The 118535-nt window shown below is 48.5% G+C and overlaps 9 protein-coding genes across 14 annotated transcripts; 5 read left to right on the forward strand and 4 right to left on the reverse strand.

Moving 5' to 3' along the window:
• Positions 1–3753: 3753 nt before the first annotated feature.
• On the forward strand, positions 3754–6684 carry akr7a3 (aldo-keto reductase family 7, member A3 (aflatoxin aldehyde reductase)). Its single transcript, XM_086149647.1, has 7 exons — positions 3754–4109; positions 4375–4562; positions 4640–4744; positions 4829–4925; positions 5048–5147; positions 5227–5356; positions 6346–6684. The coding sequence occupies exons 1-7, from the start codon at positions 3848–3850 to the stop codon at positions 6505–6507; spliced, it is 1044 nt and encodes a 347-aa protein (XP_086005773.1). The 5' UTR covers positions 3754–3847; the 3' UTR covers positions 6508–6684.
• A 3109-nt stretch (positions 6685–9793) lies between these two features.
• On the forward strand, positions 9794–12710 carry LOC147232659 (aflatoxin B1 aldehyde reductase member 2-like). Its single transcript, XM_086149644.1, has 7 exons — positions 9794–10127; positions 10393–10580; positions 10658–10762; positions 10847–10943; positions 11066–11165; positions 11253–11382; positions 12372–12710. The coding sequence occupies exons 1-7, from the start codon at positions 9932–9934 to the stop codon at positions 12531–12533; spliced, it is 978 nt and encodes a 325-aa protein (XP_086005770.1). The 5' UTR covers positions 9794–9931; the 3' UTR covers positions 12534–12710.
• Positions 12658–15408, reverse strand: mrto4 (MRT4 homolog, ribosome maturation factor). Its single transcript, XM_086149646.1, has 8 exons — positions 15295–15408; positions 15030–15088; positions 14226–14329; positions 14069–14150; positions 13491–13558; positions 13266–13417; positions 13108–13184; positions 12658–13034 (listed from the first exon to the last, which is right to left on the reverse strand). Exons 1-8 carry the CDS (start codon positions 15320–15322, stop codon positions 12882–12884), a joined length of 723 nt encoding a protein of 240 aa, XP_086005772.1. The 5' UTR covers positions 15323–15408; the 3' UTR covers positions 12658–12881.
• Positions 15409–16740: 1332 nt separating this feature from the next.
• iffo2b (intermediate filament family orphan 2b) lies at positions 16741–33964 on the forward strand. Of its 2 annotated transcripts, none has more exons than XM_086149642.1 (8): positions 16741–17666; positions 30085–30145; positions 30845–30940; positions 32139–32309; positions 32515–32663; positions 33183–33387; positions 33467–33565; positions 33638–33964. In XM_086149642.1, the coding sequence occupies exons 1-8, from the start codon at positions 17203–17205 to the stop codon at positions 33869–33871; spliced, it is 1479 nt and encodes a 492-aa protein (XP_086005768.1). In that variant the 5' UTR covers positions 16741–17202; the 3' UTR covers positions 33872–33964. The 2 variants fall into 2 exon arrangements, with proteins under 2 accessions (XP_086005768.1, XP_086005769.1); XM_086149643.1 differs by having other exon boundaries at positions 33213–33387.
• Positions 33965–36168: 2204 nt separating this feature from the next.
• On the reverse strand, positions 36169–42587 carry terf2ip (telomeric repeat binding factor 2, interacting protein). Its single transcript, XM_086149641.1, has 8 exons — positions 42502–42587; positions 41179–41425; positions 39227–39366; positions 38897–39132; positions 37655–38474; positions 37478–37566; positions 36787–37182; positions 36169–36621 (listed from the first exon to the last, which is right to left on the reverse strand). Exons 2-8 carry the CDS (start codon positions 41406–41408, stop codon positions 36400–36402), a joined length of 2133 nt encoding a protein of 710 aa, XP_086005767.1. The 5' UTR covers positions 41409–41425; positions 42502–42587; the 3' UTR covers positions 36169–36399.
• A 6301-nt stretch (positions 42588–48888) lies between these two features.
• On the reverse strand, positions 48889–66741 carry pparg (peroxisome proliferator-activated receptor gamma). 3 transcript variants are annotated; one of them, XM_086149626.1, is made up of 9 exons: positions 66588–66741; positions 55733–56123; positions 55443–55621; positions 53981–54119; positions 50767–50966; positions 50342–50450; positions 50025–50218; positions 49700–49943; positions 48889–49566 (listed from the first exon to the last, which is right to left on the reverse strand). In XM_086149626.1, exons 2-9 carry the CDS (start codon positions 56034–56036, stop codon positions 49319–49321), a joined length of 1617 nt encoding a protein of 538 aa, XP_086005752.1. In that variant the 5' UTR covers positions 56037–56123; positions 66588–66741; the 3' UTR covers positions 48889–49318. The 3 variants fall into 3 exon arrangements, with proteins under 3 accessions (XP_086005752.1, XP_086005753.1, XP_086005751.1); XM_086149627.1 differs by having other exon boundaries at positions 55733–56041; positions 66588–66730; XM_086149625.1 differs by lacking the exon at positions 66588–66741 and adding an exon at positions 66266–66395 and having other exon boundaries at positions 55733–56041.
• Positions 66742–73824: 7083 nt separating this feature from the next.
• On the reverse strand, positions 73825–101144 carry syn2b (synapsin IIb). The gene is made up of 13 exons (XM_086149648.1): positions 100229–101144; positions 86120–86177; positions 85893–85984; positions 84900–85056; positions 84724–84813; positions 77962–78024; positions 77718–77860; positions 77522–77596; positions 77241–77343; positions 76394–76573; positions 76229–76292; positions 74766–75651; positions 73825–74160 (listed from the first exon to the last, which is right to left on the reverse strand). The coding sequence occupies exons 1-13, from the start codon at positions 100639–100641 to the stop codon at positions 74007–74009; spliced, it is 2478 nt and encodes an 825-aa protein (XP_086005774.1). The 5' UTR covers positions 100642–101144; the 3' UTR covers positions 73825–74006.
• On the forward strand, positions 78556–83957 carry LOC147232665 (metalloproteinase inhibitor 4-like). Of its 2 annotated transcripts, XM_086149629.1 has the most exons (6): positions 78556–78691; positions 78859–79064; positions 81874–81971; positions 82235–82349; positions 82445–82569; positions 82760–83955. In XM_086149629.1, exons 2-6 carry the CDS (start codon positions 78926–78928, stop codon positions 82955–82957), a joined length of 675 nt encoding a protein of 224 aa, XP_086005755.1. In that variant the 5' UTR covers positions 78556–78691; positions 78859–78925; the 3' UTR covers positions 82958–83955. The 2 variants fall into 2 exon arrangements, with proteins under 2 accessions (XP_086005755.1, XP_086005754.1); XM_086149628.1 differs by lacking the exon at positions 78556–78691 and having other exon boundaries at positions 78761–79064; positions 82760–83957.
• Positions 101145–110471: 9327 nt separating the features above from the next.
• Positions 110472–114859, forward strand: tamm41 (TAM41 mitochondrial translocator assembly and maintenance homolog). 2 transcript variants are annotated; one of them, XM_086149631.1, is made up of 8 exons: positions 110472–110824; positions 111100–111304; positions 111396–111488; positions 111696–111846; positions 112016–112161; positions 112660–112825; positions 113604–113666; positions 113831–114859. In XM_086149631.1, the coding sequence occupies exons 1-8, from the start codon at positions 110775–110777 to the stop codon at positions 113920–113922; spliced, it is 966 nt and encodes a 321-aa protein (XP_086005757.1). In that variant the 5' UTR covers positions 110472–110774; the 3' UTR covers positions 113923–114859. The 2 variants fall into 2 exon arrangements, with proteins under 2 accessions (XP_086005757.1, XP_086005756.1); XM_086149630.1 differs by having other exon boundaries at positions 110498–110824; positions 111122–111304.
• Positions 114860–118535: the final 3676 nt, after the last annotated feature.

Consider the following 118535-nt stretch of genomic DNA (forward strand, 5'->3'; position numbering starts at 1 on the left):
GTGGAATAAGGAAGTGCAGGAGTGTATACGGAGAAAGCAGTGGCAAAGAAGAAGTGGGACACTGAAGGCACTGAAGAGAAGAGACAGGAGTACAGGGAGATACAGCGCAAGGTAAAGATAGAGGTAGCAAAGGCAAAGCAAAAGGCTAGACTGGTGCAGGACATGTATGCTAGCTGTCAGACAGTAGTGAGGTGTGCTGTAGGTGTAACAGAGAAGTTCAAGGTGGAGTTGGGACATCAGAACCAGAATTGCTTTATTCGCCAAGTAATTTTGCAAAGACAAGGAATTCGCTCGGGGTTGAGTGTGCTAAACAGACAACATGTAATCAATATTAAATAAATGAAAAATAAAAAGGAGATCAGGGCGATCATGGTTGGTTGTGCAAAATGGCAAGTTGTGCAAAGCAGTGTAAGGTTGTGCATTACAGTTGGTTTGGATGCCTGGAAGCAGGGCTCAGCTCTGAGCCCCGACTTGTTTGCAGTGGTGATGGAGAGGCTGACAGATGAGGTTAGACAGGAATCTCCATGGACCATGATGTTTGCAGATGACATTGTGATCTTTAGTGAGAGCAGAGAACAGGTTGAGGAAAATCTTAAGAGCTGGAAGTATGCTCGGGAAAGGAGACAAATGAAGGTTAGTCGTAACAAGACAGAATATGTGTGTGAATGGGAGGAACACAGCTTGAATGGTGAGGCTTCAGGGAGTGGAGATCAAGAAGGTGGAGGATTTCAGGTACTTGGGATCAACAGTCCAGAGCAACGGAGAGCGTGGAAAAGAGGTGAAGAGACGGGTCCAAGCAGGTTGGAATGAGTGAAGAAAAATGTCAGAGGTACTACGTCACACATTCATATCAGCCAGAATGAAAGGAAAGGTGTATGAGACAGTGATGAAACCAGCGATGCTGCATTGTTTGGAGGGTGGATCTGGGATGGAGACTGTGTGTATAGGTTCACATATATTCATATAGAAATTGTAAACATGTGAAATAGAAATCATTTACTGAATATATGAACCAATGGACCTAAAATAAAACGCATGAATGAATAAATATACAAACATGAATTGATGGATACATAATGTTAAATATGTTACTATTAAATGTATTATAATTATAAGTTCATCATTATGTAAGATTTAAATTTAAAAAATGAGAATAAATAGATTTGAATGTTGAATTTTGGTTCATCTAGTTTTTGATATATATGACATTTGTACAAACAAAAAAAATAAAAATATAAATATAGATTTTTTTTTCAAAAATAGTTGAAAAAATGCACTTAATAAAAATAAGTCATTATTTTCTTCAAATATTTTATGTCAATTTAAAAAATCGTTTCTAAATGTTACATTTATGTTATGTGACATGTTTATCTGTGAAAATGGTGAAATGAATTTCCAAAATAAAAAGTTGAATAGATGTAAATGTAAATGTGAATGAAAATATATTTCTATTATTTTATCATTTATTTTTCATTTGAGATACAATTTCAATTTTATGAATGGAAATGTTACTGAAAATGTTAAGCAATTGGTTAGATATTTTTATGCCTTTTGTATTTAAAAGTTTCTCTCCTTGAAGATCTTTCCTCGTGTCCTATATCATCTGTTATGTCTTGTCCATATTCAGGGTGAAAAACCCCAAACATATATAATATATACAAGCATTAATTAAAATATATATATAATGTTCAATATGTAAATCTAATTTTATTAATGTATTAGGTATACATTTAAAACCAAATCTTAATACATTCGCAAATCAAACTACATATTGCATTTGTGAAACATAAATATGAAATTTTTAGAAATACAATTTGCATTTAAACGTAAACAGTTTTGTAAAGTTGTTTTTTTCAAACATATAAATAAAGGAGCACTTAATATGAATATATATCCTTTTTTTTTCCTTCGTTATTTTTTTTATTGTGCATTTGTATAAGAATAAATAAACATGGTAAAAGAGGGATCTATATGAAACTAAATGGATTTAATAATGTAATAATTATTATCTTATTTTGACATAGTAGCCGTGTTTAAATTTTAATTTTATAAATATATGTATGTGTTAAAACATATATAAATATTTTTCTCCAAAGGATTTCAGATATTTGTCATATAAATTTTATATGTTTGAAATGATTGACATAATTTCAATAATAAAACTAAAAGCTAATGTAAATGCAACATTGTATAATTTTTTTACATTACTTTTTTGCTACTATTTTAATTTTCATTATATATATGTATTTTTATCATGTATAAAAAAACGAAATACTGTATATATTAATGTATGTATATATTTTTTAATTTTCAATGTTCAATACTTCTTTGACTATTGTTTTATTTATTTTGTTATTTGTTTTCATTTAATTTCATTTCATTTAATCGTCAAAAAATATAGCAATAAATAAACAATACAATAAAAATAATATGAAATTTCAAAATAGCCAACAAATTTTGGAATTATTCTATTTCATTTTATCATTTTAATTTTTTATTTTATTTTACACATATATGAAAAAGCACCAAGTGTAAAGAGATAAAAATAATTCTTAAATTTGTTGCACATTTTGAATTTTATATTATTTTTATTTTATTGTTTATTTATTGCTACAATTTTTTGAAAATTTCTATAAATATAATCTCTTTACAATTCGTGATTTTTCATATATGTTTAAAATAAAAAATAAAAAATAATATATATATATACATATATACATATATGTATATATATATAAAACCCTAACGCCAAGTAAGAACGAGTTTTTACTTTTTAGAATTACATTTTTTAAATTTCTTTTTAAAATGCATGATTTTAATGTAGTAGCAGTATTGATATATAAATGTAGCTTTCAATTTTTTTTCCAAATTTTTGAATTTTACTTTATAAATCTCTATAAACAATGTTTTTCATTTTTCGTATACTTGTAATATTCTATAGAATATCTTATATATGTAATAAGTTTTCAGTTGTCTATAATTTATACATTTATTTCTATGTATAGTTCAAAATATCATAACTCAGAATATGCATTTTTTCTCATTTTTTAATTTTGACTTTTTAAATTATACAAAATCTATCATTCCTATATTAAAAATGTTTCATTTGTAATTTTCTAAATGGATGCACTGTATGCATGAATTAGATGAATAAATAAAACATTTTTTTAATATTGCAGATATTTAAAATATAAAGTCTCAATCTTCAAACCTTCAGTATAAATGTACTTGTATGACTGGAACTTAACATTCCCAGTTCAATTCTCGGTGTGTCATAGTGTGTCGAAGTGTTGTCGAGCAAGACACTGAACCTCTAAGCCTCCCAGAAAACTTTTTTTTTATTAAGGATAACTTATTATTATTATAATTATTATTATTATTGGTAGAGAAAAAAACAAATAAAGGCGTGTTTTGTTTTCCCTTATAAAGCCTTTTTCTCTTGGTGTTTTAATTTAGATGTATATGTGTGTGCATATATAATGCTTTTATAATGATGTATATCATTTTAAAAATATGAAATAAATGAGTTTGAGAATTAGAAATATATTCCAAGTGTCGAAACAACGATAGTCGGGCTTGCCTCTGCTGTCACCCGCTGGTGAAAGTCGTGTAATGCACTGTTATTATACAGAACCATTGTCCTGAGCGTGGGTAGCCGCGGGTGGGAGGAGGAGTGTGCGTGGGGGGTCGTGGCAGGCAACCTTCGCACGACCTGTTACCCACTAAAGTTTCTTTTTTGACCAAACACCGTTTCACAACTTCCGCTTTCACCGGGGAGCTCATTTTTCCGACGGTCCCTGAACGCCACGTCCCCCTGTTACCGCTCGGAGTGAGTTTGTGCGGTAGCATGCGGCGTGCGTGTACCGCGCTGCAAGCACTCCGACACACGCACACCGTTCACCCCGTCCGGAAGATGTCTTCGTCGGCGGCGGGACGCCCGGCCTCCCTGCTCGGCTCCATGGCGTTCGGCGGCCGCGCCGACGCCGAGCAGAGCTCCGCCATGGTGGCGGCGTTCCTCCGGCGTGGGCACAAATGCGTGGACACCGCGTACATGTACACGGATGGGAAATCCGAGGAGTTCATCGGGGGAATGAAGCTCCCCGCCACCGGTAACGCGCCACCTCTGAGTCTCACCATTTAACGAAAATCATTAAAACTTAATTATAAGACGTGAAATGACGGCTCGATGAAGAGTTTCTGATCGCTGTTACGTAAGTTTTAGAAAGGAGTCCAACGTCCAGTTAGTTCCAACCCAAGTAGTTAACGTCGGTGTATTTTAGTGTGTATCGCTCCCTACCGTGCGGGAGTGGGATGACATCCACCGCATGCGGGTGAGAAACGTCATAAACACGCAGGTTGACTCTTATGTGACAGTAAGCATCGCCACGAAGGCTAACCCGTGGGATGGGAAGACCCTGAAGCCGGAGAGTGTGCGCGCTCAGCTGGAGACGTCCCTGCGAAGGCTGCAGACCGACAGCGTGGACCTCTTCTACCTGCACGCCCCCGACCACCAAACCCCCATCAGGGACACCCTGGAGGCCTGCAACCAGCTGCACCTGGAGGTAGAGGAGGTGCAAGACTCCCCGAGCGGAGAGGCAACCTCAGCTGATGCCTGACCTTCTACCTGCTCCCCTCGCAGGGAAAGTTCAAGGAGTTGGGTCTGTCCAACTACGCCTCGTGGGAGGTGGCTGAGATCGTCTCCGTCTGCAGACATAACGGCTGGATCGCTCCGACCGTGTACCAGGTGACCCGTCGCCTCCTTTACCGATCCAGATCAATATGCGGTCCCGACCGGGAGGTGACTTTGGGACGACTGTTGCGTCCACAGGGGATGTACAACGCCACCACCCGGCAGGTGGAGACGGAGCTGCTGCCTTGCCTGCGCTACTTCGGGCTGAAGTTTTACGCCTACAACCCTCTGGCAGGTAGCGTTTCATTGTTGCTATGGTTACATTACAAGGGGGGGTTCGTCTTCAAATCACTAGGCAAACCAGTGGATGGGTTTTGTTTGCGTCCCCAAATTAAATCCCACCCCGCACCCCCTCAGGCGGCCTCCTCACTGGAAAGTACACCTACTCCGATCAAGAGGCCTCACAGCCTGCGGGACGATTCTTTGGTAACAGCTGGGCCGCGGCGTACAGGGACAGGTGAGGCCCTGGGCTGATAGATTTCATTAGATATTATGGGATGTGCAGCTCAGCCCCCCCCCTTTTTTTTTGGTTTCAGATACTGGAAGCAGAGCCACTTCCAGGCCATAGATCTGGTCCAGAAGGCCCTGGAAAAAGCATACGGACCAGACAAGCCCGCTATGACCTCCGCCGCCATGCGCTGGATGTACCACCACTCCCGCCTCCAGGTACCTGCTGCTCCACCCCGTGCTCTGGGCAGAGATCATCAAGCGTGGTCTGGTGTGACCCGCCTTGTTCGCAAAGGTGGTGGAAAGGCGGACCGATGAGGCTCCACAGAAATAACCCTGTTTGCAGATGACACTGTCATGTGTAGTGAGAGCAGGGAGCAGGTGGAGGAACATCTCAAGAGGTGTCGGTGTCTGCTGGAGAGGAGAGCAATGAAGGTCAGCTGAAGAAGACAGAATACATGAGTTTGATTGAGGAGGACTCAAGTGGTCAGGTGAGGCTACAGGGAGTGGAGATGAAGGTGGAGGACTTTAAATCTTGAGGGTCAACAGTCCAGACCAATGGAGAGGGTGGAGAAATATCTGCAAGCAGTTTGGAATAAATGGAGAAAAGTATCGACTAAAATGAAAGGTGGGAGAGGAGATGGTGAGAGCAGCCCAGTTATCTAGGTGGAGACACTGAAAAGACAGGTGGCAAAGATGAAGATTTGGAGGTTGGAGAGGATCAGGAAAGAGTCTTAAGATGGACGTGGACATCAAGGACGGATGGTGAAGATCTAGGTAGGATAGGGGCGGCATAGTGCAGGAGGTAGAGCTGAACATTCTTGGTTCGAGTCTTGGCTCCCCTTAGTGCGTCAAAGACTTGTTGTGCAAGACACCTAACTGCTCCCCTGGCACTGGTAGACGGTATGCTTACTGCTTCATCCATGATGGGGTTCATTGCAGAGAAGGAATTTCCCCACAGGGATATAAAAGGATAAATTATTATTATGAGGTTTATGATGGAGGGAAAGAGGAGAGGGTGAGATGGAGGCAGGTGTTTGGCTGTGGAGACCCCAGGAGGGATCAGGCCAAAGGAAGACAATTCGAAGACCACTCTCTTTTCTGACGTTTTTTAAACTTAAATGTTTAAAAGCTTGTTCTAGGTTGGGAAAATGGCAGCGCGGGATGTTGCAGCTCTGCCGTCACTGACCGCCGCTTCGCCCCCGCAGGGCGACCTCGGAGACGGCGTCATCATTGGCATGTCCACCATGGAGCAGCTGACGGAGAACCTGGCCGCCGCTGAGGAGGGACCTCTGCATGCCGGCGTGGTGGAGGCCTTCGACCAGGCCTGGAATCTGGTCGCCCACGAGTGTCCCAACTACTTCCGCTGACGACCCCGACCTCCCGACCCCTCCAGAGAGGACACACCGCCCCTCCCGATGGGAAATCTTGACTCTTCCAATGTTTCAAATCTGATTTCTCTTGCCCCGGAAACAAAATCACCGACTCTGCATACACTAAGCAAAAAACATCATATATTCTTCAACAATTAAAATGTGTTTAAATGACGGCGTGTGAAGTATTTGTACGCGGTACATCCCCCGCTGTACTTCAAAGTATACAACACTTTGAAGTACTCGGACTGCAGTCTCAAGTTCAGTGAACACGTTGCTCCAGATCTCAACCTTCTGCTTCTGGATGAATCCTTGCAGCAAGGATTAAACACAGAGTGTTTCCGCCATTCCGCTTCGTCCTCCTGGTCGTCGTCGTCGTTGTCTTCCCGATCCAGCGCGGCCCCGTGGTCGGCGACAAAGTTCTCAAACTCTCCTGTCTCGGAGCTCCACATGCATCTGATGTTCACCTTGAACTCGGCCATCTCGATGCCAAACAGTTTCTGGGGGCAGAAAAGATGGATTAGGAAGTCGCTTCCGACGCGATCCGTCTTATCGTTGCCTTGGGGAACCCACCAGGATCCGTGCCTGCTCCGGAGTCAGAACATCCCCCTCTTTACAGACTCGGTGGTCCTTCAGCAAGGTCACCACCCCTGGTGAAGATACGACAGATCGTTTGTAATAAGACGCGAAGATCTCAGACTGGCCTTCCCCTCGCGCCGGTGCTCGCTTACCCTTCTTGAGGATATAGATATAGATTTTTTTTTCAAAAATAGTTGAAAAAATGCACTTCATAAAAATAAGTCATTATTTTCTTCAAATATTTTATGTCAATTTAAAAAATCGTTTCTAAATGTTACATTTATGTTATGTGACATGTTTATCTGTGAAAATGGTGAAATGAATTTCCAAAATAAAAAGTTGAATAGATGTAAATGTAAATGTGAATGAAAATATATTTCTATTATTTTATCATTTATTTTTCATTTGAGATACAATTTCAATTTTATGAATGGAAATGTTACTGAAAATGTTAAGCAATTGGTTAGATATTTTTATGCCTTTTGTATTTAAAAGTTTCTCTCCTTGAAGATCTTTCCTCGTGTCCTATATCATCTGTTATGTCTTGTCCATATTCAGGGTGAAAACCCCCAAACATATATAATATATACAAGCATTAATTAAAATATATATATAATGTTCAATATGTAAATCTAATTTTATTAATGTATTAGGTATACATTTAAAACCAAATCTTAATACATTCGCAAATCAAACTACATATTGCATTTGTGAAACATAAATATGAAATTTTTAGAAATACAATTTGCATTTAAACGTAAACAGTTTTGTAAAGTTGTTTTTTTCAAACATATAAATAAAGGAGCACTTAATATGAATATGCATCCTTTTTTTTCCTTCGTTATCTTTTTTATTGTGCATTTGTATAAGAATAAATAAACATGTTAAAAGAGGGACCTATATGAAACTAAATGGATTTAATAATCTAATAATTATTATTTTATTTTGACATAGTAGCCGTGTTTAAATCTTAATTTTATAAATATATGTATGTGTTAAAACATATATAAATATTTTTCTCCAAAGGATTTCACATATTTGTCATATAAATTTTATATGTTTGAAAAATGATTGACATAATTTCAATAATAAAACTAAAAGCTAATGTAAATGCAACATTGTATAATTTTTTTACATTACTTTTTTGCTACTATTTTAATTTTCATAATATATATGTATTTTTATCATGTATAAAAAAACGAAATACTGTATATATTCATGTATGTATATATTTTTTAATTTTCAATGTTCAATACTTCTTTGACTATTGTTTTATTTATTTTGTTATTTGTTTTCATTTAATTTCATTTCATTTAATCGTCAAAAAATATAGCAATAAATAAACAATAAAATAAAAATAATATGAAATTTCAAAATAGCCAACAAATTTTGGAATTATTCTATTTCATTTTATCATTTTAATTTTTTATTTTATTTTACACATATATGAAAAAGCACCAAGTGTAAAGAGATAAAAATAATTCTTAAATTTGTTGCACATTTTGAATTTTATATCATTTTTATTTTATTGTTTATTTATTGCTACAATTTTTTGAAAATTTCTATAAATATTATCTCTTTACAATTCGTGATTTTTCATATATGTTTAAAATTAAAAAAAAAAAAATATATATATATATATATATATATATATATATATATAAAACCCTAACGCCAAGTAAGAACGAATTTTTACTTTTTAGAATTACATTTTCTAAATTACTTTTTAAATTGCATGATTTTAATGTAGTAGCAGTATTGATATATAAATATAGCTTTCAAATTTTTTTTCCAAATTTTTGAATTTTACTTTATAAATCTCTATAAACAATGTTTTTCATTTTTTGTATACTTGTAATATTCTACAGAATATCTTATATATGTCATAAGTTCTCAGATGTCTATAATTTATACATTTATTTCTATGTATAGTTCAAAATATCATAACTCAGAATATGCATTTTTTTCTCATTTTTTAATTTTGACTTTAAATTATACAAAATCTATCATTCCTATATTAAAAGTGTTTCATTTGTAATTTTCTAAATGGATGCACTGTATGCATGTATTAGATGAATAAATAAAACTTTTTTTTAATATTGCAGATATTTAAAATATAAAGTCTCAATCTCCAAACCTTCAGTATAAATGTACTTGTATGACTGGAACTTAACATTCCCAGTTCAATTCTCGGTGTGTCCTAGTGTGTCGAAGTGTTGTCGAGCAAGACACTGAACCTCTAGTTAACTGCAGAAAACTTTTTTTTTAATTAAGGATAACTTATTATTATTATAATTATTATTATTATTGGTCGAGAAAAAAACAAATAAAGACGTGTTTTGTTTTCCCTTACAAAGCCTTTTTTTCTTGTTGTTTTAATTTAGATGTATATGTGTGTGCATATATAATGCTTTTATAATGATGTATATCATTTTAGAAATATGAAATAAATGAGTTTGAGAATTAGAAATATATTCCAAGTGTCGAAACAACGATAGTCGGGCTTGCCTCTGCTGTCACCCGCTGGTGAAAGTCGTGTAATGCACTGCTATTATACAGAACCATTGTCCTGAGCGTGGGTAGCCGCGGGTGGGAGGAGGAGTGTGCGTGGTGGGGCGTGGCAGGCAACCTTCGCACAACCTGTTACCCACTAAAGTTTCTTTTTTGACCAAACACCGTTTCACAACTTCCGCTTTCACCGGGGAGCTCATTTTTCCGACGGTCCCTGACCGCCACGTCCCCCTGTTACCGCTCGAAGTGAGTTTGTGCGGTTGCATGCGGCGTGCCGACACACGCGCTGCAAGCACTCCGACACACGCACACCGTTCACCCCGTCCGGAAGATGTCTTCGTCGGCGGCGGGACGCCCGGCCTCCCTGCTCGGTACCACGGTGTTCGGCGGCCGCGCCGACGCCGAGCAGAGCTCCGCCATGGTGGCGGCGTTCCTCCGGCGTGGGCACAAATGCGTGGACACCGCGTACATGTACACGGATGGGAAATCCGAGGAGTTCATCGGGGGAATGAAGCTCCCCGCCACCGGTAACGCGCCACCTCTGAGTCTCATCATTTAACGAAAATCATTAAAACTTAATTATAAGACGTGAAATGACGGCTCGATGAAGAGTTTCTGATCGCTGTTACGTAAGTTTTGGAAAGGTGTCCAACGTCTAGTTAGTTCCAACCCAAGTACTTAACGTCGGCGTATTTTAGTGTGTATCGCTCCCTACCGTGCGGGAGTGGGATGAGATCCACCGCATGCGGGTGAGAAACGTCATAAACACGCAGGTTGACTCTTATGTGACAGTAAGCATCGCCACGAAGGCTAACCCGTGGGACGGGAAGACCCTGAAGCCGGAGAGTGTGCGCGCTCAGCTGGACACGTCCCTGCGAAGGCTGCAGACCGACAGCGTGGACCTCTTCTACCTGCACGCCCCCGACCACCAAACCCCCATCAGGGACACCCTGGAGGCCTGCAACCAGCTGCACCTGGAGGTAGAGGAGGTGCAAGACTCCCCGAGCGGAGAGGCAACCTCAGCTGATGCCTGACCTTCTACCTGCTCCCCTCGCAGGGAAAGTTCAAGGAGTTGGGTCTGTCCAACTACGCCTCGTGGGAGGTGGCTGAGATCGTCTCCGTCTGCAGACATAACGGCTGGATCGCTCCGACCTTGTACCAGGTGACCCGTCGCCTCCTTTACCGATCCAGATCAATATGCGGTCCCGACCGGGAGGTGACTTTGGGACGACTGTTGCGTCCACAGGGGATGTACAACGCCACCACCCGGCAGGTGGAGACGGAGCTGCTGCCTTGCCTGCGCTACTTCGGGCTGAGGTTTTACGCCTACAACATTCTGGCAGGTAGCGTTTCATTGTTGCTATGGTTACATTACAAGGGGGGGTTCGTCTTCAAATCACTAGGCAAACCAGTGTTTGGGTTTTGTTTGCGTCCCCAAACTAAATCCCACCCCGCACCCCCTCAGGCGGCCTCCTCACTGGAAAGTACGCCTACTCCGATCAAGAGGCCTTACAGCCTGCGGGACGATTCTTTGGTAACAGCTGGGCCGCGGCGTACAGGGACAGGTGAGGCCCTGGGCTGATAGATTTCATTAGATATTATGGGATGTGCAGCTCAGCCCCCCTACCCCCCCTTTTTTTTTTTGGTTTCAGATACTGGAAGCAGAGCCACTTCCAGGCCATAGATCTGGTCCAGAAGGCCCTGGAAAAAGCATACGGACCAGACAAGCCCGCTATGACCTCCGCCGCCATGCGCTGGATGTACCACCACTCCCGCCTCCAGGTACCTGCTGCTCCACCCCGTGCTCTGGGCAGAGATCATCAAGCGTGGTCTGGTGTGACCCGCCTTGTTCGCAAAGGTGGTGGAAAGGCGGACCGATGAGGCTGCACAGAAATAACCCTGTTTGCAGATGACACTGTCATGTGTAGTGAGAGCAGGGAGCAGGTGGAGGAACATCTCAAGAGGTGTCGGTGTCTGCTGGAGAGGAGAGCAATGAAGGTCAGCTGAAGAAGACAGAATACATGAGTTTGATTGAGGAGGACTCAAGTGGTCAGGTGAGGCTACAGGGAGTGGAGATGAAGGTGGAGGACTTTAAATCTTGAGGGTCAACAGTCCAGACCAATGGAGAGGGTGGAGAAATATCTGCAAGCAGTTTGGAATAAATGGAGAAAAGTATCAACTAAAATGAAAGGTGGAAGAGGAGATGGTGAGAGCAGCCCAGTTATCTCGGTGGAGACACTGAAAAGACAGGTGGCAAAGATGAAGATTTGGAGGTTGGAGAGGATCAGGAAAGAGTCTTGAGATGGACGTGGACATCAAGGACGGATGGTGAAGATCTAGGTAGGATAGGGGCGGCATAGTGCAGGAGGTAGAGCTGAACATTCTTGGTTCGAGTCTTGGCTCCCCTTAGTGCGTCAAAGACTTGTTGTGCAAGACACCTAACTGCTCCCCTGGCACTGGTAGACGGTATGCTTACTGCTTCATCCATGATGGGGTTCATTGCAGAGAAGGAATTTCCCCACAGGGATATAAAAGGATAAATTATTATTATGAGGTTTATGATGGAGGGAAAGAGGAGAGGGTGAGATGGAGGCAGGTGTTTGGCTGTGGAGACCCCAGGAGGGATCAGGCCAAAGGAAGACAATTCGAAGACCACTCTCTTTTCTGACGTTTTTTAAACTTAAATGTTTAAAAGCTTGTTCTAGGTTGGGAAAATGGCAGCGCGGGATGTTGCAGCTCTGCCGTCACTGACCGCCGCTTCGCCCCCGCAGGGCGACCTCGGAGACGGCGTCATCATTGGCATGTCCACCATGGAGCAGCTGACGGAGAACCTGGCCGCCGCCGAGGAGGGACCTCTGCATGCCGGCGTGGTGGAGGCCTTCGACCAGGCCTGGAATCTGGTCGCCCACGAGTGTCCCAACTACTTCCGCTGACGACCCCGACCTCCCGACCCCTCCAGAGAGGACACACCCCCCCTGCCGATGGGAAATCTTGACTCTTCCAATGTTTCAAATCTGATTTCTCTTGCCCCGGAAACAAAATCACTGACACTGTATACACTAAGCAAAAAACATCATATATTCTTCAACAATTAAAATGTGTTTAAATGACGGCGTGTGCAGTATTTGTACGCGGTACAACCCCCCGCTGTACTTCAAAGTATACAACACTTTGAAGTACTCGGACTGCAGTCTCAAGTTCAGTGAACATGTTGCTCCAGATCTCAACCTTCTGCTTCTGGATGAATCCTTGCAGCAAGGATTAAACACAGAGTGTTTCCATCATTCCGCTTCGTCCTCCTGGTCGTCGTCGTCGTCTTCCTGATCCAGCGCGGCCCCGTGGTCGGCGGCAAAGTTCTCAAACTCTCCTGTCTCGGAGCTCCACATGCATCTGATGTTCACCTTGAACTCGGCCATCTCGATGCCAAACAGTTTCTGGGGGCAGAAAAGATGGATTAGGAAGTCGCTTCCGACGCGATCCGTCTTATCGTTGCCTTGGGGAACCCACCAGGATCCGTGCCTGCTCCGGAGTCAGAACATCCCCCTCTTTACAGACTCGGTGGTCCTTCAGCAAGGTCACCACCCCTGGTGAAGATACGACAGATCGTTTGTAATAAGACGCGAAGATCTCAGACTGGCCTTCCCCTCGCGCCGGTGCTCGCTTACCCTTCTTGAGAGCGGTGGGAAGGCCCAGCTGCCTCAGCTGCGGCTCCATGGAGTGGGTGAAGTGTTCCAGGGGTCCCTCATCCAGCGTGATGTCCATCTTCGCCTGGTTCCCCGCCCGGGCATAATCCACCTCCTTGAAATGGGTGAAGTACCTGCAGACCAGGCGGTTGATAAGCATCATCCCGATGGCACGGCCGCAGAAACAACGAGCGGCAACTGACTTACTCCTGAACCTCATCTTTAGTTTTGTTGGTGAACAGCACACCCACTTCTCCTCGGAGGTGCTTGCTGACCTGCTCGAGGAGAAGAGAATCAGTGGCTCTGGCGGCCAAGTCTGAGCCGTTGCGGAGAAATCAGCATTTTATTTCTGCATGCAACACAAACATTTTAATGTTTTTGCCGCCAATCTCTGTGCAATCAGTGCTTGATGGTGTGCATGACTGTCACTGACCAATTTAATTTATATTTCATAGGCAATAGTCGACTGAAACATTCATTCAACTTTGTCCATGTGATTTTGGCTCCTAACCCTCGGTGCATTCCGCCTGCACATCAGCGCGGGTGTTACCTACATCAGCAGTAGCCAGGCACAATTTGAGCCACCCAAAATAAAAATCAAATATGTTTTATTTGAATTTAATAGTTAAGTGTTACACTAAAAAAAGGAGCTAACATAACATGAGATCCTTTATTTTCCAAGCCCCTGAACTCCCGGGTGTAATAATAGGAATGTTGTAATTGCAACAAAGTCTTCAGCGGGAAGATCATTTGGGGTACCGGCCCCTGCTGGAGGTGTTCCCTACCTTGCACAGGTTATCCTTGTACTCGTCCGTTTCCCCTTTCCCCATTGCAATTATCATTACTTTGTTTTTGCCAAAGAAGAATCTGCAGGAACAAAGATGTACAAAGTTGTGTTTGTGGAAATACTTGTATTAAAGTAGCTGGTTGAAGTCCCAGTACCTGCTGTGTTTCCAGGCCGTCCTGATGTCTTTAAGTTTACTGTTCCTCATATTGTCCACGGAGAAGACAAACAAATACTTGTAGGTGTCCACACAACTTCGCAACTGGAAAGTAAAAACAGGTAAGACGGTTGGATTACTCTGAAAGCAGCTGCACCTGAATGAACAATGTAGGTTTAGGACAAGACAGATTATTATTATCATTACCACTGAGTGTTAGGCTTTGACATGAAAAACATAACAAATCATTATCCTCAACATCCTCTACTCTCACACCTTCCTGTCCCCTATCCATCCATCCATCAACTGCCTCTCTGGTCTTCTTCTAGATCTCCTACGTCAGCCTGCTTCTACCCAAATCTTCTCCATCCCTCCTCTGTCCATGTCCAACTCAGTCTGACTGGGTCCAGAAAATCTAACATGCACTGTCCCTTCTGGTCCTCTATCAAAGAAAGCCCCAACACCTTCATCCATTCTGGTCTCTAAGCAAGTTAATAGTACCATATTTAAAAGACAAACAAACTGAACTGCATCATATAGTTCATCAAAAAAAGAAACCTCAAAAATTGTACTCATCATACCGATCAAATGCAGTCTCCTTCAAGCTGATGGGTGCAGCTTAGATTTTAAATATTAACTGCAACCGTTTGTCATTAACAGTTTTATACCCAGACTTTGGCAGTGTGTTCCGGACAGCAGACTGGACAAATGTAGATTTACCATGTGGTATTTGAGTTACCAGTCACCCCGGTTATCCACTCACTGGTTACAGCGTATTAAAACGTTAGGAAAAACAAAAACTCACCTCCTCTATTAGCTTCTGTTTCAATTCCAGTCCCTTCTTGGCGGTTTTCGTTAAGGAAACTACGGAGAAATTATTTAAGAAAGGGTTAGAAACGGCTAAAAACACTGCTAGCATAGCTACAGACTGAGCTGCTGTTAGTATGTTTCACGGACTCCCGTGTCTTTTGAGATATCTGTGTCGGCCGTTATGAGCGACGAAACTATTTAAAAGTATTACTTTGCCCGTGGATCTGTGTCAAATATTTTCCAAATGTTTATTTGCTCACTTTTCTTGTCCCTCTTTGACTTCGGCATGGTTGCGTCTCACGCTGTCCTCTGCCCGTGGCTCCGGCACAGGCGCACGTGAAGCCAAAGGACCCCGGATGTTTCGGTGCGGCGGGGGTGGCCCGCGGCGCGCCTGACTAGAAATGCTTTTACACAGGCGGATTTGAAACCGCGATCAAACTTTTCCACTTTTATTTTTCTGTTTTGATCATTTTAATCACAGCTTTTATGGTCAACCATGTACCTGTATTTATGGAGGCCAAGAGGGGGACATTTCATGCTAATCCTTTGGTATATCGTTGTTTTCTAAACTTAAGAAGGGAAACGACGGTGGCTATTTTGCACCTCTATTTCACAAATCTTTTTTAACAAATTCCCAGAATTATTAACAACAGTGCGTCCAGTTAATTAACTGAAAACACGATATTAATATGAACATCTCAACGAGGCCCTCGGTAAAAGGGGTATACCTCATTTTACCACTAGAGGGCACTTGGAGGCGAACACTCCTGCACACTGTGTTTGTTGACAAACAATAATAACCTTTTATACAATAATAATACGTTACCCAAAAAAGCTTTTCCTGTCACTGAGTTTATCGTATTGTACTCCCAGATCCTGTTTTTGTTTCCTTTTCCGTCTCCTGGCTTCACATTCACGTATTGAAAGTGGATTCAAGGAATAAATCACTACTCGTTGTTTGTGCAGGTGTAGGGCCAGGGGAGGTTTTTTCAGAAAACAAAAGAAAACAACAACCGCTGGAGTTTCTCCTCAATATGGGATTTCGGTCAATGTGCAATGTGACCAAATGCATGCACGAAATAGAATTAGAGAAGCTTTCTTGTCATTTCAAAGTGCAATATAATGAAATTGAGGTGCATCTCGAGTGTGTGCTGGTCACACACACACACACACACACACACACACACACACACACACACACACACACACACACACAAACATACACACACACACACAATGCTTAGGTGGATAGAAGGCAAAATGCACAGAAGTTTAGTTGCACAAAAATGACCGTGTATGAATGGGTAACAGCTGAATGTAACAGCCGAAGCTAAATCAGTGAAAGGTGATCACATGACGCGCCGTGGGCGATTATGAGCGGATGATGTCACCCCGTGGGAGGCAGGGCTGTTGAGACGACCCCGCAAATCACTTCCAAACGACCCGCCGGTCGTCCAACCGTTGGAACCAACCGGAAGTTTAATCATCCAACTAGTTGGAAAGAAAAAAAAAACGGAAAGCGTCCCAGGCCCCGATCCAGCTCCTGGAGGGTGGAGGTGGGAGGGGCTCCAGGCGGCCGATAGTGCCTAGTTTAGCACTTTGCAACCTGATCCTCGCAGATGACTGAGAGGCCGGGCCCTGCGGTCCCGCATCCTGCCAGTCCGCCGCACCGCGCCGCCGCCGACGCAGCCGCAAGTGACGGGGGGATGCCAGACGGGCGGAGGCGGGCCGGTTCTTCTCCGTCTGCAGACGCGACCTCGCCGAGCACCGGCAGCAGAAGCTCCACCAGCAGCTCCTGACGAAGCAAACCGGGAGGAGATGAGGGCGACGGGAAGCGGCGCGGCTCACTGCGGTCTGCGTCAAACCCCGCGCTGCTCCGGGAGATGATGCCCTCCCACACCTCGTGACGGACTTTCTCGTCGGTTGTGATTGTGTGGTTCGGGTCTCCAGGAGGTAAAGCGTGCGTGTGTGTGTGGGGTGTGAATGTGTGTGTGTGCGTGTGTGGGGGGGTTGTGATGGTCAACCGGTCTGCAGCCGCATCTGCATAGAGGGGGCTCCCGGAGCGGTGATGCCCAGATAAACGCCGACAAAAACAAACTAATAAACATCAACAACAGCAAGCGGCTCGGCTTCCGGCGCCCCCGCGGTTCGGCGTGGAGCTCCGAACCATGAACTCGTTGTTCTTCCCGGACGTGCCGGCGGCCCCGGTCCCCGGCGGCCCCTCGGGGACCAGCGCCCTGCGGAACGACCTGGGCTCCAACATCCATGTGCTCAAGACGCTCAACCTCCGTTTCCGTTGCTTCCTGGCCAAAGTCCATGAGCTGGAGCGGCGGAACAAGCTGCTGGAGAGCCAGCTGCAGCAAGCCCTGCAGAGACCGCACTACCGCGGCGTGTACGCCCGAGACGTGGCCGTGCAGACGGACGGCCCCGGGTCGCGGATGCCGGGCACCATCTGGAGCTTCACCCACGTCCGGCGCCACGGGGAGCGTTTCGAGACCCTACACGGACCCGGCGTGACGTGGACGCATCCGGACGGGGTCGGGGTGCAGATAGACACCATCACCCCGGAGCTGAGAGCCATCTACAACGTCCTGGCCAAAGTCAAGAGGGAGAGAGACGAGTACAAGAGAAAGTGAGTAAAGTCTCACACACACACACACACACACACACACACACACAGGACCCAGGTCTTCGTAATGCTGGAGTCCCCAGGATGGAACCCTGTGGGACTCCAGGATGGATGTGTATTATTGTTGCATGATTGTTGACTGCAGCGGTTAGCTCCTCCTCCTCACAGCCAGAAGGTCGCTGGTTGGATTCCTTCCTGTGTGGCGTCTCCATGTTCTCCCCGTGTCTGCGTGGGGTTCCTCAGGGTTCCTTCCACAGTCCAAACACATGCAGGAGGTTCACTGGAGACCCTACATTGTCCAGATGCATGAACGAGAGGGTGAATTGCCGACATGTGAATGGTGTCTGTCTACGCGGTGCTGTGATTGGCCAGTCACAGGTTAACCCGGGCTCTCAACCAATGACCGCTGGGGTGAATGAACTAATATTCACGTCATGATCCGATCTTTGTTATTATCATCAGCCCACACGGTCAAACGTCGACCGGTGAGGAGATCCGCCAACAGGTTATGGCGTGGGACCGGGTAAAGCTGACGGGTTCTTTTGGCCCAGATGTGAGGGTCACTTCCTGTCAGATGTGTGTGTCACTTCCTGTCTGGTGGGTGTGACGTGCCCCGACACTGTTCTCACTGTTCTCATGCGGTTCCTGAGGAAATTCCTCTGTATGTCTCAACTCAGCCGGATTGTTTTTGTTAATCCCCGGAGCCCCCCCCACCCCCCCGCCCCCGCCGCCGCGCCTCGGCCCCGGACGACCCGTTCCGCGGCCTGGCCGTCTTGGCTCGCCACCGGTGGGCGGCGAGCCAAGCAGCCGTCTGCTTCTGCTCGCCTGTCGTGATCCAAGCGCCGAGGCATTTCTTAACAAGGCTCCGCCGGTCATCCCGGACCAGAACCGGGACCAGGAGCTCAGAAGGCCCGCCCTCCTCCCCACCTCGGGGACATCCTGTCCAACCCTTTGGCACTTTCCTTTTTTGAGCATTGTCCCATCGTCCTCTGAGCCCGTCCTGCTGCTGGTGTTTCATCTCCGCGTCTCCGCCACGGTCACGTTTCACGCTTCGGCTCCTTCTTTTCTTTCTGGGCTCTTTTGTGCGCGGCCATTCCTCCGTCCTCCACCCCACCCCTGGCCATCCCTCCGCCCCTCTGCGCTGCGAAGACTGCTTTGTAAGGCCTCCTCAAACACCACCACCTCCACCACCCTGGTGATTTATTGAAGCCCCACCAGTGTGGACGCGCCGTGAGAGATGGATGGCCAGCTGCCGCCTGTCCCATTCGTCCTCTTCCATCCTCGTCACCGAGCGTTTAGCGGTTGGCGTTGCCTCCGGGCCCGCTCCCGCCAGCCGGAGGGGCTTCGTCGCCACAACGACTCATTGTGGGGTCCGTACAAAAGACCCTTACATGTAAACAACACCGGCTCGCACAAATATACATCTTAGAGGAAGATACATCGAAAGAGACGCCTATTACCGTCTAAAATATGTAACAACAGTGTAATAACAACATGCAAGAGCAAATTGTAACAGCTGTGTTATAACAACACACAAAATCGCACAAAAGCCAATATGTAATAATGATTTAATAACAGCGCGGCAAATCAAATGTGCAACAAACAACGCACAAAAATCAAGTATGTAACAACTGCGTAATAACAGTTCACAAAATCAAATATGTGATAAGCGTGTCATTGCAACGTGCAAGATCAAATATGTAACAGCCGTATTATAACAATGCATAAAGTCAAGTAGAAAACTACTGTGTAATAACAACATGCCAAATAAAATGTGTAATGACCGTGGAATGGCAACAAGCAAAGGTAAATATGTAACAACTTTGTAATAACAATGCGCAAAATCTTAACGCAACAGTGTAATAACATCATGCAAAACAATGCACAAAATCAAGTATGAAAACGACCATGTAATAACACGGCAAATGTGCAACGACTGTGTAATAATGTGCAAAATCAAATATGCAACAACTGCGCAAAACCAACATACAAAATCAAGTTTGTAACTGTGTTACATATAGTGCGTAAATACAAATACAAAACGACTGTGTAATAAGGGCACGCTAAATCAAATATGCAATGGCCGTGTAATTGCAACACCCAAAATCAAATATGTAACAACTGTGTAATAACACGTGAAATCAAATCTGTAGTGACTCTGTAATAAAAAAAAGCGTAAAATTAATGTTTAACAGTTGTGTAGTAAAAATGCGCAATAAAAACTACACAATAGCCGTGTAATAATATTGCGCAAAACCAAATTCGCAACAACCATGCAAGAACAAGGCACAAAATCAAATATGTAGCTATGGTGTAATAACAGTGCATGAAATCAAATGCGCAACCGTGGTGTAATTGCAATACGCAAATTATGTGCCGGAGGGGTGGGAAATAAAAAAAAAAAAAAAAAAACATGGTCAGGATGTCAAAGGTGGGGTGTGTGCACCCCTCTCCCCCACACACACACACACTCTTGTGTCACTGTGAAATGCTTCATGGCCGCCGCCGTGCCTCCGAACCCCTCAAACGGCGTCCGGAGCTCCACTGCCGTCGCCGTGATTCCACGCCGAACGTTTGGCCGGTCGAATCGGAGGCGGTTCTGTTGACGGGGCAGACATTTTTTCTGCGAGTTAGCGCCCATTGGAGGATCCCAGGCGGCGTCGGAGGACGTCCCGCAAGGCAGGAAGTCGTTCTCTGGCAGGGTTTGATCGGGGCGGCTGATCAGCCGGTGACCCCGACCCTCCGTTAGGGTTCCTCCCTTCCTGTTCTCCCCGCGTCCCAGCAGATGTTCAGCTGCGGCACGGAACTGGAAGCCGTCCGCCGCCTCCGGGGACATTTTTTTTTTCTTTCCCATGAATAATTCAGGCGTGGCTAGACTTATCCGCGGCTGGATCAATTTGACGGCGGGTTCTGATGTCACTTCCTGTTCGGGTCTCTGACCAGAAAGGACGAGTTAATCGGGTGGCATTTTTAGACGGCGCCGCGCCCGTCGTCCTCCTCTCATTCCCGTCTTTGCCGCTGACCTCCTGCGTATAATCCAGCCGGGCTTTTCTAGAGAGGGATTTGGTTTAAGCCGCCGCTGCCGAGGCCTCCAACCTCCAGCAGAGCCGTCGCCACAATGGCACGAAGGTCTCATCCATGGCGGAAAGGGGGGGCAAAGGGCGACGGGGTCTGGAGAGACTTCCTGCCGAGGAGACACAGAGGGTCCGGTTCAGTCACGGCACTGAGCTTCACATTCCTGAGATTCTTCTTCTCCTCGTCTGCTTGTGTGGGAGCTGCCGCTTCTCCGGAGTGGAATCTCATTAAAAAAAAGTGTGAGCTTTTATTTTGGAAGTTCCTCCTACGGGATGGAGCTCAGGGTAAACCCTCCGGAGATCTTCTCCAACGGGGTCAGAGGGTCTGGAGATAACACAGCGGTGAGGAACGTATGGAACGCTGCACCGCCCTGTAGATGAACCTCAGGGGTGGTGCTCGTTTTGAGTCCAGACCCTCCCCCACCCCCCAAAAAAATCAATTTTACAGCATGAGCCTGCCTTGATCAGGGGAGAGAACGCCATCATCTCAGGAGAACTTCCCTGCGAACGTGGACTTAATATTGATTGGAGCAGAAGGAAACGTCTGAAGGAAACATCAGCAGGGGTTTAGTTCAAACAGAAGGTCGGCGCCGCTGGAGAAACGTTGGTGTTTCCCCTGCAAATGCTCTCCTGCCTGGGTTCTCCGTCATCCTCCAACAGTCCAGAAAGAGTCAGCAGGTCCATTGGAGACTCTTAAGTGTCTGGAGGTGTGAATGAGAGGCTGAACGGCAGGATGATTGACAGCTGACCCAGGTTAAGTCCCGCCTCCTACCCTGGGATTGTTGGGATTGGCTTAGCTCAGGTCGGAAAGCATTGGATTCAGATTCCGAGCAAAGTCTAGGTTTTAACCTGGGAGTCTTTGTCCAGACCGGGCACTCCGTACCTAGACATGGTTCCACACACTGTCATGGTGCTTCTGACAGGTGTGTGTTCCTAGAAGACACAAAAGGTGTTTGCCCAGGTGTGTTTGTTGACACCACCCAGATTTCCTCCGCCCACCTTTGTCTTCTGTTTTAACCCCCCCGCCCCCCGGGCCGCCCCAGCGTGCTCGCTCCTCTTCTGAAGGAATCTCACGGATCCTCGTCATTTGTCATACGAGTGCCTGAAGGCCTTCATTAAAGGATCAGGGGAGGGAGCGCTGGGGTTTGTTTGTCCAAACCCAGGAGCTCTGGTTGGTGAAGGTGGCGCTGCTGTTCATTGTGGTGCATCTACACCTCCCTGGGTTCATGTACTTCCTCCATGTAGAACACACCACCTCTGTCCTTCCTCTTGCGTCTTGAAGATCTACCACCTTTTGAGTCCTTGTCTTACAAACACCAGGAGGACCTGGGTCTTCTCCTGAGGCAAAAAGGAGGGATCCTGACCAGATGGAGAGAAGCAGTGGCTCTCCTCCTCAAGCTACCATCCAGTCATGATGGAGGAGGTAAGGCGGGGCCTATGATCCCAGGAGCTCAGTTGTTGATGCCCCCTTGTAGGTTCACCCTTTGCATCCACGTCCTACATGAGGGTACAGACAAAGAAGCTCAGAAGACCCCTTAAGATGGAAGGCAACAAATGGACCTAGTCTACCCCTTGTGTTGTCTTGCGGGTCAAAAGTGACCCACTACCATGTTTAGCTGTAGAAAAAACACCTTAACCTATTTTTTTCCAACTTGAAATTTCATGACTTTTCCTAAAGAGATCCCATAATTAGATAATTTTTTGTTTATGTTTCCATGTGGGCTGTACACCACTAGGGTACAAAGAGGGGAGTAAACACAATGTTAAGATCGCACGAGGGCTACCATCAAGCTCCTGGTTCTGGAGAGGTGAGAGCCTGTAAGGACCTTGTTCTTGTGGGGTCACCACCCGAGGGAGGGGCCGAGGGGGGGTCGGGTGGTTGTCAAAGTTGGGGACATTGGCGGTCCAATCCTCGGCTGTCTCTTGGAGCATGGATCCAGAGCTCTGGTCGGTGAACATCTTCACAAATTGTCCGTGCCTCCAGGCGTTGATGGAAGGATGCCTTCCTCTTCATCAGAACGCTCCCTACAACTTAATCATCTTTAATAGTTTCAAAGAGGCGACGCCTTCCGCAGGTCTCCGTCAGGAGTCACGGAGGCCGGGACTCCCGAGAGCCTCCTCCACCCACAGCTGCGTCCTGGAGAAGGGCGAGTCCGGCCCACGCCCCGCGCTTCGCTGGAAACAATCTAGTAAATGTTTAAAAAGAAAGTTTCAACGTGTTTGGACAGCTCGTCCAAACTGTCCGCCGCCCCTCGGAGTCCTGCCGCTGCTTGCTGCATCTGCTCTGCCAAGGAACACCCTGAGTCGCCCGGAGATCATGACGTTCTGGGTCGGTTCAGACTGGAGCTCAGTGGCTGACTCATCCCTGCTCAGAGGCTTCGGAATTTAAAGAATGCTTGATGAAGCACCAAAATAATAATTGATAACAATTAAAGTCTTTTTCGGTTTTACTCAAGACCAGGAAAGACTGAAGAGGCTTTCCTCCTGGGACATCGGGATGATGATCTGATGATGATCCGGAGCCTCTTAGGGGAACGTGGAGGAACGTGGCCGGTTCCTGGATGGAGGTTTGAATGAAGATGAAGAAGACGGGCTGGGGGGGGGGGGGGGGGGGGGGGGGTGTCACAGGGTGATTGACAGGTGGTCCGGGGTAAAACCCACAACCCTGTGAGCAGGACAGCTGGTGAAGAGACAGAGATGGTCTCAGAAGATCCCGAGTTCAACCATGATGCTCGGCGTGGTCTTGAGGTTATCCTTCTTGCGGCGCCGTCCGACATGATGGAGTGAGACGAGCATTAATCTACATGCATGCTGGACGCCGGCCAGCGGCGGGTGGTTACCATGGATACGGGAGGACCGTGTGATGGAAGACGAGTGTGTGTATGTGTGTGTGTGTGTGTGTGTGTCATGGATATGGTTTGAGGAAGGACAAATAAAGCTGGCTTTGACCTTGGACTTCTGTCTGGCCAGCAGAGAACAGGAACCCCCCCAATTAGACAACAGGATGGTCTCTTCCACTTCCCAGGACCGTACCATTTGTCCCATCAAAAACCTCACATCAGGACGCTTTTCCTATCATGCCCCCAAATGGAATCAGTCTGAGCGTGTGTGTGTGATGAAAACACACACATACACACACACACCCTTTCCTGAGGGGTGACGTGATGTAGGACCATATAGACACCTATAGAGCTGATGGAAGCTACCAGACCCTCCTCTGTTATTCATGTGCATGTGTGTGCGTGTGTGTGTGTGTGTGTGTGTGTGTGTGCGCGCGCCTCGTGGCCGAGCGCTGCGTGTTTGTCCTGCACGCTATCGCTATCGATCCGCGCGTCTGTTATCATGTAGCACTTCCTACTCCCCGTGAGAATTTATGGTCGCGGCTCACAGTGGCGCCGCCGTCGGGCTCACTGGCTTCAGAAGGAGAAAAAGAGGATTCTGATGAGGGTTGAGGGAGTTGATGGAGATCATTTCTCCAATCAGATGAAGGTCGGTGAGGAATACCTGCGTTATTACAATGTAATAACAATACTTTGAGCAGGATGCATGACAACACATTCTTATAAGGCTCTTTCCGACTGCATGGAAAAATGAAAATCTAGAGGAACCTGCGTTCTCACACAGAACGTCCACCGAAGCAGAAGAAGATGTTTACAAACGGTCCCGGACCTCGGGAACGTCAGAACACCAGAATAAAATGCTATGTTATGTCCGGGACCTGCGCATGAATGCGCCACATGTTGTTCCCGGTCCTGCAGAGGGACCAGGCAGGTTCTCAGGCCTGCTCTGCACAACGGAAAAATAACAAAACCTCCGTGTCCTCCGGGCTGAGATTAAGAGGGTGTTGTCTGGCGTGAGAATGGCGGCGGCGGCAGCGGCGGCGGCGGCGGCGGCCTAACCCGTTGGGCCCCACCCTCTTTTCTCTCTGATCTGTTACTCAACAAGGCGGCGTCCCCCCATTCAACAAACACCGGTAGGAGCGGGAAAATGCCTTCCGGCATGTGTGTGCGCTATGTGTGTGTGTGTGTGTGTGTCTGGGCCTATACAGGGAAAAGCAATAACATGTCTAGATTGAAGGGCGTGAAGCTTCTCAAGGTGAGAAGCGGTTGAACAAATGAGAGTTTTACCACTGTACAATTTGTTAATAGCACAGTGAGAATGAGAGAAAGTCAAAAAGTCAAAGTCAGCTTGATTTTCAATTTCTCTGCATGTACCAGACATACAGGAATGTCTCAGAAAATTAGAATATTGTGATAAAGCTCTTTATCTTCTGTAATGCAATTACAAAAATAAAAATGTCATACATTCTGGATTCATTACAAATCAACTGAAATATTGCAAGCCTTTTATTATTTTAATATTGCTGATTATGGCTTCCATCTAAAGAAAAATCAAAAATCCTATCTCAAAATATTAGAATAACATGAAAAAGTAAATTTTGTTTTTTTAATTGCATTACAGAAGATAAAGAACTTTATCACAATATTCTAATTTTCTGAGACAGTCCTGTACAGAGAAAAGTGTCGGATACCGTAGAAGACTTTCAGCCAGAATGAAAGGAAAGCTGTGGTTAGACCAGCGACGCTGTATGGACTAGAAAAAATGAAGAAATGACGAAAAGTATGTTACAATGACGAAAAGACAGGAGGCAGAGTTGCGTGTGTATAGGTTTACATATATTCATATAGAAATTGTAAACATATGAAATAAAAATAATTTACTGAATATATGAACCAGTGGACTTAAAATAAAACGGATGAATTAATAAATATACGAACATGAATTAATAGATTCATAATGTTAAATACGTTAATATTAATTGTATAAGTTCATATCTAATAAAATGAAAATAAATGCCCAAATAGATTTGAATGTTGAATTTTGGTTCATCTAGTTTTTGATAATTATGACATTTGTAGAAACCAAAAAAAATAAAAATATAAATGTAGATTTTTTTTTTTTTCAAAAATAGTTGAAAAAAAGGCACTTAGACAATCTTACACAATCACAGTAACATGAAATTAACAAAACAATAATAATAACAGAGAGCAAATTAACAGTAAAGTGCCCTGTTACATTAAACTGAGGTATGAACTGTAAAGTGCACGCAGATACACACTAACTGAATGAGAGAGGAGTAACAGAAGTTTTTTATTTGTGTACAGTTTAGTGCAAAGGTCAGTAGGTAGTACCATAAATGGTGTATGAGGGAGAAGAAATAAAAAATAATCAACTGACAGAAATGGTAAAATTCTTATTAATATATGTATTTGTAGCCGTCTCGACACAGGAAGCGCCGGAGTGGATGTTAGCAAGATAACCGGGCACCAGAGTTTGTTGTTCCCGAGCGCCGCATCAGGAAAGGCGGCGACTGCATGGGAGACACCGGCCGCTAGCATGTAGCTTAGCATTTGGCTCCATAAACCGCGTGTCCAGGCCTTCCGGTTTAGCATCGACTTTGTGATTTCTAATTCTCTGATTCATACCACTTCTAAAACATCTAGCTTAGCATTTGGCTACATGAATGGTAATGAAACCTTGGAGATAATAGGAGGCTAAATAAGTGTTTTTCTCAGTGTGTGTGTGGTGAATATGAATTATCTTGATATAAATTAAAATCCACCCACGGGCCTCACCGTGAACACCTCCTACTGTCACAGGGGTAAAAGCCGAAGATATGGATTGAACCCGCGGTACGTCCTCTAGACCAGGGGTGGGCAAACTTTTTGGTTCAGGGTCCGGGCCAGCTCAAGATACGATACACAAAAAAAAAAAGCATTTGTAAACAGTACATATCAAATATAAACAGAATAAAGCATTGCAGTGTTAACATACCTTATAGAGGGAACAGTGTCGCTGATCACTGTCGATCATCAGTGTTCTCACGCAGCTCGAAAAATTAAATCATCTCCTGTTTTGGCTCCCACACGCTTTGACATACTTTCCCCAAAGCGAGTCCCTCTGATCAGCATCAGTTTCTTCAAGAAAATTAATAAACTGACAATGGTGCTCGAATAAAGTTTCACAACTGGATTCGCTATGTGGTCAAGCTGCACTGCAGATTTACACGGTGCTTCCTGGTGAATTATGCAGTGTAGGAAAATGTCCTATTTCACCCTGTCTTGGATTCTTTTGAGCAGCACGAAGTTTTTTCCCGTCCGATCTGGTGATCCATCTGTGGTAAAGTTGGCAAGCGTACTCCGAGGTACCTTGCACCTCTTTATGACCGCCGACATGCTGTTATATAAATCCTCTCCCTGTGTTTTACCTTTTAGGAACTCCATAGCCAAAAACTCCAAGGTTATCTCAAAATTTTCAGTAATCCCTCTGATTACAATTAAATGTCACTGCTTTTGTTCAGTACCAAAGAATATAGTTTAAATGACTTTGCTTTTTTGTTTAGCTTGCTTGTTAAGGGTTTGTCAATTACTTCAAAATGGCATGTCCTCTGTGATAAGCTAATTTTTTCAAATTTGTTCTTGCTCTAAGGACATAAAATACATGCCGTCTCTACCATGCACTCTTTGAGGGGGAAGCTTGATGGATTTTGCTAATTTGAAATAACTTATACTGGGCAAATAACGTACTCGTATTTGATTCTTGGATGGAAGTTGTTCAGATAAAGGTATTTTGCTGAGCCTGCAAGCTAGCTATGAGTGGTAGCCGTCTATTCTTGCGTTGACGGGTTGTTGCCGTAGTTAGCATGCTTGGTGGAAAAGTGACGACTGATGTTGTATTCCTTTAAAACCACAACCGAACTTCAGTAAAAAGTATTCAGTTGTCCGTTCCTTATTTAACACCCAGTGCTTACTGTTGACTTTTCTTTTCTTTGACATTGCTGCAGATGGGTTCCCAGGATTGGAAGAGTGATAACAGGAAGTGACTTGGGCTCCGCAAAATCAAGTCATCGCATTTACTGCCCCACCTGGTGGTGAATTACAATTCAAAAGTCAAATGAATGCAATCATTCGCATCAAGTATGAATACTTTAGCAATCTTTGGGGGGCCAGATTAAAAAGACCAACGGGCCGGATGTGGCCCGCGGGCCGTAGTTTGCCCATCCCTGCTCCGGACCTTTTTTGTTTCACTCCTGGTTCATGTTTCATGCTATGATGTGAATATCAAATGAGTAGAATTCCATGTAGTTTTTCTCGTGCTTTTGTTGCTTTGTGCCGATGCCAGGCTTCTTCCCAAGTTCATTTTTGTGAGAATTCTGGGAGAAAAAAAGACTTAAAAAAAAGGGATTCTTCTTTATTCGGGGCTCCGGTGGACATGAATGCATATTGGGCGCTCTGTATTTTTTTTCTTTTTGGTATTTAGTTGGCCTTAATTTGTTCCATCAAAAATAAAATTTAAATTAAAAATGCCACACCCCTCCCTCCCTCCCGATGGAGAGCGGTCTTTGCGTCTGCTGTTAGATGAACGTCTGGTCTCCGTCCGTCCCGCTGCCTTTGCCCTTGTAAGGAGACTCCGGGTGTGTTTGTGGGGGGGGCAGGTGATGGACTGCCTCTGCTATGTCCAAGTGTCATCTCAATTCGGCTCTGACTTTTATATTTTCCTTGGATGGCGCTGGTTTCCTCGTTTGCTCCAGACATCTGATTAATCATCAAATTGATTGATTTGAGCGGTAATTGAATAATTGAATGGTGGGATCATCGGCAGTGGCGGGGTTGGGGGGGGTGGCAGCGATCCAATCGGCGGTCAGCATGCGAGCGAACCTGGAAGCTGCGAGTGTGTCTGCGTGCCTGTAAAGGCCTCCATTAGCGGTACTTGACATAAATAAGCCTGACATGTTATTGGATGGAGAGGAGGTGGAGGAGGGACCCCCCACCCCCTTCCCACCCCCCCCCCGCCTGTCGATATAATTGTACAGCGACAACGTGAGATGCTGCAAACAGCCAGCTTCTTTGTGGAGGGCGGTGATGTGGCGCTGGACCGCGGTGACCTCAGCCACCCCCCCAGCCCCAAGTGTTGGAGACGGGGGGAAGCGGCGCTGCCAGCTTTACTGTCTTTTTACGAGGGTCTGCCCCCCCCCCCGACACACACACACCCGCCATGGGAATTCTTCTCTCTAATGAGATGGGGAACACGGAGTTCTGCTCGGGAACGTGAATCTCTGTTGACGCATGTTTGCGGGGAACCGCCGCGACTCCTTGGTGCATTTCTGACGTCAACCCCCCTTCCATAAACTCTCACCCCAAACACCCCTGCAGAATCCGGCCCCTGTTCTCAATTCCAGACCTGGCCGGGGCTTCTGAAAAAAAAAAAACCCACATAAAATCCGACACACACACACACACACACGCGCACTCAATCTGAGTCACAAATGAGTGACTGGGTTTCTTTCCTTCGCCGCCATCGGTGGCTCAGCGTCCCGCGGGCCTTCTCAATGAATTCCTCCGCTATTATTAATCTCTTTTGGGGGGCGGGGGGGGGTCCATGACTCAGCTCGCCTGCTACTTCATTTCCCCAGGAAACAAAAGGCAGTGATGCACTCATGCACGCACAAACACACACACACACACACACACTCATCTCTATCAGATAGGCCCCTTATTTTTGTTGTTGCAGCTGCCACCGTGCAGATGAGTGGTATCTACATCACCCAGGGGTGTGTGTGTGTGTGAGGATGGGGGTGCTGGAGGGGGGGGGGGGGGGAGAAACCGATGCTGTTAATTTTAGCCTGCAGCGGCGATGAGGTCTAGCACTTTTTTTTTATTTTAAGCCCCGCCAGCAGCAAGACCAAGGGCTATCAGTGCATCAGCCGGTTGATGAGATGTTTGTGGTCCCTCAACCCACCACCACCCCCTCCCAACCCTTCCCTCCCCAGCACAGGGTGACAGTAGAACACCATCTTTCTTCTTGTGTCAATTTTCACTCCTGCGCTAGCTGGTCATATAGCATCACATAGCTTGCCACTAACATGCTAACAGGCTAGTGCCAACTGCGGACTCTTTAGGACCCACCCCGTCATGAATTAGCGATCCTCCTGTTAGCATGCTACTGTTAGCATCAAGTGCTCCTGCGCGTCAACGATTGGGATGGATGGTGGCTGCTTCCTTAGTTACGTGCATGGCTTCACTTGGAGACGGTGAGCTCAGGTTGCCATGGAGACCCCCCCCCCCCCCCCCCCCGTTACGGAGGTCAGTTCCCAGGCTCTGCTCTTCTTTGTGGCAGCAGGGGCTTTGAAGGCACCTGACGGAGGGAGATGAAGACAAAGGACTGGGTGTGACCTCCACCCACCCAGTGTTGGAGGTGTTATGTAACCAGAGATGGGACCATTACCCCCCCGCCTCCCCTCCCTCAGGGGCAACAAAGTAACCCACCTTTTCTTCTGTGTGTTGCAGATGGGAGGAGGAGGTGTCCAGGCGCCAGCAGGTGGAATCCACGGTGGAGACTCTGCAGCAGGTCAGCACTTTACACTCCGTTGGGAAGTACACACAAGTACTATAAAAGTAGGGGTACTCCTGGTGGGGGGACCTACACAATCTCCAAGACCTGTGTGGGCCCTCAGAACCCTTGTTAGAAAAGGAGAAGGTTCCTGACCCAGTTTCCGTGAAACCTGAACGCCTCTTAGGCGCAGGGTGGAGATCTGAGGATGGCGGTAGGGGTTTCAGATGATCGGATGACGGACAGAGGAAAGCGAGATGGCCGATGGAGTCTGGCATGAGAAGGTGGAGGTAGAGGAGAGATGAATCCCACTGACCTCCTCCAGCAGCTTCCCAGGTTCCTCCTAGTAGAGCAGCCTAAGGGGAGTCGCTGGACTATAAGATGTCTGTTCCTGGTTCCTGATAGTCAGCCAGGTGTTCCTGCTCGGGTTCTATCAGTGTTTTCTCTCCATGTTCTCCATCTTGCTCCTCACAGTCCAAAAACAGGCAGCAGGTTCCTTGAAAACCGTAGTCTGGGATTGACAGAGTGATTGGCTGCAGGACAAAGTCCAGCCATGTTCATGAACTCCGATAAAAACACATTTACGGCCCTGAACTTTTGAGTGTGACAGACATGCACAACGGAGTGTTACACACACACGCACACAAACACACACAGGTGTGTCGCACTGTTAATATCTCCTTATCTGCCGCTCCTTTTTTGATTCCTGTCCACCAGAGGGCCCAGGAGTCGTTGGAGATCCAGGACGACCTGAGCGAGAAGGTGGAGCGGCTGCGTACGGAGCTGGTGGTCTACAAGAGCCTGATGAGTGATGTAAGTCCTGGTCCATGGCCTGCTTAGGAACCTTCAGAACCTTCTCCGCTGTAGCTCTCCAGCTCCTCTGTCACTGGAAGCCATTAAAAAAAATAAACGCCCAAACAGCAGCTGTAGCTCACTACCCGTCCCGTGGCGCCTGCCTGGTTCCTCGCCAGCTCCGCCGCCGGTCAAATCCATCCAGATGTTGCTTTTCTTGGGGGGGGGTTGTTGATGTTTTCCCCGCTCGGCTTCTTTCTGGCCGCGCTGGTCTTCTTCATGATTTTCTCTGTGTCCCGTGCATCACCGCCACACCTGAATCCAGAGGCAGGTAAGTGACCCTCCGGCTACGCCCCATCGTGTTTAGACCCCCCACACCAGAAGAAACCATAGCGGGGGGGAGGAGGGTGCAAACAAGCTGAAGAATATATTCTCGCAAACTAGAAAAATATAGAAGCGTATTTAAATATGAAGGTGTTGCAGCTGTTGGCTCCTCCTCCTCACAGCCAGAAGGTTGGATTTCCACAGGGAGCCTTCCTGTGTGGAGTCTCCATGTTCTCCCCGTGTCTGCTTGGGGTTCCTCAGGGTTCTCCGTGTTCCTCCCACGGTCCAAACACATGCAGGAGGTTCACTGGAGACCCTTCATTGTCCAGAGAACTGTCCTGTTTAGCAGCAACTGTTAGCACTGCTCACATTGAGCGCTAACAGCGGTGTTCCTGTCGAGCACTAACAGTGAGCTCCACTCCTGTTGAGCGCTAGCAGTTAGCACCACCACTGTCAAGGGCTAACAGTTGGCGCCTCTCCTGTCGAGCGCTAACGGTTAGCACACCCCTGTCAAGTGCTAACAGTTAGCACCTCTCCTGTTGAACGCTAACAGTTAGCACTAGTCCCATCGAGTGCAAACAGTCAGCACCACTCCTGCTGAACCATTAAAGTTAGCACCAGTCCCTTCGTGTGCTAGCAGTTAGCACCAGTCCCGTCTAGTGCTAACAGTTAGCACCACTCCTGTCCAGTGCTAACAGTTAGCGCCACTCCTGCTGAACGCTAAAAGATAGAACCAGTCCCGTCGAGTGCTAGCAGTTAGCACCAGTCCCGTCGAGCGCTAACGAATAGCACCACTCCTGTAGAGTGCAAACGGTTAGCACCGCTCCTATTCAGCGCTAGCAGTTAGCACCCCTCCCGTCAGGCGCTAATGTCGTCTGCGTCCCTCTGCCTGCAGCAAATGACCGACCTGGACTCCAAGATCCAGGAGAAAGCCCGGCACGTGGACATGGACATCTGCCGGCGGATCGACATCACTGCCAAGCTCTGCGACGTGGCCCAGCAGCGCAACTCGGAGGACATGACCAAGATGTTCAACGTCAGCCCGGCCAGGTCGCTGCCGGAGAGGGTGCGTGCGCTGCCACCGCTACCGCCATCGCTCAATAAAAGAAACATTTGTGGAGAAACCAGTCAGCATGTTTCTGAGGAAACCGGAGCTTCGGCGGGACTGATGCTCTCTATCACCGGCTGACCCTCCGGAGAGTTCACGGCCACACACTCACACATACACACCATAGATTCAACCAGTATGTGTGTGTGTGTGTGTTTCCCAGGGTGCCGTGGCGTGCTGCAAGAGGAAAGAGCAAAAAGCCCCGTCGGACGACGACAGTTCAGAGATGGACGCGGAGCCCAGCCCCTCGGAGGAGGACGTCCCGGGGACGCTCAATATCACCGACGAGATGAAGCGCATGCTCAATCAGCTGTAAGCGCCCATTCACCGGCGCCGCGCCACCCCGAGTTTCGCGTCTTGACACCTGCTAAACCGTAGGAGGCCTCGTTCACACCAAGCCAGACACTGGTTTGGATAAAAATAGAAAAGGCACCGGTCTTAACAACCCTCTCCTTATGTATCTAAATGATATGAATACATTAGCGATCGCAGACCGGCCGTCCCGGGAAGACGCAGTTAATAATTCATGAATCCATGACTGCACGGATTTTCCATCACGAATCAAGGCCGGTGTTTCGCACCTCAACGCTACATGACAGGAAGTCCATTTAAGGTTAACCCTCTTGCTTCTTAGTTAAGACTCCATATTAATAACGCCGCCGTTAGTATCCTGTTGACTAACCCATTACTTATTTACTAACCGCTAGCTTAGCGCTGCCGTAAATCCTGCTGCTGCACGCACTCAGTCCGGTGGCTGGTTTTACTATTCTCTTTCTCCTGCTCTTCTCTTTCTCCTCTCCTCCTTCTCCCCCTTTCCTCCCTCCCGCACAGACATTGTTCAGATAACTCCTCTGTTACCAGGCGCGAGACCTTCGACATTGACGACGACGACTGTGACAGCCTGACGTGGGAGGAGAACGAGGAGACCCTGCTACTGTGGGAGGACTTCGCCAACTACAACCTGCCGTGCACCATTGCCGCGGCGCCCGCCACCGCCGGCGTGCCCACCGAGGGCAACAGCGAAGGCGCGGACCCGGTGAGTCATTAGCGGGCGAGTCATTGCCATAGCAACCCCCGCGGGAAGATTAATATGTCCACACCCCCCCTCTTTCCAGGACTCTCAGGACGGAAGCCTCGGCAGCCTCATCGACGAGACGGAGTCACTGTTCAAGACCCGAGAGCAGGAGTACCAGGAGACCATTGGGCAGATCGAGGTAGGCGGCAGCGACGACGGTGGCGGCAGCGGGCTCCTCGGCTACTAACCACCTCCGTCCCGCCTCTCTCAGATGGAGCTCGCCACCGCCAAAAGCGACATGAACCGCCACCTGCACGAGTACATGGAGATGTGCAGCATGAAGCGCGGCCTGGACGTGCAGATGGAGACGTGCCGGCGGATGATCAAGGGGGGCCGGAACTCGCCCTCCGTCAGCTCGGTGGCGAGCAGCGACTCAGGGAACACGGAGGAGATCCAGGACGAGATCTCCGACAAGGACGCGGAGGCCGAGGGCCCCGTCAGTTGATGGCTGGATGGCTGGGTTTCCCCCCGCCTTCGCCGTCCCCCCCTGCCCCCCCGCCATCAAAGGGGTTAAAAGTGTAAAGATGTTCGGAAACTGCTCGGGAGTGTGTGTGTGTGTGTGTGTGTGTGTGTTTGGGGGGGGTCCAACATTAACCCGGGCCTGTTGGACCTTCTCTACGCTCTAGAGGTCACGCTCAATGACACAGGCTCGGAACTGGTGCTTTTTCCGTTGTCCAGATGTAGAGGTGGGGGCGGGTGGAGGCGTTCGGGCTCCATAGAGAGAGGAGGTGAGTCGGGAGCTCCACGTGGAACACAGAACCCGCGGTGGACGGGCGGAGATCTTTTTCTATATTCTTATCTGAGATCCTTTTTTTCTAAAGGCAGTTGAAAATAGTACATATTGTGCTCCACCTTCCACTGACACCAAGCATCTTCGCATCCATTACAGCAGCCAGGATGTCTCCCCACCCACCCACCCACCCACGCCCACCGGGACGCCTTCCGTTCCCCTTCATTTGTCCTCTAAAAGAAAAGCTCTTCAGCTGTGAGGCCGGGCTGAGTATAGACAATCCCAATTCAACTGCTGGAGTAGTCGGGCGGGGGCAGGGCTACACGCCGCGGGCCGACCGGCACCGACCGAGGAAAGGAGCGCGGCCTTCTGACGCATCGGTGCACTACTAACGTTCTATGCAATCCAGCAGGCCTTATCTTCTCCGGACGGCCCCCCCCATCTTCACCTCCACCGTGTTTCACCTAGAACCAGTGCTTAGCCTTTTATGCAAAGCAGGAGTTTTCTACGTCTCATGTGAAGAGCTTATTTTTCCCGTACTGTCCGGTAAAGGGCGCCCCCTACGTTCGCACAGTGGTTTTGCCTTACGCCATCTTCTTTATTTCGAGCAAACCGACGGGGAGGGGACATAACAGACATCCTGGAAGCTCCTTCAGCGAAAAACCAAAGGACATATTCAGTCTCCGTCTGGTGGTTTCCAGATTTTGCGGTGGTTTTGCTGCCTGCAGTACCACTCTGTACCAGTAGAGGGCTCTGGCCACACTGACGTACCCCAAACCCCAGAGGCCTTTTTCAGTTCCTGCTGGTCAAGTTCAGAAGAGGGCTGGACCATGAATGTGCGAGTGTGTGTGTGTGTATGTATGTGTGTGTTGAGAAGACTCCCCCCCCCCATGCCCAAGTCATACCATTGCGCTTTCAATTTTTTTTTTCTCAAAAATTATTTAACATTTTCGCAACCGATCCTCGTCACCGACGGCGAGGGAAACCCCACAAGAAAACAAGCTTTTTGATTTGCCGCAATTAGCAAGATGGAACACAGAGGGCGTTCCGCTGTTTTGGCCCAGACAAAAGCGTCTCATCACATTTCTCAACCCGACGGGTACGTCGGCCTCCTGTCTGAATTGTACGTTTTTGCTGGATCACAGATAAAGTGCTACTTCTATCTTGAAGTTCAAGAAAAAAACTGAATGTTAAAAACTACAAGTTTTCTTATTTCGACGTGTGTCTGCGTGCAGAAAAGTAGCTTTCTGTGTTTTTTATAATGTTTTCCGGAGGAAAGGGCTGCCGTGCGAGCCGAGGCTGCGTTTTTAACCCGCTCATCACAGACAGTGACGGACGTTGTCGCGAGGCTGCGTCTAAATGTTAGTTTTGCAGAATTAAACTTTTATTAACGCTGTTTAAAAACCGGCCCGTGATACCCGGGCGGGATATCTGTCTTAAAAAGTGTGGAGAAAGCGGTCCGAGTCGGCGGCCCTGCGGCTCTGACGTCTGTAGCCTCTCTGCTAGATGAATGTAGCTTCACACAAGAGAAATGGGTGGGTGGGGGGGGTTAAACCCAGGGATCTATGTTCATGCTGAAGCAGGTCCAGGTCATGACCGCAGCAGGTGTGGTTTTATATTTTAATTGTGGCCTTTGCTTTGAATTCCCCCACAATGTAACCGGGGTGGGCGGGGTCTCTCTGATCTCCAGGACCTTCCTCTGTTCACGGGCGATTCTTCTGCTTTGACTTCCCAATCTGTTTCCTTTGAGTTCATATTTGTGTGTTTGTTCGCCCGCCGGGCCTGAAATCCATGAATGTGCGGCCCGTGTTATTTTCCTTTGTGGGAGGGGGATGGTTAAAAACTGAAATAAAAACGGTGAATTGGATGAAACTCCAATCTCTTCCAACATGTCTACTGTTCTCGTTTTTAAGGGATAAAAAAGTTTGCAGATCACACCTCTTTAGTTATCAAAACTGGTGGCCCGTCTCCAATGAACCCCCGCTATTAACAAGTGGTACAGTCCAAAGGACGAATGTAGAACAGAAAAAATATTTATTCCTTTGCTCATCCGGCTTCCAGTTTCCTGAAAGCGCAGAAGCTCGGTAAAAACAAGTTACTCCTTCAATCGCCTTAAAAGGGAGCGTGTGTGGAACTGTCTTTAAGCTGAGGCGGGTTTAAAAGGCACACGCAGTCATTAAGAAGAAGGTTCTTCTGTCAGGTTTTAAGAACCCTCAGGTGGTGGAACAGGAAGTGACGGACTCTCACCGCTCCGTCTCCAGGAACGCGATCCTCTTGGCGACGCCGTTCTTACCGTACTTTTCCTGCAGCTCTTGGCGGTCGGCGGGGGAGGCAGACGACAAGAGGCTGTCGTCGTGTCGATCCCAAAAAGGCCCCTGAAAGGACGAGGGGTTGGAGAGAAGGTCCTGCGCGGCACGGAAGTCGCCGCTGGTCTTGAGCAGGGCTTTGGTCACAGAAGCTAAGTCCTGAAGACAGAATAGAAACCAGGAAGTTGCAGTGCGAGGGTTTCTTGGAGATACGGGGGGTTCCCCGAAAACCCCGAACCACGTCACACCGAGGGGTGTTGGAACACAGGAAGCGGTCGATCCATGGAGAGCCGACGTTGTGTTAGGGCCCTCGGATGTGCTCACCTGCTTCGTCTGCTTCATCAGCTCTTTCATTCGCTGCTTATCTTCCTCCATCTGCAGCTGAGTCCAGGACGGAGCTGCAGCTGCCGCCTGTTCGATGATGGACTGAGAAGGTTCCTCCTGGGTGTCCTGCTGGAACACGAAGAGGTGGGCCTTGGAGGAGGACTGGGCCACCGCCACTCCTTCCGCCTCCGGTTGGGTGCTGCTGCTGCAGTTCGGGATCTCCTGCCGGGGAGCGAGTTCAGGCTCGGGTTCAGGTTCGGGTTCAGGTTCGGGCTCAGACGACGTGGACGCGGTATCTGCGGCGGCTTCTGGACAGGGGAGGGGGGGTTCTGCCAATGTTGGTGGTACCGATCCAGCTTCAGGAGGGTCCTGGCAAACCTCCATCTCCTCCTCGAACTGGGACACAGAAAGAGAAGAGGTCTTAAAGCACCAGCGGTTCTTCTCGGAACATTGGAGATGATCCTTCCTACGGAAAGGAAACTCCATGCCAATAAACAAGAAGATGTAATCTCTTCCATACATCAAATGTAAAAATCTTCTTGAGCTTCTCCTTCTGTGTTTTTGCACAGCTGGAATACCAGTCAATGCTTTCCAGGGTTTGCGGGCAAACGTTCAGAGCTGTCCACTTTATCAGAATGTCAACACCAGACATGAAGCTAGACTTGACATCTACTTCTAAGCGCCGCCTCACCCCGCTGCCATCCTCGAACTCCTTCGTCGCCAACTCGAGGATCCCCAGCGTCGTTTTCGTGCCGTGGCCCACCGGGGGTGAGCCTGTATCTGCAAACCAAACGAGGACAGGTGAGACCGGGGTTCTCGGAGAGGACAAGCATGCTGTCATCTCCTGGCCGGGAGGGGGCCGTCGTACCGGCTGGAGCTGCTTTGGGAACGGGATCCTGATCACGGCCCACTGCCGGTGGACTCTTCATCCCCCTCGGCCTCTTGGAAGGCGGCGAGCCCTCCTTTGCGTCCTCTGGGGGATTGGGCCTCGCCTTTGGCTTTGTCTTCTTGGAGGGCGGCGGAGACGTGCACGGTTCTTCGTCAGAGGAGGACCTGAGCTTCTTGCTGTAGACCTTCGGCTGAAAATCCAGCGCCCTGCAGGTTGCCCGGCGCAGCGGTTCCACCGGCTTCTTCATCTGCCTTTGTGTGTTTTGAGACAAGCCGGCACCCGGAACGCCTGCTTCACCTGACACACTTTCTGTTTGGGGGGTGGCTTCGGGGTGGGTGCGGAGGTCAGCAGCTATCTGAGGAGAAGAACCATCAGCTGGGCCAAGGTCAGCATCTCCCTGAGGAGGAGGTCCATCAGCTGGGCCGTGGTCAGCGTCTCCCTGAGGAGGAGGTCCATCAGCTGGGCCGGGGTCAGCGTCTCCCTGAGGAGGAGGTCCATCAGCTGGGCCGGGGTCAGCGTCTCCCTGAGGAGGAGGTCCATCAGCTGGGCCGGGGTCAGCGTCTCCGTGTGGAGATCCATCACTTGGGCTGGAGTCAGCTTCTCTCTGGAGCTGAGGTCCCTCTGCTGGGGCGCAACACTGCATCTCCTCCTGGTCAGTCTCCACCTGTGTGACGTCCTCAGTCTGGGACGCTGGTTCTGATGGCTCCGTGCACTGCGCTTCCGGCGGAGGGGTGACGGTCACCTCGGCCTTGACGTTTTCCGTCTGCTCGCTGTCTGCGGGTGCGACCGGTTCGTCCACCTGAAGGAACACACTCAATCATCTCAGCCCGGTCTGTTAGTTTACAACCCATAAACCCTGCAACTCTATGTCCTTCTCATAGCACCATTAAGTCTAGACAGAAGCAGTTAGCTACCATCTATAAACAGTCAAGATTTAATCTCCATCCCTGGAGGGTTGTTTGCCTCCATCATCTCAGACCCAGACAGAGAACAGCTTTCTGGATCCCGATCCACTGCTGTGTTTGGAATTCTCCAAAAAAAAAACAAAGGCCTCATAGTTACAAACAGGCTTGGGAAGGGAAAAAAAAATCTCATATTTTAAATCCTGGCCTTTGGTGCCACCTAGTGGTGTTCTCAAAGCCCTGCTCGTCTTCTGAGGAGCAACATACAGCACACAGCAGAAGCCGCTCCACAAGTGGGAACCCCGTCTGAGCAAATGACCTTGGCCTGTTCCGTCCCCGTGTCGCCTGCCAAGGCCTCCGCCTTCTCCTCTTCCTCCTCGGACTGCCTCTGAGCCAGTTGCACTCTGTAGCGGTATTTCATGGACTGCCAGCTGTGACCGGTCACACGCTGCTTCTCCATCTGCTGCCACAGTCGGTTCCCACCGACTTCTGATTTGCGGCCGCGGATGTAACTCATAATGGCGGCGTCCTCCTCCGAGGTGTAGCTGGTTCTGCCTGGGTCCAAACACACAGACCATGGATATAAGAACGGAGCAGGCTACAGATGATAGCTACGCTAATGTTGCGCTGACAACAGCAGTCACCAGACCTTCATAAGGTCTTGGAGTCCTGCCTCTGCTGGATTTGGCGGAGGACCTCTGGACCGACTCTGGAGTTAACCTGTAGTCTTCCACATTCAGCTGCTCTTCTTTCTCCACACAGTCACGGATGTACTGAGTGGACACATACCTGAGGAGGAAGGGGAGGGAGGGGTCACACAGGAGCCTCAATGTCTCAACATCAACATCTGAATTGTGATTTGCTCGTATGTGAAATGAAAGATCCCCTTTAAAATGACCTGAAATGCCATGACTTTGTGATATTAAAAAAGAAAAACATACATTATAAATAGCAAATGATATATGAAAATAATAATATATTATAAAAGAGAATATAAAGGAATAGGGTGGTTTTATTACGTGCATTTACCTGGTAGATTGGAAGATGTTTGTAATTGGGTGCTCTATTGCATAACTTAAAGGGAACCCAGACAGGGAGGAGTGATTGGCACAAATATGCTTAAATGTTTGTCATATTAGAATGTGCTGTTAGAAAAAGCATGAAGAATAATTATTTCTTTAAAAACCCCAACTTATAACACATATTCTAACCTATGAGCACAGGCATTGTTTTACCACAATGCTTGCTGGGCTGCACTGTGTTAACTTTGGCTTCCCGCTAGTGTTAACATTGGTTGTACAGAATACGCTAATACTGCCACGTCGTGCTCCTTTGGAGCAATTTCGAGTCCGAGGGAAACAAAGAGAGTGATGGAAGTCTTCACAGCAAGAAGAGAATAAAGGAGTGGGAAATTGCTTTTAAAAAGAGACTTAAACCATATGCCATGCCTACAAGCACACAGAAAACCCTCGGGAAACGAGTGGCGCTGGAAGAAAAACACCACAGGCAGGAGACACTGGAAATACCTCTGCGAGGATGTCAAACGACCCGCTCCTCCTGAAGAGGTAGCATCTGATGACCAAAGACCGGCAGCAGCACGACCGAGGAGGATGCTGACAACAAGTCGCCCGACAAACTCATCGATATCTAATAAAGGCGTTTGTTATCCTGGTAATATATAAAACACGCAACAGTGGATGGTTCTACTAGCTGAAATTATATGTGAAGATGGTCGTCTAGTCAAAGGAGGGTTAGATATGATGACCTTGGACAGCTGATGACAAAAAGTGGAGCTCCTTACAACAGGCGTTCTCTCTGTCGACACAACACCACAGTTGCCGCACACACACTGGTGACTGGCTGACCCTTGCCTCTTCGCTCGTCTTCATTTTGCCTTGTCTTCAGCGTTCACCTCACTCACGGGTTCAAACGGGAAGTCGGACAAACAACATCTTCTAGCGCTGACGGGGCCGAGCCCAGTGCAAGCATATGACATCAATATCCAAACGGCATTGCGACTTGAACAACAATGGCGCTGTAAGAATGAACGTCTTTGTTTTCCAATTTATGCAAAGTAGTTGACAGATTTTATTAGCAATTTTATGTAGCTGGTACAAGTACTGATCAAATCGGACAATCGATCCTTTTATTATGTGTTACCAAATGTAACAAGCACACTTTTCTGCACTTTTTGTCGAAACTCTCTTTATGGATGGAGTGAAGCCGTTCTTCTTTAAAACCATCAAACCGTCCCCGACCAGCTTTGAATGACAACTCTGACGCCTCATCCGTCAACCTTCCCACCCTTTGCTGCACAAAATCCTTGCCTTCTCACAGATGATGCTCTCCTTCACCCCGTCTCTTCAACAACTTCATCTCTTCATGGACGAGACCACAACATGGACACCTCATGTTTTTCCCTGGGCTACCAAGTAGCAGGCAGCTCGTCCCATTGTCTTTACACAGCACTTCATCCATCCAAAAAACTCTGCGAAGCAACGGCTTGTATCTCAGAAAACTCCTGAGCTGATGCACTCGTAGTGCATTCTTATGTAGTGATTGTGTTTTGTATAGTTGTTTAATGTCAGCAGGTTTGGTTACCTGGAGACGACGTCTGCAGGAATGGAGGCTTTTTCCTTTGGATCGATGAGCAGAATTGAGTTCGGCTGCTGGAGATTGCACAGCCTGCCTCCCCCGCCTCTGATGAGGGGCTGGAGCTCGCGCTTGAGGGGTCCCGGCCGCAGGTAGAACATCATGGGTTTGCCCTCCACAGTTAGGAACAGGATTGGGGAGACTCTGGGTTTGACCGCAGTCTTGTGTTTGAAGGACATGGTTCAGCGGGGCCCAGCTGGGGAGGGGGAATCACATATTACAAAAAAGGAAAAAGTCTGAGACTCATCACGTTATTAAATAACTAAACTAATCAAGTTGGGATCAAAATGCAATTATTCAGACATTTCCATGTTCTCTTTGGGAGAGATTGTGAATGTGTCTATCAGAGAGACAGGGCATGTTAAATGGAGTTAGTCAGAACAGTGAAGGTTTGGACATGGACAGAGCATGGTGGACGAAGATCTGGTTGAAATTGGACCTGGCGGGCAGGAAGTCTGGAGGAAGACCTGAGAGATTTTTTTAGACGGAGGGAATGAGGACATGAAGTTAGTTGGCGTGAGAGGAGAGGATACAAAGAATAGGGCTAGATGGGGGAAGTTGATTTGCCGTGCAAAAAAGCAAAAGACAACGAAAATGATTAATATTAGACTAAACCAACTTTACGGCCGGTATCATGTCAGACAGGAGCTCTTTTAGCTCAACTTTTCATAATGACATGATCTTTACAAACATGAAAACCAAATTATATTAGCAATTTATTGACTCGGAATACGGAATATCTCAACTGCCTTCCAGCTAGCTTAAACTCGACGGTTTATATGACCCTCTTTAAAGGGAGCAGTGGTGTGTGTTGATATGTACTGCCATGCAAGTACAAGTAATACAAGAGGATTTCAAGTATTTCTAAAAAGTTTGTATATCTTATTCGTACTTTTAAGAGCAGTTGAATTTGTCGCGTTTAAACACTGCGGTCGGAAGGAACAGGCAAAGAGGATATTACCCCAACATGCTAGGTCGCGAAAGTAACCCTCCTCGCCCAGCGACTAACTGAAGAATTAAAGCAGTATTAAAACCAAATTAAAATAATTTAGGTGTTTATAAAATGAGGAGGCAAATACTGAGTATTTTGTTTGGACGTTGCTAGGGCCCGCTAGTTTGCTCGGTGGGCATTCTTGTTGCTAACGTTCCTATCGTAAAGCAAGTCACCCGTAAGGATTGATAGCAAATTAAAAAGGCTACTTCACTTAACAAGTATTAAAAAATACGCCGCTAAACTCCTTCTTTATTTCACATGAAATGACCTAGACTTACCTTTAAAACTAGGAGTTTTCCCGCCACGACATAAACAGACAGTGTTGGACTGCAACGTCCCTTTCCACCCACGCAACCGATTCTTCTTCTTGAGATGTCGACGTGCTGCTTAAACAACCAACACTGCCCCCCGGTGGCTGCTACTGGTACTACAATTACAGTATTTACATTTATAAATCCTAAGAATAAGAGAATAAGAACTGCAAGAGTTACAAGAAAAAAAACAATAATAGATAAAAGGAGAAAATTGTATAAACGTTAAAAAAGGGGAGAATAAGAAATACAAATAAACTATAAAGTGTCTTAAGTAACAAGTGAAGATTATAAAGTGTCTTAAGGTCTTAAGTACCTAGTGAAAGATAAGAGTGCACAAGAGTATGAAAAAATATTGTATATGAAGCTGTTATGAAATGAAATATTGCACAGATGAACATATACAGATAAATTATTACAATTTACAGTTAGTGGGTGAGATTTTTTTTTTTTTTTTTTTTTAAGGTTCAAGATTGAGATTTGAGATTTGAGATTCCCCTGCGGCTGAAAGCAGAGGAATTAAAAAGTCTGATAGCCTCAGGTAGGAAAGACCTCCTGTGGCGCTCAGTGGAGCTCCTCTGTGGTTTCACTCTACAGCTGAGAGAGCTCTGACATGATGTCAATGTGGCATGCAGGGGGTGATGGACATTGTCCATGATGCTGAGGAGCTTCCTCAGATTCTAGTATTTCCAGCTCTTGCTGGAATGGTTCGCAGCCGAGTTTGAAGCGGCCTGGATCAGGATCAGCACCTCCAAATCCGAGACCATGTGCTCAACCGGTAACACGTGAAATGCCCACTCCGGGTCGGGGAAGAAGTCCTGCCCCAAGTGGAGGAGTTCAAGTATCTCGGGGTCTTGTTCACAATTGAGGGAAGGATGGAGCGGGGGATCGACAGGCGGATCGGATCTGTCGTGGTGAAGAGGGAGCTGAACCAAAAGGCGAAGCTCTCAATTTACCGGTTGAGCTACGTTCCCACTCTCACCCATGGTCACGAGCTGTGGGTTGTGACCGAAAGAACGGTATCGCGGATACAAGCGGCCGAAATGAGTTTCCTCCGCTGGGTGGACAAACTATCCCTCAGAGATGGGGTGAGAAGTTCGGTCATCCGCGAGGAGCTCGGAGTAGAGCAGCTGCTCCTCCGCATAGAGAGGAATCAGATGAGGTAGCTCGGGCATCTGGTCAGGATGCCTCCTAGACGCCTCCCGGGGGAGGTATTCCGGACATGTCCATCTGGGAGGAGACCGCGGGGAAGACCCAGGACACGCTGGAGAGACTATGTCTCCAGGCTGGCCTGGGAACGCCTTGCAGTCCCCCCAGAGGAGCTGGACCACGGGGGAGAAGGAGGTCTGGGCCTCACTGCTGCTGGTGCTGCCCCCACGACATGACTCCGAATAAGCGGGGAAGATGGATGGATGGATGGATGGATGGATGGATGGATTCATGTACGGACTGCGGGTGGAAGACGGAAAACATGAAGAGAAAGCAAGGGGATCTTGGAGTGATAACGTGTATCGGTATGCGTCTTTTCATATCGAATAAAGTATCATCGCAGCTCCAGGTGCAAAATCCATGACGACCACACACTTCACACCCACCCTGAACATTCTTAACCGGGTGCACAAACTTGAAGGGATGTGAACAACACAGGGAGTCACCAGTGTTGCACAAAAATCCAGAGCAACTCTCAGACTATCATTAAAACGCCGTTAAAATTGGAGAGCACATTTGACCATTATAACATTGTGGTATTTGTCTGTTGACCCAGAAGTATTGAAACTACCGAGGGATTTCTCAGGATATATGAAGGACGTCTGGGGTCAGACCACACACGCAGGCAGATTGCTGATGATCTTGTTTACCAAGCGGAGGAGAGAATTCGAGGATGGTCGAAATCCACAGACCTTCTCGTTTCTATCTCAACGCTCGGGTCCCACAAACATTCCCACCCGTGGGACGACGCCGCCGTCTGATTGACGCCCCTAAACTGCTGGCTCCATCGTTATTTTGTCTCTTCTTCTGGGCCGGTTTTACTCCGGCACCTCCCTGATCTGGCCTCCTCCTGTACAGCCGGTGTTGTTTTCACTGGCCCACCAGGGCTTCTCCCTCCTCGCCTCGACCAGCTGAAACAATACCGAGCCACCGGGGCATCGTACTCCTCCGAATTTGCGTGTTTGCACGTTCTTTGGCTCGATCGCTCCTCCGGCGAAACCACGGCCAGGGAGCCAGCTGAACCCGCGTGGAATCGCGGAGATGTTTTCTAACGTGGTGAGAAGATGGAGCGGAAGATGAATTTTTGCAGTTTACGATCCAAGCTGACAGATTCTTCTCTCCTCCTGTGGGAGGCGGTATTGCACAAGTCATGAAAGCGCGGGGATTTTGAGGGATATTTGCGATCATGTGCAATATGTTCAATGTGGGCCGCCGCTCCTGGTTGTAGCTTTAATCATTTTAAGTTGAATAATGTGTAAACAAGTCCACCAGTCAGAATAACCAGTGTTATTCTGGCAAGGCCTTGGCTACTGCAACAGCGAAAAAAAAACATGGCCATGACCCCCTCTGCGTCCGCCGGTCATCAGCCGAAGCTTCTCAGGGAAGGTTCTGGCACGCTAATCTCCCTCCGGACCGGCTGCTTGGGTAAACTGGATGCGTTGGCGGAGGTGGGAACCATCATCGTGAATCGAAATGCTTTACATCGACGTTGAATTGAAACGTCATGCAACGATGAGTGTGAAATATGATATACTTTAGCAAGAAATGGGCCGCTTCCTGTCACTGCTTTGTCACTTTGGTGCTATTTTAGAACATCTCTGAATAATTTCGGGTCAATTCATGGTGGATTTGGGGTATTTTCACACACACACACACACACACACACATACACACACACTACACACACATGTCCGACAGAACAAGTTTTCCCCTCAGGTGTTATTTTGTGCCACACCGGTTGTATTCACGCGTGACGGAGGTATTTGCATCACACGGGTAACTTTCCACCGGCGGGTCAGTCACTCGTGGCAGCCAAGAGCAAAAGTGTGAATCACCTGGAAAGAAGCAAGAAAAGCAAAACTACCTGACAAAAGAATTGCGTTGCAACGTAATCAGGGTTGAATTGAGTTCGTGAAGGAAAAATTCTAGTGGGCGGTAGGAGTGACGTCTGGGGCGAGGAGAAGTTTCATCACTCTTGCGACAGAGCCGTCATGGCAGCTCCTTGTCTCTGCCAGCTGGGCCAGAAGGCAGATGTTTGGACGCAACCGAGGGCCGGGACCGTTACAAATTCACTGCAGGCCCATCCGGTGCAACCAGTGGAAACATCCAGGTACATCGGCTCTCTCTCCTGGAGGGTTGGAAATTTTCCGCTGGCCCTCTCGGCAACGCACACTGCCGTCTTCTGTTACACAATCGACACATTAATCTCAATGTTACCTGTCCAATTCAGGGGTGCAGTGTTGCATTTTGCTCTTGGTCGTCGGTTTCAAACAGTTCCAGATGGTTTGAGAGCAACCTCCGAGCACCCCGGGCTGCTGTGGGAAACACCGGGAATGCCGTCCTTCACATGCCAGGCCAGTAGCTGGCACTGTGGTTTGGAGATAAGCTAAAGAATCACTTCCTGTCCGGGCCCAACAACAAACTTGGGTACTGATGAGGCGCAGATACGGCTTAGAGCAGGCCTGGCCAACCTGTGGCTCCTGAGCCACATGGGGCTCTTACGTTCATGTCGACTGTTGTGTTTGTGTGTTTTTTACTTGTGCAATCATGTGCCGCTCCAGTGTTCTCCGCGCACAGCAAAAAAAAACCACACAAATACAAAAATCGACATGAACGTAAGAGCCGCCTGTGGCTTGGGAGCCACAGGTTGGCCAGGCCTGGCTTAGAGTGACCCCGAACTACAAGACCAGTGAATTCTGGGAGGATGTAGACTGCAAGTCATACTGGTCCGAGTACTCTGGAGTACTCCAGAGTCCAACATTGTTCTTATGGTCGACCCGCTTGCACAACACAATCCAGTATTTGTACAGGCCAACAATGAGGTGCACTTACTGCTTGGAGTGACCCTGAAACTACAGGGAGGGTGAATTCCAAGAGGAAGTAGACTGGGAACCATGCCAGTCAGAGTATTCTGGAGTATTTGGAGTACTCTGGAGTCCGCCATCATATCATGGTCGAGCCACCTGTCAATGGCAATCCAGTATTCTTACAGATTGACGATGAGGTGAAGTTACTTCTCGGAATGATTTTGAAAGCACAAGACGGATAAAGAGGAAGTAGACTAGGAGTAATGCCAATCATTGAGGTACTTTGGAGTACTCTAGAGGTTGCCATCGTTGTTGGTGATTGGCTGCAACCTTAGTGGTCATGTCTGTTTTTCTGCATCCGTCACGCACCAACTTACATCTTCTCATTTTCATCACATTGCATGAGAAGAAATAAAAAGTGCGTTTGCTCTCATCGGCAATGTTAAAATAAAGCCAAGAGCTCTTGGGTGGAGGTGGCCCTCGGCCCTCACACCTCCACCCTCCACCCCCGATTCCCGAAACACGCTCACCGCGGTTCCCGGAACATTCCTGCTGTCAGGAGATCCAAACCGCGTTGACAGTTTGACAGAAGACTCCAGTTTCCTTTGAACCTCCACGAACACCAAGTCTGGAGATTCGTTTCACCCTGGAACGAGGGAACGTCCAGGGACTCCACCCTTCATCCATTCATTAGCTATAAACACTACACAGCTGTCGTCGTGGTTACTCATGCTAGTGTTTGGTCGAAGCGGCTGAAGACACCCGGAAGCATCACGAGAGCGGCCACATCTACGTGAGTTTAGAGGGCTAGCAAACGTGGCCGTCGCCGTTGTCCTCCATTGCTGGAGTCCAGTGTGGCTTCATCGACCGTGGGAGGATGGAGGAGAATCTGGAAAGAAACCAGCCTGGAGAACATGATGTGAACAGAACCTGGAATCTTCCAACCTCTGATCTGCTGCTCTACCAGGTCTGGGAATCACAGATACCCTCTTACTGATGGGAGAAGATCTGCTGGTCCACCTTCGAGAGCAGGAACCCGAGGAACCCTTGGAACCAGTGACAAGGGGAAGAACAAAAGCCGGCGTGCCTGCGGGGGGATTCCAGCCGTGTTTTCTGTCCAAACACCCGACTGAACCCAGCCTCCTTCTGTTCGGGGAGTTATTTCTGGGCCTCGGTGGCAGGTGTATCACTTCAGAAAGGGGGTTGTGGTGTCACACACACTCACACACACATTGAGGTATCACACACTTCGACGGGAGTGAAATTCCTCTGATATTATAAACAAATAAAAAAGGGGGATGAAAAACAAAAACCAAACAAGCTGCTGATTTTCTTGGTGTTCCAACAGAAACAGCCCCCCCCCTCCCTCCCCCCGAAAAAAAAGAAATATAAAATAAAAAAATCGCCGCCTCCATCTTTGGCCGAACGATTTCAGCAGATCGGCGGAGGAATCTTGGCAACCGGTGGTCAGCGGAGACCCGGCCCCGAACAAAGCGAGGATATGCTGACTCGACATGGAGAACATATTTAATCACCATCATCGTCAAACATCCACCATCCGGCCCCTAGACAGACCCCCCCCACACACACACACACACACACACACACACCGCCGCCGCCGCCATATCCACCCACAAACCGCCGCCTGCCAATTCAACAGGCTTATTTTAAAGAGGGGGTGAGCAAACTTCTTCTTTCCTTTCTCACGTCCTCCCAGCATCTGCCCTCCTCTGCCCCCAAACCCAGGAAGTGCTATAATCCTCATAGTTTGGATTAGAATATTCTGAAATAACCGCTGACAATGCAGGGACTAAGAATAGACGTTCAAGCGGTGGAAGAAAACAAGATTGCTGGAATTTAAAGTGAAATCGAAGAGGTAACCCCCACCACCACCTCCGTCAGCGCAGATTTACAGCTTCCCCCCAGATGACGGTTAGATCAGGGACATGGCGCTGCATTCAGAGGGCGTAGGAACTTCCACCTTCCCATGTTGGGAGATAATCAGAATGTGTGTGTGTGTGTGTTGAGGGTCGGGGGGGTAAAGATTAAATCCAAAAAATATTGGGTTTTTTTTTCAGTTTTTACAGACCTGGGGATTCGGAAAGTTCTGGTTTTACCCCGAATGCATCTCATCTGCAGAGGGAGATAAAGATCTGGGAGGAGATGCACACCTGCGCACGTGAGAACTTCTCACAGGTTGTGTAAGTACTTAACCCAGCCGCCAGTACTTGTTAGAACTACGTACGGAGTTGTAGTACTCCTCGCTTACCAGGCGTGCAGACACGACCACGAGCTTCACCTTAGCAAGTGAGTGGAGCAAGTGAACACCTTTTGAATAAAAAGATAGAAAACATCTTTATTTACAAGAAATATCACTCCATCCGGTTGATCCGACACGATAAAAAAAATCTTTTTTCCGTAGATACGAAAGAATCCATGTCCAGATCCTCCTGGTGGTTCCTCTTCTTCTTCTTCTTCTTCTTCTTCTTCATCTTCTTCTCAGCTTGCCACGTTCTTGCCGCCTTTCCAAGCGAGTGGAACCACAGTCTGACGACAATCAGTGTGTATCAGCAGTCTGTGTGTGTTAATGTGCGCATAGAAGAGGTGCAACATGTGTGTGTGTGTGTTGGTGTGTGTTCACAGATGTTTGGAAGCATGTAAACACTGATGGTCGTCAACGCAACGTGTAGGCAAGTCCTTCGGACGTTCTGGCGAGGCTCTTTTAGTGCTTCATCCGCTCGTTCCTCCACCCCTGGTCCACTTCGGCGCTAATACAAGTCCTTGATGATCTCCTGCAGCAACGGGTGCACGCACATGTCCACCTCGGTCTTCTTCAGCAGCTGGATGAGGTGCACGTGGTCGGTGACGATCTGCCGCAGGTCGGTCATCTTCTGCAGCAGCTTGGCAAACAGCTGCAGGGAGTCCGGGTGGTTGAGCTTCAGCTGCAGCTCCAGCGAGTGCAGCACCGTCTCCTGGAGCTGCTCGATGGGCTTCACGTTCAGGAGGCCCGGGCGGTCTGGGGGGGGGGATTCATGATTTTTATCGCTCAAGGAGGAATTTTAAAGTATCTAAGGTGGGAGCATCAGATTAGTTGTAATTGTACTGCGTGTATCGTGTCTTTGGTGAGAAGATGAGAGGATATGGCTCACCGCCGCTGAGGATGATGACGGCCAGGAAGAGCGCCATGTCGCTGTCGTCCAGCTCCAGCGTGTTGAACTTGACGGAGAACTCGAACTTGGGCTCCATCATTTGGCAGAAGGGCTTCCGGAGGCTTTTGAGGAACTCCCGCGTCATAAAGATCTGCCCGTAGGAGATCAGCGTGCCGTCTTTGTTCATCAGCGGCGCCATCATGATGATGATGACCTCGATGACGCCGTACTTCAGCAGCGTTACCTGGGAGACCGGAAAGGGACAGGCTTCTCGCATCACCGCCGAGACACAGGTGGGGAATCATCAGAGGGACCCGGTGGTCACCTGATCGTTGAGGTCCAGGTCGGTGAACCCCGGGATGCTCTTGGCGAACTCCGTCACCTCCCTCACCGCCTCGGCCGAGCGGGACTGACAGCTGTGGAAGAAGCGCAGCTCCACGGCATTGGTGGGTCCGTACCCGGAGATGCTGGTCATCCCCGGCATGCTGAAGTCCGACCCCGGGGTGGTGGCGGCGCCCCCTGGCGTGGGGGGGGGGGAGAAGGAATCCGCGATTATGAAGCTGAAGTGTAGAACTTCAAGGAAAACTCATCAATCATATTGAAATCCCGCTGATGCCAGTGGAGGCGGCGCCATTCACTGACCTCCGTGGAGGGCGGGGTTCTGGTCCGGATGGTCCTGGACCGGGACCTGCCTGCAGTTGATGAACTGCTCTCCTTCTATCAAGGATTTCATGTCGTGGATCACGAAAGGCTGCAGACGGAGGGAGAGCAACCATGAAAAGGTCCTTTCAAGGAACTGGTAATTCTCATAGACATCCCATAATTACATCAGGTCAGTTTGACCCTACGGGTACAGAAAGGCTGAGTTCTGCATCCGGCTAGAAGATAGAAGAGACAGAAGCAGTCTGAGCAACACCGAAAACAACTTCATGGACGCTCCATCCGAAGTTCTACCTGACGTTCAGTCATAGAGGAACCCCAAACCACGATGGACGACCAATTCTGGTACCGCGAGACAAAGTTTTGTTTCCATGGTAACCCACTTGCAAGCAAACATGGCCGCTTACCGCGTTGTCCCCCGTCTTCCCGGAGAGGATGGCCCGGGCCTTGGCCTTGGTGAGGGGGAAGTGCTTCAGGTAGGCCCCAAACAGGTGCTTGGCCAGGGCCCTCAGGTCGGCCGCCTCCGGGTGGATGAGCTCCATTTCGGTGGAGAACTCGGCCAGCAGCTTCTCCTTCTCCGCCTGGGGCATTCGCCCGAAGCGAATGGCTGGTGGTGGATGGAGGAGAGGGACGGGTGTCAGTGAAGGTGCCTCTGCTCCACAAGACGGGAGCAGCGACCCCTGATGCACATTCGTATATCCAGACGAGATACAGCATCCTGGGGTTCAAGTCAGGTCACATGTTATTTAGTTGGCGCTAAAGCACAACTACGTTGACGATGACCCTTGTGGAGCTCCTTGTAGAGCAGGTTTGGACCACACTCCTGAAGATAATCTCCGGAACCCCTCTCACCAGGAGCAAACACCAATGATCTCTTACTACTAATCCCAGAAGGGCTATCAGCTACATGCTAATGCTACATTGATAGCGTAAACGCTAACAAAAGAAACAGCAATGGCGGACGATAAAGCCACACCTTCAGGGTGGATTGCGGTTAATATCGTGCACTGATGAGGGCATAGAGGTTGAGGTGCATCATGGGATGTCCCTCTGCGGAGAAAGCCTGCGGCAGCAACGCTGGGAGAGCCAAGGTGACTTCCTCAGGCTATTATCAAGTAGAACATCTGAAAATATTTTGCTTCAATCTCTTTTGATGATCATCCAGTCCAACTGGATTCAAACTAAACACGCTTTCCTCCACGGTTGCCGCGCCCGCTGCAGGTTGCACAAAAACTGCAGAATCATCGTGAGAGTCACAACCTCCCGCGATGGAGAAGAAAACCAGAGGATCATATGGATTTATTGTGAAACACTGATAACAAAAGAAAGTAATCTGAGGGGCGGGGCTTAACCTGGGCATGCTAGCTGTCAATCGTGTTTTTGGACGAGGAAGACGGAGAACCTGGGGAACTCAGGCTCTAAAACATAGAGAGAACCATAGCAGGAGAACATGGAGAGCAGGAAACATATGTCAGGAAACATATCATCCGCAAAAGGAACCTCAGATGTTTTAATCCTCAGAGTGGATCAGAAGCTCAGCGTCCTGTCAGTACATTACGAAGGTGGCGCTTCATGTTGTGATCGTGTTGGGTGGAGGCAGATGATTGGTTGTGATGACCCTTGAAGGAGAGGAGGCAGATGTTTCACATCAGCCCTTCTGCTTCTCCAGCCGGCTCACTCTGGAACCAACCCTCCACCTTTATCTTGCCCGTCGCCCAGCGAGGAAACCGAGGCCAGAGTAATAGCTAATATATTATCTTGGGACTCTGAAGGTCCGGCTGCCGCACGTGACCAGAGTCACCACGCTGGGCGAAGGTCCCTAGCCATGCTTGGATTCCAGCTGCTGTGCCTCGATGTCCCCCCCCCCCCCCCCCTTCCCCAGAGCTCATCTCCAGGGTATGAATACAAATGGGAGCGGCCTCGGCGGCGAGCCCGATGCCATGACAAGGCATGTTTGAGAAGTCAGTCAAGGTCTGCACGCTCTGAGATGTCAATTATTTATCAAACACGGACACACACACACGCACACAATGCATGAAGGTGCCGGGGATTCAGCAAATGGCCGACTCAGAGCGGAAAAACAGCTGATTAGCATGATGTGCATGGCTTATATGGACTATTCCTTTCCTGTATTTAATTGATTCATTTCATTTGCATCACAATGGTTTTCTTTTTCATTTTATTTCCTTCGTCCACATCGCCTCACTTCCTCAACTCAATGTCGGACACGCTCCTGATTTTTAATCGCACATTTTTTAGAAATATTTCTACTAATACAGCAAAATCCCACTATTTGAAAATGGCTCTCAGATATAATCAGGGCAGAGAAAGACGATTTTGAAAGGTTGGTTCCATAACGCCCACCCACTGCTGCGGCCAGCGCCCCATTCGCAATTAGCGCAGTTAGCTTAGCTATTAGCATCCAGCCCAACGCACACTTATCACAAAACAAAGTACCCTATTTCAAATTAGAGTCCAAATAAACACCTGTATGTTGGTATTAGCAGAATTAAAAAGTAGCAGCCCATGAGATATGTCGGTGTCACGTGACCCTTGAATCAGCCTGTTTCTTCATCATCATCTTCAAGAAGAAGAAGAAAGATGGAGACAGAAAATAAAAGGAACGCAAAGGCAGATATTGCTACTCTTTTCGGTCAGCCTTATAAACACAAGGTCTTATTCAGCAGAATTGTCAGTGGCCCCACCTGGTGACCACATGAATAAAGAGCCCGCTAGGCTTGGGGCGTGTTATTTAACTGTTACCATGGTTACTGAGGTTGACCACCTAAACCCATCATGGGTCCACATTGTAAACAAACATGGCGGACAAACATGGCTGCCACTGCTGCTCGTGCAGTAATATGCTCTTTACTCCATTACTGTGGTCCAGTTTAGCTTCATCGACCTTCTCCCTCCTTCAGTCTTTGCCATCTTTGCATTCATAGTCCTGTTACTTCCTGTCATCTACTGACGCTACTTCCTGTGTCTCGCCTCCTCTTTCTCATTGGCTGGTTGAGTCATGTGTCAGGGTCGGTGATTATCACGTACGACCTAACTGAGTCAGCTCAGAAGTTCAAACGTGCTCGATTGACAGTGACGGAGGTCGGGTAAGTCAAGTTCGCTGACAGATTTTCTGTCATGACTAGCCACGCCCACTGCCCCAACTAGCAACGGCCAATGTCCGCAACTAGCCATGCACCGCGGTCCCTGACTAGTCTTACCCATTGTTCCCAACTAGCCATGACTGTTGTTCCCAGCTAGCCAAGGCCTTTGTTCCGAACTAGATACGGCCACTGTGCCTTACTGGTCCTAGATGCTGTTCCCAACTAGCCATGTCCACTGTCCCAATAAATGTTGTTCCCCAACTAGCTATGCCCATTGTCCTCAATTAGCCACAACTGAGTTTTCCAACTAGCTATGCCCATGGTCCCCAGCTAGCCATGGCTGTTGTCCCCAGCTAGCACGCCCACTGCTCCAATCAGCCATGTCCACTGTCCACAAACAAAGTGGCTGTTGTTCCCAACTAGCTATGACTGCTGTTCCCAACTAGCATTGACTGGTGCCAACTCTCGTAGCGTACCCTTTGCGTCATGTGAAGAAGACCCCCCCCACCCCACCTACCGTTGTGAGACATGCCCACGTTCAGGCACTTCTGGAAGCGGCAGTACTGGCACTTGTTGCGGGACTTCTTGTGGATGCGGCAGTGGAGGTCGCAGTGGTCGTACACCAGATTCAGACGGATGGTGCGCCGGAAGAAACCCTTTGGGTGGGGGCAAAGAAGAGAGAAATATCTGTAGTATCTGTTCAATCTTGATTATTAATAAACAGTTTGGTCCAAAAGGCTGCAATAAGACACTTCATTCTGATACCGGTGTGAATATAAATATAAATAGACGGAACAGGAGGGAGGGGGGGGGCATATTTGGCGTCCGCTCTGACCCGCCGATGTCCTTCTGTGGATCCCGGGTCATTTCCAGGAGGAGGAAGTGAAAGGGGTGAGGCTCCGCCTCTGAGAAGAATGTTTTCTGTTCGGACACAATCGGGCCTTTTGCCTCCTTGGCTGACCCCCCCTCTTCTGGACGCCCTCCCCAGGGACGGCGGCAGAACAATGGCTGCGGGGCTCTGCCTGCGGAGGTAGTGCTCGGACGTTGTTCCAGGAGGCGAGCGTGTCAGCGAGCCTTCGCCACTTCCTGCGGGTCGAAGGCTTGAGACCGAGAAGCTGCTCTGCACACACAGGGTCCAGACCCCTGCAGGTCCACCACTGTGGAGGATGACCCGCCAGAAATTCATTCATTCATTCGTTCATTCATTCCCTTCGTCACTTTTCCTGCAGGCTGGAGCCAAGCCAGGCTGTGATTGGCCAAGAGGCAGGGTTCACCATGATCAACCACAGGGCCACACAGAGACATACAGCATTCATTCACTCATTCATAAATGATAGAGATTCATGTCATAAAAGACATATAGACATAAAACTATTCATTCACATGTCATATAGAGACATGCAGACATTCTTATTCACATGTCTAGACGATATGGGGTCTCCACTGAACCTCCTCCATGTGTTTGGAGGAACCCGGAGAACCCTGAGGAACCCAACGCAGACCAGGGACCTTCTGGCTGAGACGGAAGCTCAAACCTCTGCCAGGAAAACACCAAATTTTCACGTGGCGTTTCATCATGCTCTTCTTCAAGTAATCAATGAGCTGTTTTTCGGCAGAACTCACCCACACACACACACACACACGCACACGCACACACACGCACACACGCGCACACGCGCGCACACACACACACACACAGTGGAGTGGAAATTGTTGGGGGTGTGTGGTTTTGAGTGTCAGACATCAGATCGATAGGGAAACGCAGACACTTTCTCGCTGCATCTTAAAGCGAACCGTCGGAGTCAAACCCAAGGCGTCGCCTTGGAAACTGTGACCTCACTTCCTGTGTGTCTCTCTCTCTCTTTTTCGAGGTGGGCGAGCGCCACTGCGGGATGCCGCAGTTTATGAATTGATTATCAAAACATTAATTTATCGATGGAGACGCCAAGCACCGCATCCCCTCGGGTTTCCAGGCCTACCTTGCAGCCCTCGCAGGCGTGGACGCCGTAGTGAAACCCACTGGCTTTGTCCCCACAGACGCGGCATTCGATGCTCAGCACCGGCGCCACTGCTGCCGGCGCCGCGTCCTCCTGGTGCTTGAGGAACGCCGGGCTGTCATAGTACTGCGGCGGCGACTCTGGCTCCAGCTTGACGGAGCCTGGAAATAAACAGACAGCTTGAGTTTGTAAGACGTTGAGCTAAAACAGCTAAAACGGCTAAAACGGCTAAAACGGCTAAAACGGCTGGTCGTCCTGCCTCTTGGACTCACTGTGCAGGTCTGGCTCTGCCCGGTAGCGGCGCGGGCTGGCGTAGTCCATGTTGGTGAGGTGGTCATCGCTCTGCGGCGGGCTGGGATCGTAGGCCACGCCGCCGGAGGACATGGGCGACACCAGCGACGGAGACAGGGACGAGGAGGAGATGGGGCCGTAGTCCAGCGTGGACAGATGCTTCATGTCCAGCGTGGTCAGGTGTTTCATGTCCAGCGAGTGTGAGCTGTCGTCCAGCTCGGGGAGGTCCGCGGCGCTCAGGCTGAAGCCCACCGACCAGGCCAGCAGCTGCTGGGTGTCCACCATGTCTGCTACCAAGGGGGAGAGGAAGCGGTGACGTGTCAGCTGATGCGGCGCCGTGTTGACGTTGCGCGTCCTTGGCGGACGATAACGCTGGCGGGGGAGGCGGAAACAAGGAGGCAAGGGAGGGGTCGGGCGGGGAGGAGAACATCAGACCACGGATGGAATATTTGTGTTGACGCTTTCCATTATTTGGAGAAATCCAGAACTACTGTAGCGTTAGCTTGATGAGTCCTCCAACCCCCCCCACCCCCCCGCCACCACCACCACACCCCAGCTGCTTGCCGTTATCTGCGACTCGTGGAGACCGTGGGAGGAGGAGGAGGAGGAGAACAGGACGATCTGAGGAGATGTGTCTCAATCTCAAAACAACAACACACACACACACACACACACACACACACACACAGGGACTGTTTGGGTCTCCAGGGCCAAGGATGGAGAACCCGTCCCAGCCTGGAGGAGGGAGGAAAACCTTCTGGAGGGGGAGGAGGAGAAAAGTATGAGTAGATATAAATATATCCACAATGCCAACATGGTGACCGCTTCCAGTGAAGACCTCCATCAGGCCTTCACTCTGAGGAGACTTCCACTTCCAGCCAATCACAGGTGTCACTGGGGCTGGATGGGCCTGCTATCAGCATGAACCCCGGCTGGAGATCATGGAGAGAAACCAAGGGGGGTCGGGGAAATCATGTGAACATCTGATATTTACAAGTCAGACAGGAGAACATGGAGACTCATCCACCTCCACTCGTATCTCCTGGCCTTCAAAAGCTGTAGAAGCTTCCAGGCCCCTGACTGTCTAATGATGCGATTGAGGTTCATCTGTCAGATTTACATCCGGCACCGGAACACCTCGCCAGCCCACACTGGGTTCTGGGGGTCACCTGCTGGAGCTCCTCACATCTCCTAAGCTTGGACTGTCTGCAGCAGAGGTGGGGGGACCTCCAAACTACCTGGCCAGGGGTGGGGGCAAAAACTAGTAGATTATGCAACAAGACAGAAATAAACACGGGTGGCACGCTCCGGGATAAAAATGGCTCCGAAAAACATCGCCGTGGAAACCCCCCCCCCCCGAGATTACTTATTGTTTCCTCCGCTCGGGTGGAATGTACCAACCGGTAACACCGGTGGGGGGGGGTTAAAAATAACCCACTCCAGTGTAACATTGTTCCACCTGTGTGTGTGTGTTTGTGTGTGTGTGGGTGAAATTTGGGCCTCCGTTTCCTCAGCAGCCCCGAGGTGGGGGGGTGGGGGGTGCTATTAATAGCCCAGGAAACCTGGTTATTTCCCCATCAGGAGGAAGACGAGGAGCTAAAAGGAGGACCTGTGACAGCCGGTCAGAGGGCAGGAGATCTGGAGATGAGGAGTGTGAGAAGACCTTCATCACCCCCTGACACCACCCACCAACACACACCCTTAAACCATTGGTGTTCTGTTAGCTTAACCGCTCATCCTGCATGCAGGGGGGCGGAGCCTGTCACAGCTGACACTGGGGCTGAGGGGCGGAGCTTAACATGGATGGGTCGCCTGTCAATCACCTGTCGGACATCCAACCGCAGAGATCTCAGGTAGAAGAATGTGGAGAGAACCCAGGTACGAGAACATGCTGAGGAGAAGGGTAGGAGAACATGGAGAGAACTCGGGCAGGAGGACATGGAACCTCAGCGGTGCAAAACCGCAATCACGATGACACCCTATTGTTATTCGCAATAGTCTACACACACACACACACACACACACACACACACACACACACTAAGCGCGCATGGTTGAAAAGAAAGATGGCCTCCAATGGTCACACTGGCTATCTGCCTCTCTCCTCAGCTGGCCAGTACTTCACCACACTGACCCTGTCCAGGCGTAGAAGTAGAGGGAAGTACTTGGAGTATAGCAGTTCAGTAAGTACATGCTCGCAAAGTACAGGACAATCCTGCATGATTGTTTGACATCTTATTGTACTTATTGTCTGACGCTCAAATACCTCGTGTATTTCAAACAGATACTGCTTAAAATACCACTTAAATACCAAAACTGCAGTACTTGTGGTGTGCCAGCTTTGGTTGTGTACTTTTCAAAGTATCCGGGCCGTTGTTTGTACAAATATCCTGTCAGACACCAGTGCAAGGGTGCAGTGTTTACAGGTCTGTGTGTATGTGTGTGTGTGTGTGTGTGTGTGTGTGTGTAATGAGCAAGCACGTGCATGACCTGCACGTCCCGATCTGGCCTCAGAAGTCCCGCAAGTGCGAGCTTGCAGCTCATAAGCGTGGAGTGCAGCGGTGCGGCGCCCAAACAAAAGGCCAACCGCAGACTCCAGACTGGTCTGTCCGGCTGCGGCGTCCAACCGACGAAAAGCAGTCTTGTCGTCGGTGGGACGCTGCAGGTTTAGCAAAACACACACACACCCACACACACACACTCACACACACAGATGATTCAGTCCTGCACTTCCACTTCCAGAGGGAGGTCGGGGGGGGGGGGGGGGGGGGGGGGGGGGGGGGGGGTGAATCAGTTTGTGATTACTGGATCACAACAAATATCCACCCTCAACATCATGCAGCAGCAGGGGGAGAGCTGTGTGTGTGTGTGTGTGTGCGTGTGTGTGTGTTTAGCGCCCAGGTAGACAAAAGGCCAGAACCTGCCCAGCTGCATTCAGACACTTCTCCCCGCTTATCGTCCACCTTCGAACCCCCAGCAGGGGGGCGGAGCCAGAGAACCAGACCGGCTGGTGTGATGAACATTAATGCGAGCCACACACACACACACACACACACACACACAGAGTCAGTCCTTATAGAAAGCTTTCATAAACTCATTCCACTGAAGCCTGTCATTCATTCCAACCATTCACCCCCCCACACTTACACACTCAAATACTAGCTCATCCATTCACACACAAACACACACTGCCATTCACTTACAGACTCACACATTCACACACACACACAGACCACTCACACATGCAATCAACTACTAGATCACCCATTCACACACACACAGACAGCTCTTCACACAAACACTAAAACACTAGCTCACACATTCACTCACCCATTCACAAAGACAGACACAAACTAGCTCACCCATTCATACACACATTCAACCATTCACACACACACACACACACACACACACACAGTCAGTCCTTATAGAAAGCTTTCATAAACTCATTCCACTGAAGCCTTTCATTCGTTCCAACCATTCACCCCCTGACACACACACACACTCAAATACTAGCTCATCCATTCACACACACAAACACACACTGCCATTCACTTGCAGACTCACACACACACACAGACCACCCTCACATGCAATCAACTACTAGGTCACCCATTCACACACACACAGACAGCTATTCACACAAACACTAAAACACTAGCTCACACATTCACTCACACGCTCACCCATTCACAAAGACAGACACAGACACAAACTAGCTCACCCATTTATACACACATTCAACCATTCACACACACACACACACACACACACACACACGATGTTCTGCGCTTATAGAGTGCTTTATAAACTCAATCCACTGAAATAACCCTTCCACCCATTCACAACCACTCACCCATTCCATCCAGTATCACACACACACACTCACCCATTCCCACAGCACCGTGGACAGAGCTGCCATATGCAAGGCACGAACCAGACTAGCGGAGCACGGCGTGCCTTGCTCGAGGGCACTTTGGCGCGCAGGCACAGACATGGAATTGAACCAGCAACCCATCGCTGCAGGCGGACGTCCGCTCAGAAGATAAACTGCTTTCATCGCCGCAGGGATTCAAACTTTCACCCGTTCACACGGTGTCTTGGCCGAGAGCAATACGGCAGGTGACGGGATTCAAGCAGCCGACCTTCTGAAGATACACACACACACACACACACGCACACACACGCACACAAACACATACACACAATGGAGTGGAAATTGTTGGAGGCGTGTGGTTTTGAGTATCAGACATCAGATCGATAGGGAAACGCAGACATTTTCTTGCTTCATCTTACATAATAACACACTGGTTTTCTTCAGTACATTCACAATAAACACAAAACAAATGCATGAATTTAATTTAATTCTTTTTTTTTCAGGATGCCTGTAGGGGTTTGGCTTCTCTTCCTTTCTTTCAACCAGTGACTGTGTGTGTGTGCGTCTTAGCGCGCAGATATGTGTGTGTGTGTGTGTGTGTGTGTGTGTGTGTGTGTGTGTGTGTGACTTCCTGGTGGCTTCATGTAAAACCGCCTGCGGTTTGGTGCTAACACCTCACCTGTGGCAAGGAGGGCGGGGAGGAACATGACGATGCGGCATGCGGTGTCGCCGTGGCGACCCTGATGATGGCGAGAATGGTGTTTACAGAAAACCAGCCTTTTTTTTTTTGTTTCGGAACGAGAAAAAGCCCCTACTGTCTGACAGGAAAGAGAAGAAACCTTAAAAGTAAAAGCGGAGGCAGAGACTGGCTGACGTGTGTTTGTGTGTATGTGTGTGTGTGTGTGTGTGTGTGTGTGTGTGTGTGTGTGTGTGTGTGTGTGTGTGTGTGTGTGTGTGTGAGTGTGTGCTGTAAAAATCAGCCATCATTTGCACAACATGGGTTCGAGGGTGAGGAGTGGAACCGTTTCCTGGATCCAGGGTCATCTGGAGGTCAGCAGGGGCGGAGCCTCCTGTGGTGCTTTTAGGTAAAACACACAGTTTGAATGCATACGCAGTGTTTGAAACAAACACACACACACACACACACACACACACACACACACACACACACACACTTGCGTGCATATACACAAGGTTCGAAGTAAGAGATGGATCAATAGGATCTTCTCTGAAACAAGAACACTAAACCCAATGGAAAACCTTCAACATCCAACACACACACACACACACACACACACACGTTGCAGTCCACCCAGCCCCGTTTCTCCGGATTCAGTTCAGCTCAGTGACCAGCTGTGAGGTGACTGTTGCAAGGATACAGGGGGGTGTGTGCATTTGTGCGTGAGTGTGTGTTTGCGGGGTCATGCTTATCCTCAGGAAGTGATGGCCAATAGAACGGGAACTAAATGCATTTTCACTCTCTGACAAAGTCTGGGCTCAGCACAAGCGCAGACAGCTAACTGTCATGTGGTCTGTGCAAGTGTGTGCGCATGTAAGTGTCTGTGTGTGTGTGTGTGTGTGTGTGTGTGTGTGTGTGTGTGTGCGCACGTTTGTGTGTGTCTGTTTATCACACATTTATATATATGTACTTGTGACTTCTTTCTTGTTATATGTTGTGTGCAATAAATTGAACAGCTCTGTTCCTCACAGTGTGTGTGAGTGTGTGTGTGTGTGTGTGTGTGTGTGTGTGTGTGTGTGTGTGTGTGTGTGTCTGTAAGGTGGCAGACTTTAATGAATTTCCCGTTTCTGACCGGCGACCTCGTCATGCCTCTGCAGTTGCACTTCTCCTGTTGCGCCCAGTCACTGGGTGTCAACGTGACCACGGTGACAGCGCTGCTGGCGCAACAGCAGCGCTGCACCGTCAGCCGCCGCCCACCGCCCTCACCTTCACGTCAATCTGGAACACCAAATTGCGTCATTTCATTTGTTCATCTGAACCTCACCGATATAACTGTCTTCATCGCCACATCTGTCGACACTGAGGAGCTATTACTGTGTAATAACACAGTTATGACAATTAGCTTCACTTGCTAATTAATTAATTTCAGCTCCGCACAATTGTGAGCGTGAGGGGCTCTGTTTCCAAAAGCGGGGCGTACATAGTGCACAGAGGAGGCGTGGCTAACATCTGTTTAACACCTGTTTTGAAGGTACGGTGCCTCCCTCTGTTAGTGGCCTCCTTCGAAAAACATCAATTTAATAATTTAGTACATTTAATTTAATGGCTGCAGGTGGATGGCGCCATCTATAAAATTATTTCAAAAAGAACAATAAATGAGGAGAGCGATATCTGCATCTCCAGATACTGGAGGGGTGGAGCCAAAACCACAGGAAGAGGCGGGGCTTAACTCAGGCAGGTTGGCTGTCAATCATCCAAACATTCACCCTCTTTCCCACACCTGTGGACAAAGGCTTCGTAGACCTTGCTGAGGGGATTGGTGTTCTCTCACAAGGAGAACCTGGTCCAGCACCAGACCAGGACCTTCTGCGGTGAGGTGGGACCCTTGGCCTCGTATCCACCATACACTTATTAGAAGCAGCTTTGAGTTGTGTCTTGGGAGTGTAACACACACACACACACACACATGCGCAGACACTTTTTTAACCTTATCAAAATGACACTGGGTTATTAGCAAGACTGTCAAAGTAAATCAAGATGAATCAATCTGTGATTATTAGATTAAAATAACCCATTTTAACACATGGTATGTGGATCAAGATGGGACAGCGGGGTGACAGGAAGTGGTCGCCGAGCTCCGCAGGAAGGAGTTTTCCTTTCACTGAAGCGCTTCCTGCTAAGAGTAAGTTTGTGTGTGTGTGTGTATATATACATATATACATATATACATAAATGTATACATATATGCTCACATTTAATTGTGATTAATTATTTGAGGAATAATGAAGTGTTATTAATCAGATAAAATATTTGATAAAATATAATATAATATAATATGATATGATATACTATACTATAATATTAGGCAATACTTTTGCCTATAATATTCATTATCAACATCATCATTATCATGAGCAATGAAAGTAAAAATTACTACAATAAATAAATAAATCCATTCATTCATTCATTTATTATCCACACCACTAATCCTGCAGCTGTGATTGGACAAGAGGAAGGTACAGCCTGAACCAATCACAGAGCCTCATACAGAGACGTGCAACCGTTCACCCTCGCCTGGACAATGTAGGGTCGCCACTAAACCTCCTGCATGTGTTTGGACTGTTGGGGGAACCCTGAGGAACCGCGCCAGAAACGTGAACGCTAAACACCTACAAATGATATCGGAAATTTCGCTTGGAGGGAAGTCTCCTGCGCTGTCCGTTGCCATGGCGATTCCCTCAGCATCCCTGAAGTGACACTAACCACACACTCCTGGCTTCTGATTGGGAGAGAGGACAGTAGGCTGTTTTTACATACACATCCACCCCTCCAGTATCTGGAGTGTGTGTGTGATGTCTCATTTGCCGCTCTCTGGGAATCTGCCGTTTTCACAATAATCTGAGGACATGAACTTTCCCCCCCATTCCTTTAAATAGTTATGAGTTAATGGTTGATGAGTCCCTGGAGCCTCCAGAGCTTCCTTGCTGAATACGGGGAGGGAGCGGCCCAGCCTGTCAAGGCCTCACACACCCGCCACGCACACACACACACACACACACACACACAAACATACAAACGCACACGCTACGCTAATGTACGCCAAAGGGTGCGTGATCCCACCACCAGGTCGTTCCGGTGAGAAGAAAAGCTGCGAAAATAATTAAATCAAATGAAAACGTGTGGTCCGAGGTGGATTTAGGGGCTCGTGGGGAAACCCTCGGAATACTGGCCTGCTCTACATTTTGCCGTGCTTCACCGTTTGCCAAACAAAAGGCGACATCATTTACACATGCAGCTAACGCGCTAACGTGCAAAGATCAACCCTCGACTCCATTTAGACCAATCAGTTAAAGAGTTAAACACGAACAAGCTGTAATTACTTCAAAAACGTAGTATTTCCGACCCAGTGAGGTACTTGGCGACGCGGGTACTTGGAGGGACGACCCCGAGAGGCAATAATATAGGCCCACCAAGGAGCTCCACTGAACGCCACAGGAGCTCCTTCCTACCTGAGGCTATCAGACTTTTTAATTCCTCTTCCCTCAGCCGCAGGGAATGTTCAATCTTTGTAGTTACAGTTAACAGTTAAGACAATCCATATTTCATTGTATTTGTTATTCTTCCTCCTTTCTACTATTATCTATTACTGTTATGTTTTTTACTTGAAACTCAGGCACAACAATTTCCTTCGGGATAAATAAAGTTGTTCTCATCTCATCTCATCTGGAATGACCCTGCAATCGGGAGACGCTTCCTGTTACCAGGGAGCAGCGACGATGGCACCGAAATCGATGTCAATGTGAGACTTTTATTTTCCAAAAAAAACCTGTGATTTCATGGGAATATATAATAATTGCGACCATTATGGCTTTAACCAGATAATAGTCCAAGTCATCTGATTGACAGGTGGACAAGGAATTTTTATTTACTTTTTTTTTCAGGGCTCAGCTGCAAAATGGCGTCCGGCGGCGCCGTCCCGGTATAGGCGAGGCATCCGAATGGCCGCGTTGAGAGAAGATATATACGGCGGCGGATACGAGTCATTTAGCGAGGGCAGATGTTTAAGTGACACACACACACACACACACACACACACACTCACACAGAAAGTGGCACTGGCAGTGTTTTCACGCGTATGATGATGGAGGTGGAGGAGATGGTGTAAGATACACGCTTCGCTTCAAGATGGCCTCTCCAAGAAGACGCTTCAGACCAAGGAAGGTGGGGCTTTCACACACTTTCCATGGAGGCGTTCGGAAAGGAAAACTGGGGATTTTTTTTTTTTTTTTTAGATTTCAACGGAAGCGAAAAAAAGACACTGGTCTGCACGGACGGGCCGTCTAATTACCGGAGTGCCTGAAGGGCAGTGACTTGGAGGAGACGCACAAGTATCAGGACAGAAGGCGACAGATAAAATACTCAATTTCTGATTTATCTGTTTTGTAGAAGAAACAGAGAAAAGAGAAAGAGCGCAAGAGAGAGTGAATCTATAGATGATCTCGCTGACACCATAATATTATTGATTATTGTTGTTTTTCAATGTGAGCATCTTCATTTCTGGCATTTCAAAATAAAAGCGTCGCTGCTCGACGATACGGTGTGTCACCTAGCAACCACTGTCAACTCTTTAATTTCTACCACGTCGTAAAAGCCTTCTTCTTCTTCGTAATTTGAGTTGAAGCCAGGAACTCAGCGGTTAGACGGGGCCCTGGCGGCCCATGTGACCCGCAACATAAACACAGAGGGCTATCTGCGGCCGCTCCTCACATTCATGACAACAGAGCAAAGTTTAAGTTTTCCTCTCGGCTGTTCACACACACACAAACACACACTCTGGGAATTATATAACGTGATAAGCGACGAAGGCTGGCACTTTATCGCGGCGGTCAATCGGGCATGGACGTTACTGAGGGGTGACGATGACTCTGCCGCAACCCTCACGCCAAAAACGAGATTCATATTCCCGCTTCCCCCGCCGCTCCCCCCGTTCACGCTGGCGTGGTGTGAACGGGGACAGGATTTACAGAATGAAGGGCTCTTGTCAAAACAGATTTCACAAGACGGATGACCACCGTCACTTCTCCTTCTCTCTTAAAAATAGACTCGTTACGCCACAGCCGGCGCTTCGACCCCGAATAAATATCACAAAAAAATCTGTCCCGGTCTAAACAAGGACAACTTTTTTTTAGAAAAGCACATCTGAGTTCTTCACTGCAGTTAGCGCCAAGGGTTAGCCACACCTGATGCTAGGTTTTTTTTTTCCAATATGTGTGTCACATAATAGCTGTGGAATAATGCATAAATAATCTCCTCCGTGTTCACCCTGTTTGATCGGTGGCGTCGATCAGAATGAGAAGATAAACACATACGGTCAGCCGATCACAAATCAATAGTGATATCGTGCGAGCAGCCGATCAACAGTCTGGGTAAAATAAACCCAGATTGAAGTCATTTGCCGGGATGGCTGGTTGGTTTCCACGGAAATCGGGAAGTTTGCATTTATCGATCTCAGATGTCGAGGTAACGGTTACATTTCTGATCGTCCATCCATCGGATCGCCGTTATTACATCAAACCCCGGCTCGGATCGATCAGTAATCAATTAATCGACAGCAAACGCAAACCCTAGGGGCTAATCCCTGCACCGGCGTACACGCTCAGATTTGTTGTTACTGTGTAATTACACATGTATGACACGTGGAGGCTGAGATTCCACAGAAGATTAAAAGGAAGCCCAGAAGACCAGGACGGGAAGGAGGTGCAGCTCCAGTTCAGAACCCCTTAAAAAAAAAAAAAAAAAACAGGCCCCCTCGGAGCTCCCGGTCCGAGAGCGAGTCGTTGCACAACATCCCGGCGTCCTTAAATCACTGGGGTGGAAGCGGAGCTGGAGGAGGCACCGAGCCTTCAGAGAAGGGGGAGAAGGAGAGGCCGGGAGCCTCTGAAAGAGGCAGGAACTCACCTGGGAGGCCGAGGCTGGAGCCGCCGCCTGACGTTTGCATGGCAGAGTCACATTCAAACTCTGGACCCACACCTGACTGCCAGCCAGTCGTCAGTGCTGTGACAGCACCACCCACCGCCTCCACCCCACCCCACCCTTCCACTCCCCCCCCCCCACCCCCCCCCCCCCCACTGTCTCACATATCTCAAACTACCATCAAACTTTTTTTTTTTTTTGAAACACATAAATTTACATCTGCAGGAAACCAACCTGGCAACCCCTCCTCCCGTGCAGGTTGCCAGGTTTGAGTAAAGAATATGCATTTCCGCTTCGAGTTACTTACACGGTCGGTTCTACGGTAGCGGTCCGGATCCGAACGGCGTGACGTGACGTGACGTGAAGTGACGTGACCCGACGGCTCCTCGACGCTCCGCCGGCCTGCGGCGCCTCGGCAGGGGTTACACGGCCGCCGCGGTCGTCTCTCTGCCTGTGTCCCCCCCCCCTCCCTCCCCATCTCCTCCTCCTCCACTCTTCCACCCCTCCTCTTCCTCCTCCTCCTCCATCTGCCTTGGACACGCAACGCCGTGCACGGCTGTGTATCGGTCGCCATAAACGCGCACACACATGCAAACGCACGGGGGGGGGGGGGGTCACCTGCAGAAACACTTCCGGGTTTAGAGTGACCTAGGGGTTCAGGGCTGGAACTTCCGGTCTCCCGACGGAATATAATAATCATAACAATAATAATAATAATGGTTCTATAATAATAATAATAATAATAATAATAATAATAATAATAAATCTTTTCTCTTACCTTAGTTCTTAGCAGGTTCACCGCAGACGTTTAATTATCTGTAGGTGTGAGAGGGTGAATGGTTGGATGATTGACAGCTGACCCTTCCTGGTTAAACCCCGCCCCTTTGCCCAGTGACAGCTGTGATTGGCTGCAGCCCCAGCGTGCAGGACAATCAGTGTGAACATGACTGAGTGAATAATGCAGGAAGCATGTGAGAAGGTTTCTGGTTAGATTCCCACAGGGTTCCTTCTCCATGTTCTCCCCGTGTCTACGTGGGGTTCCTCAGGGTTCTACATCGACCCTACATCGTCCAGACATGTGAATGAGAGGGTGAACGGTTGGACGTCTCTATATGAGGCCCTGTGATTGGTCGAGCCGGAGTGAACCCCGCCTCTCGCCCAATGAAAGCTGAGATAGGCTCCCCCGCCCCCGACCCTGACAGCTGGTAAGTGGTGTAGAAAAAGAATGAATGAATGTATTTATTAAGGTTATTTGACAATTATAATTCTTGATAATAATAATGTTGTGCCTGATGACATGATGAAAACCAGAGATGACCCCTGGAAGGCTTTGAGGGTGCAAATGTTCTCTAACACCTCGAAGACGATCTGACTCATAACCGACCTGAGTATTACAAACCCCAAATAAACACTTTACAGACCCAGTGGCAAAAGATAAGTATCGTTTCCATGGAAACAAGGCAGCCACTTCTCTGAAAGGAAACGCCTCGCAGGGATGACAAGGGGGTCGGGGATCGTCTGAAATGGAGACCACCACCACCAGGAGGTTGTCATGCGATGGAACTGTAGAACCCCTCAAAGCTCTGAGCCGCTCGCCACCGTTTCAGATGGAAACCGAATTTGCCGGTTTTATCTCCTTCCAGGCTGGGCTCGGAACTTCTGCCGAAGACGCCTTCTCAGAAACCCCGACCGGAACGACCTGACGAAGAATTTTTTTTGCGCAACCGCGTTGGCCAATTTGTGGCGAAATGGCGATTTCCCTTTTTTTTTTTTTGTTTGTCTTCAAGGACCGTCACAGGACCAGACGCCGGTGGCTCTAAGTCACCAAGGGGCTTCGATACCCCGGTGGTGAAACGACTCCGATGGCGGGGGAGGTTCTCGCCCCTGTGGAGGTGGATCACAGCTAGAACTGGAGAGAGAGTATGAGAATGTGTGTGTGTGTGTGTGTGTGTGTGTGTGTGTGTGTGTGTGTGGGGTCACAAATCTGCGCTTCAGCAGCGCCGTGACACTGTAATTGCGAAACTGCAGCTCCAGGACGTTGCTGTCTGGCCAGGAAGTGATGTCATCACCACCACGTGAAGCCTGACTGGCAGGCGGCTCTGTGACCTCAGTCCTCCATCGCTGACACCTGACGAGAACATTGCAGTCTGGGATCTGGGACCACGGTAACTGTGTCCATGGTGACCCAGACCAAAAAGCTAAGCTAAGCTAAGCTAACCCCCAGCACGCACATGTCGGCACACCCTCCTCATCTTCCTCCCATGCCTTCGCCGGCCAGGTGAAACACGCGCCTGCAGCGTGCCATGTTTTGGCGGCCATGTTTGTTTACCCTCTAAAGCGTGACGTGTTCGGTCGTCTCCCGTCTGGATCGCGTAGCGTGTGACCAGATGGGGAACGGCGTGCACAAAACGGAGGTGGTTTTGGAGGACGACAGATAAAATACAGCTGTGAAAGGAGGACTGTAGGACAGCTCTGTCCTTCATAATGGAAACAACGCACACACACACACACACACACACACACACACAGTTCCTCTGTGCAGAACATGGATGCCCTTGAGATTTTTTTTGCTGTCACAAACAAAATAAGGCAATAATTCCTAATGTTTATGCAAAGTCTCCTCGGGCCCGGGGGGCCGTACGGACCTCTGGCATCCAAGCACGCCTACACGGACCACTGTGGAGAAGAAGAACATCTCTAGATCAACGCACGGAGCAGCAGAACCCACACACACACACACACACACACACACACACACACACACACACACACATACAGACACACACCCAGGCTGTGCTCCTGTGGTTGCAGCGGGTCACTGCCGGCGCCAAGATAAACAAGTTTTGGCTAGCGCGGGCCTGCGGTGGCGTATTAACCACCTACTCATGTCCCCGCATGACGCAGACGTTCCCACAGACCCGCTGGGGTTCAGACCCGGAGCAAGGCGCCGTGCCGCTCACCCCCGGGCCGCCGTTCACATGGCTTGGTAGAGATTCTGCAACTTTTTGACGTCATGTTAGACGGATCCTCCGGCAGGTTCTTCCAGGTTCAAAGCACGGCAGGCCGGCGGGACGGGTTCTGATCACATCATGTCTAACCAGGTTAAGTTATGTATATTTAACCAGAATAAAGTTATTTATATCACTAGAACACTCTTGGATATTTAGTCAGAATATATGTATATATATTTAATCTCAAAAAAATGATGTGAAATCAGAATTAATTCATGTTAAACAGTAATGAATTTATGTATATAAAAAAAAATAAAGTTACATGTTTCACCACAATAAATTTGTATGTCTAACTGGAATATAATAATTTGTCAAACCGCAAAGAGTCTAAATTCATAAACAGAATAAAGTTATATGCTTAACCAGAATAGTTTATGTCTAAACAGCATAAAGTTACATATGGAATCAAAATTGAAGATATATATCGAACCAGAATAAAATGACGTGTCAAACCGCAATGAGTTTATATATATGAACACACAAAGACATATTTTTAACCAGAATAGTTTCATATTTAATCGGAATAAAGTTATGTACGAAACCAGAATTATAGATACATATTTAACCAAAATAAAGTTCTCTATCTCACCAGAATACATTTGTACGTCTAACAGAAATAAAACTATGTGTCCAACTGCAATGCTTTACTTATATAAACGGAATAAAGTCATATATCCAACCATAATAAAGTTAAATATCTAACAACAATTTTGTATGTCCAACAAGAACAAAGTCATATACTGAACCAGAATAAAGTGATATATTTAAAAGAATAAAGGTATACATGTAACCGGCATAAAGTTATATATCTAAGTAGGATCACGTTTTTATCCAATCAGGATAAATTTGTTTGTCCAACTATGATGAAGTTATGTGTCTAATCAGAATTAATTTTTACATATAACCTGAATATATTTAACCAGAATAAAATTATACAGCTAATAAGAATACACTTCAATAGGCTTAATCTTATGTGAATTTATGTATCCAATTGTAAAGTTATGGACTGTATTGAACTTAATTGTAAGCTAAATACAATACAAAAAAATTTAGCTTATTTAACTTGTGATTAACTATCCCGTATATATCTAACTAAAACAAACTTATATGTGTGTGTGCATATATATACACACACACACACACACACACACACACACACACACATATATATATATATATATATATATATGTATATATACACACACACACATACACAAATACACACACACACACACACACACATACATATATATTCATACCAGAATAAAATTCATAAACAGAATAAACATGAATTTAACCAGAATAAAATTTATAATTAACCTTGAGAAATTTATATATTTGGCCAGATTCACTTATATATATATCTGGTTATATATATATCTAACCAGATTACGCTAGACTAATGAAACAGAATAAACACATATATAACCAGAACCAAGGTATGTAGTTAACCTGAATAAAATGACATACCTATCCAGAATAAACTTGTGATTCCCACCAGAAGAGACATATTTACCTGAATAAAGTTCCATATATAGAACCAGAACATACATGCATATTTAACCTGAATAAAGTTATATATCTAAGCGGACGCCCTGACATGAAGCGTTGATCTAACAATCAGGTGAAACAAACTTTGGATCCAACTTCTTCTATCAAGACAAACGCGCCGTCGTCATGACGATTCCCCTGACTGTGCTGTCATCTGCTGGCCGGGAGCAGTGTTACGCCTCTCGTCTGATTGGACGAGAGAGGAGCAGTAAGGCTCGGTTTGTACTTCGGGTTCGAGATAGAAAGATTAAATAAACAAATAGAAAATGTGTTTTTGTAGATACCTCATGGGTGGAGGGGCAGGGGGTTCTCCACGTATCCCAGCAGGAGGAGGTGGCGGTCGCTCGTGTCCACGAGGAACATCTGACTCTTGAACGCCTCATGTGGACTGTGCGTTGTCGACACATTGACGGTAATCAATAATCAATACATCGATCTGGTGAGTCTGAGGACATCGGGAGCATTCCAGTGGCCGGTTCCTCATCCAGACCTTCTCCGGACCCAGGAGGTCAACCACCTCAGCACATGAACAACTAATTCTTCCACTGGATGTGTGCTACCTCTGTGTATACTACCACTGTATGTGCTACCTGTACTAACTTGGTGTACCCCTTGTCTGTGTACAAATCCAGGAAGTACACATCCAGGTAGTCCTACCAGTCTCTGTACCACCTGGATTAGTACTAACTGTGTACTACCTCTGTGTGTACGACCTAAATGTGTATTACCTCTAGTGTATTATGTGCCTGTGCACTACCTATCTCTGTACGACCTGGATGTGTACTACCTCTACTGTATGTGTACCCACTAAATGTGCATAACCTATATGTCTACTACCTGAATGTGTACCAGTGAAAATGTGATCCGGTTGAAAAACTACATACCTGAAATGTAACTATTTGTAAAAACTGCAACTCATGGATGGAGGCGTGAGAACATATGCTCCCTGGTGGTGAGGTTCAGGTCCAACCCAGATCTTTCTACTGATTTAACCCAGGAGTCGGCTGCAGTTCAGCGCTTGTTGGGAACAGTAGGTGCGGCTAGTTGTGGACATTGCGTGGCTAGTTGGAGACAGAAGGAGTGGCTAGTCAAGGACAATGTGTGTGACTAGTTGGGGACAGCAAACCTGGCTAGTTGGAGACTAAAAGGGTGGCTAGTTGGGGAAAATGGATGTGGCTAGTTGGGGAAAGCAGATGGGGCCAGTTTGGGATAGCGGATGAAGCTAGTTGGGGAGCGTGTGCCTGGCTAGTTAGGGACTGAAGGCGTGGCCTAGTTGGGGACGGTGGTTGTTCCTTGCTCGAGATAGTTGGGTAGCGAGTTGGGGACCGTGGGTGTGACCAATTGGCTATTGCAGAACACAGGAAGTAGGTTCAGAAGTCAACAGGAATTAGAGTGTGGATAAAAACTGATGGGTTAGGGTTAGCTGTTTGTTGACCATGTTGGTTTGCCCTCTAAGCCGTGGCTCTCCTGATGCGTTCGGGTGTCTTCAGCATTCTGGATCGACCTGTTACACAGCGCGTGACCCCTAAAGGTCGTGAACTCCATGTCCGTCCGCCATGGGTAACCACGGCGACAGAAAAGAACCCGCTCACTGGGAGCACGAATCCCAGCAGGGAGACGGAACCACATCTTTATTCACGTTGATCTGTACAGATTGAGAACGTCACCAGGTCATGCGTAGAAGTACTGCGATACAATTAGAAACACAATACCGACCGACAACGAGCACTTGTACCATAAAGACGGAGCCTCGGACCAGAAAAATAAAGAAATAAAGTCGACATATATATATATGTATATATATGTATATATATACACATTACAGGAAAATAGAAATAAACTCCTGAGATGACACGTGCAGGCCGGTGACCCTGCAGATCAACAGAAGGAAAAACAAGGAAGTTGGTGCCCTTTTCCTTGTCTTGCTCCTGTCCAATGGCGTGATCGCCGTGATCGCCCCTGGCCTTCCCCTCCCCAGGTTTCTCCTTCTTTGGGTCACCGTTCTGCCTTCTCACGCACACACACACATTTACTCCGAACGCGATGGAGGTCCGAGGGAAGCCCTGACCCCGACCCCTTTTCCTGAAAGGGAATGTGAGGGCGTCGGACGGATACACACTTCCTGATTGGATGGGGTGACATCACCGGACAGCCACGCGGAGGTGTTATTGCACTACCGTCTCAACGTCCAGGTCTCTGGATGAGAAGAACCAACACATTTAAAACACGGCTGGGGGTTGGTGGACGGCAAACGAACATCTCTGCGAGTTGGAGAACATGTTCACGATAAGGCTACGACATCTAGAGGAGAAAGGAGGGGTGGAGCAACGGCGGAGCTCCGTCTGCTGCAGGAGGTCACGCCGAGCCGCTCGCAGGAGCCATGCAGGACGGAGGAAACACAGATGAAGGAACACACACACACACACACACACATACACACACACACCACCCAGGAGCATGGTGACAAACCCAAAGGTGGAGATGGTCCAGGATGGAAAACATCTGCACGGATGGCTGGGAGGAGAGGGGGGGGGGGGTCGTCACACCCCGTCCCATCTACGACTGGTGGGAATCTGCTCTGGGTTCCACCCAGCCACAGGGAAAGAGCTATGTCACCGAGGGAAGCCGAGAATTACACTTGCAGTTGGCTTATATCCTGTCACGTGTGTGTTTTTTAAATATATATCTCTATATATATGTATATACTGAGTGTATAAATACTCTATGTACACAACATCTGGGGGTCCGAGTACTTCAAACTTTCCATAAATCTCAGAAAACTGTCATAAATGAGCTCTGGGAAAATAGAGATTTGATCATTCTATCCTATCCTACTCTATATTCCGCTCCGCTTCAGCGACATAACTCCTTCGGCGCATTCGTCCCGGCGGCTGCGTCGTGCACGCAACATCTTACCCAGCAGGTGTCACTGTTACTCACACCACAAGGGGGTGGGGGGTGGGGGGGGGGGGGTAGCGGGGCGGAGGGTGGGGGGTTACAGTACAGTTAACACACACATTTTTAATCTCAGACTGGTTCACAGTTAATGTCAATCAAGTCATCAACGGCCAGTGGCAAAAAGGCCGGGATCAGTAAGGGAGGAGGGGGAGGAGGGTTGGGTGTGTGTGTGTGTGGGGGGGGGGGGGGTCGGACCCCCCCCCGCCCTAGTCAGAGAAGAGGCTGGCGAAGGACTTTCGGAGGTTGCGAATGGTCTCGGCCTTGGCCTCATCTTGGCCGTCGCCCCCGGAGCTCGAGACTCCGCGGAAGAAAGAGGAGTCGCTGAAGGCGTTGAAGGCATTGGTCAGGGACTGGGACTTACTGGGGAGGGGGGGTGAAGGGGGGGGGGAGACAAACAGGGAAATGTGTAAGAGGGCTAGATCTTTTAAAAAACACGCACACACACACACACACACACTTTCACAATTAAAAACACAGATGTGAAGGTGTGATTCTGGAGCCGCCAATCAATCAATCGATCACGGTCCCTTTGACCCCTGACCTCTGACCTCTGGTCGATTCCACACCCATCTGGAATTTGTGACTTTTTTCGTTGCAGTGAGACGTAGAGGGATGGCGCTCCCTGCTGGACCCCCACTGAAACAGCGTTATTACCGTGTTATAACACACTCTTGTGTGTCAGACACGAGCCCCGCCCCTGGTCAGTAGGGGGCGCCATTCCCCGTTTGACGAGCTCGGATCACAGATGTGTAATAACCGGTATTCTCACCACCACAAACAAGCCTGGACGGGTCGGGTATTTTTCTGTGTGTGCGTGTGTGTGTGTGTGTGTGTGTCTTTGATGCACTGGCAATTTAATCAGAATGCGTCATTTGAAGTCTAATTCACTTGTGTAATAACAGTGTAATAACATGTTGGCTAGGGTTCTTGTCGAGCGTGCACGTTGAGTGTGTCACTGCTCTTACTTCAGCAGAGGATGAGTTTTCTGCTGGGACGCCGGCTGCTCCTCCACAGGGGCCGGGGCCTCGGCGGGGGCCTCGTCCGGCACCGGCTCTGGGTTCGGGGACGGAGCCGGGGCGGGCGACTCCGGGCCGGGCGGGGAAGGGTTGGCTTTGGCTGGGGATTGAACCTGCGCCAGGCCGGGGGCCGGGGCAGGGGTCGGGGCCGGGGCCGAGGCACTATCCGGGGCCTGGGCGGGGGCCGGGGCCGGGGCTTTGGGTAAAGCTTTGGGCGGAGGCGTGCTCTGAGGCTTCGGCTGCAGCTGCGGCTTGGAATTCCTGCGCAGGGGTGGGATGGGCTTCGCCGGTGGCGTGGGCTTCGGCGGCAGCTCCCTGGGCTTGCCGGGGACCGGGGTTGGGGACCCCTGGGGTTGGGGCTTTGGCTGCTCTGTGGTCGGGGCCGAGGCAGGGGCCGGGGCCGGGGCTGGAGCTGGAGCCGGAGCCGGAGCTGGAGCCGGAGCCGGAGCCGGAGCTGGAGTCGGGGTCGGGGTCGGGGTCGGGGTCGGGGCTGGGGCTGCCATTTTGGCTTGGGGGGATCCGGGAGACGCGGGGACAGCGGCCTCCACTGCTTTGGCGTGGGGGGAGCCGGGGGACGCAGCTGCCGCCAGCGGTTTGGCCGGGGAGGAGGGCGAGGCCTTGGCGGAGGCGGGGCTGGGCGAAGAATCCGTGGTGGACTTTGCGACGGACGGCGCCCTGGTCATCGGGGGGGGCCTCGGCACCGGCGGCTTGTTGACGGAGGCGGACTTCTGGACCGGGCCGGGCCTCTGGGCGGGGCCGGGCTTCGCCCCCGCCTCGGGTATCTTTTTTGCCGCCTCCGCCGACGGATCCACGACCTGCTGCCTCGCCGCCGCACCTGTGGGGGATTCGACCAATCAGAGGACGCCTCCACCTACAGAGAGCTACAGAGAGGTGGAAGGACCTTCCATCTTCACCGTCATGGAGGGGTTCGACTGTGACCACCAGGGGGCGGCGCTGTGGACAGATGAGGGGAAGGAATCCCTGTCGTGGCAAGTCATGGCTGTCAGAGTACATCCATTCATCCATTCATTCATCCATCCAGTCATTCATTCATTAATTCATCCATTCATTTATCCATCCATCCATCCATCCATCCATCCATCCATTCATTATTTATACAGCTTGTGCAGTCATGCATGTGGGATGCCGGAGCCTATCTGAGCTGTGATTGGACGAGTCACAGGGTCAATCACAGGGGCTCTTATAGTGCCATTTAAACATTCATCCTCTCATTCACTCATAATATAGAGAGAAGCAATCATTTACCCTGTCATCCATATAGACAAATACAACAATCCGTCCCTTCCTTCATGCTACATATGGAGACACACAACCATCCACCCTCTCATCCACCCAGGGACACGTGCAAGCGTTCCCTCCTCCCTCCATGCAGGAGAGCAGGTGTGACCCACCCTGGCTGGTCTTCTGGCCTGTGGTCCTAGTGGTTTCGGGCGGTCCATCCCTGGGGGCGGTGCTCTGGGGAGGGTCGGAGGTCAGAAGGTGGAGGACACACAGGAGGGTGAATGAGTGATTTGCGTACGGCGCTCCCCACGTGCACGTGGGAACGGCTTTGGTACCTGCTGCGGCTGCGAGGCGGTTGGCTTCGGGCCTAGAGGGGAGCGCGCCGGCGAGCAGGAGGCGGCGGAGGAGGACTTGGGGGCCAAAGCTTGGCTCATCTTGGACAGGACCACCTCCGCCATCAGCCCGCGGTCCTCGGCCTGGTGGTCTCCAATCAGCTGCATGGAGGAGCCCACCACCTGGGACGGGGGCCAATCAGAAGGGAGGGGAACGCACACTGGTGAGGGCTGGACCCGCCATTCGTTTATCCATCCATCCATCCATCCATCCATCCATCCATCCATCCATCCATCCATCCATCTGTGATCCATTCTTTCATTCATTCATCAATTTGTTTATTCATCTATTCATCAATCATCTGTCCATTCATCCATCGATCCTCTCATCCATCTACCCACCTTTCCACCCACCAATCAATTAATCAATTCATTCATTCATTCATTCGTCGATCTATCTATCCATCCAACCATCAATTTTTCATTCATCCATCCATCCATCCATCCATCTATCCATCCATCATTCATCCATCCAGGATCCATCCATCCATTCATTCATTCATTCATCCTTTTATTATTAATCCATACATCCATCTATCATTCATTCTTTCACACATTCGTTCATCTATCTATCTATCTATCTATCTATCTATCTATCTATCTATCTATCTATCTATCTATCTATCTATCTATCTATCTATCTATCTATCCATTCATTCATCCATCTATATATCTGTCCATTCATTCTTTCATTGATTCATTCCTCCACTTGTCCATCCATCCATCCATCCATCCCTCAGTCCATCCAGCCATCTCTCCATCCACCCGTCCCTTCCCGTCGTCCTCTCACCTCGGTGATGTAGTCGTTTCCGTCCTTTCCACAGATGGCCTTGACGGCGCAGATGTCCAGCCCTCCGAAGATCTCGGAGCAGGTGTCCACCCACAGCTTGAACCTGCCACACAGAGAGGGAGCTCTGAAGGTTTCTCCGGCTGGAGCACCGACGTGACCGGGGCCGGTGCACGTGTGGAGTCTCCCAGCAGCCAAGAGCAGAATATCCGGGCGGAGGAACACCGGTGAAAGTGACGGGAGGCGAAGATCTGGGTTCGGAGTTTTGATCTGAAGCCACTCACTTGTCGGTCATGGCCACCTGCTCCAGCATGGCCGAGCCGGTGTTGCTCTTCCAGTTGCCGGAGATGGACGTCCTCCTTGAGGAGATCAGGAGAAAGAGGCCGGTCAGTCTATCGAAAACATTTTGAAGCTCAAGGAGCTTCTTGCCGGAAGTTCACGAGAAATCGGAGGAGAGAGCCGAGAAGCTCCTGCTCTCACATGTAAGCCTTGTAGTCGGAGCCGATCTTCTGGATCCGGATGTCGTACTTGGCGTCGACGAAGGGCTCGGTGGTGCAGTACGTCTGGGTGATGGCCACCACGCTGGCGATGTCCTGGAAGTCGCTGGCGTTGTCCACCCGCACCTGGATTGTGAAGAACACGTGAAATCACGGTGGAAGAGAACGGCGAGGAGACGATGGAGACGATGACGACGATGACGACGACGAAGACGACGGGACGTCACCTTGCCCATTCCGGAGTGGGCGTGTCCGATCTTCACCACGACGGGGAAACTGGGAGACGTGATCTGAGGGACGCAGATGTTCTGGTTACGGGACACATGGTGCATGTTTGTAATAACATGTGTTAACCAGGTAATAACTATGTATTGACTGTGTAATAACCATGTTACAACGCTGAAGTCAGTAGCGCAGTTATGTCACTAATAACCATATTATTTCTTGATGAACAACAAGTAGGCGGCGCACTCGATGCGGATTATCAACCGATCAGTAACGATTTACTAGAAAACGCAGAGAAATGCACCGCGAGCTTCATTCCAATTCCAAACGTTAAGGTTATCATAAATCCATCTTTATCACAGGTTGTTCTAAAATCCACCTCTCGGGACTCTTGATCTCGCTTTAATCCGGACTTAATCGAGTTAATTGGAAAAAGCCGGTTGGTTCGCGAACGTCTTCATTTGTAAATCCGAGTCCGGCTGGCAACCCGAGAGGAGCGGAGGTCACGTGACCTCCTCTTCTCCTTCACGGGTTTGCGAGGAGGAGGAGGAGGAGAAGGAGGAGGAGGACAAGGGGCATCAAAAGGGGGTAGAAGAGGCGAAGGACGGTCGGGGTTTTTCCTCTTTTTTCTGTCTCCGAGGAGGCCGTCCCTGAACTGTTGAGGACATAAGAGGCTCCCTGTGTGCGACCTTCTCAGCATTCAGGACCAGAGCGTGAGGGGATCCGACCATTGTAAGTCTCTCTGCGTGTCGTCCAGGAGGAGGAGGAGGAGGAGGAGGAGGAGGAAGAGGAGGAGGAGGAGGAGGAGGGGAAGACCGTCGGCAGAGGGACCAGCTCCGGCTCCAGCTCTTTCCTCCGTCTTTCTATCTCTAAACTTCTAAAAACATCTCCTTCCACAGTGTCCTCCTCCCCGGCTCCTCTCTTCCAAGCGGACCCGCTCGGCCCAGGAGGTCTCGGAGCGGCGTCATGGCCCCGTCCCGGGAGCCCCGCCTGCGTCCCGGACTCTGGGTTCTTCTGCTACTCGGCGCCGGCGTGCAGCAGCCGGCCCACGGCTGCAGCTGCCATCCCGCGCACCCGCAGCAGCTCTTCTGCACCGCCGAGATCGGTGAGTCCGCGCCGGGTCCGTCTCCGGACCTCGTATCCGGGCCAGAGGGGGGTCCTTCGACCCGTTATTATGGGATGTCTGCAGCCGCCGCGGTGTTTGGAAGGTCAGGGGTCGGGTGGAGAGGCATTATCCGTCGGACCGGATTCTCTCCCCTTCTCGGAGGGTTCTGTTCCCGGCCGATGGCGTTCTGGTTCTTTCTAATAGTGTTCTGTTTACCTCTGGTAGAGGTCTGGATTGTTCTGACAGGGTTCTGTTTCCATCTAAAAAGGTTCTGGTTGCCTCAAATAGGGTTCGACATCATTCTGACAGGGTTCTATGTAACCCCGATAGGGTTCTGCTTCATTCTGATTGGGTTTTGTTCCATCAGAAAGGGTTCTGTTTGTTTTGATAGGGTTCTGTTTCTTTCTGAAAGGGTTCTATTGGCCTCTAATAGAGTTCTGCATCATACCGGTAGGGTTCAAATTTACTCTGATAGGATCCTGTTTCATCCTGATGGGGTTCTGTTTACCTCTAACAGGGTTCCGTTTGGTTGTGACAGGGTTCTGTTTACCTCCAATAGGCTCCTTTTCCCATTTGTTAGGGTTCTGTTTGGTTCTAATGGGGCTCTGTTTGGTTCTTATAAGGTTCTGCTGAAGATGAGATCCCCTTTATCGATCCCTATCGGGGAAATTCCTTTGTCACAATGTTAAAAAACAAAAAAGCAGAATAAATATGAATATACCTATAGATAGAGAGATAGAAGCCAGAAGATAGCAAGACATCCATAAATAAATTGACAGCAGCAACAACAACATCATCAGGGATAATAATGGACAACATAAAGGAACAGTAAGGGTGAAAAATACACAACCAGAAATAAACAACAATATAAATAGAGTGACAATACCAATGGCTCTGTTGGGGTTCTGGTTGGTTCTGATAGGGTTCTGTTTGGATCTACTTGGGTTTTGTTTGGTTCTACCAGGGTTCTGTGGACCAGGGCTCTTCGGCCCTGCGCTGTGCAAACAGCCCCTGACAAACATTGGGGCCCAAAGGTGGGTTTGCAGCTGAGCGGTTCCACCGCTTCTCCGAACGGAAAGAAAACAAAGGAAGGAGGAGGAGGATCCCAGATCTGGGTCAGGGGGGCGGAGCCATAGCCACTAGGCGCCCTTATTAGGCCGTTGAAGCTAACAAACCTAGCATCTGACTCTACCCGCTTGAGGGTCCTCTCCCGCTCGCCGCTCCAACGTGATGCGCTTTGATTGACAGGCTGCCCCCCCAATCCCAGAACCCCCCCAATTTTTCGCCCCGATCCTTAGACGGCGCCAGATATCTCATTTTAGCCATGACCAACCGTCGCTTCCTGTTCGGCGCCACCTCCGGACCACCGCCGTGTTCAAGGCGTGCACACCGCCAAGCACGGGGGGGCGGGGGGGTTCAGAAGAAGAGTCCTCGCCGCGGGCAGGGGGGCTTTTTGTGGCGCCGTCTCATTTCCGGCGGGCGTATCAGGGGGCTTTCACAGGCATTTGCCGAAGAAGTCAGCGATCTCTCCCCCCCTCCCCAAATCGATTTTCTGTGTCGCCCGGCGGGCGAGCAGCGCCACCATCGGAGCCCTCCCATTGGCAGAGGGATCCCGCGGCTGGTGGCGGCCTCTGGGTGACCCGGCGGCGCCGACGGACTCAATGAAACCTTTGAATGAAGCTGTACATCTGATTAATATCCCATCTGGACCTACCAAGAATCGTTCCTCGGCTGTGTGTGTGTGTGTTGGACGGACGCCAAGCCATGCCAACACAGCTCACTCCCTCACTCCCTCTCTCACTCTCTCCGTCTCACTCCTTCTTTCCCTCCCTCTCTCTCTCTCCCAGCTTCATTTCCATGTCTATAGTCTGGATCCAATGGTCTGCATACTAACAATATCGGTGTGAAAGGCCGCTGACAGTCCGCCTTTGTGGGGGTGACAAGGGCGCCGATTCATCTGGGAGTGTGTGTGTGTGTGTGTGTGTGTGCGTGTGTTTGTGTGAACTTACTACATCAGTTCTCATGGTTGAAGTTTTGCAATATTTCTCGGAGGTGGCGGAGGTTCATAACGCAGCTGCAGGGATTAAAATGGAAGGGTGGCCGAGCGTGTATGAGTGTGACAGTGTGTGTGTGTGTGTGTGTGTGTGTGTGTGTGTGTGTGTGTGAGTGTGTCTGTGAAGGGGGGTAAACATCTCAGAGAATCTGGGCCAAGATAATAAGTGGACCCCCTCCCCTCGTTTTCCTTCAGCGTGGAAAAACAATGGACCTGCAGGCCATTTTTTTTCTGTCTACGCAGCAAAAATACTTCATAATTACTTGCCTTGTGGTACTGCCACGTAGTACTCCTACTACTACTTATATTACTATGACTACTACCGCTGGCAGCCCTTGAACCCGGGATTCCTCTGTTACTACCGGGTTACTACGAAGGAGACGTGATACTTTGTTTTTCCGTCGTTGTACAAGTACTAGCATGTACTGCGCTAGTCAGAGCTTGAGCACTACGTTGCCCTACGAATACTCTGTTCTCGTTCTCTGTCACTGCAATACGAGTAACGAGGAATATAAAATCTGAGAGCGCATACAGGACGCTAATGCACTAACGATGCAATGCTAGCTTTAGCATGTTAGCAGGCCAATACCCTCCCCTGAGTGCTTTCAGAACGAGCGGGATCGTTGTTTAGCTAGCAAAAGCTAGCTTAGCCTGTCAGCTGAGTGAGGAGGTGGATGTGGGCTGAGGTTGTCCGTCTCCAGATGGCGATGGTCCAGCGGAGGAGATAACAGTGACGTTTCTCCTCTCTCCTGACAGTCATCAGGGCAAAGATCTCCGGGGAGAAGATTGTGTCGCACAGCAACAGCTCATCCCCGTACATGAAGCTGATCCAGTACGAGATCAAAATGATCAAGGTGAGAACCGACGAATGCGCAGAAGCGTTGGACAGAGAGATCTGATGAACGTGGACAGGTGGAAACGTCTGCCACGTTCTTCACTACGAACCGGATCTCGGAGTTCATGGAGACTAAACAGTCTGTAGGTGTGAATAAGAAGGTGAACGTTTGGACGTCTGTAATTGACAGCAGAGCCGCCCGGGTTAAGCTCCGCCTCTCCCAAAAGGAGGGCTGCCATTGGCTGCGGCCACAGACTGTGACGTGCTGTCCTCTTCCTCCAGATGTTCAAAGGTTTCGACAAGGCTAAAGATATCCAGTACGTCTACACTCCGGTCTTCTCCTCGCTGTGTGGAGTCAAACTGGACTCCAACAACAAAGCAGGGTACCTGCTCTCAGGTAGGAGCATCGTGGAGATCATGGAGTTGTGTACTTGTTCACGCTACATGAACGTGAGCTCTCTGAAGTTGTGACCACCCTCTCCCCGCCGACAGGGAGTATGTGGAGCGACGGGAGGATCTCCATCGGCCAGTGTGACCTAGTTGAGTCCTGGGACAACCTGTCGCTGTCGCAGAAGAAGAATCTCAACTACAAGTACCAGATGGGCTGCGAGTGCAGGGTGAGTCCGCCTGGTTCCCCTCAGAACCTGCACCGACATCTGGACAAATAAATGAAGGATAAATGAAGTTCTCATCAAAGATATCAATGCCTTTGGTTATTGTATCTGAGGTCTGATTGGCCGTAGAACTCCGGGGTCCAGAAGTGGAGAACCTCTGAAAGGCACTGATCAAACTTGATCCTCTCCACAGATCAACACCTGCTACACGGTGCCGTGCGCATCCACGGGAGACAACGAGTGCTTGTGGACGGACTGGCTGCTGGACAACAGCCTGAACGGCGAGCAGGCCCGGCAGTACGCCTGCATCCGCCGCTCGGACACCACCTGCAGCTGGTACCGGGGAGGCCCCGCCCCCGAGAAGGACTTCCTGGACATGACTGATCCCTGAAGACCACCGCCCACCCGACCCCCCCTCCGTCTGACTCCCCCCGAGGCAGAGATACTCCCTTCTATGGCGACGTAGCTTCAATTCGGCCGCCGACGCTAACGTGTAAAGTAGCGACTGACCTTTTTTCAACAATTGGCTGTTAGCATCTGTTAGCAGAGACGCTACGGATAAAGTTCATAACCTGTCAAGCACACGGGACGCCTCGCGCCCGGAGGCGTTCACCGCGCGCAGATTCTCGACAGAAAATCTCAAGTCAACACGTAAAAGCGACTGATTTAACCTTCGGTGCGCCGCACCCTCGCGGCTAAGCTGCACCCCCTGAGATCGGACTATTCCGAAATCCACAGGTGGAAAAACGAATGACAAAAAAAAAGGTAGAGCAGAGCAGCGCCGGAGCCTCCCTCCAGCCACACGTGACAAACATTCACCAGATTGTAAGTATTATTCTTGAGAATTAACATTTTACAGGCTAACTGCTTCCTTAGCGTAGAGCTTTTTATACTGTTGTTGTTTATATTGTGCGTTTAGCTCCTCGGATGAACAGTGTGCTGTTTTCCCGCGACCCCAAATCTAAATCGGCGTTTTAGCACAGGGGCGTAAACAGTCGGGTCCGGTTCCCCGCTTTTTTTATTAGCTATTCAAAAAAACGCGAGGTGGATCCTGTGCAGCGTCACGAGCCCGAACTCGTGACGCCAATCTGCGGTGACGCCCGTCTAATTCCTGGATCGCCTTCCCCGGAGTCACGCGGATTTGGACCCGCTCTAACAGTTCAACGGCTGCGTGATAACCCCCCCCCCCAAAAAAAGTATTCGTGATTAACACAGACCGCATGCTAATGAAAGCTAGCTGTCCGGTCTTAGAAATATGAGATCCACCCATGCTTGTTTTATACTGAAGAATTGTTCGGAGTGTATTTATGTGTTCTTTCTGTCCAAATAGAGTTTTCTATTTCCATGTACCAAAAAATAAAAATAATTAAAAAAAAGATTGTATATAAAGAGGTCTCGTGAATGTCTTGAATTTATATTCATATTTATACAAATAGTAGGATGTAGGAATGCTAAGCTATAGCTTCGAGGCTAATAAAAGATGCACTGATATAGACATGCTAAGCTATAACTTACAGACTGATAGAATTCACGCTCCCACAAAGACATGCTAAGCTATGGCTTGCAGAGTGATAAAATATACACTGATATGATATTCAGAAAATCTAAGCTACGGTTTGCGGGATGATAAAATAACCACTTATATGAAGAGATGCTAAGCTACGGCCTACTTAATAATAAAACATGCACCAGTACTTATAGATGCTTAGCCACGGCTTACAGGTGGATAAGACACATGGTGATAAGTGGAGATGCTAAGCTATAGGACAAAAACTGATAAAATAGACACTGATATTAAGAGATATTAAGCTAAGGCGTAGAGACTAATAAAATATGCAATGACCTGAAGAGATGCTAAGCTATGGCTTGCAGATACAATATGCGGGTCTACAAAGAGATGCTAAGCTATGGCTTACAGACTGATAAAATATGCACTGATATGAAGTGAGGCTAAGCTAAGGCCTCGAGACTAATAAAATATGCAAAAATTTGAAGACATGCAAAGGTACGGCTTGCAGATGCAATATGCAGTGCTACAAAGAGATGCTAAGCTATGGCTTACATACTGATAAAATATGCACCAATATGAAGTGATGCGAAGCTATAGCTAATGCAAAGACAGGGTGTGAGGACAGTACGGATAGAACACGGTCTCACCATGTCCTTGTAGTTGGGATAGAAGGTCTGGTCGATGAGCGGGAACTTCTCCGAGCCCAGTCTCTTCTGATTGGTTATCAGCTGGGAGAACTGCGGGAGGAACAGGAAGTCTGGTGAGAAGAAGCAGCAAGACGTCACGGCGGCTCTGGAAGGCGGCGCTGCTGAAGGTGGCTCACAGCCCAGGGCTTGTCGGAGAGGTTGTAGATGGAGTCCAGGGAGTTGACGGAGGGGACGCCGGCGTACTGCAGCCCGATGATGAGGCTCCTGAAGTCCTCGTTCTGGGCCATGCTGAAGGCGTGCTGACGGACCAGGACAAAGTCAGGCTTGAAGGACCTAGTGGTGGAGAGAAGACGCCAAGAAGATTGAGCCCAGGGATGAAGATGGAGGCCCAGATTAGTTTGTCAGCTTCCCGTCAGCTTCCTGTTAGCCCCTGTTATCTTTATGTTAGCTTCCCATCAGCCTCCTGTTAGCTTCACATCAGCCCCATTACCTTCCTGCTAGCTTCCCATCAGCCCTCTGTTGGCTTTAGGTTAGCTTCACAACATCTCCCTGTTACCTTCCTGTTAGCTTCCCATCAGCCCCCTGATAGCTTCCTGTTAGATTCCCATCTGTCCCCTGTTAGCTTTAGGTTAGCTTCACATCAGCTCCCTGTTATCTTCCTGTTAGTTTTCCATCAGCCACCTGTTACCTTCCTGTTAGCTTTCCCATCATCCCCAGTAAGCTTCCAATTAGCCCCCACTTAGCTCCCTGTTAGCTTCCAATCAGCCCCTTGTTAGCTTTAGGTTAGCTTCACATCAGCTCCCTGTTATCTTGAGAGATGAGATGAGATGAGAACAACTTTATTAATCCCGATGGAAATTGTTGTGCCAGAGTTTCAAGTAAAAAACATAACAGTAATAGATAATAGTAGAAAGGAGGAAGAATAAGAAATATAATGAAATATGAATTGTCTTAACTTAACTGTCTTAACTTAATCTTCCTGTTAGTTTTCCATTGGCCACCAGTTACCTTCCTGTTAGCTTTTCGTCAGCCCATATTAGCTTTCTGTTAGCTTCCTATCTGCCCCCTGTTCGCTTTCTGTTAGCTTCTTATCAGCCCGCTGTGAGCTTCCCCTGCACATGTATGTTCCTCACCTCATGTATGTGTGTGGGCACGTGTGTGTGTCTCACCTGACAACCTTGTTCCCCCCCCGGAGAACCTGCAGGTCCACATTGCAGGTTCCGTTAGAATGTGAGACGATGTTGATCTCGGAGAACTCAGCCTACAACAACGGCACACACACACACACACACACACACACACACATACATACATGAATCACACACACACTTTACGAAGTCATGTGTGTGTTGTGATTTCGCATGACGATGAGGGCCAATGAAAAGGCGACTCCCACCTGCTCCACCTTCACGTCGTACTCCCCCAGAATCTTCTTCCCCCTGAACACCTTGGCCCTGTGAGGAGGACGAGAAGGGAGAGAGAAGGTGAGGAGATGTGTCTCCTGCTCCGTCAGGGAGCTCATGGCGTCCTCTGCTGGACGCCTGGAGCGCTGGCTGAGGCCGACCACGGAGAAGATGGACGCCTCCTCCTGCCCGTCACTCATCTCCAGGAGTTCTTGGATGTTTAGCTGCGCAGATGAGGAACCGTTGATATCACACGGCGTTCACGGACAGGTTGCACCTCTACCACCATCTTCTCCATGGCCTCGGATCATTATTCACACACACACACACACACACACTGGCGTGTGGAACCATCAACCCAAAGCTCCAGGAGCATCTGGCTCATTAGTGCGCTTCATTAGGACAGAAGCATCTGCGGGAGGAGGGCGTCCAGAACCTCCTTGGGACGGAGAAGAACATTCCTGGAGCCCATTGGAGACGGACGTCTGGATGCTGCCAACATGTGGTGTCTTCCACACAGACCTTTGCAGAAACTGACACGACTGGAAGCCGGCAGCGACGCAACATGCACAAAGAGTCAGTCATCCATCCATCCATCCATCCATTCTCCCTCACCGCTTAACCGACCCTCAGGGTCGAAGGTAAATGCTGGAGCTGATCTGAGCCGTGATTGGACGAGAGGTGGGGTTCACCCATCATGCACACACACGTTCACCCTCTTATTCACGCTTCATATAGAGACATACAACCATTCACCCTCTCATGTAAATGTCATAATAATGTTCACCCTCTCATTTACATGTCATGTTGAGACTTGCAACCACTAATCCTCTCATTCACATGAGTCTTATAACTATTCACCCTCTCATTCATAGATCATATAGATATTTTCAACAATTCACACTACATATATAGACATATAACCATTACCCTCTCATTTACATGTCATGTTGAGACATACAAGCATTAATCCTGTTATCCACAAGAGCCCGACAACATTTACCCTCTAATTTACATCATGTAAAGAAATACAACCGTTCACCCATTTTATATTTTCATGTGGCAACACCGCCATCTAGTGGCGAACCACATATACTGCAGGCTGGTTGATGTCATTTGAGATTTGTATATTATAAATCAACAAAACCAATCTTTCTCAAGAACACGCTAGCACAAACAACGACGAGGCCCAACGTTTCCGTCGTTTCATCCGTTCATTATGTGCACTGCAGCGGTGAAACCACCACGCTGCCTTAACGGTAGCGGCTGAGGTCGAGGAACGTGAGCTCGCTTTTAATATTGATCCGCGGAGACTTGGCAGGAACGAACTCCACTAATCGATGCCGGCGGCCCGGCACGAAGGCTGGATGGAGCTGGTGGGGGGGGGGGGGCAAGGGGAGGCCTTGGTAAGAACATTAATCATGAAAGAAATACTAAGTCAACGTCAGATAACTCCATTGGCCCGTCAAGATATCAATATTAATGATGCTCTTGATTTCCTGTCGCTTCTCCGAGGATCTTAACCTGCCCCCCCTCCACCCCCTTCCCACTGAAGAAAAACTCATTTACAGTCCTGACCGATGAGGCGCTTCAGCAGCTGCTCCGCAACCGCCGTGGAGCCAAGAACCCTTGCCGCGCAGCTGCTGCTGCTGCCGTGTACCGCGTGTGCACGGCGTGTGGGCGGCGGATAATTTTTTTGGACATGATCATGGAGCATGCATGTGTGGAAGGAGCGTTTTGTGACGTGTGTTGCTACGGTGCAAAAATACTGCTTTGTTGCTTTTAGGGCCCTGAAAATGCAGTGGTACTTTGACGGAAGTGAGTCTGCTGGGGTGAAACATTCACCCTCTCACCTCCACTCCTGTCAACAGCTATTTGTCACACACATACACACACACACACGCATACACACACAGAGGAAACACATTTCGCTGCAACATCCACGCCACGTTCCCTGCAAGGACATTTTCGTCCAGGAACCCCCCCCTCCTCCCCACATCTTGGTGACCATGACAGGAAAAGGTTACCGATTACCAGGATGGCGTGTTTCAAATCTTGGTATCCATGGAAACTGAAGAAAGACCCGGGACTCACCGCGCCGCTCGGGATATGAAGACTTGGATTTACTGTAGCGAGTCCACGCTGAGCACGGCTTTGCATTAGGAAAAGCGGGTGCTACGTGAGTGTGTTTGTGTGTGTGTGTGTGTGTGTGTATGTGTGCGGAGCGGTGATTCATTCATTCTATCATTCACCTTAATTAAAATTGTATTAAAACTAGTTTTTACTATTAACTGAAAAGCTCACATTGATTCAAATGCAAAGCAAAGCCCAATTAATGTTGCTATTAGTGATAAAACCAATTAGAATTTTTATTAATTTTTTTCAATATTGTAATTTATTCAGCATGAAAAATTGGGTGATGTGATTTTAGCGAATTGAAGATGGCTGTCTCTGGGTTTCCTGCAGCGTAAAGAACAAGCTGCCGCAGCAGACCGGAGATCAGGACTGGACTTGGAGCGAATGGACCGGCATGGAAACCAAACGCCTGCTACCTTCAGCCGTGATCACGTGGACAATGTAGGGTCTCCAGTGAAGCTCCTGAATGTTTTTGGACTGTGTGAGGAACACGGAGAACCCTCAGGCACCCACGGAGAACATCAAGACTCCACACAGGAAGGAATCCATTCCAGGGACCTTCTGGGCACCACCCGTAGAAGGTTCTAGAAGGTGAAGGAAAACATTGAAACTGCGAGATGATTGGAGTACTACTACAAGTACCAGTAATGCATGAGTAAACGAAATCCTTCCTGGTCTGGATCTCAGCGTCGTGACTTGGATCTCCCTCTGGAGGGAAGCTTCGAGAGGATTCATCACCTTCCCAGCGACAAAAAGCAATAAAGGGGATGGCGGAGGAGGCGGCGGCGGGGCTGAAGATCCTGGCTGCTAATGAGAACCTCCATCATCCCTGTCAGCTCAAACGTCTTCTTTATCATTTGGACTTAATAAAGGGGAGGTTTGAAACCCAGAGCTCTCCTCAACCCTGCGTTCTCCACCCTGCCCACCAGAACATCCACCCCGATCCTCAGCCTCGGGCTCGGTTCGCAGGGCAGATCATGTCAGACCCATGAACAGATTCGGACGGCTCCTCAACCCTCAACCCTGCACCCTCTTATCCACACATCTGGACGATGTAGGGTCTCCAGTGAACCTCTTGCATGTGTTTGGACCGTAGGAGGAACCTAGAGAACCCTGAGGAAGTCCACGCAGACACGGGGAGAACATGGAGACGCCACACAGGAATGTGGGAATCCAACCACTCATTCATGTCCACGCTGATTATTCTGCATGATGGGGCTGCAGCCAATCACAGCTGTCACTGAGCAAAGGGGCGGGGTTTAACCGGGATTGTCAGCTGTCAATCATCCTACCGTTCACCCCCTCACATCTACAGACGACCTGCTGAGAACATGGAGAGAACTAAAGTAGGAGAAAATGGTCAGAAAAGAATCCGTTCCCTCTCTGGAGCGGCAACAGATCTGCTGGCGTGATGTTTTCATCTTGCGTTCAACCCCCTCCCCACACACACACATGCACACACACGCACAACTCCCATCTCTCCCTTAACAATTCACAATTAAACCCCAGCTTTCTTTCTGCATAACCTTTCACTCTGTCCCCCCCCGTGTGTGTGTGTGTGTGTGTGCGTCGAGCCGTGGCAGGCTGAGTGCAGTGTCCCCCCGGGGCGGTCATGTGCCGAGTCGCTCAGTTTGGACAGCGGGGACACGTGTCGCTGAACTCTCTGTTTTTCTCTGTTGTCTTTGAACGCCTCTCTCTCTATCTCCCACCCACCCACCCACCCACCCACACACACACACACACACACACACACACACACACACACACACACACACACACCAGGCCGTGCTTTCTGACCATGTTTTCTACAGAAGCTTGGTCTCTTCTCCTCTTGTTTGCACTGGGCATCTTCTTCGTCCTCCTGCAGAACCTCAGAAGCAGCGTGGTGGAGAGAACCTTTGTCTGATTCCACTCCAGCGTTTAAGGTTCCTCCGTGAAGCGGAGATGATCCTCAGTATCCAAATCTAGATGCAGGATCAGGCTCTTAGTATATGGAGCCGTCAGAAACATCTACTCGGTCATTGCCTCCAAGTAATTCCTGCTGCAATTGGTCGGGGGGCGGGGCTTAATCCAGGATCGCTTGTCTGTCAATCAAACATCCATATGGAGACATCCAGCCGTTCACCTTCTCATCCACACCCAGGGACAATTTAGTCTGCAATGGATCTGCTGACGAGGATGAAGAAACCGGAGAGAGCCCTGTCTGGGGAACACGGACAATAAATACTCTGTTTTTGAACGGCAGGAGGTCTGCAGAGAACAGGAGAGCAGCTGGTGCCTCCATGGAAGTCCAATCCACCATTAACCCGCCCAACCCTTGGATTCCAGATCTTCTGTGGGGGGCACTTTGGGGATCATCTCGCCGGTGTGTGCGCCGAGGACGAGGAAAAGGGAGAGGAGAAGAAGGTTTTGTGGTCACGACTCACAGGCAGAGCGCCACAGGCAGGTGGACCCTAGTGGCCGCTCTGTGTAACTGCACTCTGAGGTGCATTCAATAACAAAAATACAAACAAAAACATCCTTGGCGTGCTGTGGGATCCAGGAAGCAGCAAACTGTGTGTGCATGTGTGTGTGCACGGTGGCCCACGCTGGCGCACACCTGCAGCCCATCCACACACACACAAACACACACAGGATGCCAGTTGCGTGAATGAATATTTAAATGGAAGAAGGGCTTTAAATAAATGAGGAAAAGGCGCCGACGTTGTGAGTAAACACAGACACCACCGGTAAGGTGTGTGTGTGCATGTGTGTGTGCGTGTGTGATAGCGACCCCACACTGAGCGGCTTACAGCGACTCCATATTGATACTTTGACGCTCGTATGCATGCGCCATGTGTGGCGTGGGTGTGTGGGCGAGGAGGAGAGGAAGAGGAGGAGAAAGAGGATTCTTCTGGTCAGCGGCTTATTCTTCTTGTTCCTCAGAATGTCGATGAAGGTTCATGGACGATTACAAACCCATGCTTAACAGCAGCTTTCGCCGTGTTACTGCGGTAATTAGCCGGATCCGGAGAGAATCCGGAAGATCTGGAGATAGACATGTGGTTCATGACCACAAAGGACTTCATCAGCTATCGGTTCCTATCGATCAATATTTGCGGGTTAGGTTTTGCCGTTCGTGAAAGAATTCTATTGTTCGGTTATCAATGGAGAAGCTGAAGCTAACCGTGCGGTTTAGCTGTCAGTAGCTTAGAAGTTAGCAGGTGATTTCCTGCATGAGGAGGAGCAGGAGATGTGCATATCAGGATCAGGGTGGGATCAGGTTTGCTGTGAGATGATTCAGATGTTGAGATTATGGAACACGTGCATGATAGCGTGTGTGTGTCTGTGTGTGCGTGCAGCCACAAGAGGTAAATAAAAAAAAACATTTCAGGAAAAACGAGGGCTGGAGCTGCAGGAGAAGATCCAGGAAATGAAGACGGGTCATCTGAGTCCTCGGAGGTGATGCGCGTTGGCCGTACCAAGGGAAGCGTGAAAACGATGTCGGATGGTATTCATCACTGCGTCCGTTCTCCAGAAGAACAGCAGAAACAAGGTTTGAAAAGGAGACATCCTCCTCGGCAGGAGAAAGGAGGGGGGGGGGCGGAGGAGCAGATGGTGGCGCCGATGAACGACGGTTTTCCTCCAGCGATGGAGAATCACGACAAAGCGGCGCCGAGCGGAGGATCTCATTATCCGAGAGGCTTTCATCTGCTCTGCTCCATCTGCTCTTCGTCCCCGACACCAGCCGTGGGAGGTGACCTCCTCAGATCGTCTGGACCGCTCCGGCTTCGGATTCAACCCATGGGTGTCCACGGGAGAAGAATCTTGAGGATGGGGACGAGTCAAAGGTGCTGAGGTCCTGGGCTGGACTCCTTGATGGATCTCACCATATTGGAGTTACACCTTCTGTGTATTCTTCATGACGCTCCCCCGCTGGACCCCAAAAAACAAGCTACGCGGGCCTCTCAAGCTAAATTCCACCATTGAAATCAGATCTCCACCCTCTGGATCCAGGTCTCCACGGGTCACCGAGGGTGGTGCAACATCTAACATACAGCAGCCCCGCTTTTCCCACCCAAGAGGCGCCGAGTAGCCTGCGGCGTTTGTCAGGAGTAGAAGAAGATGCAGGTGGACGGGATCTGACATCTCCTGACGTCTGACCATTTAGATCATCAAATAAGATCCACGTTTTGAACGCAGTAGAAAAGTCGATGGCCTCTTGCCCCGCCCCGATCTGATCCCATTACAGAGCCATTAGAGTCCAGCTGGAGGGCTCTGCTTGGCAAAGGCAGGAGACATGGAGCCAAGGCCAAGAGGAGGAGGAAATGGAGGAGGAGGTGTCAAGGAAGGCCTCTTTACCCGTGGGGTAAAGAGGGTGCCTCTGCATCCTCCACGAAGAGGGCAAAGCTCTCTCTCTCATCACCACTGGGGTGCAGAGCTCCAGGATGGAAATCTTCCTAGGCCACGCCCTCATGTCCCATGTCGACTTCCTCCCGCCGAGCCTCTTCTGTTGGCTTTTGCCAATTAGTCTGGAAGGTGTCACCATGTCCCGCGGCAGAATCCCCCCTCTGTGCACAATGTTCATGTTCCTCTTTCCTGCGTGTCTTTCTACACCTCATTAGATGTGTTATTTATATATATATCTTCATGCTTTCATTTGTTCTATTGGCCAGAAAAGAAGGAAGCCATTTTGTTATCCAGAAGTTCAAAGATGAGAATCTATGGGATCTAGATGAGCAGAGGTGGAGGGCAGTTCCCTTTCCAGAGGGTACCAGCCCCCTCGCTCTGTCAGCCAGGGAGGGAAAACCCAACGTTCAGTAAAACCCAGCCTACATGGTTGCCTGGCAACCTTGACGGCAGCCGTCGGCGTGCAGCGACGGAGAAGAACATGGCTTCTGACGTTGCTTCCTAGAAAATCTGTTGCTTTGTGTGCTGAATGCAGGCCTTTGGTGCTCAAGCTGCTCCAATTAACAGACCCGATGATAAGGAGGTCACAAATGTATACTCACACACACACACACACACACACACAAACAGACACACACATAACTGCATGATAGTACTGAGATGAAGCAGCTCACCCACCATGTGCCTTGTTTCCAGGAAGGTTCCCAGTGGTCCACTAGGTTCTCCCTGTGCAGGTTCTCCCCATACTCCCCTGGTTGGGTTCCCTCTGTGTGGAGCATACATGTCCTCCTGTCCTGGTTCTGTCAAGAGTCACCATCTACCCCCCACAGGTCCAGTCAGCAGGTTCATTGAAGACCACAGGTGTGAATGAAAGAGTGAGTGGCTGCATGTCTGGAATTGACAGCTGACCCGTCCAGTTTAAAACCCGTCTCGGCTCCAGCACCTCCACCGGGCCAGGAGAACATCCATTTGTCAGAAGGTGTCGTCAAGCTGCACGAGCAGGCAGAAGTCATCTTCCAAAACGCAGCATCGTTCAAATGAAGGAGAACCTCCCTCCCTCCAGAGCAGAACGGCAGAAGCCCGGCACCTTGTAGCAGCTCTGCTTAGCGCCGGGTCGCGGGGGAGGGGGAGCTCCAATTACAGCCGGAAATTACAGCCGTGATGATGAGTCTGTAAACACCAGCGTGGCGTCACTGCCGACTTGACAAACACCCGGCCGGCGGCGCGCTCTGCCAACCATCTGAGGTGGGAGTCACAGGTTCGCTCTGAAAGGGAACGCCGCTTCCCTGAAATGTTAACAAAAGATCTGCCGTGCTTTCTGGCGCCATGGAAACTTCTAGAGTCGCTTGTTCCCACTTCTTCTGACCACGCCTTCTCCTGCATCCTCACCACTGATAGGGCCGGAGCACGTCATGATGAGGAAACTCCCACCAGAAGCTATTCACCTTTGCGGACCAAAAAAACGAACGCGTGCGCTTAGGGACTTTTGATAACCTGTTGCCATGGCAACAGGGGAGTATTTCACCCGTAGGTTCGTGACGCTGATAGGTCCCTGTTTTACGGCGCTCTACGAGAGGCCGTACGTGCACCTCATGCATATCAACGGGTTTATCTGCAGAGGCCTGATGGTCACGGTCAACAGGCGGGCGATCAATAACCCCGGGGAGGCTCCACGCCTCCTGGGTCGGTACACAAATGGCTTCTCCTGGTCGTCCTCTCCTCCGCAGCAGGCAGCTGCGCCGAGCAGATAGCTGGAGAAAGGTCAGCGTGTGTCAATCAGTCACGCCAGCGGAACCACATGATTAATTGATATCATTGTCACTGTAGTGCATGAAGATACGAGGCCAGAAGACGAAGCGGCAGAGGAATAATTCCGCATGAAGCGATTATCAATAGTTGGTCTTAGTTCCCAGGGAGACACCATCGGCGTGAATACCACAGGAGTGCACGACAGTGATTTCAAACAGAAATCAGCAGCTGCGGAGAGGTGAAAAAGCCCCCCTCCAACTCAGGTTAAAGCGCCACCCTCGGATTGAAGAGGCAGATTAGCGGGCGATGAGGAGGCCTGCTCACAGTGAGCACATTTAAGGAGCAGAAGGAAAGGTCAGGACGGCCTCCTGTTCAACGTGGGAAAGGCTCAGATTGGCCTCTCTGATGGTGGACAAGGTTCTTGTAATTACTGCACTTCAGTCATTCATTCATTACTACACCGCTTTTCCTGCACTTAAAGCTGTGGGACGGCCGCAGCCCATCCCAGATGTGATTGGACGGGAGGCGGGGCTCACCCTGGACCAACATTCATCTATTCGTCCTCCAACTCACATGCCAGGAATTGACAAACAACCGTCTCGTTGACACATCATATGGAGACATACAGTCATACGTGTTGCCGGACAATGTAGAAACCTCTGTGGGAAGAACCTGGAGAACCCTGAGGAACCCCTCGCAGACATGGAGGTGAACATGGAGGCTGTCGGAATCCAACCCGGGACCTTCTGGCTGCACCAGCGTGCCTCCTGACTCTGCACTCCAAATAAATCCACGTTTGGATCCGATGGCCTGACACCAATGTTCTCCACTTCCATAATCCAGCCAATCCCTGCTGCCATTGGAGCAAGAGGGCAGGGCAGCTGTCAATCACAGGGTCTTCTGACTACCAATGTAGCCATCTTGGCTAGCCACGTCGCATAAACATACTTCGCATTTTCATCACAACCAGTACCGAGAGCTTGTCCTGCTGCTGCCGCTTCGTCCTCCAGGCTCCTCCTGGGGGGATTCAATGGCCTCCTTCCCCCGCGGGAGGACTTCTAATCCCTCCCCATCCGCCCAGTCGGCTGGAAACGAAACTTCATCTACTCTCCTCTTCCACGTGTCGTGCACTCATCAAAACGGCAAGGTGACGCGCCACTGCCCGAACCGTCCTCGTATATCCCCCGCCACCCCTGGTAAACTCCATTTCCAGCTCTGGATCTGGTCGTCGTCAGACGGTGACCTCTAACGGGGAGTGGGGGGGGGGTGTCAGATCCAGCAAGCTTTCGGGTGAAGGGGGAGCTGTCGCTGCTATTAAGCACCGAGTTTTTGCAAAAACATGTAAGTCCGCCACCGCAACTCTGGAATCAACATGTATCCAGGAGTCCCGAAGAAAGGGTGATAACCGGTGGAAGAGGGAACACAGTGATTCAGATGGAAGCCATGGAATTGAAAGGGTGGGGGTGGGTAGGCGTAGGCGGGTGGAGGAGAGGGGTGGTGGGGGGCAGATGTGGCCTTTGGGCTGAAACTGCTGAATCACCACGTCTCTTCACATCACATCAGTGAATCCTGAACCCGGAGTTCTTCCTCTGCAGGCCATGAACCGGAAGAGGAGGAGGGGGAGGGGGGGCAGCAGTGGACAACAAAAAGTGAGCGAGGGGGCGGGGGTAGGCGATGACGGTAATGTCAGATAAAGAGATTCCCACCCCCGCCCCCAACTCCGTTATCCTTCCCTTGTTTTTGTCTCGGGGTGGCGTCACCTTGCAGGGCCCTGAAGGACGGCGTCTGCTCCCTTGCTCACATCGGGGGCTTGAATCTGTTATGTAAGGACATTTCCTGCAAATACACTCGTTCTCTCATCTCACAGCTCACCCCACCACCACCGCCGCCACCACCGTGCTCCCTTTTTGCAGCACAGCCAGAAAGACATAATGGCAGCGGCATCAATATTTGGCGCCCGCTAAGAGCATCTTCTAGGAGGGATTTAGCTAATTAGCATGTGTGTGCGTGTGTTTTCTTAGCCGCCACGCACAGAAACACAGAAGACTGAACGCAAATGTCACCTCCATGATGGAAAATGGCCGGGATAAATAAAGCTGTCAGGGTTTACGGCCGTCCTCCGGCGTCACCGCCATCCATCTGTACCGTTGTGTTTAAATCCACCAATGGCTGAGTGGGGAAATCCTGACAGATCCAAGCTTCGTACTTTTTAGCCCGAGATTATTAGATTCCCTAAAAGCTCTCGGCCGAGCCGAGCCCCTTTGGACCAGATGTGTCATTTGGGTCCAAAAAAAGAAGCAGAAATTACGACCGAAGTTTCACTGCCAGATAATAAAGTCTGCTGGCCAACCTTCTCAGACCACAAGGGCACCAAGAGAGAACTTTAGAGAAACACGGCAGGTGAATATAAAAGTGCTATCATGCTAATTGGTGCGCAGACAAGCTTCTGGAACTCCTCCTGGAAATGAGGTCTTCTTCTAAATCAGCTCAGAGGGGGTCGGACTTTTAGAAGTAGACACATTCGACGCCGCCAATGTGGACTATGATGCTTATGGATGACATCGTGAACTGCGGTGTGTGCAGGGAGCAGGTGGAGGAACATCTACAGAGGGATGAAGAGAATGTATGACTGTGAATGAGAGGATACCAAGTAGAGTGGAGATGAAGAAGGTGGAGGAGTTTAAGCACAGAGGGTCAACAGTCCGAAGCACTTGAGACGGTGGAGAAGAGGTGGAGAAAAGACCGTCAGAGGGGGACAGCACTTGTTAGATGCTCTGGAGATCAGATGGAGATGATTTGAACATGTAGAGAGGAGGGATGAAGATCTGGGTAGAAGGAGGATGAGGTTGGAGCTGCCAGACAGGAGGTCTGAAGGAAGACCAGAGGTTCAGACCAACTTTCCAAGCATGAAAGGTTTACCTAGGAGTGTAATGACCACCTCCGCCAGCTGACTGCAGATGTAATTTCTTCGCCAGAACCTCGAGACTCCCTCCACAATTCAATGAAGGCTGGAAGGAGATCAGATTAAAAAAGAAATAAAAAAAAAATGGGAAAGGGAGCAGGGCTTCCTGCAAGGGACGGCAGCCTCCAAAAACAGAAGCTGTTATTTTCTCATCTGCACCCTCGGTGTGTTTACTCCCTGTCATTTTAGACACAAGTAAGATGGACTTCCAGCACTGACCTGGTCTAGAAGGCACCAGCTGAGACACACACACACACACACACACACACACACACACACACAGAACCTGCCTGATGGTGGACGGTAAACATTCTCAGCATGACTTCCACCAAGGTTTTGGCCAACGGGGGGGCTCCTTGATTGCGGGTCTGATTATGAAGAAGGTCAGCGCTCAATTCAGCAGTTCTGAACAATCAGCCATGAGGATGAAGATGAAGATGTGCTTCATCAAGGGGATTGTTTTTTTTCCCGAAAGCCCAAAGTCTCAGGATGGGGGGTCTGAACGGCAGGGGAGGCGGAAATCAATAGCGTTTAGCGGAAAGATTCTCCGCTCGGGAAGCTTTTATGGGACCAGGGAAAACCCAGGGGGGGGTTGTGTTGGGCTCGGAGAAGCAAACAACCTGCACCGGCGAGATGGGCTGACTTATGCTGGGATGTTTCTAGATACCTGATGATGGTTCCCATCTATTGCACAGATGGACGGAGGTCGTGACTTCACTGGTGATGTTCTCGTTGCATAAAGCTATCCTGACATCGATGAGGGACTGGAACTGCACCTCACTCATTTGGAGACATACAACTATGGATCCAGTGATTGAAGATCTGGAGTATGCAAGGTCTCCAATGAACCTGCTACATGTTTTTGAACCATGTGAGGAACCCCACGCAGACATGGGGGAGAACCTGGAGGCTCCGCACAGAAAGGAATCCAACCCGGGACCTTCTGGCTGTGAAATGAACCCAAAAATAAACCCTGAGGGTGGAGAATCAGCTCGGTTCTGATCAGCTGGCCATCTGCCTGCTGCCTCCACAATAAAACCCTGACGTTTCATGAGAACCTGGACCACCAGCAAAACCACAGCCCGGGAGACACTTTGATTGACAGGTCTGTCTTTCCCCGCCCTGCAATAAGATGCAGGTGGATTCTGAAGGTGGCTTACAGATTACGTCAAAGGGAGGATTAGGACTTCTGACGGGCTCTTTTATGCTGAAATGTCTGCAGCTTCCGATCGGGAGCCACCGAGAACCTCGCAGCCGCCGCGGGATTAACGTCCTGTAGCGCCTCAGCCGGTTAAGTGTGGCGGAAACTCGGCACAGGGCGATTCAGAGACGTGCACGGAGGTGCAGAGGCTGGAGCATCTGCCTCACAGCCAGAAGGATCACAGCTGGATGTCTGTATGACGTGTGAATGAGTGAATCCTTGTGTCGTGATATAATGTATGAATGAACGAGTGAATGGTCATATGATGTACGTCCATATATGGTGTATGAATGAAAGGATGAATGGTTGTATGCTTCTGGATGACTTGTTAATGAGTAAACGGTTGTGTCTCTATATTATGCATGAATGAGTGAATTGTTGCCTTTATATGACGTGTGAATGAGAGGGTGAATGGTTGCACGTCTCTTCATGGGTCCCTGTGATGGATCCATGCGTAAAACCCACCTCTCACCCTCCAGTCTTCATGCAACTCAGAGTACAAGATATTAGAGGATATTTATGAATGGATGAATGAATGGCATGAATATTTGAACCCTGGAAACCATCAAGATGCGGCTGAGCCCAGTCTGAATCCTGAGCACACTCTCAGCGCCGGTAATTCCTCACATAAATTGGATTTAATTCAGTCTTTGCCCAGCAATCTACAAAAACACACTAATTATGGGACTCTCTCCTGGCAGTGTTCTGGATCCTGCAGTTGTAAACACGCCGTCCGACCCGGCCTATTAAATGATAACATTAGCATCTCCAAGTCTGTTAAACCCAAAAGGTCAAGTGCATCCGAGGAGGACGCCGTTCCACTGGCGGCGGCACCGAACGTCTGCTGAGTATCCATCAGCGGACGCCGTCGCAGGGGAACGACCGCCAGCCGGGAACAAATAGAAACGAAAAGGAAAAAAATAATGGAGATCAGTGGGGACGGGAGCGGCGCCGCGGGCTCACGACAGTTAATTCAGATCCACATGCTCTTTTTTTTTTTCTTTTATGAAGAGGGGATGATGGATGTGGTGCTGGCAGGAGGAGAGCACCCCTGCAGCCTGCACTCGCTTTCAACGGCTGCAGCCACCAACGTCCCACGGCACGCGGGATGAAGCCCGAGGACAGGTGAGAAGCTGTCTCGGCGCTTTAGCTTGAACAGACCCCGTTTCTATTTCGGGAGCGGCTCTGCTGTCGGTTCGAGGCGTGAGGGGGCGAGTGCGGCGTGACGGCTCGGGGTCGCCGTCACGAATTGCGCCCGAGGCTGGCCGCGCGTCGGCTATTAGTTGGCGAGCGACGCCGGGCCCTTGTATGCATCGCTCAACGGCGGTGACATGCAACGGCTGTTGAAGTTAACCTGGTTTATTGATCACAAACGCTCAGATCCATGAATGGAGGTGGACCGGCGGCCAGAAGATGCGTGACGGCAATAAAACACAGAGCGACATCAGAGTAATGGACTGCTGCAAAAATTGACCAGCGTTTATGTTAAGTGCCGCTACTGCAAAGAGACCGGGGTCACGCGTTGGCGGGCAGAATCCGGCGCCGCGATAACCGAGGACCTGCAGAAGTTCTGCTGACCCTTAAGCTCCTGACACCGTTAGAATCTGGGAAAACGCGCTGAGAACCCACTCGCGCTCGTAAAGGATCCCGCCGTGCATCACTCACCACTCGTGCTGAGGCTCGTCGATGACCAGCAGGATCTTGAACTTCTTGGGAAGGGACGGGGATGGGGCCGACTGCTCCACGAGGCCAGCGGCAGAAGCCGCCGTCTGTTTGACGGCGTTGGTGATGGAGCTGAAGGAGCTGAAGAAGCCGGACGAAGAAGAGGAGGAAGACTGGGCCTGCTGAGCCGGCTGGATGGGACGTCGCTCCTGTGGCGCCGGGGACCCCTGCGGGGCCTGGGACGGAGCGCTGGTCGGGGACAGCGCCGGCGCGGGAGACGCGCCCTGTTGGGAAGGGGAGGAGGACGCCGGGGGAGGAGGAGCCGGCGGATCGGGCCTCTGGAGGTCCGTCATGTAGCCATTGGGCAGGTTGGACATGAAGCTGCTGTCGGACAGGCGGCGGCGCAGGAAGTTCATGGCGGCGGCGGTGACGGGGAGGTCGGTCTGTCGGGCGGTCGGCTGGTGGTCGGCGGAGGCGGGGGGCGCTTACGGGATCTGATCAAAGGTCGCCGGAACGGCAGAGATCATATCCCTCCGGATGATGGAGGGGCGACGACGGGGAGCTGCTTCTGCTGCAAGGAGGGGGACGCCGAAGGTGTCGGAGAGCTCCACGATATGCAGCCCAGCCAGGAGGGGAGGAAGGGCAGCCGCGCTCGCCGATTGGTCTTCTTCCTCCTGAGCCTCGCACCTCCTCACGGACGTGCGGTCGGTCGGTCGGTCAGTCGGTCTGTGGACGGCGGAGCGGGAGGTGCAGTGTCGCCCCCTGTGGTGAGGTGCTGCCGACACCGCCTGCACGCCTCCTGAGATACCGCAAGCTGAATGCGCTGAAGGGATGCTGCTCGCTCGGCTTATCTCGCCCTCTCTCTCCCTCTGTCGTGCTCTCTCGCTCCGCACACTCCCATCCTCTCTCTCTCTATCCCCTCCCCCTCTCCCTCCCCCTTTCGTCCTCCTACATCGAGCGTACTCGCGTGTGGCGCCGCAGCCCGTCGTAGCGCAGCGTGCCGTGTGCAACCAGTGGAAGGGGTTTCCTTGCAAGCGTGCACCGAGGTGGAGTCGGCAGACGGGGGACGCACATCAGCCCCACCTCCACATCCTCCTCCTGCCATTTTTCCATCCATCCATCCCCCTCAGCTCACCCTCCGCCTTCTGGTTCTCCGCTTCAGAGCTGACATTTTAGCGGATTAATTCTCACGGTACTGAAACCGTCCCCCTCCCCCTCCACCGAAGTGCCAATGTTATGTTTAGAGCATACGATGCCGATTTGTAATCTGAAACCCCGGAGTGGAGGCAGGAGGAGCGGGACTGTCATCCATCCTTCGCTTCATCACCTGCCCCGATTTGAAAAGGCTGCCCCCCGGTTGCACACCAACAGGCGAGGTTGAACGTGAGTTTTTTTTTATGTGGTGAGCTTTCCCAACAAATAGCTGCCATGATGACACGGGCGTCAAACTCACAACCCCTTGGAGCCGCCCGTTTAAAAAAATAAATAAAAAAACAGCGCAATGTTTGGCTGTGTCCTGTTTTTGTTTTTCTTGACCCTTTCAGACACAACTGGGGGCACACTTTCCCCATCTGGGTCTCTCTCAACGGCGAGCAGCTCCACACGTTCACGCTCTTGAACGCACCATGGGTAGAAGTTGTGCAAGTGACCTGGCCCCTCTCCCTTTTGATATGTCTTCAAATTTTAGATGCAGAGTAGCAGATTTGTCGCCAGTCATGATGAGTCAAGCCCAGGAGAGCTGTGCGCACGCACACACACACACACATGCCACCTCCTCGTGCAGAGTGAGTCACAGAGCAGCAGCGTGCGCTGTAAGTGCATCCTAAGCCGGCGCTGGCCTACATCTTCCCTGACACACATCCACATTCCCGGACGGATGTTATATAATAAAACATGTGTGTGTGAAATGATGCACACGGCTGCGTCCGAGCCGGGCGCCGTCGGACCTCATTGTTCATTCATTCACTTATTCAGTTAGTTTTAGAGCTTATCCTACTCACAAGGCTCATCCCAGCTGCGGTGAGGTTAGGAGGCGGGGCTTAACTCGTCCGGGTCAGATGTCACCCGTCCGACCGCCGACCTGCCGAGTGACCTTTGAGGGGGAACGAAAAGACGGATTGTCGAGACAGATAAACAAAAACAAAAAGATTGCAGTCTGAAGTAAACACAGTGTGGGTTTGTAAACAAAGCTGCCAGTGTGTAGACACACACACACACACACACACACACACACACACCTGCAGCCTTCTTCATGCACGTGCAAAAGGATGCCTCCAGTTTTCCTGCAGGAGGTTAGCGGCAGCGACAACCTGCAGTTTTGACACGGTTTTGTGTTTTTGGGGAAAAAACAAAAAGGAAAATCTATTTGCAGACAATCATCCAGGTTGCCATGGTCACAGGAAATGGGGGCGGGGCCAAACCTGTAAATCACAGGTCAACATACAGACGTCCAAGCATCCACTCTGCACTGATGCCCTTTTATTTATGCATCAGTGTTTTTATGCACAAATATTTGAAGCACTTAGGAGAGGCACATTTAAAACTAAATACTCTAAATATGCATGACTCATTTAGTATTAACCCTTAAGACTCATGGGGGGACTCAACACTGACCAGGAATTACTGTATTTTTTGGACTATAAGTGTCCATTTTTTTCCATGTTTTGGCTGGTCCTGCGACTTATACTCGGGTGTGACTTATAGATTAAAATATGTAATTTCACGTGTTTGTTATTTTCACACTGACAGCCGCAGAAGTGCGCTCTTGCCTTGTGTGCCAGTATCTGCTACTCCTATTACTCCTGTATCATGGGAAATTTAAGATTTAATTATCTACTTATAAAGACTGGACACAAATGCCCCCAAACAGAAAATCATATGCTGCAGATTACAAGCTACTAGTAGCGAAGAATGCAGCTGGAAAACAGTAATCAAGCAGCAGAAAGAAAGTTTGGAGTGAGCAAGAAACTCTTGAGGGACTGGCAAAAGGCGGAGGATACTCTAACTGCAATGAGGAAAACAAAAAAAGCTAATCGCGAGCTAAAAGCTAGATGGCCACAGTATGTCTTCACGCCCCGGTTGTTGCCAAGGCGATGAATATAAATGACTTTACGTGAGGACCTTCTTGGCGTTACCGCTTCGTGCCACGCAACAGCCTCCCTATCAGAGCACGGGCGGCCATGTCCCAAAAACAGCCACGCAGAAGAGGAGGCAGCATGCCGTGTACCTCCGGAGCTGGCAGAGTTGCTCAGAAGTGACACCAAGGATGGAGAATTCAATAGATTTAGTGATTTGGAGTGAGATCAAGTATTTGCTAAACTTGTTATGCTATGTTGTTCATGCTATAGTTATCTGAATAGCATAACAGATACCTATTCCGCCTGTTTTCTACTCTATCGTCATTACGATAACTCACTTTCCAAGGTGAAATGTTTGTTCTTGGTCTCTGATTTTTCAAAATAAATTTCACCCCAAAATGCAACTTATAGTCAAGTGCAACTTATATGTGTTTTTCTTTCTTCATTATGCATTTTTTGGCTGGTGCAACTTATAATCCGGAAAATACAATAACTCATTGTAGTCGGCGAGCTAGGCACTACGTGGAACCTGGGGTGGATTGCTGTGTTCACTGAAACAAATGTTAGAACATGATCATCTAACCCCCTTCCCGTCTGCAAACACACACACACACGCACACTCCCACCACGTCCCTTGTGTGTATGTGTGTGTGTGTGTGCTCCGACATCAGCTGAGGAGGTATTTTTGTGATACGCCTCGCTCTCTATTCAAAAATGCAAATCTTGAAAATTGAAGAGTGCGAAATCTCCATGGAAACCGGTGTCGGAGGCACGTTCTGGGTTCTACCTTGAAATACGTCTGCGGAATCATAAAGATGCACCTTGGAAGCGGCGCCTTGGGAAAACCGGCCAAGGGATCAGAAAAACGCCAGCCTGGAACGGCGTCGGAGAACCCCGACTGGACTTGGCGTTGCTCACCGGCCCTCGGCTCTATGCGCCAATTGATTTTTAGTTTATCCACATTGATCACTGAGCGAGCGCCCCCCCATGTATCAAGTCCTGTTTTACTCTTGCGCCGAACCCAAGCTAATCAATATCATGTAGTTTGCCGTGGGAGCTACAGGAGGCGGCCACGGCCCGAGGGTCAAGTGTGATGTGTTATTAAAGATGTGCAAGAATTCTGCTTTAAAACAGAATCGTGGAATCTTCCCAATAAATCCTATTTGTGATCATTTCTCAAGTTTGATTGATAAAATCTGTGAGAACCGATGAAGCAGCGACCAGGTGGAATCACACAGTTGTAATGAGGTCCTTAGGGAAATAAAAAAACAGGAATATAATAATCTAAATTATAACAATCAAAAATATCCCTCTGGGTTGTAGAAAAATATGCAACTGTCAAATTGAATAATATCAGCATTTCAGTAATAACCGCAAAACCGATTGATCATCAATAGAATTAGTCGTAGATGATTTGCAGCTCCTGATCAAGCGCTCACATAAAACATTATCATCAGATGAAGCGTTCAGAGGGTGAAATACATACAATGATTGCACCTCCCGGCCAGTTCAGCTCCTGCTCAGAGGCCTCATGATTATTATGGGATGTGTCGCTGCCCGCTGACATAACTTCAGTGGAAGCGATGAAAGCGGGCAGGTTGGCGTTCCCGCGGGAGTGGCGGCGAATGGTGCGTTCCCTTTTTCATGTTGCATCATTGGATGCGGGCAGCAGTGGAGATCTCCATGGCAACAGGAGTGAGAAGGCTGGCAGGATCCCTCTGAGCTATTGCTGTTTGTGGTGTGTGTATGTGTAAACAGATACAAACACACACACACAGAGCAGAGGGCTCGTGCCGGGGAGGATTTGGAACGCAGCGCCTTCGTTTGCGTTTCTAAATCACAGCTCTTGGGCTGAATGCGGGCGAGATGGAGACCGAGGATCGGGTCTTTTATCCGGCGAATTTCAAATCCTCCGGGGCCGAAAACCACTAAGTCAGAGATGTCAGGAAAACGGATGTCTGTGACTGTTGATCACTGAGATAATGTTCGTGTTGTTCTGAAGATAAAGTGGCATCCGGTTGTACTCCAGAAACCAGACCTCTACGGTCTTCCCGTGCACGTACAGGGACGCCGCTTCGACTCCCGCACTGAATAAAACCCGTCGCCCGAGGCAAACTGGGGCCGAATATTTCCTGGAAGCCAAAAAAAAATCCAACTCTGGATAGTGCGTTCCATTTCCAGCAACAAGGCTTAAACCATTATGTTGAATAATGCCCTGTTGGCAAGGCGACGCATGCTTAGACAACTTTTACACGATACTGTAAGAGATGAAGGACAGCCTTTTACCTTGGCTGGTTCCTCTGAGCCCGAGGAAAGGCGGGGGTCATCAATATTCATCGGATGGAGGAGGCGGCTCGGACCAATTATCGGATCATAATATTTGTCTCGCCGCTAACAACCCGCAAGGCAGACGCACGGCCAGAATTAATAGGACTTTTGTACTTGGGAGCCGGCGGCTCCGTGGGAGGGACGGGTTCCGGGTGGCAGCCAAACACGCAGGGTTTTGATCAGTTGGAGGAAAGAAACCGCTCTGATGTTCGCATCGCACATGATCACTGTGATTTCACCACTGTTTGTTTGCCTCTGTGGAAGAGGAGCATCTGCAGGGCATTTTGTCTGTTAGCAGGAATCTCACTTCTGCAGAATCAAGCTGATGAGTACAGCTCGGGCCTTAAAGGCGGACACACACACACACACACACAAATCCCTTTGCACTTCCATTAACACTGCAAGAGATGTTCTGGTGGATTTTTGTGAGAACATAGTGCAAACACCTGCAGGCAGATTGATCTATTTTAAAACACACAGGAAGACAAAGCATCCACGCATAGCGGCGGTTGCTTGTCAATCACAGGGCCACACGTCGCTCACACCTGAGGCCCATTTTAGCGCAGACTTTTTGGACTGTGGCACGAAGATAGAGAACATTAGCGGCGCCCCTCACAGAGAGCTTTGATCGTCCCAAAAACATAGAACAAACGCGCTGCTCTGAATCCCAATCCACGGCACAAAAAGGAAAAGAAAGAAAGGAAAAGCAGCTGGTACTTAACCAGGAGAAGCTCTTCCCGCAGGATGTTTTAGAAGCGCGGCACCCATCACATGAGCGATCGGAGTCCGTCCCAGGTGCACATCATCAGACGCTGAAAGGAGCCTGAATGACTTGTTTACAATCAGCAGATCTGTTTTTGTTGCAGCTGTGCCATTGCGTTGTCTCCATCAGCTGGAAAAACATGGCTGCCGTTCACGGCGTCCCTTGACAAAATTGTCTGTGGGGGTGAATTAGAAGCGTGAGGGTTTGGATATCGGTGATTGACAGATGACCCGTCAGTTAAACCCTGCATCAAAACCCCCGTCCAGGTGACATGAGCGGGATTCTTCCGAGCTCAAAATTCCACATCTAATTATCAGAAAGTCTGAAGATGTTATCGTCTGACTCACAGGAGCAAAGCGGCAGTGGTGTTTGGAATGGAGGTGCTTTCAGACTGAAACAAAAACCCAAAGGTTAATCACGTCCTCCACAGAGGACTCAACGTGTCAACACGAGGTCCCATCTGTCAAAGATATGTTATATTACAATCCCGACATATCTCTCCACAGTGGCTTTACTTCCAAAAACTATTCACCACTGTAGTTCATTTTAATAATTTGAATAGCTATTGTGTCCTTGTGTTTTATTTAACGTGCATATTCCAGAGCACTGCAGCTCATTATCATCAGTACGTGCTTTAAAAAATGCAATCCAGAATTTAAATAATATATATCAGAAATATGCTATGTTATGATAGGAGACATAATTATTAAATTGGGCTCGATTAGATTTTACATACTCTGCACTAAATACACTAATAATACTGATGTTGTTTTTTTGGTTTCGCTACTTTAGTACTACTACAATTACTACTACTACTACTACTACTACTACTACTACTACTACTACTACTACGAATAATTGCAGTAGTTGGAAAAGTATAGCGAGTTTATTTTGGTCTTTTGAACTTGTTAAAATACCCACATAAATGACAATATATAAGCATTAAATTTAATAAACAACAAAACAGTAATTCATATAAAAATCCCCAAAACACTTTTGCTTGACCAAAAACCTTTGGCTCATTTTGCCGGGCATTCTTACATCAATGCCTTTTAGAGATAATTAAAAGAATATATTGTGTATATTAAACATATGACAGGCAGTTTACGACTACAATGGTGTTCATAATTCACTTTTATGTTTAGAAATAATGTTATTTCGAAGTCATTTTTCATCTATTTACTCTATTCATCACATTGGTTGAGTCCTTCAACTGATAACTTCTTTGTTTTGGGGGTAAATTGGGGGTAAATACACATATACTCTTTGTATTCACAGCCTCAGATCCGAATCATCGTCTAGACACTATCTAGAATAGTATTATTATTTACTTCATAAATAATTCAGGCAGTCTTAAATCTCCACTCGTTTGCTGAATTTTAGGGTTTATGTATAATTAGTTTGTTGGTTCATAACTGTCGGCCCTGCTTCTTTTCCTTATTTCTTTCAGTTTTTTTAAAATGGAAATTGGTTTCATATTTATTTCAGGCTTGAGGTACTGTCTGCCGAAGATATGCACACATTAAGAAATCAGCAGCAGTGCGCAACTGTGCAACAGCGCCATTTGCTGGCTGGAAGAAAACGCTCATGAAACAGAGTCTATATCCAGCGAAAGAAGAAAATTCCATGATCACCAGATTTTCTCTCCAGAGAGGACATAACATTTAGTTAACTTTTAGGAAATAAAAAAGATGAACTCTGTGTCAATGTTATTTTATGTTTAGCCAAATTGTTCAAACACAAAACCAGAATGCAAAAATGTTCCCCCAATTTTACATTCTTTAAACATTATTTCAAATTATAGTACAAATCTTTAGAACTGATGAAAAGACATAAAAGCAAGAAAAAAAGTTATAAATGATATTCCCTGATATTCATTAAGCTAGACACTAGACACACCTTGTGTTCCCCTCGCATTTTTTTAAATGTATTTATTTACTTAATTTTATTGGTCTCTTAAATTCTACCTTTGTTTTACTCTCTCTTCTCTTAAAACCAGATTTGCCTTATTCACCCCAAGGTGAGATTGCTATTTGTTGCAGGAGCAGGTCCCGCTCAAAGGGTACAAGATAAGAAATACAAGTGTCAATATACAAAATTAATAAAAATTCAAGTATGCATAACTACAAATGCTGGTGAATCCATAGCTCCTGGTTATTGCACTATATTAGCACTGGATATAGATATGGATTATTGCACAGAAAAAAATGATTGCACAAATTATTGTTGCTTATATTTTTGACATTATTTCTACTACTTTCCAGGACTCCCTTGAAAAAGAGGTTTTTGATCTCAATGGGACTTTCCTGGTTAAATAAAGGAGAAATAGATAAATAAATAGTGTTACTTTTGCAGTTATACTATTTTGTTTGAAATAGACTTGTGTAGTCTAGGTGCAGTCTAAAGGAGGGCACGGGCCAGTGTCTCTCTGAGCCGGTCCCATAAATGCAGAGGGTTGCGGACGGAAGGGCATCTAGCGTGAAACTTTTGCCAAAACCAAACATGCGAATCAAACCTAATAATCTCATACCGGATTGGTGGAGACCCGGTTTAACAACGAACGCCATTGGTACCGATGACCTACAGGGTACCAGTGGAAATTGGGCTTCTGTGGGTCAAAGAAGGAGAGGAGGAAGGCGTGTTCAGAAGCAGAGAGAGAAGAGGAAAGGCTGGAACTGAGATTAGGGACTTTGAATATCACGACTATGACAGGAAAAGGTAGAGAGTTGGTCAACATGATTCAGAGAGGAAAGGTAGATATACTGTTCCTGTGTGTCCAGGAGACCTGGTGGAAAGATAGTAGTAAGGCTAGAAGCTTATGAGCAGGCTTGAAGTTGAACTATCATGGTACTGACAGGAAGAGAAATGGAGTAGGAGTTATCTTGAAGAAGGAGTTTGTTAGAATGTTCTGGAGGTGAAAAGAATGCCAAATAGACTTATGAGTCTGAAACTGGAAATTGAAGGTGTGATGGACAATGTTGCTTACGGCTTTGCCCCGTAGGTGGGATGTGAGTTAGAGGAGAATGAGCTAGATGAAGTGATGCAGAATATCCCCAGAGATGAGAAAGTGGTAATTGGTGCAGACTTCAATGGACATGTTTGTGCAATCAATAGAGGGGATGAAGAAGTGATGGGTAGATTTGGTATACAGGATAGGAATGCAGAGGGACAGATTTTGCATAAAAGGATGGAAATGGCTGTAGTGAGCACTTTTTTCCAACAAAGATAGTAACATAGGGTAACTTAGAAGAGCGGAGGTAGGAGCACGCAGGTAGACTACATCTTGTATAAACCAGGTAACCTGAAAGAAATCAGTGACTGCAAAGTAGCTTTAAGTGAGAGTGTAGCCAGACAGGTACTTGGGCTCAACAGTCCAGAGCAACGGAGAGTGTGGAAAAGAGGTGAAGAAACCAGTTCAAGCAGGTTGGAATGGGTGGAGAAAAGTGTCAGGGGTGCTATGCAATAGAAAAATATCAGACAGAATGAAAGGAAGGGTGTATAAGACAGCGGTGAGACCAGCGATGCCGTATGGACTGGAAACAATGACAAAATGACGAAAAGTTTGTTACAATAAGGAAAAGACAGGAGGCAGAGCTGGAGGTTGCAGAGATGAAGATGTTGAGGTTCTCTTTAGGAGTGACCAGGATGGATAGGATCAGAAATAAGTCTATCAGAGGAACAGCACATGTTAGATGTTTTGGAGAGAAGGTCAGAGAATCCAGACTGCGGTGGTTTGGTCATATACAGAGGAAAAACTTGAATATATTGGTAGATGAATGCTGGAATTGGAGGTCTAGAGGAAGACCAAAAAGAAGATTTATGGACGTAGTGAGAGATGATGTGAAGATAGTTGGCGTAAGAGAGGAGGATACAGAGAATAGGGTTAGATGGAGAAGGTTGATTCGCTGCGGCGACCCCTGAAGGGAAATGCCGAAAGGAGAGGAAGAAGTCTATGCGTTATCGACGTATGTCTAGATACGGCCGTGTTTGTTAAATAAAGGTAAAAAAAAAAACAACAAAAAAAACAGGTTCTACTTCCGGACTCATTTTCCCGTGAGGCCCCGGGAAGCGTCAGCCCGTGACGTAGAATCCGCGCGACGCAGCCTTGACGGCAGGTCAGGACACGGAAGAGCACCGTCCCCGTGTTTACACGATTTAGAAAAAAAAAAGAAACAATCAAGCGGTAACATACGTCCTCACACTTAAAATGCGTCTTCCACGTCCATCTCTCGATTCTGGTGAGGATTGAGCGCTTTTCTGCGCCTGCGTGTTCGGGACCCGGCGGCACCGGACATGGCCTTGCCCGCCCTGCACAACACCGGCGTGCTGTACCGGAGGGTGCTGTCGCATTTCCCGCAGGACATCAGCCTGGCGTTCGCCTATGGATCCGGCGTGTTCAAACAGCACGGGACCAGCCAAGGTCAGATGGAGGTAAGTGAGGAAAGGCCTGAGCAACAGACCGCACTTCGCACCATTCGTGATTATCCCCCTTTCTGGGTTTGCATGGGTTCCCTGAAATGTATGTTGTGTGTGAGAACTACAAGCAGAGATGGGAAATGTAGTTTCGCCTATCTAGTTGTAGTTCTACGTGGTGTTCTGAGGGGAATTGAATGACAGCCTGCATGAAGTGATGTAATTAATAATATGCTTTGTTCATACAATTTCTTCTTTCTAAAAATTGCTCACCTGCTTGCACATCGCTGAAGTCACCTCTTCCTTCACATCCAGAAGAACATGCTGGACTTTGTGTTCGCCGTGGACGACCCGGTGACGTGGCACACCATGAACCTGCTGCAGAACCGCAAGCACTACTCGGCCCTGAAGCTGCTGGGGCCCACCGCCATCAGCTCCATCCAGAAGGACCGCGGCGCCGCTGTGTACTACAACACGCTGGTGCCTGTGGATGGCAGGGTGAGTCAAGAAGATACACAGAGATGTCCATGTCATGTGCTCCATCTTAGCTGAGTCCGCCCTCCATCTGCTAACGCCGCCTCCTCTTCAGATCATCAAATACGGCGTGATCAGTACGGACTGTCTGATCGATGACCTGATGCACTGGAAAACCATGTACGTGGCCGGGCGCCTCCACAAACCGGTGGGTATTCCCACGTGCAGTCACACAAGAGCAGCATTTTTAAAAACCTGAAAATTACAAAGGGTCAACAGTTGTATTTCTGTGGACGAGGTGTAACTGAGAGGGTAAACGGTTCCATCTAGGACGAGTGAATGATTGATTTATCTGCATTTTTTTCCCATCCTTGTCATTTACTTGCTTTGCTGAAATGTGTTTTGCCCCCCCCAGGTAAAAATGCTGGTGCAGAATGACAACGGGAAGCTCCGCGCTGCCCTGGTGGCAAACCTGAAGAGCGCCGTGACCGCCTCCTTTCTCATGCTGCCAGAGAGTTTTACAGAGGACGACCTTTACATGCAGATAGCCGGCCTCTCCTATGCCGGTAAGTGTCGCCTGAGTCACACGCCGCCATTTACAGCCCAGATTGGAGACCAACCAATTTAGAGTCTGAGATGAGCCAGCAGGCGGGCACGAATACATTGGGAGAACGGTTTCATTTTTTTTCTTCACAACTCCTTTTTAAGGGCGGACTCTTATGCCTGTCTCTCCAGGGGACTTCAGGATGGTGATTGGGGAGGATAAATCCAAAGTGTCCAATATCGTGAAGGATAACATGCAACACTTCCAGATTCTCTACAGCAACATCCTGCGAGACTGCCCCCAAGTGGTCTACAAGCCTCAGCAGAGAACATTAGAGGTAAAGCATTACATTGGGAGGATTAAAAAAAGCTTGTCAGCCATGTTTGTTATTCTTTGGAGGAAAACAAAGAGGTTCAAAGTCCACTGGTGTGAAGAAACGTGAAAGAGTTTAAGGGCCTGAACTGCACTCACTGGATGATAAGACAAAAAAATTGGTCTTTTTTTCTCCTGCTTTTCAAAATAACGAATGATGAGTAAAAGACTTGACACAGACCTGTTATCCGTATATACAGAATGTTTCTGTAGATAATTCGGTTTTCGCCCAGGGCCTGGCAGCAGGAGCGAGTTTTAATCCCCTGTGGTCCCGCTGGGGGGGGGGTGGGTGGGTGGGTGGGGGGGGGAGAGATCCTGGTGCCATCTGGCAAAATGATTAAAATGTCTGATATCACATATAAATTGTTCAATTGTTCTGGCGAATAGAATAGTCACTCATAAGAAGAGCTGGTGGCTACAGTCCCAAAGATAGGTGTGACTGGTGTCCATTGTGTTCCTGCAGGTAGACAAGAGCCCTGAGGGCCAGTTTGTCCAGCTAATGGCCCTGCCCCGGACACTACAGCAGAGGATCACCAAGCTGGTTGACCCCCCGGGTAAAAACCGAGACGTGGAGGAGATCCTGCTGCAGGTCGCCCAAGACCCTGACTGCGGGGCGGTCGTTCAGCAAGGTACATTGCCCGCTGAGGAAAAACCTGGCTAAAACCCACCGCAGAACATGGTGGATGCAGTAGATGTTGCAGACATTCATGTTTAAATTTTTACATTTTTTTTACAGCTTTTTACAGTTTGTCTGCCAACAAACTCCACTTTTTCAAAGTTTCCTAAACCTCCCTTCTACCCATTGGCCAGCAGAGGGAGAGTTTAGTAGTTCTAAAAAAAAAAAAGGAATAAATTCCCTCTGCTTCTATTTGGGATTTCTTTATCTATCAAAATCAAAACATGTTCCATGAACATGTTCCAAGCATGGTTTCAGTCTCAAGTTATAAATCCCACTGTTTTTACGGCGGAGAAAAGTCTGAGATTTGACCTGAAAGCGAGTGTCGACACTGGGAGGCAGTGGAGATGCAGAGACAGCCGGGGGGTGTTGATGACTTCATGGCCCATCTCATGCAGTGATTAGCGGCATCACAATAGGTCCACTCCAAGGCATTACCAGGACGGATGGGAGATACGATCCCTCCGGTGTTCGGGAGGCTCCTCACCAGATGCCTGAACGATCACGGTTGCAGCTCTACTCCGCACTCCTCCCAGATATCTTTGCTCCTCACCCTGGGGAGAAGTTCTCACCAGCCACACCTGCAACTTTATACATTAAATATCACTAAAATTGCATTTGCTTGTCAGATTTCCTAAAATTCAGTTAAAAGGCAAGACAGTGTTGGAGGAAAAACAACTGGTTGTTTTTTTTTTTTTTAATTTAATGCTAGAATGCTTTATGCTCCTCAGGTATTTCTTCTATTGTGAAATCCTCCAGTATAACACAGAGCATTAAAGGCATCGCCACTGCTGGTAAGATTCTCGTATCTTGATTGTTTTGTGTTCTCAAATGTTATTTCAACAGTTTATCTTGATCTGATCACAATTTTAAAAATCATTGGTTGCAGCACTTGCAAACTTGTTTTATTTCCCCCCCCCGTCACTGGTATGTTCCATGTGCGTCCTTCTCCTGCCAGGTCTGTGGAAGACGGTGTCTTACAGCTCGAAGAAGCTAGTGAAGATGTGGAAGGGCTGGCGGAGGCAGCAGTCAGTTTCACAGATCTCCTGATTCCTGTTGTCTCATCAGGATCTTGTCAGTGAGGCAATCAGCACCCACCCTTGACTCTCCCCTGATAGCCCATAGATCTGTTTGCCTCTCCTCTTCCTGGCATCTGTGAGGGGGCAGGGGCTGGAGCGCTGAATAATTCAGTGCCTACACTTCAGGTGTTCCTTCACAAACCAACTGAAAAGAGAGATTTAAACCAGTGGAGGTCATAGGTTTTACTGGAGACATCCCATGGCCGAGCTGCTTAACACTGATGGGCGTGATCCCCTTGCCAGGAGGCTCTGATGGTGTCCAAACAAGACAGAATCAGCCTGGATCGCCCCTGTGCTGGGGGAGCTGAAATAACATACATTTGAAATTTCACCGAGTCAGTTCGGACAAAATATGAATTAGCACATCACAAATGAATCCCTCCCCATCTCTCAACGTTGTTTCTGTTGCACTGTGTTAAACATAACCTTTGGATTGGAGAAGCTGTTTATTCTGTGATTTTCTTATTTAGAAAACACTGAGGCAGAATGACTCACAGTGTCCCTCCATCAGACCAGAGGAGCCTCCCAGCACCTCTTAAACCCCTCCAGGGTTGACCACTTTTACTGCGCCAGCAACAAAAGCTCGACAGAGGACCTCCCCTTCCACGGCAAGGAAATAGGAAGGATGACGATGTTGTGGGCTTCTCTTTTGCGGGAACTTGTCGGTCCTGTTGTTGGACTACTCGTGTTTTTCCTCACGCTTAGCCTGCTTTGGTTGGGGAAAAAAAAACAATTGTTGCGAAATGACTGTTTTGCGTCATAGAAAGGCAGAGATGTTGGTCTTTTTTTTTGTTTTAACACAGTCAGTTCAGAGTTAATTCACACCAGATGTCTGTCATGTACAATATAATGCTATGCTTTATTTTAGAATAAATCATTTCCTGGTTTCATGCCAGTGCAGGGATTAACACTGTTGCCTCGCAGCCAGAAGATTCCAGGCTCTGATCCAGTATTTTTGTTTGTGTGGGGTCTTTATGTTTTGATTCCTGTCTGACCTGTCTTCAGGTTCTGTCTTCCCCTTAAGGTCCAAAACCAGATGGAGTTTGAGGCCGTAGTTGTGAATGAGAGGGTGAATGGTTGAATGTCTCTCTATGCCCAGGCCAAACCCACTTGCCTCAGCCCGAGCAGGGATTGGCATTGATCTCACAGTATGAGGAGTGTAGATAATGAATAAATGGAAAAAGATTTCATATTTGATAAAGCATCAAAAATATGTAAAGCTGGAAAAGATGGAATACACTGCTCTTTTAAGTCAGAAACTATTGAGTTTTATCAAAGACTGGACTGGGAAATTTCTCTCAAAGAAACCCTCAAATGCCCTCATTTCCAAAACATTTGATTAAACCTCACACATTGATGTTCCAGGGTGTATCTTTTGATACGGGTGTAAGTGATGGGCTGTGACAAAAATAAGACAATGCCAGCCTTACAGTTAAAAAATGTGTTATTAAACGGTTTCAATTCAACATATTGTAACGACAGAACTAGAGTGTTATAATGTGCTGCCGCTGTCTTTCCACTCTGGAGAAGTGAGAACAGAAATGAGCACCGTAGCTATTGGAACAATAATCCTCCCTATGCTAACGCAGCAGAACTCGGGTTTAGAGCACATGAGCACACCAAGAGCTACTTTTATCAACCGTACATGAAGAGAGGGTACAAACATTTCCATGTACCTGTGAGTAGGAGCGTGTAAACGTTCGCGCAACTCTTACAATGCATACACACAAAACCTAGTGGTAGACCAATGAAACTACAAGGCCGATGGCTGTGCTTGTCCAGCACCGGGGGAGGGGGGGGGGGCACTTCAGTACAAGCCTTGAAGAGTCTGCCGCATCTGCCGCATCACCTTAGTTTGCAACGTGATTTACAACTTGGCCATCAGACAAGGCGTCCCGCTGCAGGAACACCCATGGGTGGATGAGTAGATGCCAAACACAGCCTGTCCTGCCGCCTAATGCCTCAGCCATTCCAACTAGAGATGCTCATACAGACATTTTAGGTGAATCTATCTTTTAGCGATCATTGAGAAGTGAACATTTTCAGCTTGAAAGTGTATCAGGGAAAATAATCACAGTCAACTTTGTAATGTGCACGCAGCAATCTGCGCCAGCCACTCATTCAATTGCTGTAAAGTGTTTGCAATGTTAGATCCTTCTTTTCATTCATGAATTTTGATTGGTCCTATTGAGTTTGCTGCACAACGTACATCAGCACCCTCGTCCCACTGGATGGGATTTGCTTGGCCCAGTCTACTCCGAAACCCCCCTGGAGACTGGCTTGACTTTCTGAAAGACCTTCACATTATTGTCAAATATATTTTAATATTCACAAATTAAACTGTCTAAGTGTTTTTCAAACACCTCTGTCTGACTGTTTAATAGTACTTGTGGTGCGGCTGGTTAATGGTGCAGCTGGTTCTGTTGGGAGCACTGTGGCTCCATTGGGAATAATCCCATGTGGTGCAGTTTCCCTGATGATGCTGCTAAAACGAGTATTCATGGGTGAAAGCGTGGTTGCTGCTTCCAGTCAAGAATACTTTGCCTCCATGGGCAGTGACAAGCTTTTTGGCAATGACATTTACTTCTGACACTGCTTCTGATCCAAAAGAATTAAGTGTGGGCGTTACTTTCTCCCGCATTACATTCTTTCTTTTGTTTGTCACACCTGCATTAAATTGCCCATTCTGCAGTTTATTTCAATTTTCCCTTAGAGAATCTCAATCTCCGTGTTGGTGATATTACCAGTACCATAAAGGGTGGAATGGGGCATTTCTGAATGCAAATGAGATTAAATAGGCAATGTGTGGGATTTGTCACCAGTGTGCGGACAACAGGCGTCTGCGCATTAGATAAGTACAGATTTGTTTGGAGTAAGGACTTGCCAAGCCATTCCTTAGCTAAAACAAAATTCCACAAGATCACTAAACCAGACACCCGGGCTTTCCACTATCTAATCTACATTTGCAGAAGGCCTGTTTAATACAACTAACAAATCAGGGCGACATGAATTTAACACCCTCATGAGCTAAACCAACCAAAACCAACCTGCTAGTAGTTCTAACATTAAAAAACATAAATACCTAAGCCTAAATAAAACAATATTGAGCTTTAAACCACGACAATCATATTATACATAATATTAAATACGCTGGAGCGAAAACAAACCAGTATGTGACTTTGAACTCGATGACGAAGCATTTAGCGGGCGCCATCTTGGGCTAACAGCACCACAAGGGATTACGCTCATTAAACAGGAAATTTTACAAATTCAGGAAAAAACAAGTCAATTCAACATTTTCTCAAAATATCAGGTAGCGCGTTTGTGCTGTTTAATAGGTGTTTAACCTTTACAAACCTGTATAACCGGAGCGAAAATGGTTATAGGCACAGCTTCAGTAGCTCCGGCTTCGTTTAGCGGAAGGCGGAAGTAGTTCCGAGCGTCTCAACAGGAAGTTGTCGCCACGGTGCCTCCTATTGGACACACCCAAGACTGCCAATTTCACAAGATCACGAAGTTACAAATTTGGAATTCGTTTTCACAGTATTTGTATGCATACACATTATTTATTTAGCATTTATTCATATTCTTATTTTTATATATATATTTTCATTTATATTTATTTGTATCTATAACGAAATATATGACCATTCATACTGTGTGTGTCATACCAATATTGGCTCTAACACATGCATCAAAAAATAACACATACTTTTAAATTGAGTTTTTCATTAGAAGATACGAGCTGTTCAAGAATGACATTCAAAAAAATTATTCAAAAATGCATTCTTAACATGGCTGTTGCCAAGGTTACCAGGTATTTAAACTTGAAGGGACAAAATAACACCAAATTTTCCCGAGGGTGATTAATTGATCCAAAAGGACAGTTGTGGTTTGAATATTAATAATCTTATATCCTCTTCTTCATCCTAGCCCATCATTCCCCCCAGATCTTCACCACGCCTCCTCTGTCCACGTCCAAACCATTCAAGTGTGACTTCACAATGCTTGATTGACCCCCAAGGGTGGAATTTCTTAACTTCCAAGCCATCTCAGTGTGATTTCATCTCCAGAACATCGAACACACACGTCCCTCTGTTGGACTCCTCCTGACCCTCCTCCCTCTTCCTCACTCCTAAAGAGTAACATCCACACCTTCTCTGCTGCCTCCACCTGAATCTGATGATAATCTGATTCTGCTTTATTGTCAAGACACATGTACAAATACGGGGCAACAAAATGCAATTTGGTGCGAAGAAAAATCAAACGTGCAAAAAAGCGGCAGGTGCTTATAATAAATCAATGCACAGTATGTGATTTACAGATAGGGTACTACGAACATATGACACAGATGGACGATGATAACAATAATAATAATAATGATAATAATGATAATAATAATAATAATAATGATAATGATTAATAATAATAATAACAATAGTAACAATAGTAACAATAGTGACAATAATAACAACAATAATAATAATGGTTATAGTACTACTACTACTACTACTACTACTACTACTACTAATAATAATAATAATAATAATAACAATAATAATAATAATATTAATAATAATACAC

Source organism: Fistularia commersonii, chromosome 7, assembly GCF_037954325.1.
Source record: "Fistularia commersonii isolate RoL2024-O1a breed Wild chromosome 7, RoL_Fcom_v1.0, whole genome shotgun sequence".
NCBI classification, from domain to species: Eukaryota; Metazoa; Chordata; class Actinopteri; order Syngnathiformes; family Fistulariidae; genus Fistularia; species Fistularia commersonii.

Bases quoted from the DNA above. Each gene is read 5' to 3' on its own strand.
- akr7a3 (XM_086149647.1), top strand. From the start codon at position 3,848: ATGCGGCGTGCGTGTACCGCGCTGCAAGCACTCCGACACACGCACACC. The intron at 4,110-4,374 runs GTAACGCGCCAC...CTTATGTGACAG, and splicing joins AATGAAGCTCCCCGCCACCG to TAAGCATCGCCACGAAGGCT. The intron at 4,926-5,047 runs GTAGCGTTTCAT...GCACCCCCTCAG, and splicing joins CGCCTACAACCCTCTGGCAG to GCGGCCTCCTCACTGGAAAG.
- LOC147232659 (XM_086149644.1), top strand. From the start codon at position 9,932: ATGTCTTCGTCGGCGGCGGGACGCCCGGCCTCCCTGCTCGGTACCACG. The intron at 10,128-10,392 runs GTAACGCGCCAC...CTTATGTGACAG, and splicing joins AATGAAGCTCCCCGCCACCG to TAAGCATCGCCACGAAGGCT. The intron at 11,166-11,252 runs GTGAGGCCCTGG...TTTTGGTTTCAG, and splicing joins GCCGCGGCGTACAGGGACAG to ATACTGGAAGCAGAGCCACT.
- mrto4 (XM_086149646.1), bottom strand. From the start codon at position 15,322: ATGCCGAAGTCAAAGAGGGACAAGAAAA. The intron at 15,089-15,294 runs GTGAGCAAATAA...ATTTCTCCGTAG, and splicing joins GTCAAAGAGGGACAAGAAAA to TTTCCTTAACGAAAACCGCC. The intron at 13,035-13,107 runs GTGGGTTCCCCA...TTCTGCCCCCAG, and splicing joins CGGAGCAGGCACGGATCCTG to AAACTGTTTGGCATCGAGAT.
- iffo2b (XM_086149642.1), top strand. From the start codon at position 17,203: ATGAACTCGTTGTTCTTCCCGGACGTGCCGGCGGCCCCGGTCCCCGGC. The intron at 17,667-30,084 runs GTGAGTAAAGTC...TGTGTGTTGCAG, and splicing joins AGAGACGAGTACAAGAGAAA to ATGGGAGGAGGAGGTGTCCA. The intron at 30,941-32,138 runs GTAAGTCCTGGT...CTCTGCCTGCAG, and splicing joins ACAAGAGCCTGATGAGTGAT to CAAATGACCGACCTGGACTC.
- terf2ip (XM_086149641.1), bottom strand. From the start codon at position 41,408: ATGTCCTTCAAACACAAGACTGCGGTCAAACCCAGAGTCTCCCCAATC. The intron at 39,133-39,226 runs GTCTGGTGACTG...GTTTGGACCCAG, and splicing joins GACTCCAAGACCTTATGAAG to GCAGAACCAGCTACACCTCG. The intron at 38,475-38,896 runs GTCATTTGCTCA...GTGTTCCTTCAG, and splicing joins CGGGGACGGAACAGGCCAAG to GTGGACGAACCGGTCGCACC.
- pparg (XM_086149625.1), bottom strand. From the start codon at position 66,305: ATGCAAACGTCAGGCGGCGGCTCCAGCCTCGGCCTCCCAG. The intron at 50,451-50,766 runs GTAAGCGGCCAT...CTCCGTCTGCAG, and splicing joins GGAAGACGGGGGACAACGCG to CCTTTCGTGATCCACGACAT. The intron at 49,944-50,024 runs GTGACCACCGGG...CCGGTCTCCCAG, and splicing joins ACCTGGACCTCAACGATCAG to GTAACGCTGCTGAAGTACGG.
- LOC147232665 (XM_086149629.1), top strand. From the start codon at position 78,926: ATGGCCCCGTCCCGGGAGCCCCGCCTGCGTCCCGGACTCTGGGTTCTT. The intron at 81,972-82,234 runs GTGAGAACCGAC...CTCTTCCTCCAG, and splicing joins ACGAGATCAAAATGATCAAG to ATGTTCAAAGGTTTCGACAA. The intron at 82,570-82,759 runs GTGAGTCCGCCT...TCCTCTCCACAG, and splicing joins AGATGGGCTGCGAGTGCAGG to ATCAACACCTGCTACACGGT.
- syn2b (XM_086149648.1), bottom strand. From the start codon at position 100,641: ATGAACTTCCTGCGCCGCCGCCTGTCCGACAGCAGCTTCATGTCCAAC. The intron at 85,985-86,119 runs GTGGGAGTCGCC...CCGTTGTTGTAG, and splicing joins ACGACGTGAAGGTGGAGCAG to GCTGAGTTCTCCGAGATCAA. The intron at 77,597-77,717 runs GTGAGAGCAGGA...GATCTCCTCAAG, and splicing joins TCCGACTACAAGGCTTACAT to GAGGACGTCCATCTCCGGCA.
- tamm41 (XM_086149630.1), top strand. From the start codon at position 110,687: ATGGCCTTGCCCGCCCTGCACAACACCGGCGTGCTGTACCGGAGGGTG. The intron at 111,847-112,015 runs GTAAGTGTCGCC...CTGTCTCTCCAG, and splicing joins AGCCGGCCTCTCCTATGCCG to GGGACTTCAGGATGGTGATT. The intron at 112,162-112,659 runs GTAAAGCATTAC...GTGTTCCTGCAG, and splicing joins CTCAGCAGAGAACATTAGAG to GTAGACAAGAGCCCTGAGGG.